The sequence below is a fragment of the Mixophyes fleayi genome, chromosome 8, assembly GCF_038048845.1.
Source record: "Mixophyes fleayi isolate aMixFle1 chromosome 8, aMixFle1.hap1, whole genome shotgun sequence".
Taxonomy (NCBI): domain Eukaryota; kingdom Metazoa; phylum Chordata; class Amphibia; order Anura; family Limnodynastidae; genus Mixophyes; species Mixophyes fleayi.
In genome coordinates this window covers 35,040,363-35,184,541 of record NC_134409.1, presented here as the reverse complement: position 1 = coordinate 35,184,541, position 144,179 = coordinate 35,040,363, and the positions used below count along the sequence as shown (strand labels likewise).

The following is a 144,179-nucleotide window of genomic DNA, read 5'->3' as shown; positions in this document are numbered from 1 at the left end:
TGTGTGATATTTAATGGTGTTTACTAATTTAAGTTCAGGTGACAGGACTATTATTTAATTTTGAGTGGTTATCGAATGTGGTGCTAGCTGAAGGGAATGAGGCCTATTCATTTAGTGAGGGGCTGAAGGGTTAGTCATATTTATTAAATGGGGATGTTAATTTAATGTTGGGATGTCAAGGCTGGGTTGGGGGAAATAGGCCTATTTATTTGAATGGGAAGGCTGTTAATCTATTGTATGGGTTGATTAGGGAAGCTAAGCTAACCCTGTTGCTGTGCGTGGTTGTGGGGTGCACGGGCAAACAATGCACCTCCTTACATGTGTTATTCTTCTGTCCTAGCTAGCTCATGGGTGTGGGCATACATGATCAGAGGGACCCCACCCATGCGGGTCTTATGACATTGCTTGTTAAGTGTGAACACATGTGTCATAGCATTGTGGTGAAGTGTAACAGAAATAAAATTAAGCTGGGATACAGACCAAATCTATTACAAAATATATCTCTTTATGTATGCACCTGCTCCACTCCAGCACAATACTTGCATTGCAAATAATAAAGTAAATATGTACAGCTTCTGAGTCCTGCAGTGCAGTTCTTAAATGTGTAACACAGATATGGTTACAGCATACATTTAATAACTCCTCCATCACATATCTTAAGCATGTCTCAAAATGCAAATAAGATAGTTCACATCTGTTCTCTCTCCTGCACCCATCTTAGGCTGCTCATATAGTTTCAGCCACAGAATAAATAATTCAAATGCATAACATGAATGTTACATTATATACCAGGTTCTCCTGGTCACAGTAGTTGCAGAGCTACTCACAGTTCAGCCAATTCCTACTCTCTTTCTGCATGCACACTTTAAGTTGTCTCTTCTGCCTCCTGCACCTGCAGGCTCCTCACACTACAGATCTCAGTGGTAGACACTTTAGCGACACTTATAATGCCAAAACAGTTTACAACGACCTAGAAATCACGAATATTGTCACTACGACAAACTAAAAAATACCCATTTACTATATCATAGACAGCCAGTATATCCAGCAGTGGAAATCACCTCCAGATGTAAAGAGCGACTTTCCTCAATATGTACAGTGACAAATCACATCACTACTAATGGTCAGACTGATAATTACGCTTTTAAGCCAGCAATGTTTGGACCAACTGCCTGTATAATCTAAATCAGGCAGTGTGTCCAAGCATTGCTGCTTTAAAGGCGCTTTTTTCAGTTACCATTAGTAGTGAGGTGATTTGTCACTGTATATATTCAGGAAAATCGCTCTTTACATCTGGAGGTCATTTCAACATGATTTTACCTCATTTCCCACTGCAAATCTGACAGTTTTACTCCAAATTAGCCTCATGCTCTTATGTACGCATACTATTGTGGCTGCTGGGCACTAACTCTACCGGGCCCACGCAGGGCCGGATTAAGGGAATGGAGGCCCCTGGGCTAAGAGAGCCTTTATTCCCCCATGAGGGCCCCCCCCTTCCCGGTGAGCCGAGCTGCCCGCCCCACCCCTTCCCCCCCCGGCACTTACCTCCTTCTCCTCCTTCCCCGAAGCGCTGTACGCTCTTTACTGAGGAGATCTCGTGAGAATGAGACTCACGAGATCTCCTCAGTAAGGAGACTACAGCTCACCGGAGAAGGACCACAGTGAAAGTGCTCAGCAGCACTGATCGTGCCGGGGGCGCCCCCGCCCCGACCGATCAATACTGCTGCTGAGCACTTTCAAGGGCCCCCTGGATGCCAGAGGCCCCTGGGCTGTAGCCCAGTTAGCCCTATGGTTAATCCGGCCCTGGGCCCACGCCTGCACTGCTATTTCACCCCCGGTTAGATAAAGGTTTTCTTTCCTTTCTCTTCCACCGGGCAATAGTCCCAAGGTGCAATCCAGGCAGTAGGCCTGATCCGCAGGTAGCCTGGCCTCAGTAGGAAAATTCTAGGCGCCAGGTACGGGACTCAGGGCCCCAGATTTATAAGAGAGCAATAGGCCCTATAGAGTAAAGGGGCATTAGGCCCTATAGAGTAATAGGCACTAGGCCCTATAGAGTAAGAGGGCACTAGGCCTAATAGTTAGTTGGGCCACAGGCCATCGTTTTTTAAGGAGAGAAGCCCTAAAGTAGTGGGCATCAAGCCCAGGCTGTTAAGTTGGGCATTTAGCCCTCTTAGGAGGGATAGTAGGTCCCTGTTGTTAGGAGGGACAGTAGGTCCCTATTATTAGGAGGGACAGTAGGTCCCTATTATTAAGAGGGACAGTAGGTCCCTGTTGTTAGGTGGGACATTAGGTCCCTGATATTAGAAGGGACATTAGGTCCCTGTTAGGAGGGACTGTAGGTCCCCATTAGTAAGGCACTAGGCCCTTGGTAGATAAGAGGGCCTTAGGTCCTGTTAGTGGTCCCTTGATAGTGGATAGTCACTAGTAATAAGTTTAGAGCGACATAGAAGGCCCTTTTATCCGGTCTAGAAGGGCACCTAAAGTCCAGAACCCCAGAGAGGAAAGCTTAACAGCCCGGAGTTCAGGACGGCAGCGGAAGCCTTTGGGGCGGCTGACTTTCAGCAGATCTGGGTAGCTAAGGACAGGCTAGCAGTAGCAGGTAGGGTGTATTCATAGCTGTCCCTCAGGATCGGGTGGGTACCTAGGGTGCTGGGAAGGGGATTGTAGTTTGTGTGACTTTTATCTTACGTAGGCACCCGTTACAGCCACCAGAACTGATACATTGTCAGATTACTACAAAAAAGCATATAAACAGCTTTACAACATGAGCCCATTACATACAAATGTCAGTTGTCATTGGTATGTAATTTCTCTGTGAGGTCCACTGGTATGCTGTATGATATGATTGGCCATATCTAGATTGGTGACGGATTTGGCAGATAGATACCTTAGACACTGCAACAATAAAGGTATATATCTCAGACATTGAGAGACTGAGAGATATACCTCAAACACTGAAACACTGAAGAAAGATACTTCAGGCACTGAAACATGGAGAGATATTCCTCAAACACAGAGAAATTAACTCCTATACAGAGTATAAAGTGGAAATAATTTGATTGTCCGATTCAGGTGCTTAAAGGGAAAATAAATACATTTATTTATAGAAATTAGTTTAAAATACGCAGCACAGCCAATGTGTTAGCTTGAGATTTCAATACTGAAATCTGTGACCATAACAAGTCAGACTGAGTTTTATATTATTTGAACAATAGGATCAGTTCACACATATACATAAGCAATTACAGTGTTTATACAATGTTCCAAAAAGAAAAAAAGAAGTTAATTATAATATCTAATAAGTTCTGTCTCTCTGGGCAGATGAAATGGCATTTTAGTTTTGGTCTCTCAGGCAATGCTGACATCTGAAACTTTGGTCAATTAATCACAGGTAAATCTTAAACTGAAATATTACAATTAGTGAAGTTATATTTGGTCTTAAATTAATAAGGATTTAACAAAAGATAGGACAGTGACATTTTACAAGACTCTAAACCTTTTACTTAATACGTATCTTATAGATATTGAACATTGTTTCTAGTTTGCCTTAGAATGTTTATCAGGGTCTGGTTCCCATACTCATTGTTTGTTGTCTCAGTGCAGAAACCTATTTATTTTTGTGATGACTTGTTAATACAACAAAAGGCTGTGTTAATACTAAATATATGCGCAAATCTACTTTTTACATATAGATTATGTTACACAAGTAATACATGAGACTCTAGCTAGTGACTGAAAGCTATTTCATTCAGTATAGGAATCTTAGATTTTTAATCTTTAATTGTCAATTGTATTTTACTGTGACACTATATTTATGTTTAATATTAAAGATACAATCATACAAATATAACACAAATTACACTTTAACAATCCACCCTCTGAGAAAATTAATTCTCAGAAATTATAATGGCACAAATAATGCAATATATTTTAAGTGGTTCATTGTTTGTATTAGACTTCAATTTCAAACTTATCTCTCTCAATATTCAATATAATTCAATATAATGAATTGGAAGGCATCATTAAGTTTCCCCTTTATCTGATTCAATTTGCATTATATAATACTTAAGATGTGTATATATATATATATATATATATATATATATATTTATTAATACTACCATTGTCTGTTTTGCATATTTCTTAATCTTATTAGCTAGTTTTTATACTATTTCCACACTTCTGTATCAGATCACCTGACAGCATGATAAGGTCCCGTTTGTTAATCACCTGTGATCATTTCCAGACAGGGTTCAGGAATATAGGGTGGAGGTGGAATACCTGCCTTATATTTCTTCTTATCTACTTCTTATCTACTTCTACCTTCCAATCATTGCTCTCCTGTCTATAACTCTAAACCTTAAATCTGTTTTACTTATTTCTTACTAGAACATAACTTGTTAATCTCACGATCAACATCAGCTAAGATACAATGTATCGACCCTTGGAGAGGTTTAACAGTATGCTTTGTTATTTGGGACCATTTTGGGCTCAACACAATGTCGCAACAGCATATTATTCAGCGCTGTAGCCTCCAATGCAGCTTATGCTTTTTGCCTTGTTTGCCCAGCTCCCACATTACCCCACTGGTCTCTAGAAGATCTTAAGTCGAAATAATAACATAGGCGGGTCTCTAACTTACAGGCACAGGGCTCCCTACAAATATAAGGCCTTCACTAGGGGCCTTATGCAGTCACACTGTTAAAACTTTCCCTATATTGTGTTGGGGTACCGAGGCTTGGTGCCCATATTATCAATCTCTGATAACCTGATTTCCTATTAGCAAAATCTGTCGACAAGAGAGGAGGAAGTGAAACACAAACAAGTTGTTGCAGTTTCAAAATCAGCTCTGAGGGTCTTCTCAGACTGCTCCTTTATTTATACCTAAGCTCGAGCATTAACTGGTTAACAACAAGTACATTTAAGGAAATCTTTCTTTGCAACAGTAAGTACATATAAGGAAATCTCTTTAGCTCAGCAAATATTTCTTTGCAACAATAAATACATATAAGGCAACATTCTTTGTCCAGTTCTACGTAATTTCCTCCAGGCCGTTTTACTCAGTCTTGCATCCTGCTATTGTCTGTTCCATAGGAAACACTTATTTTTCTTCAAGGGTGTAGTTCTCATATCTGTGGTTATAGTTTTTTAAGGTATTTCACACATATATTTGTACCTTTTACTAGCTATTCATTGTTTTATACTCTCACAATCCCCTCTTTTTATTCCACTAAACAAATATACAGGTTTTTCCTGACCCTTCCTTTCATGTCATAATACATGGCTACCTTTCTATTTCTCCAGCTACATTTACCCAGATTTTAACCTAAAGTCTCCACGTGAATAGAGAATTAATCAGTCACCAGAGAAGATATCCTTGCATCATTTATTCTTTCCCTAGCAGTATTTCACTGCAGTATACACATGTCATTTTTGCTTGATAGGGGTTATTCCGTTTACGTGAGGTACATACTTTTTGAGTTTGATTAAAATATGGTGGTACTGGAGTCATGGCCTGATTAACCATTTTTCTAAACTTACAGGACAAATAACAATTCCATACAATTAACAGGATCAAAACCACTATTATTACCAGTATTGGATGGAGCATTACCTTAAAAATACCTGTTGCAGTGGGGGAATTACCTGTGAACACATCCCACCAATGGTGTTGCAGATTATCTTTTAATTTAGCTACATATTTTAATTCCTGTGCTTCTTTTATCGTCTGCATTTGTGCATGATTAGCTGAATAGTTTACCTGTGCCAAATGCTCTGCCAGGCACTGGGTGTTGTTTATACAATTGATTATCCCCTGAAGATTAATAGTCAAGTTATAGGAGGGCAGTTTAATTGGGATAAATTGCTGATATATATTGTCTTTCCTATCCTTGTAGAATATATAAGTCTCATATTAGATGAGTAACATTTTGGATGCATCCTGAGAATGGATTAGTCAAGTTATACATTTCTATAGTTTGTTTATCATGGGTTACTAAGCACATTAATTGTGGTGCTACTTCAATAAACATAGCATTTCTCCTGTTATGGAGCTCCCAATTACAGACACTAGTTGGATGTTCTAACTTACAAGGTTCATAAACTTGAGTGTTTTGAGAGCACACTATTCCATTGTCTGTATTTGAACACAATCCTAAGTTATGTGTGTTGTTTTTATCATCTATATACTCCCCTTTTATCTGTGGGATCCATAATTGTGTTCCACCTACCTGGATATAAAGTGGGACAGGTAATATGAGGAATTTACGCATTATCTCGGTTCTCAGTATACTGTATGTCTGAAAACTTCCTGTGCACCAGTTTTCTGTACACTTTACACCCATTCCATCAGTTTGAATCCATAACTGCATAGCTACATTAAACATATTTCTATATACCAGTTTATTGTTAATCATTAGTTGAGTTTGAGTGTTACTCTTTTGTATTTTCTGATACAGTGTCTTAATTGAGCATTCAGTCCAGTTAGACATCAGAGAGATATTTACATCTATTCCTAAGGAATTGAAAAACGTTGCATCAAATATCTGTATACATTCTTTGTCCCATAATATTAGTTTCTGCAATGGCGTGAAAGCTCCTCTTATGATACTGTCTAGCTGTAATGCATAGTAAGCCAGTGGTATCTGTTTATGTGAGTGTACCTGAGAAAGGACTCGTGCATGTCCCTTAGATTCATTGCAGAACAAGATAAATGGCTTATTATATTGTGGTATTCCTACCGCTGGTGCCGGCACAATGGCTTGTTTTAATGTTTCAAATGATGTTAGTTGTGATTCAGTTAGATATATCCTGGACCCTTTTACCTCACTAAGAGATTCATAGAGGGGTTGCATTACTAGGGATGCTCCAGCAATCCACTCCCTGCAGTACCCTACCAAATCTAGGAATTCCCTTAATTCCTTGGTATTCTGTGGTGGATTTACCTGCTGGATTGCATTTATCCTGTCTTGTGTGAGGTGTCTGGTACCTTGTGAGATGCAATGTACTAAAAATATTACCTTACTCTGTGCTGCTTATTTGTTTGTGGGTGATACCTTGCAATATTTGTTTATTGCAAGGTATGCTTATATGCTTATTTGCTTATTTGTTTGTGGGTGAGACTATTATCCTAAGAAGGATAATAGTCTCTTCCTGACACCCCTCAATCGTTTGGCAACACAGTAGTAAGTCATCTACATATTGGAGCAGTTGTGTGGATGAATATTGTGGTCTCCATCCTTGTAATATGAGGTTCATTGCTTCTGAAAATGCTGAGGGTGAGGTGGCTCCCTCCTGTGGAAATCTAGTCCAACAGTATTGTTTTCCCTGATGTGTAAATGCTAAGCAAAGCTGGCTGTCCTCTGTAAGAGGGACAGAGAAGAATGGATTTGCCAGATCTATAACAGTAAAATACTCTGCTTCTGCAGGGATCTGATTGAGGAGGGTATGTGGGTTGGGTACAATAGGTGCATCAATCACCATCCTTTGGTTAATTTCTTTAAGATCGTGAACCATTCTATATTCCAGTGGTTTTCCAGGTTCTAACGTCTTTTTCACACGGAAAAGAGGCGTGTTCCAGGGAGACCTGCATTCCCTGAGAACTTTAGCCTGTTGGTATGCCACTTTCTGTTTGGTTATAGCTGCATTTTGTTGTTGAGACAAGGGATATTGCCTAATCTTAATGGGGACAGTATTTGGTTTCATTTTCAAATGTACAGTCTGTACTGCCAGTAATCCCACATCTGTCTTTCCCATTGACCATAGTTCCTGTGGCACTTTTTCACTGAGCCACAGGGGTATTGAGCTTGGTTTTTCTGGGGCAATACTTTGAACCAAATATATGGCAGCGTGCACCTGATTTTCCGATAGGGAAGTAATCTGAACCCTCCCTTCCTTGTAAGTTATTTTGGCCTGGATTACTGTCAGTATTTCAGCCCCTAATAGATTGACTGGACAGGTAGTTGAAGTTAGAAATTGTACAAGTACCGTCAAAGTCTTATCCTGCAATTTAACTAATACTGGTTCGCTTTGTTTAAGCTGAACTCCATACCCTGATAAACCTGTGCCAGTGATTTTTACTTTACTAAAGTATTTTTTTAGTATCTCTGATGCCCTCAATACAGTGCGGCTTGCTCCAGTGTCCACTATGCAATTAATAATTTCCCTTTGGGGTAATTCCAACTGAATTTTTCCTGTGGGCCCTGGGGTATTAATAGTGGGTTGTTGGGGGCCTGACACTGGGTAGCCTATTTCCTATGGGTGGGGGTTGGGTGTGGAGGTAATAAATGCTGAGACTTCTAGGTTTTGGTGGGTATTTTTCTGCTGCCAGACTTTATATTTCGGACAATCACTTTTCATATGACCAGGTTGGTTACAAAAGAAACATAATCCCTTTCTTTTTGCCACTTCCCCAGTGACTCTCTTTTTCTGATCTTTGGTCAGGGAGTCTCCTGGACCACATGGACAGTAACATGAGAGCACTTTTCTTGGCTCTTTCTCTTTTTTCTCTTCTCTCTGATTCTCTATAGCCCTTAATACTTCTAACAGGGAAGCTACTGTCATTGTACTGGCCTCTGGCCTTTTGGCCATTAACTCACTTCTTAGGGATTTTCCGAGTCCCTGTAGGAAAGCAGTACACAGTAGCCACTGATGGGTAAGGTTATCTTCCTGGAATTTCCTATCCAGATGTGCCTAATGAACTTGATCATAATAATCTTTCACTGACTGGTCCCTTCTCTGTCTACCCTCTGGGACAGCTGGCATTCTCTGCTGTTGAGTCTCACACCAGCATCTCAACCTGGTTAGGAATAGGTTACCAGACTCTTCTGTTCTCTGTTCTATTCCTATTGGGGCTGCCACTATTCCATCCCCAACTGGTATTGCAAGTATGTCATTTACACTACCCATTCCAACTATCATTTTACAAACTTCTTCTAAGTCTCCCCCCGTGATGGCCCAAATTGTCATCAGTCTTTCTATATATCTATGTAAGGCCAGGGGATTCTTCCTGTAATCTGGGGCTTTCCTTACTATATCAGTTAATTCTGCTGGTGCCCAAGGTCTATATTGTTCCTGTCTTCAAGTTACTTTTAATCAGGGTGCATCAGGGTGGTTTAATTGACCAAATTCTGGATTTGGTTTGTGCACTGTCTGTATAGTAATTGGGTAACTGGAGACAGTACTATGAGGATATGGGGGTGGCCCTACTTCCACTGGATACATTGTAGTCTTCCCACAATTACATTTGGTACCCATGGAGTCAACCGGACCTCAATTGCAGATATTAACCTTACTCCTAGTCCAATGTGATGAGGGTGACCACAGGGGAGGTTTTCTATTTAAGTTTCCTAGGATGGAAGCCTCAGTAGCGGGTGCAAGGTACAGTCTTTGATCAGATCAGTCTATTCAAGGTTATGTTGTCCCCTTATACATCTCTTATCAGTACAATATCACTCAGTGGTTACAGGAGCAAAGGATTTCTTATAATGACCTCTCAAACTCAAGAACAATCATCTACACAGAACAAGGTGAGGCCTCAGCAACGAGTATAGAGGAATGCCTTTGATTATTGAGGTCAATTAATAAGTTATGTATTTGCATCCTTTTATATACATCCTGTATCGCCACAAACACATACATTCACTCTTATCTATTTTTCACAAAAACAATTAATAAGACAGGAAAACAGGTTATTTAGTAATTGTTCAAATACCTGCTATTGTCTGTTCCATAGGAAACACTTGTTTTTCTTCAAGGGCGTAGTTCTCATATCTGTAGTTATAGTTTTTTAAGGAATTTCACACATAAATTTGTACCTTTTAATAACTATTCATTGTTTAATACTTTCACAAGTGTTCCCTCCCTAATATAATGCCTTTCACTAGGGGGTTATTTCCCAGACAATATTGTCATTAATTATCCTTAAGGACCATTACAAGCATTGATGAAACAGGCTGATGCCTCTTTCTACAGAGTTTCTTGTTTTCCCTAGACACCAGACAACACTTCAACTTTCTATTATTACAATGTTACTGATTTTACGTGATACACAATTGCACTGGGCTACTTTCACAACCAAACACCTGTCTTTAAGTGAATAGAAATAAAAGTTACACACCTGAAAACCACACTGAAATAATCAACTTCCGTTTTGTATCACTCACACTGTTTTGCACAGCGACTTCACCGGTCTGAAGTTCCCATCACGGAGTTAAAAAAAAACAAAAAGAAACTCCACAAGCTACCATTTAAATTCTCATATGCTACCTTTCTCAACTGTCGATACCCTAAATTAAAGCTAATCTATGTAAACATACTTTAAACAACAATGTTTCAGAAATATGGCAAATGAAAACAACAATTATGACCAGATTAGAAATTATCTTAATTTTTGTAGAATCATTTTTTCTTATTGTTGCCAATTTATTTTATTTCACTTTTTCTATCAATAACAGACTATACACGATCATCACTTTTCACTAGGCCCTACAGGACATCTTCAACAATTTAAGGGACAAACAAGCTCCTAACCATTTATTTATCATATACCCAAATATTAGTTCAATTTTCAAAAGTTACATTATACATTATAACACATTCGTTTTAAGTGGGACTGTTCACATCCACACTTTAATTAGTTAACTCTATTGAGTTATCTGTTCCATTAAAATATATCTACAACCTCTTACGTCTGAATAAAATATAATTATTATATGTTAGTGCCACTAATATCCAAAAATACCCAACATTCTATAGCTTAAAAGAAATAGCAAAACTCTTTACATATGAATCAAAACCTATGGACAAATAGCAGTGATGCGAGTCAGCTTATGAAAACATGAGCTCATACAAATATACAATATTACCAAAAGAAAAATAAGCAGCACTGGAGGTGGCTCAGTATACTAGTATATAATAAACTATAACAACAAACAATTACAATGAACCAATTGAATTGAAAAAAACATAAAATGAAAAATACATAACTCATTAGAGTCAAGGCTTAATAATCAGTAATAAAATAGACCTTCATGCAAAAACATGCTTGGGATAAGAGATCTCTGTAAAATGACATACTAATATGTAATAACAAAAATTAAAGTTCATAAGACACTGAAATCGTGTTAAATTAGCAGTGCAGCTGCTATTTTAATTGACTTGCTCCCGTTTGACTTCTATATCTATTGCTACCATTCAGTGCAATTACATTGAATATTTAATAAAGTACCACTAGTTATTGCAAATTAAGATCTCAACAGAACACCAACATGAATTCAGGGACTTATGAACTTTCATTTTCGTTATTACATAGTAGTATGTTATTTTACAGAGATCTCTTATTCCAAGCAGTGTTTTTGCATGAAGGTCTATTTTATTACTGATTCTTAAGGCTTGACTCTAATAAGTTATGTATTTTTTATTTTATGTTTAATTTAATTAAATTGAATCATTTGGATTATTTGTTGCTGTGTTATTATATACTAGTACATTGAGCCACCTTCAGTGCTGTTTTGTTTTTTTGTCTATTATAATATATTAGGTGGTTTCCACAACTTCCTTCCAGCACCGATTCTGGCTCACTATGGTTTGTTATTTGTTATTTGTTTTTATAGATATCATTGTTTTCAACTCCCATTAGCACCACATCTTTCAAATTTAGTTTTTTTTTTTAATTTTGAGGCATATACTAAACGTACGGTGTGCCATAGGTTTAGAGGGGTTTTTTTTTATAAAAATATATAATATGTCCTTTGTGGGTGAATACTTTTTCATTTTATTCTAAATTTACACTCTAATGTAACACTATATCCTCCAGTTATTGGGGTTAAGTAAAAGTATCCTATTCAATATTAAAACTTGTTTTTCAATTTGTAAATACCTAAAAGAGTAATCTTACATATCCGTTATGCTGCCAACCAATTATGCTTTTCAGGGGACTGACCACAACTTTCATACATGATACTAACCAGATATTAATCCTTGTCACAATTATCATCTCTTTTGCTTACTGAATCCATATCTATGACCAAGGTAAGAGGGTTGACCAAGTTTGTTATCTTATTAAAATATTTAAAGAACTCTCAGTATCAATTTCAGGATTTTATGTTAAGGGTAGTGAACTATAACAAAATTATAAAAATGCTGAAAAATTTGAAGATTAAAATAGAGAAAATAGCCAGAATGTGGCTTGGCTTAACATTCCAGTATACTTCTTTTCTTCTTGGCTTGATCCATGTTAAGTCTCCTGGAACAAATTCTGGAGCTTTGGGAGTGACTCTTCTTGCTAGGAGTTTTCTTCCTTCTATTACTTGTACTGTATAAAGTGAATTCAAGTCTCTTTTTCAGCAACCTGTGGAGACTGCTTCTGGTAACACTTGATAAAAGTCTTTCTTAGCAATCTGCAAAAACAATATAGAATGTAAGAAATTCTTCTACTGTTGTCATTATTTATAGTTTACCATGTCCTGGGAATCACTACATGTGGTTGTCTTTAAAAATGGTTTTCTAAAAAAATTTGAAATTTATGAGAGAATCTGGGAGTGATTCTGATACTGTATGGAGCCAAAAGAAGAGCTTCTAGCTATATTAAACCTGTGTCTCTCATTCCTTTGCTTAATTCACATGAGATTTTAGTAATTCTTCTAACCTCAAAATTAAACATTTCTATAGAAATGCTGTAACAGAAGAACAAGCAGGGCGCCTCTGAGTGTATTATCAATTGTATAGTGTGGAATAGAGCAATAACTTGCATACCATGAAATTGTAGATGATAAACTTTACAGAAGATAATGAAGTAATCTGTGCTTTGCCTTTAGTCCTCCAGATCTCCACCGATCCATACAAAATACAGGAAAACAGCAAACATAGTGTAATACTGCAAAAATCACAGCAATATCACCAGGTTCCCCACAATACTATGGGGTATATGGGATAACTATCCCAAAATAGTAATAGGACACCACCACGAGTGCACAAAATAAATATTAAAATCTGCGTACCAGATATAGTGATATATTCCACTTCTGAAGGGTATTAAAACATGTGTAACACCAATGTCTTCACGATCACAACCTCATCCATATGACGAAAATGCATAAGATTGAAAAAAGGAAGGATATTTTGGTATGCATAAAAAATGTTTAATAAAATATAATAAAAGCACTCACATGAGGTATTGGGTAATACACTGGATACAGCTCAACGCGTTTCATCTTGTAACAATCAAGACTTCATCAGGAGCGTAACATGTACCTTGTGTTTCCGGCAGTTGTTTAGGCACGCATCAACATTTTTCTTAAAATCTGTCACTCATTTCTCTGTGTCCTTAGCATCTCATTAGGCAATCAGAAGCCAAAGTTCTCTATTATATGTTGTCACATGTCAGGACGCGTTGCTGGACTGTATCGTACATAATGTATAAAGCCAAACACGGCACCCTTCGGCTTAGTCAGGAGTTCTCATCAAAGTACCAGCATACTTTCAGGAGCAGGACATGCTTTGAAAGTGTCTTTTGCTCAGCTGCAGCAGGCTCACAGGGTGTATCTGCAAGGAAGAGTAGAAATGCATGTGTCTATTAATTTCTCATTTCACTTAAACTTATCATACCTACAAACTTGCAATAAAGAAAAATAAATGAGAACATTTTGCATATTAATACCATTTGCTAGTTCCTACACATTTTTATGGAATCAACCTGTTCTTCATGGAATGACCCCCGACCCCCAGCAGGAATCCAGATGCCTTTCACTATTGGCTACTAATTTTACCATATCCGCTTTTCCATAGACTTGGGCAGGCTGTGCTGGGGGCAACAGGGCATCTACCCCCGGACTGGTCCAATAGTAGGCTTCCTTGGGCTGGGTCATTGTGCCTCCTGCATTTATTTCCTTTAAAATGTTCCTATTAGGCTGGTGAGTGGAGTTTTGCCCCCGGGCTAAAATTTTCCAGCTCTCTCCTGATTTCAGACCAGCTTTAAGTAAAAGTCTGTAAGAAAAGGGATGTCTGTGTTATTAATAACGCCCAACAAAGACTACATTGCTTATTGTAATTTATTTTAGTGCTGTAAAAATCCATTATATATATTTGTACTTTAATGTGACAGTTTTACAGTACTCAATATTAAACTCTTTTCTCTCTAAACACTATCTTAAAAGTTTTTATTTGTTTTCAAAAATATACATATATATATTTCTTTTCGCTACATTTTTGTAGGGTGTCTTTTTTGTTACTTCATCTAAAATCCATTACCACTTCTGTTTTAAAAAGCTACAGTGAACAAAATTATTTCTCATCTAGGGGTTAAAAATAACAATAAAAAAAATAAAAAAAAATAAAGACAGTCTTTTGACCTTACCACTTATACTGGAAACAATTATATTACCCTGTCCAGGATTTTAAACAAAAATACATTTGGTGTCACAGGAACAAAACACTTAATAATAAAAAGACCTTTTCACATCTGATTTTATTGCTAAATATATAGATATAAATTTGTAGTTATCCTTTCATTCTTTGTTTGTCACATATTTACATACACATACATATGTATGCAGTGCTTCAAGTAATGACACTATTTTAAATGATGAATATGTTGACAAAACTATGAGACAGTTACATTTTTCTTGTATACAATATGCTGTTTCGTGTTACGTGTATTTTGCCATGACAGTCTAAAAAGACTCATCTGGTCCCAGTGTAATTTGCCCAGGTTCTCTCCTAGTGTATTCCAGTGGCGCACGCAGGGGGGGGGGTTTCTGAGTCTCCAGAAACCCTCCCTGCGCTAACTAAGTGACCACCATAGCGGCACTGTCCTATACAGCAGCTGCGGCGCTGTCAAAGAAGCGTCCACGGCGGTGCTGTGTTGTATACAGCAAAAAAAAAAAAACACGAGAGAGAGCTGCTGCGGTTCGGCAGCGCTGTCCTATACAGCAGCCACGGCGCTGTCAAAGAAGCGTCCGCGGCAGTGCTGACAATCCTGCGTGCGCCCCTGTACTCGAGGTGTTGGGTGCGAACTACACCACTCAAGAAATATCTGATGTTATTAAAAAGCTAACATCTAATAAAGCGCCAGGCCCTGATGGCTATAGAGCCACATTTTACAAATCTTTTAACTCGCTGCTCTTGTCTTATCTTGTTGACTTGTTCAATAGTGTGTTAAAGGGTGGATCATTCTCCAAAGAAGCTCTTGAAACTCGGATTGTATTTATCCAAAATAGGGCAAAGACCATTATAGACCTATCTCACTCTTGAACACAGACAAGAAGGTTCTTGCAGAAAGCCTTATTGTTCCACTGCCTTTATTGATCCACAAAGACCAAGTAGACTTTTTACCAGACAGACAAGCCTGCGGTAACAACAGACGAGATATTAGCCTTATTTATTGTATCAATTCTAAAAAGACCCCAGCTCTAATACTTTCTCTGGGCGCAAAGAGAGCATATGATCGTGTCAGTTGGCTGTTTATGATAGAAACCCTCAAGGGATTTGGCTTTGGTGGCAACTTTCTTCAGGGGATTCAGGCCCTGTATCCATCTCCCTCGACCAGGGTCTCTATAAATGGCGTATTGTCATCCCCACTTACCAGTGGCACTCTGTCACCCCTGATATTCACTCTTGTGCTTGAGCTCTTGACGGCAAGAATTTGCCTGTCCCCCAACATTAAAGGCATTGTGGTTGGGTCTGAAGAGTACAAGCTGAGTTTATTTGTGGATGATATACTCCTTACTTTGACATCCCCTCATACTTCCCTCCTGAACCTATTTAATATCCTGTATACTTAAGGTACCCTCTCAGGATATAAAATACATTTTTCTAAAGCAGAATCACTTGCTCGACATTTGCCACCCTGGAACTCCTTAAAAGTAACTTAAACTTTTCTTGGCAACATTCTATAATTAAGTATAGCGGGGTATATATAACATTGCATTATGACCCTCTTTACATAGAAAATTCCCCCAAATTGTTAAACTAGTTAAGTTGGATCTGCTGATATGGCAAAAATTAATAATCTACTTGTTGGGTAGGATTGTCACTCTTAATATGAATCTCCTGCCTCACCTCCTCTCTCTCTTTCAGACCCTTCCAGTGATGGTATGTAGGTCTATTCTAATTCAATTACACTGCAGGTTCTCCCAGTTTGTGTGTAAAAGCCACCACACACCAGTTTTTCTACTCTGCATAGAGCTACCTTTAACAGAAGCAGGGGCTTTCCAGATGATCGTCTCTATTACCTTACTACCCTCCTGAGCCAGGCCATTTCATGCTTACATGGTCCAACAAGGATAGATTTGGAGTCCTCCTTCTGTAGATTGCCCTTTTTGGGTTCAGTATTGGGCATTTCAGCCAGTGGTAGGCTTTCTTTGATGAGGTTGCAACTGGTTACCTTTTTAAAAATCTTGGATCACTGTAAATTTAATTTTGAGACCACTTTAGTTCCTCCCCCCATAATGCCCCTCTGGAACAACCCTGAATGCTCCCAAGGGCAATGTCCCTCTCACTTTCTACCCTGGCAGGATAAAGGTATCAGGATGGTTAGAGATGTTCCTGTTTCTGGCCAATGCATCCCACTGGTGTTTCGGCTGGAAAAATTTGATTTCCCAACTGTCAAACCATTTGCTTACCTGCAGGTGAAACAGTATGTCAGTTTCCTTTCTAAGCCTGATATTATGAGATCTCTAACTTCGTTCGAAAATCTTTGCTTTCACTAGCCTTTCCCAAGGGGAATTAGCTTTATTCTCTATAATCGCCTAATCACCTCTAAACATGTGTCCAACCGGGGTCCTACTTCTGGTCTCAGCTGTTCCTTTTCCCATTCCTGACCCTCCCCCCTCACCCCCCCCTGAAAAATAAATAAATAAATTTAATTTTAAAAAAACACACTTTTGTATGGTTAATTTCAAAATAGTTTTATATGTATTTTGTTCTTTCTTTTTACCAGTTATCTGAAGGTAAATTTTGTATATTCCTTTACACTATATACTCAATTTGCACTTGTTTGTTGTATTGAACTTGACTAACATGTTAGACACTACTCTAGCACTAAACTAAAGGTCCCATCATACCACATTAAACTAATAGGCCCTACTATTTAATTAAATGAAATAGCCCCAACATCACCACCTGGACGAGGGGCCAGTTACCAGGTACCACAGTGTCCCCCACTGGCACCCTTTCAGAATGCCTTGGCCTGATTCATATTCGGACATAAGTCTGTTTGCATGAATTAGCCTGTGAAATAGCTCTGTATACCCTGTATTAGTTGTAGTCACTGATACGGCATAATCTTTGATTTAAAAGTTACACATATGCATGCCACAAGCTGTCACTGAACAATTGTATGCAATTAATATGCATTACATGTACAGTACACATTGAAATGATCTTTATAAAAGAAAAGAAACTGGTATTTGAAAAATTATTATTTAAATAAATGTTTATACTGATACAGTTGATGTTTATTTTATGATCAAATAAAAGTTTTATTGCGTTCTGATGTGATCTTTTATTTTATTGTTTACGGCAGTCTGTAGTGTGGGTGTCTACATTTGGCAAGTACTATTTAGGCACAATGTACTTCCACCCAGATTCGAATTGAAACATATCTTGAGACACACTGAGATTTGAATACATAACAGTTCCGTGCACGTTTTAAACAAGCAACTTGCACTTGACTTAAATCAGGCCCTGATACACTGAATGAATGCAAGGTAATGACAGTGGCGGATCCAGGGGGGGGGGGGGGGGCGATCGGGGGCTTGCTGCCGGCGGCTGCACACTATGTGCAGATCCGTTCAGCAGAGAGAGTTAGGGAGAGAGTCCTGCCCAACTGCTCTGATTGACACAATCAGAGCAGCCGGGCAGGACTCTCTCCCTAACTCTCTCTGCTGAACGGATCTGCACATAGTGTGCAGCCGTCAGCAGCCTTAGGTGTCAAAAAGGGGGCGGGGCTAAATCGCCCCCCCTAAATAGTCCCCGGTACAATTAACTTCTGGATCCGCCCCTGGGTAATGATGAAGAGAGAGACTCCATCTTCATTAGAATTCTATTTAGCAAAACCAGTTTCTTTGGGTTTGAAACATGATTTACACAGACGTGTGCTAGCTTGTCTTTGTTTGGCAGTGGTCAAGTTAATTAACATTTTAAAAGGATACCAAGGCAACGATACAGGGACAGTCCACCTTCGGGAGTGATGAAAGAAGCACATGTTATTTCTTACAGTCACTCACTTGCAAACAGGAATCAGAAGGAAAAACATTTTTAAACTTTATCTGGAGACCCGGCCTGGATTTCATATGGACCCAACCGGGCAGCAGTAAATTATATGAACATGAGGAAATAGACTTAAATATGAGTAATACTATACAGTCGTGGCCAAAAGTTTTGAGAATGACACATAAATTGGTTTTCACAACATTTGCTGCTTCAGTGTTTTTAGACCTTTTTGTCAGATGTTGCTGTGTTATACTGAAGTAAAATTACAAGCATTTCATAAGTGTCAAAGGCTTTTATTGACAATTACATTAAGTGTATGCAAAGAGTCAATATTTGCAGTGTTGATCCTTCTTTTTGAAGACCTCTGCAATTCGCTCTGGCATACTGTCAATAAAATTCTGGGCCACATACTGACTGATGGCTGCCCATCCTTGCCTAATCAGTGTTTGAAGCTTGTCAGAATTTGAGTTTTTGTTTGTCCACCAGCCTCTTGAGGATTGACCACAAACTCACAATGGGATTAAGGTCTGGGGAGATTCCTGGCCATGGACCCAAAATTTTGATGTTTTGATCCCCAGGCCACTTAGTTATCACTTTTGCCTTATAGCAAGTTGCTCCATCATGCTGAAAAAAAGGCATTGTTCATCACCAAATGGTTCTTGGATGGTTGGGAGAAGTTGCTTTTGGAGGATGTTTTGGTACCATTTTTTATTTATGGCTGTGTTCTTAGGCAGAATTGTGAGTGAGCCCAAAACCTTGACTGAGAAACAACCCCACACATGAATGGTCTCAAGATGCTTTACTGTTGGCATGACACATGCCTGATGGTACCACTCACTTTCCTTCTACAGACAAGAGTTTTTCCAGATGCCCCAAACAATCTGAAAGGGGATTCATCAGAGAAAATTACTTTGCCTCAGTCCTCAGCAGCCCAATCCCTGTACAGTTTGCAGAATATCAGTCTGTCCGTGATGTTTTTCCTGGAGAGAACTGGCTTCTTTGCTGGACTTCTTGACACCAGACCATCCTCCAAAATTCTTCGCCTCACTGTGCATGCAGATGCACTCGATCCTGTCTGCTGCCACTCCTGAGAAAGCTCTGCACTGGTGGTGCCCTGATCCCGCAGCTGAATCAACTTTAGGAGACAGTCCTGGCGCTTGCTAGATGTTCTTGAGCGCTCTGAAGTCTTCTTCACAACTATTGAACCTCTCTCCTTGAAGTTCTTGATGATCTGATAAATGGTTGATTTAGCTGCAATCTTACTAGCAGCAATATCCTTGCCTTTGAAGCCCTTTTTGTTCAAAGCAATGATGACTGTGTTAGGAACCCCTCTAGCTGGTACAGCACAACCCGGAGTCTGCTCTGCCAGTTAGGTGTTCACTGAAGCCCCTAGTGGTGGGAAAAGACTTGGCCGCAGACTAGCAGAGGGTCGTAAAGTGCGTACCGACTAGGGAGAACCCAGGAAAGCGGAGTGAAGTCCAGGCAAGGGTCGAGGGCCAGCAGCAGACAGGGAATCCAATACACAAGCCGGGGTCAAGGGTCACAGGCACGGTAGCTAGGTCCAGATACAGGCAAGAAGGTCAGGGTCACAAGAAACACAGGCAGGGTCCAAATCCAGGCAAGGGGTCATACACAGGCAATCCAATTGTAATATCCACAGGACAGATCTGGGAACATAGCAGGTCAGCAAACTGGCAACAGGAAGCTATAACCAGCAGTGAGGCTGCAGACCTAACTGCCTTAAATATACAAGTGGACCAATCAGAGCCTAGCTCTGTAAATATTCCCAGGGGCTGGCTGATTAAATAATTATAGCTTAATAGCCATCAGGCTATTAAGTGTCTCTGCGCACGCGCCCGACTGTCCCCTTGTTGCCGGGATGCGGCGCTACCTGGCAGAGCGTCCGGCCGTTGCCTGGGCAATGGTCGGGAGTTAGGGGGAAGTGACGTTCAGGGTGTCATGGTGACGGCCGGGACGCCGCGGCTCGTGACAGTACCCCCCCCCCTTGAGGAGGGGTTAAGGAACCCCGACACCCAGGTTTCTTCGGAAATTTCTTGAAGAACTCCTTCAGCTGTTTAGGGGCATGGAGTTGTCTTCGCGGAACCTAAGAGCGCTCTTCCAAACCACGATTCCTCCACTGAACGAGGAAGTGCACCTGACCCTGCACCTTCTTAGAATCAAGAATCTTCTGAAGTATAAATTTTTGAGGTTTGTTCCGATTCAGTACACGTGAAGTTGGAAAGTGGGATTGGTTTGGGTTTAGCACAGGTTTAAGCATGTTGTGACAGACTGCACATGTTTTCTTGCAGATAACTATGGTTAACAGAGGAAGAACAATTATTTCAAGCACCACCCTCCTTTTAAAGCTTCCAGTCTGTTATTCTAACTCAATCACACTCTCACCTGTGTTAACGAGAGAGTCACTGACCTGATGTCAACTGGTCTTTTTGTGGCAGGGCTGAAATGCAGTGGAAATGTTGTTTTTGGGATAAAGTTTGTTGTCATGGCAAAGAGGGACTTTGAAATTAATTGCAATTCATCTGATCACTCCATGACATTCTTGAGTATATGCAAATTGTCATCATAAAAACTGAGGCAGCAGACTTTGTGAAAAATAATATTTGTGTCATTCATTGGGGCAGCACAGTGGCTAAATGGTTAGCACTTCTGCCTCACAGCGCTGGGGTCATGAGTTCAATTCCTGACCATGACCTTATCTGTGTGGAGTTTGTATGTTCTCCCGTGTTTGCGTGGGTTTCCTCCAGGTGCTCCGGTTTCCTCCCACACCCCAAAAACATACTAGTAGGTTAATTGGCTGCTATCAATTTGACCCTTGTCTCTCTCTCTCTTTCTGTGTGTGTGTGTGTGTGTGTGTTAGGGAATGTAGACTGTAAGCTCCTATGGGGCAGGGACTGATGTGAGTGAGTTCTTTGTACAGAGCTGCGGTATCAGTGGCGCTATATAAATAAATGGTGATGATGATGATGATTCTCAAAACTTTTGGCCATGACCAGTGTCGGACTGGCCTGCCGGGGAGCCGGGGTATCCCCCGGGAGGCCCTGTTGCCTGATAACCCCGCCCTCTTTGTTGGTGAGGCAGAGCAGAGAATTACCGAGTTGCGGTCAGTCTACATATGAAACGGAGACTGTCAAACTAATCCCTGCCTACAGCCAGCACGTGAGAACACTTCCTGCTCCTGAGACAGAGAGAGGCAGAAATGCTTCACAGTGACACAGATCTCAGATTACTCCTTCTGCTGTAGTTGCAGGCGTCCTGTAGTCATAAAGTTGCCATCCTAACTGCAGTGTGAGTCCGTGTAATCAGTAAGTAATAAATCGTGCAAACTTCTCTAGAGCTCTCCACTGTGTGACCTCGGAGGGAGGGAGATAAATTAGAATGGCTTCATTGCAATATACGTCTTCAGTGCCTCTATAAAAGGATCCTATTGCAGCTGACCAATGAATGGATTCCTAATAAACTAGTAACCAAATTCACTGTTTATATCATGTTCCATGTTTATTTGTTTTCAATCAATTGTGGGACTCTATTCCCTATAGAAGCATATCTTAATCAGAATAAAACACATTCAGACAGTTAGGTCCTTATAGGATTGCATCTGCTATATGCTTTAATATTAATGTTTTGCTTTTGTCCTTTGTAGTGGCATTGGATTATTATTGAGTGTACATTTTGTGGGTAGATCATTTTTTAGAGTCCTGTTTTTATTTGCCAGTGTCTAGAGTGTAATTAGATTTATGTAATATTTTAAATGTGCATATATTTTTATGCTAATAATTTTGTGGTCTCCATAGTGCTTCATGGATATATTAATTTTTAGTCTATACCCTTATATTGTGGTTTTCATATGATGAATGGTTGATCTCTAGTACTGTAGTATAGCATTTGTTTTCTGTGTACACTATGAGGGGAGAGAACACTAACCACAAAGAATGGACAGCACACAAATAGCTGATGATGATTGATTGTATTCAATTCATCCCTCCCCTTTCCCTGTCTCCCCTGTTTCACACAGTGCCCTCCATGCTGCATTTGCTCCCCTTCACTTACTTTCCTATTGACTTCTTTCTTCTCTTCTGTCTTTTCCTTCGCGGCTCCTCACTGCAAATGTCCTCTTTTTCTTTATGGACCATACTAAGGTGCTATACGTTGTCCTCCATGGCCTGACCCCATCCCCTTTAATGACTGACCACAACCCCTCTTACAGTTGGCCACACCCCATTGTAGTGGGCCCCTACCGCTGCATTTCCCCCGGTGGGCCCTTCATGTCCCAGTCCGACACTGGCCATGACTGTACATTGTTTATTGCTAGTATTTTGATGGTAAAACTATAAATGATAGGAGTTACAGTGGAACAGCATGGAGGGCTGATATATATGGAGACATCATATTTTGTTCCCAAACCCAATGTGTGGGACATCTTCTGATTATACTGTTTGTAAGAGCATAGACTATCAACACAATATGATGCTGTGTTTAATGTAAAAGGCTTGGAAAAGTTATATTGAGTAAAACAATGTTGACTGTGTGTAGATTGATTGTGTTACAAAAGTAGAAATGTACAGTGTTTAGACTTAATGTATATCTGCAGTGTATTGAATGCAGACTGTTATGGAGATTGTGAGTGCTATATAATGGAAGTGTATGGTGATAGCTAAAACAGTTTAGTGTAAATGTATAGCAAATGCATGGAAATCGAAAGATTGCTCTGTGAACTGCTTTGATTTGATTGAAAAGACTAATGGAGATTGTTAGCGTATTTAGAAAGTGACTTAGAAAGATTTAGGAAAACATTGTGTTGTTTACACTGTTCATAAAAAAAACGTTGTGAATATGTGATGTTTGTTACATAGTTATTAGTATATTTATGAGATATTGTAAATGTGAGCATAGATAATTTGGGAAAGTTTCGCATATATTATTTGGTACATGCAGTTTATTGCTGGATGGATTTAATGGACAACATGGTTTGTGTGGGAGTCATGTGAGAGACATGTGTTAGGCTTTGCACTAAAACCAGAGACACATGGGGGTAAATATATCATACTCCGGTTTCTTCAACTCGCGGCAGTTCGGCGAGATGACAGCTAATATTTAAAGCGGCGCTGCCTTGTAAAGGCAAGTTTCCCTTTACAAGGCAGCGCCGCTTTAAATTTTAGCTGTCATCTCGCCGAACTCCCGCGAGTTGAAGAAACCGGAGTATGATACTTTTACCCCATGGTCTGTTCTTCCTTTAGGCATTCCTTCTCACACACACATGGCCTATTCTCCATTTTGTCATAGCCTCACACACATACAGTTTGTCCACCATTTCATCAAAATCTCACACACACTGTCTACCATTTTGTCATAGTCTCACACACACGATCTGTCCACCATATTGTCATGGTCTCACACACACACACAGTCTGTCCACCATTTTGTCATAGTCTCACACACAAGGTCTGTCCACCATTTTTTCATAGTCTCAGACCACGCAGTCTGTCCACTATTTTGTCATGGTCTCACACACACACACAGTCTGTCCACCATTTTGTCATGGTCTCACACACACACACACACACACACACACACACACACACACAGTCTGTCCACCATTTTGTCATTACCCAGAAGAAACCCGGTACTGGATGATGGTAAGGAGTCCAGTGGTAGCAGCATTTGTAAGCCCCTCCTACTGCGGCAAGAGAGCGCATTTGGGATAACGAAAGGGAGTGGTGGCCAAGTAAGCCCTGCCGGTTCCCAGCAACAGCAGACAGGGTGGCATAGGCAGTCCATCCTGTCACAGTTATAATTCCTCCACCCCGCATGAGGCCCCACTGCTTTGGTGTGGGAATTTCTGGCATGGGTCAACTTGTTAAGTGGGCAGCCCACTGCTCCGGCAGGAGTCTACTTGTGAAGTGCGTGGCCCACTGCTCTGGCATGGCACTGCTCTGGCAGAGGCCTGCTTATTGATGTACAGTCGACTGCTCCAGCTGTCAACTATTCGACTATTCTATTGTGTGCTACCTCCCTCCTCCCTGTTGCCCATGCTCTGGCGTGAGAGATTCCCAGCGTGTGACTCACTGCTCTGGCAAAGGCCTGCTTATTATGTGTGCAGCCATTGATCGGGCATGGGTCTGTTTATGGTGGATGGCCGATGCCCTGACAGCGGCCTGTTTGGTATATGGCTATAGCCTACCCCTGACTGGACATAATTTTCTTTGGCATGGGTACCCTCAGCCAGCGGTTGTGAATTGGGGAATGGGCCATTCCTATATGTACGGGGTGTCCGGACACACGTTAGCCTACGGTTGGTCTTCTTTTTCCTGCTTTGTGGACATCAGGCGGGTGGGGCAGAGAGGATTAGGCTGATCACACCTTATGACCTTCTTATCTGCAGAGGTGGTGCTAACTGGTCCCCCTTATTTACTATTGTCACACTTTGGTGATAAGGGCCAGTCATTGGACTTACTGATCTCTATTAGGGTGGATCAAAGGGCCATTCAGACACAGTGGCCAGCAGTAAAATTGTGCTGGTCCACCCTATTACCCGACCCTCTCAGTGAGCCGCCAACACCTTCCCCTTTATGCGTACCCTCCATAGGAAGGTATATATGTCCACAGGGAAGTCATCCGAGAGCTGGGGGGAAAAGTTATGACCCCTCCTTAATAACGATGGAGCAGGTACACTCGTTTAGGCCAGATGGTGTTCACCTGACACAAAGGGTCATGTCTCTATATTTATTGGCAATTGGGGGCTTTAGTGCAGTCACTTGGTCGGGGCTGTGAGTCCTTTAAAGGATCACAGCAGTTGGTATAAGAGCATTGTAGTCAGCAACTAGTAAGCATATGGTGCTACCGCTGATTGGCCATGGGTCACTGCACCTTTCAAAGCAACCTGACTCTTGGTCCTTTTGTGTGGTGGACCCCTTGACCTGCTTTATGTGGGCATGTCATTGTTGAGTACACAAGGGGTGTAGTCACTCTGACGGCAGATGTACCCTGGCTGGATATGCTTTCCCAGTGTCATTCTGTTTATCCAGTCCTGTGCTGTAATAATACACTGACTGCAATTAGTAATGTGAACAGCTTTTACAGCTAGTTCTAAGATGGAAACCCAACAAGTTAGTTCATTTCTGCTCTTGGAGTCCCTTGGTAAGAGCAACCAGTGGTGTCTATTAATGTCTAAGTATGCAAGAAAAATCAATCACCTATGCCTATAAAGTATACCTACCGGAGTGAGATCGTTGCTTAACACTACATCTTTCCTAAAAAGTACTTAGTAGCTCTTGTCGTCTATGTCATTCCAAAAAAATTAACAACACTAGACTAGTAAACTAGACATTCATTCCCTGCACCTAGCCCATGTACCTAAGCTTCTTTCAGTAAAGCATTCAAAAATAAATTAGCTGGCATCAAAGTAGTTCTACTTCTACCATTTGCTGCTGAACATCAAATAGGCATTTTGAGAACTCTAGCTGTGACCCTCTTTTAGCAGCAGGGAGCCTGTTACAGCCGAGTTGCCCTGTGGCCAGGTAGGGTGACATAATTGGAATAAGACATCACTATTTTTACATCCACCAAGCATAAAAACTGAGTGGGTGAATCAATCAGTAGCGAGGTGTCCGTTGTTGCCTTGCACAAGATTTCTGCTGTACTGATCGAAAAATATGCTTAATTCTTTCATTTTCAGCGGATTTAAACGGACTCATGGAAAAATGAGAGGCTTAAGCATTTGCGCAGCAAAATATGGCATGAGACAACTACAGAGCTATTGTTCCTAATTGAATTGCCTCATAAAAATGTAAATGTGTGTCTGTTCAAGTACCTGCAATGTGTAGTATAGTCCATTATTATGCTATGTAACATTGAGGTTTTGTTTTGCTAGTTAATGAATAAAAATAGACCAGTTACAATTCTTTGTCTCAATAACTATTTTAGATTTACTACCTCTGAACATTTACAAAAAGATATTTAACACCAGAATTTTGACTCTCGGCACAGGGTTAAGTTGAATTATTAAGCTTTCACTGGAAACATTGGCTGTGTTGACGAGTCACCATGACTACAGTTTACACAGCTTAATTGTGAAACATCTATAGCTTTCATCCTCCAGAGTTCTATTATTCATTTGTAATCCACTTTGTACAGTCAGAGAGAGAGTGTTTATGTACTATAGTAGAAAACAAAAAATAAACTTTGAATTACATGTGTACTGTAGCTCTGCCAAAATAGCAGTGAATATAGACCGTTCAATTAGAAAAAAATCTGCACATTTGACATTACAGTTAATAAACTACAGACAAAAAACATAAATGTATATAAAAGACCTTCTACTTTTCATAGTCAGAAAAGCTCTGCCCACGGAAGAAATGACTTGTCCCTTAATTTAAGGACCTGAACGAAGACAAAAACAAGTACTTTGTCCTTGCTCGAAAATGTCCCCGTTCTATGTAGTGAGCAGTAATACCTGTGACCGCTGCAGGCAAATGTTAATGGAATAATGCAGAAGGGGGTTTAACAAATGGGCAGTGGAAAAACATGAAAGATTAATGGTCTTGATTGCTGAAAGTGTGCTACATACTAAGGTGGTATAGATATATTTTATGTCAATGAATAGCAGTGTTTGTAGGTGTACTGAACAGAAGGGAGATAGAGTGTAATAAGTGTATGTGTTATTATGCTATTAGTTATACCACTTTCACACTGCCGCCCTGGCAAAATCTCGAGATATTGCAGGATGACAGTGCAGGACACCCCAGCAAATTACCGGGTAGACTGTGATCACACTGAACACGGGTCTGCCCGGGTCTTCCTGGACCTGTTTACTCTCAGGCCTCAACCCGGGTTGCCGGGATTCACCCCGGCAAAAAGCCCGGGTTTTGGAGGCAGTGTGAATGGGCTATTAGTTAGCGTGAGAGTGGGGTAACAGTGGGATGTTTTGTGATGTGTGTAGAGGTTTTAGTGTAAGGAGTGGGGGAATTCTGTGAAATACGGGAGGTTTATTAGAATGCATATAGGTATTAATTATAGATGAGTGCATATATATTTATTCTCTTCTGCCGCCAAGGTAAAAACTTGTATGACAGCCCACCCCCTTATTCTAGGCATGTGAGTAGAGTAGAGGAAGGAAAGGGAGAATATATTTTCTCATGCTGTCAGTCACAAAGTTACAACTATTGCAGGACAAAGCACAGGTGTCTTGTATCAGCATATGCTGCTTTCTGCAATCAATTCTTGCAGAGCATGGTCAGTGACCAGACTGCTTTCGCAGGCAGGGAGGGAGGAACAAGTTAGCAGCCAAGTGTTGAAGTGAGAACTTCGGTTTTGCTTTCCCTAGAAATCTGCCATCTGAGATGGAATTCTCATCTCACAACAGAAACAGCCCTGTCTGGAGCAGTTTGTTTACCAGCATAAGTTTCCTGCTTGATTGACAGAGGTTTAGGAAAATGTCCCTGCTAAAAGTGCTAGGCCTTTTCGCAAGAATTGGCTATACATCAACTTAGGCCTCATTCCTGTGAACGCATTCCTCTTTACACTTTGAATGTGATTAGATTTAATTTTTTAGACAAGTTCAGCTTTTAATTCTTATCTCACTTAATTCTTATCTCACTTAAACTAATATTTCCCATTATATCCTTCTACAATTCCATCAGTTGATTGGTGGTGGAAAATGCTCCAGAATCTTCACTCAATGTTTGAAATGATTAAGATTCAGTGACTGGGACAGCAATTGCCAATGGTCTAAATAGTTTTTTTTACCTATCAAATGATTTAGTGATCAGTAATCATACTGAAACATTACACTCTCATCATGATACAAATGCTTCACCATAGATGCTCATTAAGAATGGTTTTGTATTGGCTTTTACCTTGCCATCTAAAAGGAAGATGCAAATGCATTCACATTATCATTGAGCTACTGGAAACTTTCATTGTGATAAACAAGAACTGAAGCCTATAGGCTTCTTTCGGTGTGTGCTACTCATGTACTTGTCTGCTTTGTTGAAGTAAGCGCATTACAGATTGCTACAGAGCAGTAGATCAACATCTGTAATTTTACTAGTGCCTTTGTATGTGTAACTCAACAGCAATATGCAAGGAAAGTAGATTGATTGCACTCCTCTAGGGAACTGCTTGATCCATATGTGGACATTGGTTGTATTGAACAGCAAATCTTTCAGAGTGGAGTTCTCATTAGGTTAAGCGTTTGACTCTACATTCTAGAGCGCACAGCTTAGAAGGAACATTGTTTCCTGAATACATTTGTCAATGTATCTATAAATTTAACATAGAATAAGTTGAAGTCAAGTAGTAATGTCATGGAAGGGGGGTGGGGGTGAAGTACCCTATGTCGGCTGTTACATATTGATGACTTGAATTTATTTTTAGTGTCATAACATGCCAAGTGACTATTTAGATGTGTGCCCATTAGCTTTTGGTCCTCTCTGGCTGGAATTTATATTCTTCTGTTCAGACACTGTTATATGACATGCGTGTGTGTGTTTCAGAGCACATCCCAAACAGCACACTCCACATACTCTGTATAATGACCTATATTTCTTTGTTTAATCTCCTGCTTTTATAAGAATGGAGGTCTCCTGAGAAATAATCTACCATGCTTGATTCTAGATGTCTGGTACAGCCTTGCCTTCATCACTTGGCTTTGTTCTTTTATTCTGGTTGTACAGTTCTTGCTCCATACCTTTGGGCTCCTCCTTGGATATCGGCTTTCTCTAGACAATTGATACCAGTGGCGGATCCAGCGCGGGGGCGATCGGAGCAATCGCCCCCCCTAGCAGGGGCTTGCTGCCGGCGGCTGCACACTATGTGCAGGTCCGCTCAGCAGTGACAATGTGCTGCCCGGCTGCTTTGATTGTGTTTTAAACACAATCAGAGCAGCCAGGCAGCACATTGTCACTGCTGAGCGGACCTGCACATACTGTGCAGCCGCCGGCAGCCTTAAAAGGCAGAAAGGGGGCAGGGCCTAAATCGCCCGGGGTAGAAAATCTTTCTAGATCCGCCCCTGATTGATGCTATATTTTCCTCCTGTCTACAGCCTCTTGGCAAGACACCCTAGAGGCCTCCATCTGTGATCTCTTTACAGCAATGTTTAAGTCCCTGATCACTGTCCAAAAAACTGTGTGTCCCAAAAAAGCCAGTACCCATTATCAGATGGTCTACTTATCAATCATGATACTAACATCAGCATAGATTATGTCATGTTATAATGTCAAGTAACTGTCCCTGCACCTGAGAAGCTCAGATCCTGCTTACTCTGCATTGAGCATGTTTGTCAGTGATGCTTTGCCCTTTATGTGCATGTGCATGTCCAAATGCTTGCCCATAACATAATTTTTTTTTTTTTTTAGCTATTCAGCCCTTTGGTTGTTGCCTGAGCAACATGTTCAGTGTCTCAGCTGTCGGAACTGCATTACCCTCAATAAATTACTGATTTTGTTTTGTACCCATGAAATACATAAATACTGTACTTAAACTATGTTTAAAAAGTGTAAAAAGTAATTTGCTGCAACAATATTATTCCACCTATAATGATGTACAAAACGGAGTACAGTATTTGGTGATAATTTTCATTGAAACCAACTGCTCATTGTGCAAGATACAGTTTTGAGAAGTTCTCTTAAAAGTGAAATTAAAATGACCTCTAACTTCCACAATACTCAGCTTTGTACATTATTTTAAAGGGCAGAGCAAGTTTTGCTTTAGTTATGTATTGTCTTATCTGATTTCATCACTGGAGAGGGTTTGGAAACAGACTATATTACCAATCTCTTCCTCTGAGCACGCTTCATGGTATTTGTGGAGTGGTGTTCACAGGGTCATTCAATCTAATTCCAAACCATACTGCTCCCAAGCACTCCATTGTTTTAATGTTTATTTTAATGCAATTTCTGTATAGATTCATCCAACCAGCACAACGAAAAAAAACCCCAAAAACACTAAAATATATTTATCAAGTAGAAGTTCAGCCAGAATGTAATATACACAGGCCACAATATAATCATTTTTGAATATGTATTGTATATGTATTGTATTCACTGAATTGTATTGTAATAATGTTTACATCAAGGTCTTGGTAAACTCTGTTCCAAGCACAGTTAATAATGAAGATGCTACTTTTAAATAAAATACTGGTGCTTCATAATACAATTCACTGTGTAAACAAGAGGAACAAGTCATAAAACATGCATTCTATTTTACCATTTCAAGGGATTTCAATCTTTGGGATGAAGTTTGGTTTACAAAGCCCCATTTAGGAGTCATGAGGCCTATATCAAAGAATGTGGCCTGTGGCCTGGTGCTTTAATATGTTCACAGAAATCCTTGGTGACACCTAATATCTTTCATTATTATGGATACCTTGTCCCATATATATTATACAATATAGTTACATAACATTCAGTTGAAATGCCTATTGTAATGTAAATCTGTTTAATTTGTTGTTAATGTTATAGGTTTGTTTTAAGAAATCCCTCAAAAAAAAAAGTAAAAAAAAAAATTGAAAAGCTGATTTTATGCATCATTAAAATGCATCAGTTTCTCTGTGTAAGTATAGGCTAGCGCTCCGGAGTTATTTCAACTCTTGCAGGCTGCCTGTCAAACTCCGTTGTAATGAATGAGTCACAAGCTAGCAGCAGAAAGTGGTATGTAAAAGCACAGACTAAGTTATTTAACTCATTTCTTCTACAGAAAAATAGATATCTCAGGAGCTGTTGCATGTGCTTTATTTCCAGCATAAGATAGCAGAAAAATAAATTACAATGATTTAGAAATATGGTGGCTAGAAGGAAAAAAAAATGGGCACAACGGTCTTTTAACAGATTAAAATAATAGACAATAACATTCGTCAGCAAGTGGATTAAGTTTGATATATTCTGCAGATTTAAAACTACACAAATAGCGTCCTGATCCACTCTGGCTGGAAAAATCTGTTCTAACGAGATCCAAAAGATGCATGTCTGGTGCTTTCGTTCCCTCACTGGGGGAAGTTTATAAGTCTCTATCATTCCCCCTATGCCTGTCTGCATGGCAACTGTTCCGTTTACTGCAGGGGTCTCCTGTATTGAACCCCCAAATCCCTCCATTCGGACATCTGAATTCTCTTGAATGGCAGCTAGCACCCCCCACCAACTCTCTTAACAGGGCTCAGTACAGGACATGAAAGCTATAAGCCTGTTCTACAATTGGCTTGTAAGGATCAGTTTCCTGGCCTCCACTTAATTCTAATGGATGTCTCAGTTCAGGGAAGGACTGGAAACAGAGCTGCTACTACTGCTTCTACACACGAGGCATGATAAAACTATAAGCTTCAGTTAACTTACGCATCAGGCAGCTAATATAAAAGTCTGATAGCAGTTTAGAGACCAGACCTGATGGGGGAGCACAGGTGGAAGTATACAGACTACCACTATGTACCAGGGAAAGGGTTGTATATTGTGCCAACAGGGACTAGGCTCTATACGTACAGTTGATCGCTAGGAACTGTGCCACCAGAGATTGGTCTCTCTTTGTACACTAGGCCCCTGACAGTCAACAGCACTGTGCATGTTACACTGTGTCACCAGGCAGTTTTCAACTGTATTGCACACTTGACCACTTGTAACTTTGCTACGTATGGTTCACTGGCTGCCAGGACTCCACTTTGTACATTGGCTACATCCTTCTCAAAATAAATTAACCCCTTTCCTACAAATGTATCCCTTATGCTTGGAATTCATGTATGTACTTTAAACCTAATCTGAAAGTGATATAATAATGTAAAATATTTGGAAGAATTGTGTGATCTATATTAACCTGGAACTGGGATATTTAAACAGGTATGACATTTAATCACCAAGCCTTCAGATAGTCAGTTAAGTGAAGGCTTTACTATAAAAAGTTTTTTATTTTATAAAATTAAATATAGTAATCACTGTGTCATTTGCTAGTACTGCAGGGGGTATATTTAATAAACTGCAGGTTTGAAAAAGTGTAGATGTTGCCTATAGCAACCAATCAGATTCTGGTTGTCATTTATTTAGTACATTCTACAAAATGACAGCTAGAATCTGAATGGTTGCTATAGGCAACATCTCCACTTTTTTAAATCCATGGTTTAGTAAATATACCCCCAGGTGTGAACCATATTCAGGTTCACCAGTCTAGGAAATACAGGATGCTACATTATTACATTTATCTTGTATATGTATTTGGGGGTTGATGAGCAAAATATCCATGTAGAAATGCTCATTGGTTTACTCTCTTCTTAAACTGTGCTTTAGAATGCTAAGGAATAAGATCATGTATGCATTTTGCTCCCCAAAAAAGCAAATGGTGGCCTTTATGGACTATGCAAGCTTTATGGAGGCCCTAGTGTAATGACTGCTGTAAATCGCATTTAATCAGTCCAATTAGTGGTTAATGTACAACAGGGAAAATGCATTGCAGTTAGTCAAAAAAAGCAGAATTGTTGTAGCCATTAATATTAATTACTAAAAAATGGCTAAAATTTTCTTGAAATGGAAAAGTTCAGTCAAATCCCTGTGGAACTATTTGCACAACTATACAGCCTAGTTTGATATGCTCTGAGCGATGGCATTTAAATGCCATATTTGATAACGTGTCGGCAGAAGACTTGACAGTCAGCTTATGTGAAAGCTTTAATGGATACCTGCGATATGAAGTCCCGCTTATTTACTGCTAGGAGGATGCTCTCTCGAAATGGCAAAATAAAGATGACAATTAATAAACTTTGCCTAATACAGCAGTAGCAAATACAAAATTGAAGAAAAAATAAACAAAAAAAAAAAAGTTGCTAAACAGGTAGAGGTTGTTGAGAGTCTGGAGCAATCTGATTTCTTTCACATAGGAAAAGTTGTTTCTTATATTAGAATGTATTTTTTAGTATAAACTATCATTGAACATCTTTAAAGTGTACCTAGTTTGTGGGTTTTTTTTTCTCCTCAGGTGGCGGTGTGTATATGTATTTCAAAAAACACAATTTCAATATCGTTAACAAACATGCCATTCTTAGGAAAATTAGTTACAAACTGTACCCTATATCTGTCTTGTACTCCTTATAATGCCTTAAACAATATTTAAATTAGCTGCTGCAGTGGGCTGTCCCATTGGCTACAGATCATGAGCTACTAATCACATCTGACCATTCAGAGCCAATGTACTAAAAGCGAACAGATTTCTTATAATCAGGAGAACAGTGAGCATGCTCCTTAAACCACATTGGATGTTCTCACATTAATTAAAACTTAAGATTTATCCCTTGCCAGAAGATTATTTATTTCAAGCATGTAACAATGTGAATTTAGTAAAAACTAAAATGCTGCATCACAAAATAAATACAAAAAATGTTTATTTGTTGTTTGCGCAGATATGTTTAATACACAGTTGTTCGCTACTTTAGTAGTTCTCTCTTCTGGAATTTAAAATTTAGTTACACCCATATTGTCATATTACAAGTAAACATACCGTATATACTAGAGTATAAGTCGACCCGAATATAAGCCGAGGCACCTAATTTTACCACAAAAAACTGGGAAAACTTATTGACTCGAGTATAAGCCTAGGGTGGGAAATGACTTGCTTCTTTTAATAAACTCAGGCTCCCAAAATGTCTCCAAATGTACCAAAAAATCAGCAACCATATTAGTAAGGTGTATATATAGTGTATATAGCGTTCACATGGGATAGCAGATGCCACAATTTGGAAAATATTGGAGAGGATATGTTTGTTATTAATAATTACTAGATAAACTGCTCACCCTAGGTACTGCGCCCACTTATCCTACTAGGCTGTCTTTAGGACAGTACACAAATCTTGCATCTCTTTCTCATTGACGAGGAGCTCTGGATATGTCCCCCTGTGTTTACTATCCTCTGTGCCTGGTAGGAATGGATTTTCTTCAGCCCTTAACTTCCACTGCGGAAGATAAGAGCTGAGGGACCGGAGAACAGGCACTCACTCGAGTATAAGCCGAGGGGGGCTTTTTCCAGCATCAAAAATGTGCTGAAAAAGTAGGCTTATACTCGAGTATATACAGTAAATGTTATATTCAACATGTTTAGGACTCTCATATCCTAGTTTTTTGATCAGGGAAATCACATTTTCTAACATAGTTTATTCAAAAATATTTTCTTGGAAATCAAAATTTCGATGCATTGCAAAATTATTGGAAATGGCTTCCTTTTGTTGCATGAAAAGAAAATTCACCCAAAATATATATATTTTTTTTATGGTAATCTTACACATGCATGCTAAGGAATCCATCATACCTGGAACTTTCCACAGAAGTATCACTGCTTTGATTATTGTAGATTATATTATTTGTCTTTTTAATTTTCCAGATCCTAAATTCTATTAAGATATTGAAACTTGCTAAACCGAGATTGATAACAAAGAAGAAAGTGTTGATCATGATGATAGTAACACGTTCTGTCAGAGCACAGTAACCATTCGGAGCAACAGACTAATGAAAAGAGAATAATGCTCTAGAGAAAAGATTCGCCTGGAAGCGATGTGGTCAAGGATTAGAGCCTTTAGAATTCACAGTGAACAAATAAAGAGCACATTTAAGCAGAGTAAATTACAGAAATAAAATAGTACATATAGTAATAGTGCACACTGTAGCTTCAAATGTGGGGTAAAATGACATAATTTACTAACTATATTTATCTGCCTTACAGCAATCTAGTAACAGACCAAATCCCCAACTCCATTTGCTGGAATGCAGCCCCAAGCATGGAACCTCCACCATGCTTCACTGTTGCCTGCAAACACTCATTATTGTACCACTTTCCAGCACCCTTTTCATGTTTTTTTTTTTACTAAATTATCTATATTATTTTACTGGATAATAATACTCTGCTTCTCTCATTTGATATATTGTGTCATTCTTCTCCATTACTCTGGTCTTTGTTTAATGTATGTAATCCTGTAAACTTTCTTATCCTTTCTCAACAGCTCCTCCTCTTTACCAGCCTTTAATGTTCTATTCACCTCCTATCTTAACTCCCTAGTTCTCTCCAGGGGCGGATCTAGAAAAATGCTGTGCCCGGGGCGAGATAGGGGGGGGGGGGGCGATTTAGGCCCTGCCCATTTCTAACATCTTAGGCTGCTGACGGCTGCACACTATGTGCAGGTCCGTCCAGCCGTGACAGGCAGGGACAGTGTGCTGCCCGGCTGCTCTGATTGTGTTTTAAACACAGTCAGAGCAGCCAGGCAGCACACTGTCCCTGCCTGTCACGGCTGGACGGACCTGCACATAGTGTGCAGCCGTCGGCAGCAAGTGTCTGCTAGGGGGGCCGATCGCCCCCCCCCCCCTCCCCCCCCCCCCTGTATCCGCCACTGGTTCTCTCTCTCTGGTTACTCTTCCCCTCACTTCTCTTTAACTTTGACATGCTCATCCTTCTAATCTAGCAGTATCTGATTCATCTCTTTATGTTTTCATCTTTCTGCTTCTTTCCTCCCACCTGTAAGCTATTCTTTCTAAAACTGCTCAGTGGCTCAAGCCAGTCATTTGATTGACTGGCTCAGTGGGAGTGGTTGGAAATTTGCTCCTGCCAGCTGATCATTGCTGGGCATAAACTCAACGCGTTTTGCTCTGCATAGGCTCAGTTACAGTTCTCCGTTTGTTTTACAAAGATGGGAGGTTTAACCCCTATACTGCTGCCGCTCATCTCGGTAATATACATATATGCACTAATACTTCCTGCGGAAAGGCTCACTTGTACAAAACTAAATCTCCTATGTGTTTTATAGTAGAATTAAAGAGACCACAGTGATCAAAGTTAACCTACAGGCCTTCATATACTGTATATAAAGGTTGGATATTGTGAGATACAATAATGAACTGCTCCAGTAAAAGGTTTTGAAACCATCCAAATGCAAGTTTCAACAAGTACATAGTCCAACTTAAATATACGATTTCACGTATAAGGGATTTTTAGTTTAACATGAGTTTTTCCATTATTATTAACGCTTTTTTTGTCTTAAGAAATGCTCAGCAATCATTGGACAATTCCAGCCGATTGCACAGATCCAGAACATATGAATATCTTCTCTTTAATTCTATTCTGTGTACATTACTTCAGTGTTTCCCTTATACATTAATGAGCCTTGGCAACCAGTTTCTGTCCCTGCAAGGATTTGTGATTTTAATAAATAATTAATATGCAGGGAGACTGGATAGATGGAGAGAACTGCCAACACCAAGTTGCACTAAATCTCAGCATTTGAGAGATTAATTTCTGAGATTGGAATAGTTGGGTTGATTTCTAGAGACAACTTATTTTTTTGTAACTCTAAAATGCAGCATACTTTAAACAGAAAAAGGTCTGATACTAACCTCCCATAGATTTGCTCCATTGGTCTAAGTAGAATACCATTCCTCATTGATGTTAACATTTGCAACCTTGCATCTGATAGATTTGGTTATGGAAGCTTAATCCCTTCTGGTTATCTTTAATTGGGAACAGGTTAAAACTTGTTGGTACACTATATGGACAAAAGTATTTGGCCACACCTGTTAATTATTGAATTGAGGTGTTTCAATCAGACCCATTGCCAGGTGTATAAAATCAAGCACTTAGCCATGCAGTCTCCATTTGCAAACATTTGTGATACAAAATGGGTCATTCTGAAGAGCTCAGTGTTTTCAAGCGTAGTACTGTGATAGGATGCTACCTTTGCAATAAGACTGTTTGTGAAATGTCATCCATGCTGGATAGTCCATGGTCAACTAAGTGATATTATAAGAAAGTGGAAGTGTTTAGGAACAGCAGCAACTTAGCCACGAAGCAGAAGACCACGTAAAATCACAGAGTGGGGTGGTGTCACCACTTACTCCTTTGCAGATTCTGCTTGTGAACAGAAAACCAAACTATACACTCGTATAAGGGAAACCCAAATTAAGACTTCACACCTTCGTATAACAAACTTCCTTGGGGGCTAAAAGGATCAATTAAAGCAGCTGTCTATAGAGGTAGTGAGACCTTTAAATTGGAAACAAGACTGCGTTAATAATGGATTTCGAAGTGAATAATACAAATAAATATCGCAGGACCTTCAATAAAAAAAACAGCTATTGCACAATAAAAACAATGTACACATATGCAAATGAAAAATAATTATGCACACAATAATAGGAACAAGCCTGTTCTTTTAAAGGATCAAGTCTTTCCATCAGCAAATTTTAAAGAGATACAAAACGCTCACTGAACAGCAGCACAATTAGTCCTGTATGGAATCCATGATGATCAGAAGGATCTAATGAAAGACTTTCATCTGAAAAGTGTTCTATACACAGAAACGAGTCAAGGTTTTTTTAATTCCTCTTAAAAACTTGATTCAGTGAAATGCCTGTGGTGAATTTGCACAGAACAGTCGTGGATCATATTAAGACCATTTTTTATCTCAGCATTTAATATGAACAGCTCCTGCTGCATTCTCTGGAAGGACAATAGATTGGAGAGTATGCCGAGAACCTTTTCCCTCGTACATAAAGCTGTAATACTAGTAATTGAAGGGATTACTACAGCTTTGTTCGTTCACCTATATAAACTGTTTCTCCCCCCGTGATCCTAGGATTCCATGCTGCTATTGAGTGAGACATTTGAAACTTGTTCCAATTTGCTGATAATTAGATTTTTCAATCCTTTATAGGAACAGGCTTGTTCATACTACTGTGTTTATACACTTCTTTTCATATTGGATTTAAATGATTGTGGAGATTATTACTGCTTCTAAGCAAATGTGTACATTGTTTTTATTGTGTAATTGTGTTCTATGATTTACGTTTCAGAGATTCTGCTTGAATGTAGGGAAACAAAGAAGGTTGCCCCAATTATCAGACAGATTTTTGAAATCTGGATTGCTACGTACAAGGTTTTGGGAAGTACAGGTATTGACCCAGATACATCACTGTGGCACAACGACAAACTTACTAAACTGGCTAAATTGGGGAGGGGTATTAAGTGGCACAAGTTTGGGATGTTTTCACTTGGTCAAGTTGTACATTACCAATCTCTTAAAATCTTTTGAGCAATTTTCTAAGAAGAGTTTGTAACTCCAAATACATTGATTTACAGAATTCTACAATTACATCATAATCAGGGGCCCAGGTTGAAGGTGATCCACCTCCAATTAGCAATACCCCCATTCAAAAGTTCTCTTTACAATATATACTCTAGCAACGGTATTTCAAACTGGTATGCATATCTTGTGCCACATGTAATGCCGATTGGACTCAAAGCTCCAAGACTAAAATGGAAGACACTGGGCATGTCTCAGAAGATGAGGAGTGGGATTTTATGCTGGGTGCTACATTTTGCCTGTGATCCTAACAAGTACATCATGCATACAGTCTAACTTCTCATAGTTTATTTAACATGGTTAGATGGAGAAACCTAGACTGCCCAAAATGTGGATGCCTTCAGTTCATTTTGGGATATATTCTGGGAATGCCTTATGATGCACAGACTTGGTGTATCTGTATGGCATTGCGTTAAGAGAACTGGGGTTGATGTCTCCCAATTGAACCCCAAGTATTTAATGGAGATCACATTAGTCGAATCTCAGGAAACATTTAAAATACATATTCAATGTGTTATCATTGACCAAGGTAATTATAACCCGGACCTGAATGGCAAGGGAACCCCCTGTTATCATAGTGGTGTGGCATTGGTAAATGACACCGTGAGTCAGGAATGCTTTACGTATGCTAGAAAGGCCCTTCATAAATTTAATAAACTTTGGTCACATTGGTCCAAGTTCAGATATGCACTGCAATCCTAGGAAGATGGAACAGATTGATTGGTGCAGCAGGTGTCCAGCCCTGGGCAGATTATGTACAATAAAAATTTTGTAACTGTACCCACATCTTTTCACACTTCACGTCCATATATACTTGAATGACTGCTTATTTATTGCAAATTCTTACAATGATAACGGTTCATACTTACATTCATGATAGCACTTCAACAATATTTACATGCATGAAAAGAATGCAAGCAAAATACAGGGCAAACAAAATTGTCAATCAGGATATGTTACAAAGAGGGTCCCACACGCTAACATGGACAAATAACAGGGATCTAAATTGACCACAAATGTGTAAGGCCAGACTGAGGGCCTGTAGTCATTCAATTGTTTGCCCCCTAAAAGACCACATCTCCTAGGACCAAAGCAAAGTATTGAGTGGCTGACTGCACACAGTTTAAGGTCATTGGCTGATTTTTTTAAAAAAAAGCACGAGCAATAAAAATGTAAATGGATTATTATTTTCAATGTTTGGAGGACCATATATGCTGCAAGTTAGGGCTACTGTGATCTAAATAAGCCAAAAAAGCCAAATCCACAAGTGTGGTCAAATTATGGTCATATGTACACAGGCATCTTTGTAATTCATTTTCCTTCTGCTCATGTTTTGACTGGAGAACAGAGGGGAGATAGATACTCACACTGATATCAATCATCTCTATGCAAACAGACATGTATGCAGGAAGGGAAGACAGATTAAATAATTTCCATGTGGACTTTGGCCAGGTGTAGATGTAGTTTTTGTTAAATACTGTAGACTAAAGAGAGTAATTATATTGTGAAAGCATGTCTCAATTCCAAATGAAATAAAAATAATGTTTATGTTCACAGTTCTAAACAAAATATAATGTAAGGCTAATAGAAAAGTAGACGTAGTGGCTGACCTACTGTGTTATTGCGGAAGAATGGAGGCCAACGTGCCAAGAGAGTCCATTGGACAGGTGGACCCAACAGGAAATAGAACTACTCTAAGCTGGAGCCAATATAATCTGATAAAGATCAGTTTCCTGCCCTGGACTGACCTCTGCTCATCTCATTTCTGTAATTAACTTAGCTGCCAAAACTATTAAAACCATTTCACAAAGTATTTGGCTTCATTCCTCATTTGCCTGCAAAATTTTGTATGTTTTGCAGACTTAGGGGTATATTTACTAAACTGCTGGTTTAAAAAAGTGGAGATGTCACTTATAGCAACCAATCAGATTCTAGTTAGCATTTTGTAGAATGTACTAAATACTAACTAGAATCTGGTTGCTATAGATATCTCCTCTTTTTCAAACCAGCAGTTTAGTAAAAATACCAATTAGTCTTAAGTGTTCTCAGTCCTACCCTTGAACACACCACAGTGCAGAATGAATTAACAGTCATTGCCCAAGCTCTATTCATAGACCATAATTTCCGGGAAATGTGAATTTACATATAATACAATGGAATGGCGATGCAAAGGCAGAACTCGAAGACAGTACTGCCGTAATTTTGCACCTCCGCCATACTCACACCAAATTTGTCTGTAATTCCGCTAAAAGCTGCAGCCAGCAAAAGATGTTTTTTTCTGGCAGGTACATCTCTTCCACTCCTTGCCTCTAGCCCTCCTGTATAGTAGAATTTGCGGGGAGCTCCCATCCCAAATTTGCACTGGAAACGCTTATCTCGTGATAGCGAGATACGGAATCCGTATTGGATTTAGATAGCGACTGTTTGCATATAGATTTTTTTTTGAAGATACTGAAATAATGTAACATGTTGCAGAAATAGAAATACACCTAATTTATGTCAATATTTACTATATCCACCTTTATCCTTTAGAACAGTAAAGGCACTTGGCCACCACTGAATTAATCAAGCTCTAAGGGACTCTAGGGATTACTACGGTAATCGTGCACATAATAAGTTAGTATGGTAATCTTTAATGTTGGTTTATGTCTGGGTTAAATGTCATTTTACATAATATTTATTTTATATTTAACGCTGTGCTACTTCAAGGGTCAATTGAATTTCCCCCTAAGTATATTCTGCTGATAAGTGACGGTGCCAAATATTGACACAAACTTCCTTCAGCCATCTCTTAAGGTGAGGTGCAGGTTAGACCAGTGGTTCCCAAACTTTATCAGTTCAAGGCACCCTTGGGGTATCAATAATATTCCAAGGCACCCCTAAGCCAAAATAATTACCAGGTAGTCCCGATTTTGAAGTAGTTGGGTCAAAATAACATAAGAAGTATTTAGGCTCCTTTACCATGTCACACTCTGCCTCCCCTTCACCATGTCACACTCTGCCTCCCCTTCACCATGTCACATTCTGCCTCCCCTTCACCAACACTCACTCTTTGACCCCCATTTCACCAGTTCCCACATTGTGTCCCCCGTTCTTTTACTTACCTTCCTTCCTTTTTCTTCTGTCTTCTTTCTTGTTGTTCCACCCTGCTGCTGCTTCTCACTGACACTGTCGGACGTGATCACATCACCCCCGACAGTCAGCGAGAAGAGAACAGTGAGGAGAGAGGAGGATGACCCGGCACCCTGGAGTGGCAAGTTCTTTTTTTTTTTACATTTCTTCTTCTGGACAAACAGCCCTGGCCGCGGCACACCTGTGACAGCTCCACGGCACCCCAGGGAGCCGCGGCGCACACTTTGGGAACCGCTGGGTTGGACAATAGATCAAGAGAACCAAGAAAGAAAGAGGAAAGCACATAGGGAATATTAAAGTCTTTAATACAAACTTTTCACATACAAATAATGCTGTATGCGGGGAATTTAATTAGCCACGATGTTCCTCAGAACATCGCAGCAGCAAGGTTTTTACAGAAATCTCTGATTTTTTTGTTTTGTGAGGAAAAATTAGTGGAGATTTTACCGTAGTAAGATATTCTGAGGAACATTGCGGCTATTTGAATCTCCCCCATGTGCTCTCCGATTTCTTTATTGGTTCTATATACTTGGGAACTTGGTATTTCCTTTTTTGGAGAAGGGCAGGCAGCATTATTAATATTATAAAACTGCATATTGTTTTTTATTGTAGCTATAATTAGTGCCTGAATTTTTCAGGGTTATTTTCTACTCCGACACTTACTAACTGTATATATAAAGGGCCATTAGGAAGTATTTTAAGGTTAGATTTGACCATGCTCCTGCCAGTTTGAAACGTGAAGCTTTTACATATTGATATATTTATTAGTGCAATGTGCAGCTGTATGCAAGTGACAGGTTCACTTTACCATTCTGAATTATTACAGAAATTGGCATGTACCTGCATGTCAGTTGTTTGCAACTTGAGGTCAGACTGACATTCAATCCTTTTTTTTTCTAGAACTGTAATCATTATCTTTGTGCACTTTCACGTCCATCACAAACATGTTTTGCAATATTTTTTGTAACCAACATCTTGTCCTTTGTGTCCCTTTGTACAGGTTGTGTGTGCAATCCATAATAACTAAAAGGCACATATAATACAGGTTAAAAAAAAGGTTTTGTTTTACATAATATTTATATTTATTTTATATTTAAAACAATTACTAGATATAAAAGGTTGAACAATACGGATATATGACTTACACAGCCATATCTAAATTCATGTCATGCATATAAAAAATTATTGAAAGACTTGGCAGCTGAGTATTTGATCTGTGATTAACAGGGAACTTTTTGGTGCCTGGAAGACTGTGGTAGCAATTGCTTTGGCTGTGCTTTGTATTTATGTTATAGGATATATTACGTGTCTATCTCCAGTTGGTCCTTATATAAATAAGGTCACTTCTTTGGTCGGTTGGCATTTAATGAATATGCAGAGCTAGTCCATGGTATTCAGGATCCGTCCTTTTGTTGTACATCACATGACTGAGTAGAAAGAAAGGATTCCCACGTGGCAAGGCACTACAGGAGAGAAACCACATGCATGTTATAAAAAAAAAATAGCATTTATTCACAAAGATTAATACAAAATTAACAGATGCTAAAGCAGAACAAGCAGACAGTATCTAAAACTGGAGGAGGAAAGCTCAGGAGTAATAATATACCTTTTCCCCAATGGAAGTATTGATAGTGACTATTTCATACCCATTTATACTGTACACACCACCAATACAAATGTTTAAGTCATGAGAATGGGGCCCATTTAATTTGCAGCCACAGGCAGCAGTATAGTTTGGCATACCACTGGTTATTTCCTATGCAAATAATACAGACACAAAAAATACTGACACTAAAATACTGACAAGTAGGAAATACCCAACATTGTAAACCATGACCGTAAGAAATACCAACAACCTTAAAATATATACTTGAAAGAAATCCTGGCACATATAAAATAGAGACAGTGTGTGATTGCAGACCGTGATAATGCCGGCAGTCACGCTGTCAGCAATAAGACGGTAATGCAAGAGGGTCCGGCGGCTATTAAATCTAGAACAATTTTAAAAATAAAATAAAATAAAATAAAGCGTGGGGACCCCCCTATAAACCCTAGTGCTGTCAGTCTACTGCTGGTTTCCGTGAAATCAGGTGGAGGGGGAGGAGTGTGGGGTTCACTCGATTTCATGAAAATCAGCATTAGGCAAACCAGCCAGGGTGGGTGGCATTAAAGCAAGGGAACATGCACCCTAAGGAGTAGGGTTCGCAAAAAAATTGTGCGGACACCCTCCTATAGGAAGAACCAGCCCCTACAGGTCACAGCAGACCCTGGGTATCAGGGCATGATGGCATATGTGGTTCTCCAAGTGTCCGAATGCCCTGGCTGCCATGGGTATGCTGGTGCTTGTTGTTATACAAACAGCATGCCCAGACTGTTAATGGTAGCCCAGGCTGGCTGGGACTATAAGTTCCACAATCTAAAATGGTGTTTTTACTTTACCCTACATCCACCTCCCCAGAGGTGTAGGAAGAGCCCTAGTGCTTTCAGCACTGGGCTGGGTATTCCTAGAGGGGGGCCACCACAATTTTTGCGGACCCCACTCCCTAGGGTATCCAGCCCCTTGCTGAACAGGCTGGGGTTGGGTTGTCATTATGGCAGGGGGACCCCTGCTGCATTTCCCCCTCCTATAGTTCACCCACCCCCCATTTCATGGAAACCTGCAGTAGGATGGCAGCACTAGGGTGCATAGTGTTTATAGGGGGGTGGGGGTTGGGGGGATCCGGCTGCTGTATAGCTTGCTGGATAGAATTATTTTTTCTCTGATTTATTTTACATTTACAACACATCATTCATCTTCTATACATTGATAGCGCACTTATAGTATCATATGCATCTTTTTTTTTACATTTGCGCACCTGGCTTATTATTTATTAACCTTTATTTATAGGGAGCAGTAACATGGGAAATAGCACAAAATCACAACACACTACATAATACAGAACGGGAGACTGGGACAAGCTGGAAGCAGATGTGACAAGCTTGTAGGCAGGAACATAAGCACAATGTACATAGCATAAGCCGCAGCACTGAGACCAAGCAGTAGGTGAGGGACAGGATAAGGGTAGACAGCTATTGGGAAACTATAATACTCGGCATCCCCTGCTATCCATAGGACTTGTAGTTGGACAACAGTGGGAGAGCCACAGGTTGCCTACCTCATAAGCTATGGAATAGTTTAGTTTCTACACTGACAAAATCATTTAAGGTATAGGGTATAATTTTAGGCACAGTGAGCCTAAAATTCAGTTTCTATTTATAACATCTATTAAATCAGCACAAATAGTAACATGAAGAAAATAATAGTGCTCAATCTTTACCTTTTTCCTGACATAACAAATATCAGTGTCCTGCAGCACTTGGATCAGAGTGCCAGTGTGCCATTGCAGAAGCGATGGTTCGCCATAGAATGAACATCCTATGTTTAGCTATAATTTGTTTATTGCCCCATAGTCTTATTATAGGGTTATGTCAAAAATCCAATTGGGAGGGCTGTTGGATATTGAAGTATAAATTGCAGGAACTATTTGGCTAAACATTGGAAGTGTTTTTAGTTTATTAAGTAATGGCTGGATTATTTATTATTTCTTTATGTCTTTTAAAACCAAACATTTCAAGCTCTCTCTTTCTATACTATAGTGTTCTTATAAATAAAAGTCACATAATACTGATTGAGAAAGTTGGAACATTAGTATTCAAGATTTTTTTATTTCCCCCCAATAACTTTTTGAGTAATTTTTCAAAGCATACAAATGTATGGATAAAGGGCAATCAAACACATTGACATATAATAATATGGATGTATGGAGAGTTGATTAGAAAAAAGAAATTTCTTATTAAATCTGGCAAAGGAGCAAGTTCTAGTTTCCAATCTTAAGTCAGCAAATTTTACATAGTCTAATATTTATGTAATTAAATGCCCTAGTTAGCTAAACATTGAAAATATGCAAAAAACAAACCAAAGTTAAACATATAAGGAAGGTGAAGGTAAGAAAGGAGCAGAAGGTAGGGACGGGACAGTTCTTTTGTAAAAGGATCCAGTCTCCAATGGTAACTAGGTAATGAGCAGATGAAAAAGGTCGAAAAAAAGTGTTAACTCCCGCCAAGAAACTCTGCAAAAAAGGGACTATTTGGATAAAACAGAATAATTTTTGGTGTCTTGAAATCCCAGCCAGTAGAACAAAGTGGCACAATAATCATTAAACCTATCAGAAGTGCAGAGAATCAGATCATCCATATACCTATAAGACTCAATGTGTGTGAGCCATTCTTTCAGGGTTGGAGGAGAGGAGGAAGTATTCAAGTTCTATGTAAAATCAGAAATGGTTAGACTAACATGTTACATGTGTGGCTTCTGTCCACCTTTAGAATGAGCCCATTCAGAAGTACATACATGATGCCTGTTCCCGTGACAGGGCTTCTCAGGTGCTTCAACCAACTCTCGGGAGTTTGCAGCGGATACGGAAAGACCCACGAGGCCAAAAATGATGCTACTGTTTAATATCAAGTCTCCATCTGAAATGTGATGATGGGCTGGATGGTGGATCTGGTAACAGCCAAGCTTCCAGCCTTGTAAAGGACCAGCTGCCCATACAGGAGAAAGTGGAGGCCTCTGCACAAGAAAAGATGGCGACTTTCAAGTCTTTGACATGATGCATGAGGATGCGGAAAGTGAAGAAACCAATTTAAAGGTCTACATCTGTCTAGCTACAACGTCATTGAATGCTTAATTTCATGATTAGTCATTAATGACAGGACGAATTTCACACTTTTGTGACCAGACCACATTTTAATTTTGCTACTTCTTGGCTAAACAGGGAATATCTTGACTGCATTATCTATCCTTGTACATTTGAATTTGTTTTTCTCAGGACATATTGGGCTCTCCTTTATTAGGATAGCGAAAAAAAAATATTTTAATGATAAAGGCAAATTGGCAAAGAATACACTTATCTGTGATTCTTCCCATAGGCACCTTTACACAATTAGTACAAATCTGTGTACGTAATGTCAGGTACATAGTGGTAAAGGGTCTAGAAATAAAGGTAGATTTTTATTAGATTCTTTTTTATATATGCCTTATATCTTCAATTAGAAAGTGAAGAAAAACAAACATCGTAGGTAGAACATCTGCAATCAATGTAGAACATACAAATCATTGCATAGTCATGTACGCAATCATGTATATGTATTTCAAACACTGAAATATTTGTGTTTGGTTTAACAATTTCTTCGCTTTAAATGCCTTATATTGGACAAAGAGCAAATGTTTGCACTTTGTCTCATAAAAGGCATTTAAAGCTTAGAAATAATTTTGTACATTATTTGCACTCTGTTTTAGGTAAGGATTTACAAAGTTAATATTTTTTGGTATAACATTGTTTGCATATTTTCTATCTAGCACATTTTAAAAGTTAATATATGCTATGTTTATAAAAATATAGTGCTATGGATTGTTTCAGGGATGGGGGCCCCAAACCAGTATCTTGCCTAGGGCCGCATGGGGTCTAAATCCAGCTCTGATTTTAAGTGTCGCCATTTTATTGTCAGTGTTCTTAGTGTCGGTATTATTTGCATAGGAAATTTGTACCCAACCCCTCTCATTACTTTCCAAAGTTAACGGTGGTAATACACTAGACTGTAGCCAGTGTTGCTGATCTCAGTATCAAGCAAGACACTAGTTGAGTGGGATCAGCAATATTCACTATGCAAATTAATTCTCTATCCTGTTTTGCAGAAGAAAAGGTTGTATTGCACCTCATATAGCAAGGCTACTATCACACCAGAAACTCACTCAGGCGTAAATTGCAGAATATCAATGCACAACTCAGCTAGCTAACAATATAAATAACAATTCTGGCATGTTTCTTGACACACACAAAAGCTTGTTTCCTTGTGATCTTGTAGTTTAATATTGTGTTAAATTTTAAAGTAAACACTTCTACTACCTAGACCGGCGGTTCCCAAACTGTGCACCGCGGCTCCCAGGGGTGCCGCGGCGCTGTCACTGGGGTGCCGCGGGCCAGACATAAAAAAAAACAAAGAACACATAAACTTACCAATCCGTCGGGTGCCGGGACCCAGCAGCCTCCTCTCTCCCGCAGCAGCTTGTTACTGACGTCGATATTCAGTGACAGCTGCGGGGGACACAGCGTGAGAGGGACAGAGGGCAGAAGAGGGGGGACAGCGTGAGAGGGACAGAGGGCAGAAGAGGGGGGACAGCGTGAGAGGGACAGAGGGCAGAAGAGGGGGGACAGCGTGAGAGGGACAGAGGGCAGAAGAGGGGGGACAGCGTGAGAGGGACAGAGGGCAGAAGAGGGGGGACAGCGTGAGAGGGACAGAGGGCAGAAGAGGGGGGACAGCGTGAGAGGGACAGAGGGCAGAAGAGGGGGGACAGCGTGAGAGGGACAGAGGGCAGAAGAGGGGGGACAGCGTGAGAGGGACAGAGGGCAGAAGAGGGGGGACAGCGTGACAGAGGGCAGTGTGAGAGGGGGCAGAGCGTCTGGATGCAGAGGGGGCAGAGCGTCTGGATGCAGAGGGGGCAGAGCGTCTGGATGCAGAGGGGGCAGAGCGTCTGGATGCAGAGGGGGCAGAGCGTCTGGATGCAGAGGGGGCAGAGCGTCTGGATGCAGAGGGGGCAGAGCGTCTGGATGCAGAGGGGGCAGAGCGTCTGGATGCAGAGGGGGCAGAGCGTCTGGATGCAGAGGGGGCAGAGCGTCTGGATGCAGAGGGGGCAGAGCGTCTGGATGCAGAGGGGGCAGAGCGTCTGGATGCAGAGGGGGCAGAGCGTCTGGATGCAGAGGGGGCAGAGCGTCTGGATGCAGAGGGGGCAGAGCGTCTGGATGCAGAGGGGGCAGAGCGTCTGGATGCAGAGGGGGCAGAGCGTCTGGATGCAGAGGGGGCAGAGCGTCTGGATGCAGAGGGGGCAGAGCGTCTGGATGCAGAGGGGGCAGAGCGTCTGGATGCAGAGGGGGCAGAGCGTCTGGATGCAGAGGGGGCATTTTTGCAACTAAATAAGTATTTCTGTCCTGACCTAAATACTTATTATAATTTTTTGACCCAACTACTTCTAAAACAGGACTGCTCAATAATTATTTTGGAGGGGTGCCTTGAAAAAATTTGGAGACTCTATGGGTGCCGCGAACTGCAAAAGTTTGGGAACCACTGACCTAGACACAGGGCAGCTCATACATCTTTCCTTTTAAAATGGTGTAATTACACACAGCCACACTTCTGCAACAGAACTGTATGTTCTAGTTCTGGAAAGACAATAATGTGTCATGCTGACAAGTTAATATCAATATCTGAGATACAGACGCTGCCGTTTGTTTTTGTCAATTAGACATAAGTTCTTTAAAAAACCAAGACCTAGTTTACTGCACTCAGAACAAATAATTATATGAAACGTACTTGCTGCAATCTTTCACCGACTACTTGTATAGATCTAAAATACAATAACTGTAAATGACTGCAAAGAGTTTTATGATTTTAAATGTAAAAAGTTTACCCTGTTAAGTGCAGATTACATGTGAATAATTAAGTGCATACAGATTGTCTGTTTACCAACATGAACTTTCTAACTGAAACGATGGACAAGCATTTAAGATTGCTTCAAAGATTTTTGCTGCATTTATCAAAGGATAATTCCACGCAAAACTATATTTTAACGAATGACCCTCTCCTTTAAATAGCAGAACTGTAATAGTCCAATGTCAGTGACCCTCTCTATTAGATCTCACCTATGCTGGACCTGTAAGCACTGTTTACCCCCATGCCACTACTCCATCTCTAGGGTTACCAATTTATACAGAAACAGAGGGATATACACAGGTCTATGGATTACTACAGCACACTGCTTGATCCTGTAGCACAAGCATCTCCCTTTGGATGAATGCTGCTATGTTATTAAAAACCTCTGCACTCACTATTGCTGTACCTATATGCATTATTTAGGCTTGTTCTCAGATGTGAGCTTTTACTCTTTACTTTGCCTAATATTTCTATTTCCAAATGCACTGCTACTGAAGCAGGATTAAGAGGTATAGACAACAGGGCCGTCTCTTCCATTGGCCACGATGGGCAGGTGCCCGGGGGCCCTGCAGGCTAGGGGGGCACGTCCGAATCCTAGAAAAAAATTATTATTATTTTTTTTTAAATACTTACCTTGCAGTCACATCAGCGGTGATCCGGCTCCCTCCCTGGTCCCCTGTTCTGTGCTGTGCTCGCAGTGAACGCTGGGCGTGATGTCACGCCCAGCATTCACTGCAACCACAGCACGGAAGAGGGCAGAAAAGACTCAGTGATGCAGAAAAAAGAAGAGGATCGGACTTAAGGGGGCCCCTAATATATATATATATATATATATATATATATATATATATATATATATATATATATATATATATATATATATATATATATATATATATATGTGTGTGTGTGTGTGTGTGTGTAAAAAAAAAACGTTTATATATATATATAATTTTTTTTTAGGGGCCCGGTACACTGCATTGCCCAGGGGCCCATAAAGTAGTTAAGGTGGCCCTGATAGACAAAGGTGTATCTTGCTAGACGGAAGGAGGCAAAGAAGGTAATTAGATGTGCAAAGGCACAAGCTGTAGAGAAAATGGTCGAGTCAGTAGGTAAAGGGGGCACAACTTTTTTTTTAGGTATATCAGTGAATGGAGAAAAACAAAAGGAATAATAAGACTAAAGACAGAGTGAGGGTCTTGTTGAGGGAGACAAGGTAATAGCAGATCTTAATAATTATTTTTGCTCAGTGTTCACTACAGAAAGAGCAGGAACAGGGCCACAGTTAAGTTGCAAGTATACTCATAGAAATGAGGTAGATACAAGTACATTTACAGAGGACAAAGTCCTAGCAGAGCTCTCAAAACTGAAAGTGGATAAATCAATGGGCCAGATGGGATACATCCAAGGATAATAAAAGAACTTAAAGGGGCGCTGGTAACACCATTAACAGAATTATTCAATCAGTCACTAGCTACAGGAGTAATCCTAGAGGACTGGAAAAGAGCAAATGTAGTCCCTCTGCACAAACGTGGAAGCAAGGAAGAGGCAGCAACTACAGACCAGTGAGCCTTACATCAGTAGTAGGGAAATTGATGGAGACACTCTTAAAATAAAGTTGTAGAATATCTCAAATCCAGTAACTTACAGGATCCCAAACATGGATTTACTGGGGGGAGATCATGTCAAACAAATCTTATGGGAGACCAAAGTAATAGATCAAGGTGGGGGGGGGGGTCTTAGATGTAGCTCATCTAGATTTTAGTAAGACTTTTGACACTGTCCTACATCACAGACTGTTAAATAAACTTGAAAGCTTGGGATTGGATTCTAAGATGGTTGAATGGATAAAATCTTGGTTGCAGGATAGAAAACAGAGTTATAGGAATGCATTCACAGGAGGGAAAGGTTACTAGTGGAGTACCCCAAGGATCTGTACTTGGGCCAGTGCTTTTTAATATATATATTTGAGACATTACAAATGGTATTGAAGGGAAAGTAAGCTTTTTTTGCAGATGACAAAGATATGCAACAGGGTAGACACACCAGGAGGGGTAAAACAAATGATTGATGATTTAGGGAGACTAGAGGAATGGTCAAGAGAGTGACAACTACAGTTTAATGCCAAAAAATGCAAAATCACGCACTTGGTTCTCAAAAATCCAAAGCCTAGATATAGTATTAATGGCATAATAATGGAAGCTACTGAAGAGGAAAGGGATCTAGGAGTCACTATTTCAGTTGACTTAAAGGCAGGTAAGCAATGTAACAAAGCAATGAGGAAGGCAAGTCAGATGCTTGGTTTCATAGGGAGAGGATTCAGTAGCAGAAAGAAAGAAGTAATAATGCCGCTGTATAGGTTATTGGTACGGCCTCATCTAGAATACTATGTTCAGTTCTGGAGGCCATATCTCTAGAAGGATATAAATACATTAGAGACTGTACAAAGAAGGGCAACTAAAATGGTGCATGGCCTACAGCACAAGACTTACCCGGAAAGACTAAAATAAAAATCTTAATATGTATAGTTTGGAGCAGAGAAGGGAAAGGGGAGACATGATAGAAACTTTTAAATATATGAAGGGTTTGAACAAGGGACAGGAGGGAAACATTCTTCAAACAAAAAGAGAAGTACTAGAACACGAGGACATGCACTGACACTGGAGGGCAGTAGGTTCGGAGGAAATTTGAGGAAAAACTACTTCACAGAAAGGGTAGTGAATAAGTGGAATAGCCTTCCATCAGAGGTGGTAGAGGCCAATACAGTAAAGCAGTTTAAACATGCTTGGGATAGACATAAGGATATCCTTATAAAGAATAAATGATCAAATAGGGTTTAATGTACCATATGTTAAAAAAAAAAAATGGGCAGACTAGACGGGCCAAGCTGTTCTTATCTGCCGTCAAATTCTATGTTTCTATGAGCAAAAAGAAAATAACTACACTCATGTCACCTCTCGCCTCACTTCAACACAGATACATCTTAAATACACACCTTTCCATTTGGATGGTCTATGAATGACACGCTGCAAGGGTTGTTTACTCCATGCATGTGGAAGAGTTCTGACATGTCATTTGTGCTTTTAAAATACAAGCCTAAATATTGCCAATGACTCCAGGTATGCCTTTGCTATTGTTCATGACTATGGACAGCTCTGGAAGAAATAGGGCTATTTTACATTTGGGTTCCTATAAATCAAAAATGGTATTGTCAAATGTGCAGCTCACATCTCACCTACGGATGAGGTCTCATAGGGAAACTCTTTGGAAAACAATTCTAAACCAGCAGCCTTTTCCGGGAATTGTAAAATAACAAACAGTTTGGGGCTTAATTAGAGTTGGATGTAGATCTGTTATTTTTTTTTTTGTTTGCAATATACAGATTTTTTGTACTGCACCAAAAATGCAAATGCATATGTTTGTATAAATAATCTTTGCAATTTATATCTACTTATCCCTGGAGAGGAGGAACATAGGAGGGATGGGGAGAGTACAGTAAGGGCGTACAGTCTAAAAAGACAACAAGCTCCACAGACCCGAGATGTTTTTGTGAATTTAGTTAAACCAAAAAACTGTTGTAACTTTCAATAGGTTTTGGTAAAAGTTTTTACTTACTGAGGTTGGGTTGAGGCCTGCATGAGTGTCAAAGCAGACACAAGAGTTGTCACTGTCCATATCACCCTCAAGCTTATGGGAAAGCAGAGACATGCATTGCCTGTAGCATGATGTCTACATTAAACAAAAACACTATACTAAGCCATACAAAATATTAATAAGGATATCTATGAGATATAATAACCAACAGCACCATTGTCTTCTCTTGAGCTGCAACTAATAAACTTATCTTGGACTACTGTCAAGCACTAAATAAACGTGTCAAGTATTTTCACTCACTGGTCCAAAAGACTCACTGAAAGGAATCTGATCAGCCTTGTGAATCCATGGAGCCTGGGGAAATCAAGATGCTTCAAAAGGAAATAGTCCATAGAGCCACGGGAATAACACTTAGGTCCATGCATTACATTGCAAAAAAGACCACAGCTCCTTACCAAAACAAGGCTTCTGCACTAGACTGAAGTTTCATCACCTCAATTGTTTGATCTGCAATTCATGTGTATTCGGTAAGCGCTGTCAGAAAAACACAAAGCCTTCAAATCGATAAAAACAATTTTCAACACAGCATCGAAGAGTAAAAATGCACCTGTATTTAAAACTGGCTTCATAGATTGGTGACTTTATATGGTTTTCTGACAGGCACATTGCCGATATATATGAATTCCATTAATACTTGCTGGTGACATCTTTCAGGTGTCCCATCCCGACTTGGCGTTGCTGTTCTCTCATGATTCTGAACTACAAGTTGTACATCTGGTTTACATTAGGATAGAGCAGAGTTTTTTTTTTTTAATTGTTCTACAGGTTAAATTTATTTAAAAAACAAAAAACAACAACTCAGTAATGAAACTTCATATGCTTTTTCTGATATCAGGATAGTTCTGGTACAAAATAAAATGAGACTAAATTTCCTCTTGTCTAGCAGAGGAAGGACCTGTGTACTCATAGCTAAAGGAATGTTGTACTTTCCTAATTGATCATTCTAAAAAGAGAATTCTGATAATGCTGAACAATAATGCTGAACAAATTAAAAAAGCTGTGGAAACATTGAACCAAAATGATTCTTGGGAGTTTAATTGCATGGCTTTGGAAATTAGTTTTGCAAATATTATATTATGATGTACTATTGTAGGATTACATTTGCTTAACACCTTTTTAAAGTGCTGCTTAAATATGATGGGTAATACAATCAAGCAGCGTGATGTACCTCTGAAAATGAAGTAGCCATGATTCTTCTAGCTTTGCCGAATAAATTAGTTCTAAAAATAAATAACGCAATCGTTCAATTTAGAGTGTAAATACTGTGCAAAAAAAAAAAAAGGAGGGATTAAGAGGGTTACTTGGATGGCAAGGGTTAATAGAACTTAAATTTCTCATAAAGATAAATTAGAATGATGAATGAATGAGAAATTGTAGCCTTTATTTTCTTATCTATAATAAATGTTCTGTCAAATAGACAAAATGTGGGAAACATTCAGATGAAGTGTTCTCCATGTTGTTATCTTTAAACTTGATTTATTTGATTTACATTTATGAAATACTGCACTTCTGATCCTTGGAATGCAGGTTAATGTTTCATCTTATAAGGCCTCATTTGGACGCAAGAACCTATTTGAAATCTAAAATATATTTTCTTTCTGCCCATAAAAATGTATAATCCCAAGTCCATATTTTTCTTTTTGCATATTCCTGCCCTGCGCCTCCTTCCAATATGGAGATATGGAACGGGGGAGAGAAGAGTCATGAAAGCGTAGGCATAATGCAACAAAGGTCTGTTAGCATTACTGCTCTCGGAGTTAACAGAGCTGCAGATACGCCTGTCAGGAGGCACGTCTGTTGTGGATTGTTTATCCCCTGGAGAAACAATCAGTAGTGATGATGAAGATGATCAGCACCCACCTCTATAGTCCGTGCAGCGGCTTTGATCTGACTGGTCAGGAACAGTTAGACCCTGCATGGTTTGCAAACTAAGGCGACTTTCTAACGCTCTAACTAATCAGAGTGAAAGTGTCAGACCCCCACCATGGATTTAGGTTTATAATAAATTAGTAAGAGTGGATTTCGGGGAGCGCTCATTTAAATCCCATATTTTTCACAGTATCTGGTTTTACATGAGTACAGATCTCAGAGGGCCCTGGATGTTAGGGCATTCTGGCACTTGTAGTTCACAGGAGTCAGCGTGCGCAGGCAGTTTAAGGCAGCCAGGGAATGCTGTGGCCGATAGTCCCATGTACAAATACCTCTTCCCTTTAAACTATTTATTACCCCTAAATCCCACTACCCAGGCTGAACAGATTGGGGCTATGTCACATTGTAACAGGGGAAAACTATGCTGGGTGTTCCCCTGTTATAGTGGAAACTTTTTAGGGGGGGTGTGAAGTGGGAGGTGGGTTTAATTATTTATTTAAACCTTTCTTTTAAAAAAAAAAACAAAAACCATATCAAGCTGATAATGATTAAAGGTGTCCCGAGTATGAAGCCGCATTATGATATGCTCCGTGTAATTCAATATGCTTTAAAAGTATCTTCATGCAGACACATTGACGGTTATTCATGTTTAGTTTGAATTGCAACTATTTGTAAGATACGTGCAGCTCAACATATACCCCCACTATTGGCATTTCAGGTTCTACGCCTGGCCTTTTGACACAAATGCATCCAACTCTACTCTACATGAGCCTCACAATGTGCAAGTCAGGTTTTTGTAAACCCTGCTTTATAGGCCTGCGGGTGTATCACACTGCTCCCTAATGAATATATTTATACTCCAGTTATAATTAAAGAAACCTCTGATGATCAACATTCTCAATGTCTTACAGTACCTATTGTCAACACTAGACTTACATGACAATGTCTCTTAGAAATACTGCAGGGAGATTACTCTCTATTTTAAATTGTTGTAATTACCTTAGAATCTACCGAAAATTCATTAGAGATTTCAGCAGCAACAAAGCTACAAGGTATCACACAAAGTACCTATCTGGATAAACTTATGTTACAAAAGAATATTTGACTATTCTAAATGCACGATTCTTAAGGGTACTGCCAGGATTATTTTCAAAGCCTTTCTGAAAGTACAATCTATTACCTTGCTTCATGTCAGGCTCAGCCCTGACCATAGTGCTTATTGCATTTTTTTCTTGTAATAGATGCATTGGTTATACTAATTAGTTATTGGTGTATGTATGGGAATAGCTCTCTTTTCAGAGCATCAAGTCATCCGTTCGAGACTGCTTTATTATGATTTATAACAGCTGCTAAGACTCCCAGCAAAAGTTAAGAACACTTATTTTATATACAGTTAATTTGATGGCTGGCTGCCTAGAAAAAAAAATGAAATGTTCGCAAAAAAAAAATCCCTACTATTTAACATTGCCTACCTATTGGACAATGATGTTACCAAGACAAATGGCATCAGCCATGTATAAGAGAACATTTGAATTTAATATAAAATGTAACATGCAGAATCATTTTTCAATTGCCAACCATGGGGATGAGGAAGGGATTGGACCGATGAAACAGTGCCTTTATTATTCAGTTATCCATCAGCCATAACTACTTTATTTTCAGCAACAATGAAAGAGATAAGAAAATAGGCATCACTTCAACTCTTTATTGTTGGTGAAGCCACTTTTTAGAACACTCCACATGAGGGAGGGAAACTTTGGTTTGTGGCCCTTTACTACTATGAAGAGCTACCAGAACATGCTATACAGGAAGGAAATATACCCACTGAAGCCCATGAGCTCAAACATCCTCATCCCAAGTTTCTTTTTATTCTATACTTTTCTAAATATTCATACAAAGACAGTAGAATGTCATCTTCATTCTTATACCCCAATATCCATTACAAACTCCCTTTGGAATAAACACCAGGAAAGCTTCAGATCATCATTGTATAGTCTATACAATGACAAAAGACAAAGAAAATGTTCTTCTGGAATCTACACAATAACAAATACAAGAGATACTTTACAATGATGTTCAAAAATAAACAAACTTAGATTTTGCAATGTGTGTTGTAAATGCTAGATTTTTGCATAGAGCTTTGAAACAGTGACTACAAGTCTCAAAACTGGGCAACACTGACACCTGTACGTTATTTATTCAGGGACATTTTAATTTAATTAACATTTAATTAGCCTTTGCTACTCTATCACTGCCCTGATCTTGTTAGCGTCGCCCACACTGCTGGGCACAGGTTTAGCCTCCGTTAGTTCACTGCCCACCTCCCTCCATCCCTTCCCCGTTTTCTCTTTGTTCTGGAACTCACTATTACCTCTTTGCCCTATGCAACTGTTCTCAGCTGAGTTGGTTTCAACTGCACTATGTTTTTGTATTGCCCTATATGCTGTGTTTTGTCCCATGCTCTATGTACGGCTCTGTAGAACAATCGTGGCGCCTCATTATAAAAGATATTATTATTAATAGATTGTAAGCTTGCGAGCAGGGCCTTCTCACCTCTTTGTCTGTTTTACCCAGTTTGTTAATTAGTTTACTATGTTTGTCCCCAATTGTAAAGCGCTACGGAATATGTTGGCGCTATATAAATGATGATGATGATTAATAGTACCAATCATATTGTGCATCACTGTAGAGAGAATAAAGACACACACATACATTTTTTCAGCAGCTAATTAACCTAGCAGTGTATATTTGGACTGTGGGAAGAAACATGTAGAAAACCCACACAAACACAGGGAGAACATACTACCTCCAACACAGATTGGGTTCTCTTTGCAATCATAACCATGAATCCAGCCACGTGAGGCAGCAATGCCAACCACTGGGTCACTGTACCGCCCAATTATAAACAATGCCAAATAAAGAAAGAACATGAATACATAATATTACATAAGATTAAAATGTATATTTATAGAGCAAATACAATAGCTAAAATAGTAACATTATATATTTCAAACATTCTGTATTTCACAGATGACAACACAGCTGCTCAATATACAGTGCCTAATACTAATAATAGTCTAATTTTCCAACACATTAGTAATGTGCATTCTGTTTATAAAGTAGAATATGCACCCCTAATTAAAATAGTACAGCTAGTTTGTTTTGTTACAATAATCGCAAATTAAAGGAAAATTGTTTAACTGTAAGCCATCCTTCTCCCAACTGCGAGCATTAGAAAATTCAGTAACCAACAGTAAATAGTGGGCACTGAATGGTTGACAATTAAGCGGTTTGGACAGGTTTTGTGGTTTGTCCAATCAGCTTCAGCGACTAATCACCACGACATTCCAAATGAGGTCTAATGTTTATTGGAATCTTGTACATGGTGTACTTATTTTTATGCTCCGGCTTAACAGCCTTTATAATCAGCCAGGTGAAATAATTATTTATACTTTTTTTTCCATTTGCTCCCTTTTCTCCTCTTGTAAATTCTGTTGTCTCATATATTCAATGTATTTCTTCTGATGTTGTTTTAAATGTAGTTTTATGACGATGTTTAATAAAGATATTTAAAACTAAACAAGCAACCTATCACCAGATAATTAAGAATATGATGTATGAGAGTAAAAAAATTGGAAAAGTTTGTCAGGAAACAGTCTGGACAATAACAAAGATTCTAATTAAATATTTTGCAACACTGAAAATCTTACATCTTAATTAGTATTTGGCCGCTGGCTTTATTATAACAATTCCCCACAGCTACAGTGAGTTTCCTTATTGTGCCATGATTTTCGCTTTATTCTCATTATTAGAGATAGGTGGCTGAGTGCACAGCTGTGACTAAAGTAACAATAAAATTAGGCACACATCTGCTCATACCATGGACTAGGCTCTCTAGATAGAACATCATGGCCAGAAACTCTTATTTTCATAGCATCCATAATTAGTTGAAACTTTGACAGTCCCAGCAATTTATCAATAGTTATTACACTGGCTATATAGCAAAGGCTTTAATTAATTAGAGTATGCTGTTTAAAATGCATCCAAGTTGAAGCAATAAAGGAATCCCCCTAATTGTCAAAATATTTTATGACTTGGCTGTGTAGCTGTATATGTCACCCAATTGTTAGCTGTAATATAAATACATTTTCCCTTGCGTAGGGATAAGCCTGTCTGTGACAGGATAGGTCTCCTATGCCACCCTGTTGTGCTGCTGGGGAACGGCTGGGCTTGCATTGCCACAATCATCTTCTAAACGCAGTAGGAGGGGCTCTGCTGTCACCAATAGGCACCTTCACCTAACACCCCTTCCTTCTGGCTAACTCTTGCTGCCGGAATACCCCAGTGTACCCCCTCCCCCCCCCTCGAAGGGCACGTACCCCTGACCTTTTCAATTCACTTACATTTTCTATACTACCACTTCTAAATTTCCACATTGACCACTGCATATACCCATAAGTCATCCATATCATATGGATAAATCGATATCAGTACAATATAAAAACCACAAAAACAACAGTAATCACTAAATATAACCATTCAAATTAACGCTGATCATAACTGACATGTGTAAACATCAGAAGAGGTGTGTGCGTGATCATGTCAACCAGAGGCTTATGGCCAGTATCAAACTCCAGTATGGTAATGAAGCACATACAGATACGTGTGATGCATTAACATGTAGTAACAGACACCAATGTGCCCTACGTTTGTATATACATCATTAACCAGCAGTATGCTGTTACCATGTTTTATACAATGAGAAGAGTCACTGATTAAACTTGCTTTATCTTCTATTACTAAACTAATTTGCATGCACTGCAATATAATTTTACGTTTTTTGCAATGTTACCTGTTTATAAATGCTGTGTTTGTAATTACTTGCAAGCAGATTATACCTTTATGGCATTTTGGGTAACAGGGGTATAAAATGATTGCTATTACTGCTATAATTTATATGTCCATGACTAACTATACACCGAAATGTTAAAATAAAAAAAAAATTAAAAAGACACTTTTCGGTTTTTAAACTCAATATGGAGAGTGCCATTCATTTATATCTTTAATAGCAACAAGAACAGTACAATAACTGTTCATCGGAGGCTTCATGGATTGCGTTTCCATGGGCGAGCAGCCGTACACAAAAGCCTCAGATCACCATACGTAATGCCAAATGGCGACTGGAGCAATGGAAACAGGTTCTGTGGAGTGACTGATCCCAATTCAGTATCTAGTAGTCCGACAGTAGAATGTCGGTATGACAGATACCAGGAGAATGCTTCCGAAATAAATACCAACTGTAAAGTTTGGTGGATGAGGAATATTAGTCTGGGGTTGTTTCTCAAGGTTTGGCCTGGGTCCCTGAGTTCCAGTGAAGGGAAAGCTTCATTCTTAAGCATAAAATAACATTTTAGAGAACAGTGTGTTTCCAACTTTGTAGAAACAGTTTGAGAAAGGATCTTTTCTGTTTCGGCATGACAATGTCCCCGTCCACAAAGTGAGGTCCAACAAAATAGATCATTTCTAGAGCTTCGGTTGGAAGAACTTGACTAGCTTACACAGAGCCCTAACCTCAACCCCATCATTGGGATCAAATGGGATCACTTGGAATGCCAACAGTAAGCCAGATCTTACTGTCCGAAATCAGCCCCTGACCTCACTAATGTTCTTGTGGCGGTATAGATAGTAAATCCCCAAAGGGACTTCATTAAACTACAAATGATTTATAGAATATATAATTTCATGCTATAACTCTTGAATAGTTTCCACTGGCTGCTTTATGTGCTGTATTAGTAAAAACAATTATGCAAAATCAAAGATATGGCTAATTTTACATAATCATAACCTATCTAATTCAACTTACTTACAAATGAACGGTTCACCTAACATCATTTGCATAAAACTACATGGCCTAAAACACTTTAAAAATGTGCAACTTTGTCATAGGATGGCATTAAAAAATAAAAACATCCTTTATAGTTTGAGGAGAGTGCTAGACATTTCATCATCAAAAGCAATTGATTTAGATGTTCGTTGCAGATTAACCACAATGAGCATTCCTAACGCCTGTGATTGGACACTTTCTATTTTCCACTTAATTGAAATGTGACACAAAGGCACAAAGAACCTATTAATATCGTCAAGAAAGCTGTTAATTAACCACAGTAAATATTTTTAGTTATGCGTTCTATTGAAATGCCAAAGTAATTAAGCAACTATTTTACCTCTTCATAATGGCTAATTCTGCAATCCGCCATGTTTGTGAAGGCAGTTCTTAAGTCTGTCTGTATGTTTTTTGTCCATCGATCCCAATCAGCCTTCAAAGCATTATTGGCACATTCGACTTTATCTTCAAGCTTTTCAATCTCTTCTTTCAGCTGCAATGAGAGGAGATCTGTGTTTACACAGATATTTAGACAACAGATAAAAATAATGGGACAATCTACTATGCTTATTCAGCTACGTATACATTTTTATTCTCAATAGACACAGGGGCACGCTGGGCGAGTATCTGCCCCTCTGGCCCGGTCCCATAGTGGGCTACCTTGAGCTGGGTCACCTGCATCATCACCACCATTTATTTATATAGCGCCACTGATTCCGCAGCGCTGTACAAAGAACTCATTCACATCAGTCCCTGCCCCGTTCGAGCTTTCAGTCTAAATTCCCTAATACACCCCACACAGACAGAGAGAGACTAGGGTCAATTTTTGATAGCAGCCAATTAACCTACCAGTATGTTTTTGGCGTGTGGGAGGAAACCGGAGCACCCAAAGGAAACACACGCAAACACAGACCATACAAACTCCTCACAGATAAGGCCATGGTCAGGAACTGAACTCATGATCCCAGTGCTGTGAGGCAGAAGTGCTAACCAATAAGCCACAATGCTGTCCTGCATTTGTTTCCCCTTTAAAATGTTCCTCATAGGCTGCTGAGTCGAGTCTTTCCCCCGGGGCTAAAAGTCGCCAGCCCTCCCCTGAATACAGACCTGTGCTCATCTTATACACAGTCAACAAAAGATGACCTACTAGCCTAGAACACAATAATACAACCAATAGACGCTGATTAAAAGATGTAACATGCCAAATGAGTAATTTTGCAGCCATAACAATTGCAAGTCGCTGCTAATTTGCACATGCTTATTTTGCAGGTACACTTTAAACAGAAAACTCATTTCAAAGTCCAAACTACTTCCAATCTAGGGCGCTCAGATACCTTAACAACTTAATATTTTCTCCAACCCCCCGGCACCAAGAACGGTTTGGTTTAACCTCATTTATATCTAAAATTAATCATGAGTGAGGGGTCATCAGTTCTGTCCTTAATACATGTTGTATTTTTAGGGAAACCAATGCAATAAAATATTGAAACAGAAGTACAATTCATTCTGATATAAAGTGCACCTTATGCACTTCAGAGGCAAAGTGCTTCATATTGAAAGTAAAGGATGAGGCCTGATCTCCATAACATTAGAGGACAGTGAAAAATCAAAGTCTTTATGCAGAAGAAAAATGCTGCACGCACTTCCAGAAAAAACATGCAGCCCTTTAAACACTTATTGAAGCTCATTTAAAAAATCCTGTACTGTAAATTGAAATCTTGATTTTGCATGTGAGTTGGAACATGCACAATGAACAGTTGCATGCAAAAGTTTGGATACCCCTATAGCAAATAACATGATTCATTGCATTTGTAAGTGAGAACTTAACACAACCTCCGCAAGGTACAAACTTAAAACAGGACTTATTTTATGGACAATTTTATGCACAATTGCTATTTGCTGAATTGAACATATTGAAAAATAATATGGTGAATGTGGCTTGTGCAAAAGTGTGGGCACCTCTATAGTCGATTCATTCATTCTTTTTGAGACGGCGTAGTTTCTTGATTAGCTGAATCAACGCATTGTACGGACTGAGCAGAACATTTGCTAGATTTACCATTAAAAAAAATAAGTCACGTAGAACAGAAGATCTAAAGATACACCCATGAAAAATGCAGTTATGCGAGTCAACAACGGTATGATAGCAGAATAATAAGCAAGCCCTTGACATGGCTGTGTTACGGCAGCAAAAAAAGCAAACAAACTAGGTAAACGTAATAAAGAAACTGCAAAATAGTATCTAGGCTGAAAAGGAAAAAAAAGACGCTTCTCCCACAGACGTACAATTCAAATTATCTTACAAAGTTTTCGAACATATGCATATATTTTGGAAAATGCTGCACAAAAACATTTCATATAGTTTACATTTAACATCAAGGTTCATTGCTGTATAAATTTCAACAATAAAACGCTCTCCCCCAATGTTAACCATCTGGGTTTCTGTCTACAAAACACACATATATGAATTAAGAATTATATGAGCCATTGGAAATCCCCTGGGCAAGACCGACCTGAAATGTATTCACAGATTGTGTTTTCCGAATAGGAGATTCTGAAATTGGCACAGATTAAAACCTTGCACATTATTCTGGCATCTGCAATTATTTTGTAATTGGACAGATTGAATGGTCATATTTTAATATACAGATTTATTTTTAGACTTCTAGTCTCTTAGGGGATAGAGGTTGTCAAAGCGATGGTTTAACATCAAGATAATCACAAATATTGAAAATTAAATCCCCTATTAAATTCTGTTTGCAGTCACATTTTATACAAAAACAAAAATGAAATAATGAAATACTATTACCTACAACTTACCTTATAAATGAATAAATTAAATGCAAAATTAAATAAAGATAGTCAGGTTTGCAGTGTCAACTGCAATGCGGATATTACAAGATATGACTGTGTATATTGAGGAGTATTGGGACCAAAGAATACAAGTAGAAAATGTTGATTTTGTGTCTAACTGAATATATAACGTAGTGGGTACACACTGTGAAGGCATAAATGGGCAATAATTTATTTAGTGAAAACCTGCATAGAATGAAATTGCCCCAATTAAATGAAAAAGATGTGTATATACCCATCTACACAAACACATTTTGGCATGTTTTAGTACGTTGTGGAGCTTGTAGTAGTGTATGGTAACTAGTTTTACAAATATTTTTTCTGTAAGTTCGCCAAGCTGAGTAGAATAGTCTGAACTTGAGAATGCGCTTCCTTTTCCAAGTTGAGAGTGAGCGTCCACCTTTAGCCATTTGAAATATAGGGCAGGAGTGAGGACAGTGCTCTCCTCTGCTCCAATCAAATAACTAACTTCTGGAAATGGAGTGAAAGCTGCTCTCTGTTGGGCAAGCCTGCTTTAAACCCACCAGCTCCTATATTTAACCAGATCTTATGCTCAGTTATATGCAACTAACTTTACTAGACTCGTTGTTTCGATAAAGACTGATATGGTACACTGCAACAAATTCATCATATCATGGTTTGGGTATATAAAAAGCCTATTATTATTATTATTATCATTTATTTGTTAGGGGCCACAAGGTATCCGCAGCGCCGCACACAGTACTAACAGTAGACTATACAGGATGAAACCATACAGAACAATGAACAAAAAGTACCAATACTTTAGAAACTCCGGCCAGTCATATGCAGTAAAGACGGGGTGGAAGAACAGGTAGAACAAGCCTATTAAAGTGAACGTCCTCCACAGGCTCATATCTATGGCAAATGCTTCCCATCCTTGTCCCCTATGGCACATCCTTAAATTTTAAAAGAGCTTGCTGCAAATATTTATCTGGGCAGGCCAAAAGAATAGAGTCCGGATGTACATTCTATTCAAAAGTCAAAATATGGGCTGAATGGGAGTACATAACCTCCTCAAGCATTACCTAGCAACCTTGCTCAATGCACTCCTCGGCACATCAAAAAATATGGACCAACATAGAATCGGACTTGCTTTAAGCGCACTCTTCATACTCTATTATGGATAGCATCTCATCAGCGGACTAAGGAACTAACTTTCACTCCTACAACGAGGATTTCCTTGTCCATATGGGATCACGCTATCCGAATACATCAACTGCAGTCTAACTAGTCCCCTCCCACTATGAAAGAATGTAACATTTTTGCCAGGACAAAATCATAAAGCTCCCTTCCAGTGTATTTTATCAGTACCTCCAAATCAGACATTTGTTTTTCAATCACTTACAGTCCCACCACCAGCAAATCAATGTTCCCCACTAAAGCTCCTCTTTTACGACACCACTTCATCAAAAAGGTTTAATATCAATATTATAGCAATTGATATTGCGCCATAATCAGCCTCAAAAGGACCATCACAAGTTGGCTTGGGAGAGGGGCATGTGTGAGGACTGAGACCCCAAAGGGGGGGCGGGGGACCAAAATTAAAGTGAATTTGGCCAAATCTTCGATTTCTGCAAAAATAAAAGAAAGATCTTTACTCATGAACAACTGAGCTATCTACACACCTCTTAACATTTGGGTATCCGGCATTGGGACAGAAGGCATAGCCATGTCATTTTGGGGTGTGGCCATGTCACGATGGAGGTGTGCTTTGCACTTTTGAAGTGCTAGGCTGCCCCATACTCTTCTCCCTCCCCACCAAACACCCCCATTGCCGTGCGCTCCAGTGTGTGTGGCACCTGATCACCGTTGCACTGCCATGCAGAGCAGTAGTTAACGAGACATACCTCCCAAAATTTCCCACCTGTGGGATATAGCTGTCTAATCGGGATGGCAGGACTGAGCACTCTGATCGGTAATGTACTGCCTAATTCGGTATGGTTGAGAGGTACGTAGCTATTTGGCTGAACCTGTAAATAACCCACCAGTTCCCAGAGTGAAATCCTCAAAATATGACCAGTCATCGGTTTTCAAGGACTGGAGTTTGAGTCGGACGTTTTCTACTTCTACATAGCTAAAAACGGCACTGACTCATTACTTAAGTCCAGCTAGCAGAGGCTGCTAACACGCAATGAAGTGTCCAGATCAGAGTAAGTCTGTATATATCACAATAGAAAAGATATGGAGCATTGGTTAGAATTCGCAAGAAATGAAGACACAGGATATTGGCTGGTGAGCTTATGTTTTGTACATAATAGGGACCAAAACCAAATTTTTACTGTGCCAAGTAAAAATGCTTTCATATATGTAAAGTTTGTTCACAATGAGTTATCCGTTAAAATGGCACTTTATAATTAAGCTAGTCACAATGACATGTGCAACAGAATATTGGGAAGATTTCCTTTCAACTAGTAAACAAATGAAAATATGGGGTTTGCTTGAAATATTAAAAATGCAATGAACACGCATATGGTTGACTAGTGTTCTAACAACTGGGGTCTTCATTCAGTGAAATTATTATATGGTTTCCATAACCATGCACAAATGTAGGTCTTACTGGCTATTCAATTAATTCACTTTAATAGGGGGAATTAAATTCCCCCCAGATTAACGCAGGGTTAATCCCACTACCGTTATTACAGTAAATTTATCCCGGCTTTCTGATCGTAGCTCAGGGAGCTGCAAGCAAAAAGATGGAGTTAAAACTACCATAATAACGGTATTTAAGCACACTATACACAGTGCGCAGGCTGCATTATTTTTCACAGTAATGTGGCCAACTGAGTTCCCCCCCCAATGGTTCTCATTTAGAGTTGAAAGCAAAAATGTATTCTGAACTTCCTGTTAAAGTGGGAATCAGCACCAGGCTACACAGACTGGGCTGCATCACACCAACAAGAAAACCAGTGTCCTAATCTGAAGCAACTCCTGCCTGTTTAGCATGAGGCTGGTACCCTCTCTACTAAAAGTTAGCAAGCTGGCATCCCAGAAAATCAACCACGGTACCCATGGGGCGCTGGGTACCAGGGTAATGATGATATTAAAAACCAGGCACTGCTGAAGAAGCAGAGGCCATCCCAGTGTTCCCAGCTATTGTAGTACTACATGTTCCAGCAAGCCCTAGCAGCTATTTGGTTGTACACACTAGAGTGTGTGGGAATACAAGCACCAGCATGCCCATAGCTGCTAGCGGTCTCTGTGGAATATGTAGTTCCACAATAGCCATAAAGAAATTATTAGAAAAAACTCTATTAAACACCAAAAATTTTTTTTTTTATTGACGTAGTCCAATAATCCATATGGAAATAAAAATAAAGTTCAGCACAGTGAGGGTGTGCAAGGAAAGCTGGCCCCATAAAGTTAAATACTCCCCCTAAGAGGAGTATTGCCTGCCCTTGCCTTGCCCTTACTGTACAGACATTGCACAGGATCACTGCCTCTCAAGAAGCCATAATTGCAAGTTACATGGAATTTGGGTGCAATTTTTGTTGCAGGAACAATGCGTCAAAACACATTTTTATGTGGCACAAAAGGGACTTGCAGTCAACTGTAAACCAGGCTCTAAATTGGTAAATTCAATGAAATGAGATCACTGTACAGTACACACACATTTAACCCTATAACGTAAAGAGCAGTGACATGATCAGACTTCTCAGAGCTTTGGCAGCAAACTGTGTGCCCAGGTAGGAAATTATTATTTGAATAACAAAGTAACTTTGGACACAATTCTGCACACTGTTTCACCTTCAGAATTTCACTGCTGATAATGTAGCAAGTATAATAACAGATGACAGCTTTGGTTGATAAGATCTTATTCACACAAAGCTTTGCACTACTTCTGGTCTGTAATGAGAATAAAAACAGACATTTCACTGACTGTTCGCATCTTCTGCAAGTCTGTTATCTATATATTTGAGATTCTTGTACATCTCATCTGCTGGTCGATTAAGCGAATCTGACAGCGTAAAGACATGAAGAACACAAAGTTAAAGCCTCTGGACGACATCTGGAAAGCAAGTATTGCACCAAGAGCTAATTAATGAGTCACAAAGGGAAGTTATTACATTAAAAAAGTATGCATACTAACAGATGAAATAGGAATAGTCATTGTGGGCTGCTGAAGACTTGGGATTCACGGATCAAAAGTAAATCCAATCCACTTTAATTTCATAACATCAAACAACTGGTCGTCCTCTTTGCATGCCTTTAGAAACTGGTCAAAGCGAATTAACCAGATCATTTTTAATTAGCATTGCATTCATGAATTTGTAATACAAAGAAATAAAAAAAGTCTATGAAAATATTTTCATTTTACATTCAAGTCAGTGGAAAAGGAAATGTGCATAATAAAATAACTTAAGTGGGTTATCTTTTCCAAAAATGATAATGTAGGTGTGGAAGATGAGGGCAAAATGATCAGTGTTTGTACTAGACTGTTCTAAACTACGCCTCTTTCTCATGTCTCTCTGGTTAGCACGGTGCTTTTGGCACTTGTAGACCAGCCAATCCCTGGCGTGTAAAAGGGGATTTAACCAGTAATAAATAGGGTTTTCTTTCCACTAGTAATCCACCCAGTCTTGATTACTTGATCTTCTTTCGAACCATCAGTGGCTCATTTGTTCTGCTGAGGAGTTACACAATTTATTTATTAAGATATAGCAGACAGTAATACAGGGAAGTGTGACGTTTTTAAAAAAAAAAAAAAAAAAAAAACAAAGGCGCAGAAGCAGGTCAATACAGAAAACATAAAACAGAAGCACAATTATAGAGTTGTGTATTGCAAAGGGTTTGGTAGAAAATGTCAGCATGGGAAAGAAAATGCATTCAATGAAATAAAATATATTTTTTATTTATATAGCGCCAATCATATTCCGCAGCGCTGTACAGAGAATATGTAGTCCATGCCCCTCTGCAGCTTATAATCTTAACGGACCCTAGTCTGTATGTGTGTGGCAGGGAATTATGTCACAAGCCAATTCCCCTACCAGTATGCAGGCAATGAGGAAATCCATGCAAAAACACTGAGATAACATACAAAAATCACACAGATAGGGTCAAAATCTAACTCATGGCCCTAACGCTGTGAAACAGCAATGCAAACCACTGTGCTGCCCATTAATGCTATATGTTCCTGTTAAGACTAAGTAAATCAAACTATAAACCAGTAGAATAGGAGGGAAGTAATTTAGACTACTGATTCAAACTCCCAAAAATTATTTACATTATATTATTTCTGAAACTCCAACCACTTTTTAGTGATTGATTCACAAAAAAATGAAAGATCTCTTCAGGACCGAGAAAGGTGTGCCAAATTACTCATTAAAATTATTGTTTTTGAGAAACCTTCACCCTCCTCCAACTGGCTGAACTGTGAAGCAGGAGCCATCCAATCACTTTAACACATTTTTTTGGTTTCATTAAATTGTCTATTAGCTGGGGGAGGGGGGCAATGATAAAATAATAAAGTATGACTGCACTGAAACTGAATGGTTTTATAAAGCACAACAAATTTGCATAAACAAACACAGGAGACATTTTATGGGCCCCATCAATAGGATATCCAAGATATAATTTGAGCATTCTGCCTCCCATCTGCAAAATATGAGTGTACTGAAATGGAAACACTGTTTCCCCATCACTTTCCCGGAAATGTATAAATTACAACTTAAAAACATGTTTTAAAACCCCAGGAGAGAGTGTTTATATTTAGGAAATGCTTCCCAGAGATGTTCAGCTTTAGGGAAAAAAAACAAACTGGTAAGGGTCCCTGGGGTGTAAATGGAGAAAGAAGGATGGGCTCCATTTTACAAGTCCCAGTCTGGGTTTTCTGTTCTGCTGTCAGACTGATATATGCGGACCTTTGAGCTGTGTTTAAAAGGCTGCTAGGCAGTGAATTCAGTCTCTCGCTACCTTGGGAAAAAGGACTGTAGAGTCTTGGTAAGAGAAAGTCTGATCTTTGCTATGAGAAAACGGTGCTGGAACTTCTTAAGTTTTGCTTTAGTTTGTTAGTCAGGAGTGACCTGTATTTAGTGTTGGACAGGCAAGTTTCTTTTATTTTCTTGCTTAATATAACTGGCTGAGGCCAGTTGTACCCAAACCCTCAGACTTATGCAATATCTCAGCCACTACACACTACCATGTACCCGAGGAGATGGCACCTGTTCCCCTACCCTGATCACAATATAAAAGGGCGTTTCAAAAAGATGGACCCGATTTGAAATCTCTATATCTCCAATGACTTTGTTTTTCAGCAAGATGGAACACCACCACATTGGCACCTGCAGATTAGACGTTTTCTAAATGACACACTGCCTCAACGTTGGATTGGTCGAACGGGACTCCAAGACTTTGCGCTACACTCTTGGCTCCCAATATCCCCATACTTTACATTCTGCAACTTTATCTTGTGGGGATACGTCATATACCGTGTTTTTGTGCCACCACCAGCAACTAATCTGAATAACCTCAAAAACAAAAATCACGTCAGCGGTGTATTCAGTAGAAAACGACACTCAGAGGCGTTTGGGATGAATTCAAATCGTCTCGATGTTGTCAGTACAGCAGGTGGAGCATAGAGCATTTATAAAATGGTTAGTACAATTTGATAACTCATTTAATTGTAACTTTTTGTGCAATTATAACATGTTGCCATCATAAAATACATAGCTTTGAAATTGGGTCGATCTTTTTGAAACCCCATGTATATAACTATGCAATACAGATATATACAATTCTTACAGTGCAAAGACAAAAGCACATAAGTGCATTTACTTACAGTCTCTCTATCTGCTTTTCTATTCACCAGAGCATCCACTTTGACGTCAAGTTCAACCTGGATTTGATCTCTTCTTCGCAGCACTCCCTTAGGAAAAATTAAATTAAAGGTTATAAAATACAGAAACAGACCTGTCTGGTAAATGGGCGTACTTTTTGTTAGTCTCTTACTTCCAGTGGTTGCCAGCCATTGTGGTGTTATGATGCATCTGCCGACAGATGTCACACAACGCATCATTGTTAAAATATTTAAATAAAATCACAAACATGATTAAATATATGTTGTTTCAACTGTCAACATCTATGAGACTCGAGACAAAACGGAAGTGTCAAAGTATGTGAAGTAGAGTGCTAGTGGGTGTGACTGTCTAAATGAGCTCACTTAAGTGTCAGCTGTAAGAGGAACTATTGCATTAAAGGGTAAAGTAGCTGGCATTAACTGGAGTCCTGTACGCTGCCGATAGCTTCGGCTGGACAAATTTAACCTGAGAGATGTTTTTCTCTCCTTTGCAAAGATTTTGGCTAACAGACACCTGGGCAGAAAGAGAATAGTAAAATGAGAAGGGGTAGAGGTCTCAGATGCGATTGGGTGCCAACTAGTAGGACAGTCAGATGAGCTGTGCAGAGTACGTCTCATTGTGTAGGCAGCTTGTTTCCAAACCAGTTTCAGCAAAGTTTGTAAGAGCACAAGTTAAAAAACCAAAAACAAAAAAACAAAAACACAAAAAAAACCACTCTGGTTTTAGATGCCCAAGGCAAGACTGGCATAATAATGCAGTGTGTATATGCAGGTTAGTCAATGTCATATATACATAACACACGGATCCCTTTAAAATATGAAAGGGCTTGTTTAGGCAAGGGGCATCCTTCTTTTCTGCGCTGCAAAAGTAAGCCAAAGTCACTAAAAGAGGCGATTAGGTGGGGTTGACAAAGAAGAAATATAAGACAGGACACAGTAAAAAAACACACGCACATAACAAATGCCTAGCTTGATATATAGGCTGTTGTTCATGTACTACTAAAAAAGAAAATGATAATTCATGATGACAAGTTCACTTTAATGGCCATAAAATAGCTAAAAGCATTTTAAAAATATAGGGCAATCGTGAGAAAGAGCTTCAAGTCACAAAGTTAATCTGCTAATCATGTTACTGCCATTGATTCAATATGATCCCTTGTGCAACATAAAACGTACGTAATAAAGAAGTACTTACAGACAGAGTTTCACTGTATAGAACATATTCATGAATAATTGGAATCAGATCACTTGAGAGCTTAGAATTCAAGGTTTCGTTGATCTTGCTACACTTGTCTATGCAGCTTGCCACTCCTTTCAGGGGGTCTACCAGCTCCTCTTCAGATGCCGACCACAGAGTGTAGATAGGACCATATTCTTTCAACTCTTCATGATAATCTACAAAGGAATACATTAGGAGAGCGAGGAATGTATTGATGATAATTTACAAAAGTGCAATAATATATTATTTTGTAGGTTCATATGTATCCACCTTGTACATATGTTGCTGCACACCTTCATTGCCCACGTAAAATCAATTAAATGCCTATGAAGCAATAAAAAAAAAAAATAAAAAAAAAAATAGGTCCTTCAAAATCCTGCATAGTACCAGAAGTTTAGGACCATCTCTTTCATTAAACGTATTGATTTTTCTTTTATATCACTGCTCATACCGGCACTTAAGTTCGACATGGGAGTGAGGGGACATAGGAACTGTTCTTTGTATCGCATAAATTTTGTTTTTCTGGTTATTTTTATAACATGGGTGTTTGTCCACAAATGATTGCACCAGCATGGTACATAAAATTTGGCCTCTCAAATCTATAAGATGACTTTCGATTATTGGAACCTATTGAGTACCCCAAGGTGATTTTGTGGGGGAAAAGGGCTATAAGGTCACCTACTAACCAGGAAACAACCCCTAAAGTGCACCCTACCCACCCATTTAAATATCTCATTCCACAAACAAATCATCTTTTTTGCATGTGGGTTCAATTTGAAAGACATGAGTATGCCCAGTCAGCTAGCTAAGAACACCCTGAAGATGCAAAACTTCGTACTATCTGCAGATGCTGCATGGCAGATCCATTGCTTCCTGGTACAAAAAATGATGTCACAAAACAGCATATGAGTTGCAGGGAGACATTTTTGCATATTCATGATTAACACATAGAACCTGTGTTTAGGGTGGTGTGTTACATAAATGAGCAAATGCTTTTGGATAGCTTCATTCGTTTACAAAGAAAACCAATTACAAATAACATTAATGAAAATGAAATACATTTTGAACATTATATGCCACAAAGGACTTCACTAGTATAGTAAACAAATAAAATATACACAAAAAGAGGCAATATCACCTAAATTGTATCCTTAACACAGGAGATGAAAAGTATTGAAATGTCCTATATCACATTAATATATCTGAAAAAAACAAACTATTTCTGGTGTAAAACAAATAATAGAAATCCCACATTTGTTTAAGATTTCTTTTCTACCCTGATTCTAACTGCTCTGAGTCTGTCTAGCTGAAGGATAAATAACTCATGTCAAACAAGCGAGCCAAGAGAGATGGAGAAGGATCGTTAAACATTAAATTTAATTTAGTTCTAACTAAGGCATGGATCTGTTTTCTATTTCATTCCTCATTACCAAAAGCAACCATAAATTTGGGTTGGGACATCATGACTTTCTGTATGGTCCATCTCCGCAGCTAAGTGGTCAGCCAGCCAGGTAGTAAATGTAAATGATATACCATACTTGTCCACCCTCCCGGAATTTCCAGGAGGCTCCCAAATTCTGGGTAGGTGTCCCAGAATAGTAGGCCGTTCTTCCGCATCATCCCCACTTCCTAAAGAAGTGGGTGAGATGGTGGGTGATGCGTTTCGTCCCAAATTGGCTCATTTTGGCCCCACCACCTGCAATAAAATGACGCAATCTCACCATTGCGTCGTGGGGCTGGTGCCAAAATGGCGAGATTCACGGCGCTTTGCCTGCCTCCACATCCCCTCTGGGACTTCCTGATGGGGACAATAAAAAAGTTGGCAATGACGTGGTAATGCCTTAAGATCCAGAAGGTTAATTGATTACAATCATATGCAAGAATTTGTTAAATGTAACATGCATTCAGAGATCACAAAGCGCTGCATACCTTTTTCTTCTTTAGAAATTCTTTGTGATATTTTGTCCAATACATTTATTTTCTGACTGAAAACCTCCACATATTCACCTAACTCTGTAAACTCATCAGGGCGATTTTTTACTCCCCTTACAGAAGACGCTACAGCCTTGAGTGTCTGCCCCATCCTACTGAGAAGTCCAGGACCTTGCTTCTTGTGAGAGGTCAGCTCCTAGAATTTAAAAGAAAAATAATGTTATATAGTTGTGGCATCTAGAAGGGTAAATTCTCTATCACATAGATTTTTCCACTGAACTGAAGGGTATGGGTAACCATTACAAGTCATACAAGGACCAAGGGTACTGCCTGCCTGTCTTTTTTTTTTTTTTTTTAAGTAAAGATTGTGGTAGATTAGATATTGGAAAACTGAAAAACAAAATAATAAAACAAAACTGTAAGCGCACCCGGTTACAAACTTAATATTGGTAAGGTTTAAAACTTTACAATGTATCTAATACATTAAGATGTAGATAAATCGTATAAAAATAAATAAATCTAGAATTGTTAAAATGAATTGTTAAAATACAATAGGTCTGTTACAACAGACCTTACAATTACATGTTACAACATGTAATTGTAAGCAATTGCCCACTTAACACAAGAGGATGCTTGTAACACTGAAACTAAACATGTAGCTTAATTAACGAGGACTCATTGATTAATATTGCACAAGACCATCTAAGACTTGCAAAATACACTTCAGAAATATTACTATTCAGAGTTAATCATCATGTCAGACAAGGTATTATAATAATACAAATAATTAGAATTATAATAATAATAATAATAATAATAATAATAATAATAAATGGGATTGAGCGGAGATAGCGATGGGTAATTTATATACACGAACCGATGAGGAGAAACAGTGTCTATACCTGCATGTATATTGGCTGGAGACATAAGCTTGTGTGCATAACCATTGGATAACAGGTTCACTAATCCATACCAGTCTGTGGAAGGGGCTACTTATGCAATTTCAGCTGATACAAGCACCCTCCTCCGCTGAGTAGGTGCTTGCTTACAATTATATGCCCCAAGGTTACTGTATCTATTTTAAAAATTTACATTTTTAATCTGATGTATATACAGTTTAATAATCTGGAAGCTCAAGTCCGATTTTTAGGTAAACAAAGATACTCAAGCTTGAGTGAGTTTGACATTTTGGCATTTTAAATGTGCACCTTTTTGTTTTGATTTTATCTCCTGTCTGTCTTGATGTCCCCCTGTTCAACAAGGCAACTTCTAGCCCAGGCCTTGTCAACCTGTGGCTTTTCAGGTGTTGTGAAACTACAAGCCCCAGCATGCTCTGTCAGCAGATAGCCAGCCGACAGCTAGCAGGGTATGCTGGTCCTTCTAATTTCACAACGCCTGGAGTGCCACATTTTGACCAAGCCTGGTCCAGCCAATCGGATCATAAGAATGTTTATAGCAGAATACATACTCTAACAAACAGCATTCCAGTGTGTAAAATGCATTAATGTAATGTTTCCTCTATCATACCGGCTTACAATGCACACCTACATTAGTGTTATAACAAGCATGGCGCTATGAAGAGGACATATAACTGAATTAGTAGATCTTTATGCAGAAAATGTATCTGATGGGGAGAAAGCATGGCTTTATTAAGGCGGAAGAGGGGCATAAAGGATTAAAATTAAATGTATATACTAAAGGGAAGCTCTTTCCTCTTAAGCAGACTTTCCAATTTCCTGGAAAGAAGTGTTTAAAGATTTAAAATGATAAAGGAAGCCACTTGTGCAGAAGTCCCTTAAATCCATTAAAAGGAATACATATTAAGGCTAAAGTTTTAAAACTATTACAGAGTTCTTACCCATGCTTGAGCTGTAAGGAAAATCTTGAAGTCTTCATTAAAAGTTAATGTTGGGTGATCAGCTATTCTGTTCAAAAATTTATGCAATGCTTTTCTTCGAGTCTCAATGAAATCGTCATTAAATCGTTCCACCATTCCTTTAACTATGAATTTCTCTGGTAACGGCTTCCGAGAAAAAAAAAGAAAATAAAAAAGCTTGAGAGAGAGAAATTAATAAGACAGGCACTTTAATGTAGGCATTGTTCTACCGTACACCTTTGTGCATAGATAGGTTTTAAACTCCCCGAGCAAAGCCACTCTCTGGAATATGAACATAATGTGTTTTGCCATGATCATGAGGCAATTTACTGAAAGCTTTCTAATGAAATCCTTTTGCATGAACAATGGAGAACTTTTTGTGGACCAGCCCCATACACACATTGGAGGCATCCATGCTCTGTACTTGAGCAGTATGTAGCCTTCAGGTAGGAGCCAGTGACATCACTGTGCCTTGTGAGTAGGAGACAGTTCTAAGTTAGCCCCTGGGTCTTCGCTAAAAAGGATAGTGTATATATATATCTATATCTATATCTATCTCTATCTATCTGTGGGCTCTTTCTACCAAAGACTGACATCGGGTTATCACTGACTGCCCAAGAGCCTATTGAAAAAGGAGAGGCAAACGATCAGCAAAACACAAATTTCAACTTCAGAGCTTTGTCCCCGGTGAGAAAGCTGAACATCTGATTTCAAGGTGCTATAGGAATCCGGCAACAATGTTGTGATGTAATTGGGGACTTCCTCCATATAGGGGTGACCTGATCTAGGTCACTATTGTATAACACACAGCCAGAAGAAAATAATCCAAAAAAAACCCAAACTCAAATAAAACTTAAATATGTAACAAAAAAACAAAAACAAAAAAATTATACCCCACCCTCTGTACCTCTAGGCTTGCTTCCCTTGTCCTGTTTTCTTGAGCCCAGGCCTACTTCACATTGGACATTACCATCACTCTTACACCCTCTTAAATTACTTGATCTGCTTTACAGAGTTATATAATTAAAAGATAATAACTAAAATACAAATTATATATGTTTTGCTTTTATCGTTTACTTTTACATTTTTTAAAACGTCTTTTTTACATTTAATTTTTTTATTTTTTAAATTTGTGGAGACCTGGTTTGTTTGACAAGTCTAGAATCCTTCCAGCACTAAAGGATTCAGTGTAAACCAGTGAGTAGAGCTACTTCCATGGACAAAACTTAGACAGGGCATAGGCAAAACATCCATCCTTACATTAGTTAAAGATAATGCGTATAAAATCTATACAAGATGGTACCTGGTACCAGTTAAGTTACATACAATTCTTCCATCCTCTTCTCCCTTGTGCTTGAGATTTTGCAAACAAAAAGAGGAGACTTCCATCACATATGGTGAAGTACCCAAAGATTATTATTATTATTTATTTGTTAGGCGCCACAAGATTTCCGCAGTGCCGTACACAAAGCAAACAGTAGACTATACAGGGTGAGACAGTACAGACCAATAAACAAAATACCAATGCTTCAGAAACTCCAGGCAGGTTAATGCAGTAGAGGCAGAGTAGAAGAACAGGTGTGGAGACAAGAGGGAAGAAGGCCCTGCTCATTCGAGCTTACATCCTAAGGGTGGGTGAACAAAACAGACACAATTGGAGGAAGTTGAAGTGTGGGGAGAGGGACCGGGAGGAGAGAGGGTAGAACGTTTGGAGGAGATGCGGGGTTAGGTAGAAGGTTGGTAGGCTTTGAGGAACAGGAACAGGTGAGTTTTGAGTGCTCGTTTGAAGGAGCACAGATTAGGAGAGAGACGGATGGAGCGAGGGAGGTCGTTCCAGTGGAGGGGGGCAGCACGGGAGAAGTCTTGGATTCTGGAGTGGGAAGTGGTGATATTGGTTATCTGACCTATTGGTCAGATAACCAGAAGCTATTAGAAAAATGTATCAAATCAGCAGCATCCGCCTCTCTGACTAAATGGCACCAATGGTACAACTACTATACTAAACATCTAGCCACACCCAGAGTCCTTTACAAAGCATTTCTGCTTCTACTTCAAAATACCAGTACATCATATCTCAATGCCAACTAAAATGTAATATTGTTCATCTTCACGTGTTCCCCCTACTTTACTATAGTCTTCCCCCTAATTTCTCATGTTTGTAACTTAAGGTTTGAAATATCTTCAATAAAAATATATTGCATACAAAAAGGAAGAAAAAAAAAAAAAGAAGATTTATTACAAACCAGAGTTCCCTTGAGGCCATGGATAGTCCTGTTGGGATGACATATTACTAGCCTCTATAAAATCTCTAACACAATTGTTTTTCCTATTATTCATGTAGATACAAGCACGATTGTGAAATATTGCACACAATCCTTACCATCGCCCATGAATGTTGTTAAAAATAGAATATGGGTCCTAACAGCAATGGAAAATATACCCCGTTATGTACATAGCAAAGGTGACAAATTTAATCAAACTTAGGAACCTTGGTTCATTCACAATTCAAGTCTATAAGAACTTTATAAACTTTACTCTGGCCCTTAGAATATGATCTTCAGGAACTCAATATAGCTTCACTGGATGATTTCATTCTGAGAATGCATTATTTATCAGTCTTGGATTGCAAGGATTTATCATTCTTTACCGCTCCTCCCTACAAACCCCCCCTTCTCTCTTTTTTAAATGATTACATAAAATCTGATGTTTCAAGAAAAGACTTACTGAATACACATTTACTGGAAAATGTTAAGTTGCTATCTATATTTTTATATGCAGTTCAAATTGTACACACTGGACATGTTGTTTGTGTCCAAAAAAAAAAAAAAAAGAAAGTGCTATTTTGAGGGAATATAGCTTTCACAGGAGTGTGCTGAATCAGGCGCTGTGCGAACCGATAGTGGAGAAAAAAAACCCCCAAATATTGATTGCTCTTAAATGAAGACTTAAGCCTCATCCATACAAGCGGTTTCTGAATATGGAATACAACTCGAGAAAAAAAGCTGGAGAAACAGGTCAGCATAGAAATCCACTGATCTCTTTATCTCTGCTATCGATACAGAACAAAGAAGTATACACCAATCAGCCACAACATTAAAACCACCTGCCTAATAATGGGTAGGTTCACCACATTCCGCCAGAAAAGCTCTGTCGAAGCATGAATATCACAAGACCTCTGAAGGAGTCTTGCGGTATATGGAAACAAGACGTTAGCCCCAGAGCCTTTAAGTACTGTAAGTGAAGGCCATAGCCATGGCTCTGACTTGTTTTTTCCAGCACATCCCAAAGATGATCGATTGTACTGAGATCTGGGGAATTTGGAGGCCAAGTCAACACATTATCCCAAGTCAACACATTGGCGCTTTATCGTGCTGAAAGCGACGACTGCCAATAGGGAATACAGTTGCCATGAAAGTGTGTACTTGGTCTGCAACAATGTTTACGTAGTTGGTATGTGTCAAAGTAATATTTACATGAATGCTAGGACCCAAAGCGGCAATGTCGGGACCCCTCACAACAATTAACCTGCGTGGTCCCGACATTGCTGCTTTAAATAAAAATTCATTGAGGGCGCACTGACGTCAGACACTATTGCCGGACACTCTGCATTCGGAAGAAGCTCCTGTCAGTGTTTTGCTAGGATCGGATATGTGGACAGTCGCTGATCAGGTAAGTCTGTGTATATTCTTGACGTTTTCTTCTCAAATCGGTTTTCTTTTCAAGGTGTCCTCAGCGTCGGATTTATCAGCATCGGCAAAGAGACTACCACCGCAAAATTATGTCTGCATCCATTTCTCGCAGCAATTTCTGAGCTGCATATACTGCTGTTGTAGTATGGACTGAGAGGCAGCTTGGCGTAGAGTTTAATGAATCTTTCATTGGCAGCTTTGAGATACCAGCACAAACTGAGGGAGGCTGCACTGTCAGCAGCCAGACACTTTATTAAGCTTCACAGGCATTGCCTGCACGGTTTATTTCCCGACATTTGGGCATCACAAGATACTTGAGTGGGCAAAAGATAATGTGTTCTAGAGGAATAGCCCTTTTACTGCAAAGTTTCCAAAAGTTATTGGCTCTGAGACGCTGGCCCCGGTGAAGCATGATTGTGTGACCATCAGTGTGTCCAGAATGTTGGGCAGATACTGTGGTTAAAGACTGTAAAAATGTGAAGTCACTTTCAAGCCTTGTTCACTCAGCCTGTGGAGATCCTCTACTTCACTTTGCTGCATCTTTAGAACGGACGCGGTTTGCCATCTTACCGTCACTCATCACTGCGGTGGAGCGTGCTCTTATTACATGACGCTGTCTGGAGAGGGTACTCCTGCAATACGACTGACTTCACTCCTCATGTGCACCTTCTCTGGGTGTATATACCTTATTTTATTATTTGTGGACTTCACTTATTTGGTTATCCCATTTTATCTTTATGGTGCTGCCCTTTCTGTAACTGTGTATAACACTATCTGCAATTGTTTTTTCTGACCTTTAATGAGAACACTCGTGGATGTAATACTAGAATGTTTTGTTAGAGGCTCTAATGAGGGGCAATAAACAAAGATATTTTATACTAAATATTTTAATAAATACTAAAATGCTGTTAGAGATACCAGATAGTATTGTGTTCTGTATTTGCATTTTAATATGGTAATTAAAAAAATAAAATCCCATTCAAAAACCATAATAAAAACTATGTTGAGAAAAAAAAAGAGGATTTATGTACTTACGTTAAATCCGTTTCTCTGATTCCGTCTGGGGGACACTGCTTACCATGGGTTGTGGAGGGAGCTTGGGGGAGTTGGCACCTATCTAGTTAAGTTTTAGTACTGCTGACAGACCCCTCCCCTCTACAATCCCCCTGGACTCTTCAGTTTATTAAAAAAGCCCTAGGAGTAAGGCCAGTCAAACAAGAGCACACAGAAGAACAGAAGAAGGGAGGGATCGCAGTGTCCCCCAGACGGAATCAGAGAAACGGATTTAACGTAAGTACATAAATCCTCTTTTCTCTTTCATCCAGTCTGGGGGACACTGCTTACCATGGGGATGTTCTAAAGCAGCCCCTTTAGGGTGGGACTACTCTGAAAATCCCGCTCGCAAAGCATTACGAGCGAAATCTGCATCCGTAGATGCAAATACATTAAATTGGTAAAATTTTGTAAACGTGTGGACAGAGGACCAGGTGGCTGCTCTGCAAAGCTGGTCCGCAGAAGCCCCATTTCTCGCTGCCCACGACGCCCCTACCGATCTGGTGGAATGGGCCGTAAGTCTCTCTGGCACAGGACGGTTAGCCTTTATGTAAGCATGTCTAATCGTTGCCGTAATCCATCTAGCGATGGACTGTTTTGAGGCTGGCCAGCCTCTCTTATTAGCATCATAGAGGACAAACAAAGAATCTGTACGTCTAATTTGTGAAGTTCTTTTTACATAGATGCGCAGAGCCCTAACCACATCCAACTTTTCCATAGTCTGGAGATCAGATTGGGACGAGGATGAAAAGGCCGGGACTACAATGTCTTGGTTAAGGTGAAAAGCCGAAACTACCTTCGGAACGAAGGAAGGAAGGGTTCTTAGGACCGCTCTGTCCTCGTGGAAAACCAAATATGGTTCCCGACAGGACAAGGCTCCTAATTCCGAAACTCTTCAAGCAGAAGCGATAGCTAAAAGAAAGAGGACCTTCCAGGTCAACCACTTTAATTCTGACACACGCAAGGGCTCAAAAGGAGGCCCTTTAAGCATTTCCAGTACCAGATTGAGATCCCATGGTGCTGTTGGCGGAACATAGGGAGGCTGAATATGCAGTACTCCCTGGAGAAAAGTCCTGATATCCGGTAAATCGGCTAATTTCTTATGGAAAAAACCCGAAAGTGCCGATACCTGGACCTTTAGGGAACCTAACCTGAGACCTGCCTCCAGGCCATCCTGAAGGAACGCTAACAAGCGAGTGAGGCGAAAGGAGGATGAGTGTCAAGTCCTACTTTCGCACCATCTAATATAAGCTCTCCAAATCCTGTGATAGATGCGAGCTGAAACTGGTTTTCTGGCTCGCATGAGGGTGTTCACCACATCTGGAGAGAAACCTCTAGCTCTCCAGAGGCTGGCTTCAACAGCCATGCCGTTAAACTGAGCTGAGGTAAATTCTGGTGTAGGAATGGACCCTGAAGGAGGTGGTCGTCTCGAGATGGAAGACGGAACCCTGGTCCTTCTGCCATGGAGATTATGTCCGCGTACCAGACTCGGCGCGGCCATGAGGGCGCTACTAGAATTACTGGTAGAACCCCCTGCCTGACCCGGTTAGGATGCGAGGAAGCAAGGAGATAGGAGGAAATAGGTACCCCATCCTGAACTCCCATGGCATGGTCATGACGTCTATTGCCACGGCTAAGGGGTCTCTTGACCGTGCGCAAAACCTGGGAACCTTCCTGTTGTGTCTGGAGGCCATGAGATCTATGTCCGGAAGGCCCCACCTCTGAACCAGGGACTGAAACACTTCCGGATGCAGAGACCAAAGGCCTTGAAGCCGGAGGTGAAGGATTACCGCCCCCCAACCTTTCAGGCTGGCGTCTGTCGTTGCTATGACCCACGCCCCCGTAGAGAAGGATCTGCCCACTGTTAAGTGATCCTGAATCAGCCACCACTGGAGGGATTCCCTGGACCTCGGGGATAGAGAGATCTTCTGTAGGTCCAGACGTAGGTGGGATCCTGACCACTCTGTTAACAGATCACACTGAAAACAGCGAGAGCGGGCTCGAGCAAAGGGAATGGTCTCGAAGGAGGCCACCATCTTTCCCAGCAACCGCATGCACAAATGGATTGAGGGTCTGGGAGAGGACAAGACCTGGGAGGTTATACTCTGAATTGAGGTGGCCTTTTCGACAGGCAGGAACACCTTTTGTTGGCTGGTGTCCATGATGAGGCCCAAGAAAACCATGCGCTGACACAGGACCATCTGAGATTTCTTCAAGTTGATGAGCCATCCGTGGCTCCTGAGAATCGCCAAGGGAAGGGATAAGTGATAACGCAAACAACTCTCTGAGGAGGACTTGAAGAGCAGGTCGTCCAGATAAGGCACGACCTGAATGCCCAGTAGGTGCAGACGAGCTGCCATAACCGACATGACTTTTGTGAAAACCCTCGGTGCTGTGGAGAGGCTGAAGGGGAGGGCCCGGAACTGATAATGGGAGGGTCCTACAGTGAATCTGAGGAGGGACTGATGGCCCTTCCAAATGGGAATGTGGAGGTATGCATCTTTTATGTCTATGGAAGCCATAAATTGATCCTTCTCCAATCCGTTTATGACCGACCTCATCATCATCATCATCATTTATTTATATAGCGCCACTAATTCCGCAGCGCTGTACAGAGAAGAAATCTGTCTACCCTTAGGTGTACATTGAGTGACTTTAGGTTTAAAATGGGTCGGAAGGAGCCGTCCGGCTTCTTCACAAGGAACAGGTTTGAATAAAAACCCTGTGTCTTTTGGAATTCTGGAACCCTGCAGATAACCTTCTGAGAGAGAAGAGAAGCGACACAATCCTGTATTGCTTGTCTTCTGGATGGATCTCGGGGTAGGGGGGTTACGAAGAACCGATGGGGTCTGGGACCCAGCAGGTCTATCCTGTATCCCCCTGATATAATGCCTCGAATCCAGGGGTCCTGGGAGGACTCTGTCCACTGTTGAAGAAAAAGAGACAGACGACCTCCCACTGGGGTTTCCCCCCGGGGAACCAAGTGGTCGTCAGGACGCAGGCTTCTCCTGAGTCCTGGAGGCCTGGCCCCTGGCCGAAAAAGAGGATCTTCCTCTAGAGGAGGAGCCTCGGGCATTTGGCTGTTTACCCCTAAACGACTGTCCTCTGGACAAGGAGGATCCTCGAAAGAGCTGACGGAAGGAGCTGAACCGGGGTTTTTTGCTTCTACCTGGGAAAACCGGCAAGGGAGTACTCTTGCCCCCCGTAGCCTGGGATATTAAGGTATCTAATTCCGGTCCAAACAAACCTGCTGCTGAAAAAGGAATGATTTCAACAGATTTTTTTGATTCTGCATCTCCTTCCCAGGATTTCAGCCATAGAGTTCTTCTAGCTGAAACGGATGCAGCCTGTATAGAGGAGGAGACAGCCGCTGAATTTTGAGCCGCCTCATAAATGTACCCCGATGCCTCTTTTAAGTGTAAGGCGAAGGGGAGTAATTCAGAACCCTGTAAGGCCTCTGCCAGCTGGTCTGCCCATACTTCCATGGCTCTAGCCACCCAAGCTGAAGCGAATGTGGGTCTAAAAGGACGAACCTGCAGCCGCAAAGATAGACTTCAGTTGGGATTCAACCTTCCGGTCATTGGCATCCGGAAGGGACGCTGAACCAGGAGCTGGAAGTAAGGTGTGTTTTGCTAAACGTGCAATAGGCACATCTACTTTTGGGATACTTTCCCAACGAATTACCTCCTCCTCCTGTAAGGGGTACAAGGAGGAGAATCTTTTGGGAACGGAGAACCTCTTCTCAGGTTGTTTCCATGCTGCTTCAGCAATATCTACGAGTTCCCTAGAAGGGGGAAAACGGCAAGCCTTTCTTTTGGCTTTCTTGAACAGAATTCTGTCTCTAGGCGTAGGATCCTCTGGTTCTGGGAGGTCTAACGCTTGTCTAACTGCAAAAACCAAATCATTAACAAATTGGTTTCTAGAACTATCCTCCTGTTCCGAAGACTGAACTTGGTCAGAATCGGAATACACTGCCCCATCATCCTCAGAAGATTCCTCAGAATCTGAAAGGACCATGATAGGGTTATTCGATCTAGGTCTCTTCCTTTTAGCGTACGGGATGTTTGGGGACTCAAGCAACAAGTTAAGCTTATTTAAACCTTTAAGGAAAGCTGTGGACCATGTCGCTTCTGTGGAGATAGTGTTTTGGTCAGAAAAAGAAGAGGAAGGTCCTGGTAAGGACGCTCCAATAGACCCTGTAGTAACAGGGAGGCCCAGCTGAGTGCTATTACTAGAAGCCACCGAAGTAGCCATATTAGATAACAATTGGTTAGATTGTAATACCATCTGAGCTAAGGAGGAAACCGACTGTGTCAGGTAGGCCACCCAGGCCTGCTCCTCCGTCAGAGGGGCTGTTGGCTGATGAGTCCGCACAGTGGAAGCCCCTGCATCACAGGCAGAACAGAGGGCCAATTTAGGGTTCCCCTGCCCACACGGTAATTTAACTTGACATTTTGAGCAAGTAAAATATTTTGCAATAGGGCCCTTTCCCTTATCTGTCATTTTTTATAAAGGAAGGCACACCAAACACACAGATTAAAGGGTTAATCTAGCTGTGTAACAGAGAGAAGAGAGAGAGATATGTATGCAGAAAACAAATTGTATAACAAGAAACAACTAATATGTATAATAAAAGTTGTACTTGCAATAATTAAACACCAATTGTTTTGTAGGCAAGCAGGAGACTATAATGTAAACCTTACAGCCTACTTTTTTTCCACAGAAAATAAACAATATGTGTGTTTAAAGGCAATACTTAGCCCAGGGCCATAAAGGAGAGAAGTCCACGGCAGTCTGTCCAGTGTCTGCTCCCTCAGCTCTGATCTCTCTTCCCGGGCTTCCTTTGGCGCCAGAAGACTGGGGATATACCATCTCTCTGTGGAAGGAGGGGGGAACTCTATGTATTAGCTCCCCCCCCCCTTCAATAGCTCCAATCGTTGAAAAAAAAAAAAAAAAAAAAAAAAGGAGCGTGACAGGTAATGGAGACCCTTTTACAGAGGTCTCCGCAGCGACATACCCGGCGCCCTCCTCCTATGCATGAGGGGGGGACCGTGGTATAGCCCCCTTCCTCCTCTTCTCCGTAGCGCTGCTGGCCCGAAATTCAAGATGGCCGCCGCTACTTGCAGATCGGATAACCGGCACTCTATGCCTGTCATGGCAGCGCCGGTTATCGGGGAGGCTGGAGGAGTGCAGCGGTCCATGAGACTGCTTGTCACTCCTCAGTTTAGGCACCCTTTTAGAAAGTTTCCCTGTCAGTGAGAGCCTCTGGCTCCCATCTGACAGGAGAATGCCTGCGCTGCTGGCTGTGAGTGTGTTCTCTCTCATAGAACACACTCCAGCACTGTCACCAGTAAGAAAGATAATAAAAAGTAAAAGAAAGAAATACATTTTTTTAAGATTACACTAGCTATAAAAAACGCTGCCCAACTCCAGGGCACCTGAAAAAAACTAAAGAGTCCAGGGGGATTGTAGAGGGGAGGGGTCTGTCGGCAGTACTAAAACTTAACTAGTTAGGTGCCAACTCCCCCAAGCTCCCTCCACAACCCATGGTAAGCAGTGTCCCCCAGACTGGATGAAAGAGAAAAAAAAGTATTTATATAACGCCAATAATTACGCAGCAATGTAGAGAAAGAATATTTGTCACTAGTCCTTGTCCCATTGGAACTTAAAATATAAAAGTTTCCTAACACACACACACACACACACACACACACACATAGAAAGACAGAGGCACGGTCAGACAGAGACAGACACAGTCAGAAAGACCAAGACTGAGGCTGACACAGACAGAAACACTAGGGTTCATTTTTTTCAGATTGTGGGCGGAAACCCATGCAAACTAGGTGAGACCATACAAACTCAACACAGACAAGGAGCTGGGGTCTGATTCATTAAGGATCTTAACTTGAGAAACTTCTTATTTCAGTCTCCTGGACAAAACCATGTTACAATGCAAGGGGTGCAAATGAGTGTTCTGTTTTGCACATAAGTTAAATACTGACTATTTTTTCATGTAGCATACTTGATGGCTTAATGTACACTGAAATTTAAAGGTGATATTTGTGTGCTACATGAAAAAAACATAGCATAGAAAGAATAGCTCATCACCACAGATCTAAGATCGGAAAACACCTATTCACATCAGGACACAATGTCACCACATTGTACTGCAAATAAAACCATTTTACCATCATGGAAAAGGCCAGGGCATACCTGAAACATTACATTGTAAATAGCTGCAACTTAGGGTCCAAACATAAAAAAAACCCAAAAACATAAAGCTTTTGCCAGTTTGAAGTAGAGAGGGAGACACTCTGTTCCTAGAGATGGTCTGGGCATAAATCTGTTGCTATCCCGAATGTGTGGACAACTACAAAAATTACAATTTCTTCGGTTGTCCGAATGTTGGATGTAATACAATTACTTTTTACATTTAAACATCTGTTGCGTCTTACTGTCACACAGAGATAGTGTTGCATAATATAGATGGTTTAACAAGGATAGCTTACCGGAATTATTAATGTTGGATGGGTGTCTTCAAGTCTGCTTTTCAACCACAGGAAATCTTGATATCGTCTCCTGACTTCAAACTCACTAGAGTCAAATTCACTGCGCGTTGTCTGAAAAAGAAATATGGTTTTTACCCCTCGCTTATAAGTTACAATAATGGAGTCTTAGAGCTCAGGATGAAAAATCTGGTGTTGCAATTTCTTTTAATTCATTACTTATAAATCGCCAATGAAACTTTAAACATAAAAGGACACGGTTTAAAATAAGTTATTAGTGGAATTTATTTATTTATTATTATTTTTTTAGGCTATAGGGGAAGTATTACTTATGCGCAATATGACATACATAGAATAATATATAATGACAAGATTTCAGTATCTCTATGCAAGCGCCGTGCACTCAGAAGTGTATGAAGCGCTCTTTTACACCCTGTCTTACCATAGTACCCACCATAGATTACCAAGAACCCCGACTTGTACCACACACACAAAAGATGGCAGTTGTTTTAATGAGAAAATAAATATCATGATACCTAAGAATTCAACATTTTCTGTCACCAGCTATGCTAGTGAATAAGGCATTTCCCAAATTAATTTAGTTTGATAGAGAAATTATAGATTTAAAAAAAAACGAAAAAAAAAATAAAATCCTAATTTTACAGACCTTTGTGGCAATACTGTAGGTGATAAAGGTTTCAATTGCAGTTATGTGACTTTCCGGTTCATCAACAGTAATAAAGAGGTCCTTAACATCAGGTTCATCTTCAAACTTAATCTGATTTATCATGGATGACGGAGAGGTTAACATCATAGGACTGAATGAATTCCCATCGTTCAGTGTTGCATCCTATGGGGGACAAACATTTCCATAAGTTGGCAGTGCCATTATATCTGGTTGGCAAAAGATTATCTTCATAATATGTTAACGTACTATATACATATAAATGGTAGGCTGTATAGTAAAATAACAAATAAAAAAGGCTCCGTGCTTGTTCTATGCCCCCCCCCCCCCTCCACTCCTTTTTAATTTGTTTAAAAGCAAACAATGTCAATTATTCTAACCATTGTTGAATATGAAGAACACAAACGATTCTCATACAAATACAAAACATATTTAGGCTTTCCTTTATCAATAGACATAAATGACTTAAAAGTTAAATATTTTGCACACAATTTATATGATTTGGAATTTCCCTTTTTTTTTGGGGGGATAGAATATGGAACATATAAAACGCATTAAATTAATGTGTGCATTGATAATCCTCACCCTAATTTGCAATGCTACATGAAGGACCCATGGCTTTGCTCATCCACGTGCTGCAACATTGGTGGGATAAAAAGATCCCACTTTTAACGTAGACATTATAAGTAGTCACAGCTTATATTACAGATAGATAAGATTAGTATCTACATCTGTCATTCCAGTCTGAGCTGCTTCTGTCCGTCTTGTGGCCAGGAATATCATAGTTGCCAACTGTTCCTAATTTCCAGAGACAGTCAGAGGTTTTAGACATCTGTACTGGAATTTTTTTTTTGTCTCTGAAAGTATTTTTTTAATTTTTAAATTCTGGTCAACAGTACAAAAATATTTTTATTTTATTTTTGTCTTGTAAATGCAATCCCTTTTTATATTCTAAGTTTCATAAAAAGCTGAAAAAAAATAATAATAAGCTAATTCAGGAAACATAAAATGAAGAAGGATTGTTGAGGCCCAATGTCCGCTGTCACCATACCAGGCAAGATGCACCCTGCCCCAGGGGCAAAGTGTCTCTAAGTAAATTTTAAAATGTTGCCAACTATGCAAGAGACAACATGTGGCCAGAACACAGCACCAGCTTGGGGTACTTGGCCACTGGGACTACGGTTTTAAATTTGTTGAATTATTTGGTCACTGTTGCACAGCTCTTCATTTTGGCAAACATTTTAAATCTCTTAAATAATCTGCAAGAGTGTGCTTGTCCTGGACATCTGTTTTAGTAACCAGTGCCCCTCCTTACCCTCCGAGGAGTGATAGAAGATAGGTCAATATCAAAATGGAATTAAATAAACTCTGTTTCGGAAATATTAATCAAAGCTATGTCAAATCAGCAGCAAATATTTGACAATGCCGAGGGATGTGTAAAGATCAGTCATACAAACATCAAAACACAACAAGTCATCTTTGTTCCAGATTGCCGTTACCTGACAAACCGTTTCCAACAGAGATGGTCAATATAGATCCTGTGGTCCAGCTGTTCACAATAAATAGCAAAACACACAAAACAGAATATCCCATACATTCAGGGCCGGATTAAGGGAATGGAGGCCCCTGGGCTAAGGGGGCCTCCATTCCCCCGTGAGGGCCCCCCCCCGTGATCGGAGCTGATTGCGCGCGCCCCCCTTCCCCCCCCCCCCGTGATCGGAGCTGCCCGCGCCCCCCCCCCCCCCCCCCCCCGGCACTTACCTCCTTCTCCGGCGCGCTGTGCTCTCTTTACTGAGGAGATCTCGTGAGAGTGAGACTCACGAGATCTCCTCAGTAAGGAGACTACAGCGCGCCGGAGAAGGACTGCAGGGAAAGTGCTCAGCAGCACTGATCGGGCCGTGGGCGCCCCCGACCGATCAATACTGCTGCTGAGCACTTTCAAGGGCCCCCTGGATGCCATAGGCCCCTGGGCTGTAGCCTAGATAGCCCTAAGGTTAATCCGGCCCTGCATACATTCAGTGCAGCTTTTTCAAAATGTATTTCTTTAGCAGGAAGGTGAATGGACACTTGCATAAATGTATGATTGATGGCAAGACCCTCTCTGTATAAAGTTATTAGTAGATAATCTATATTCAGGATACCGCTGATCTCATTAATTCATTTGCAGCCATTGGCCTTGTTGATGTAGCGCATATCAAAGTGTCTTTTAACACTACGCGAATCTGCTGCCACTGCATAAAGTACGATTTCTCCATGCATAATGTCAACGGTAAACCTCAAACCATTAATCATTTTTACCTGCAAGGTTTTCTGTTGAATTGTAAATATATACTCAGTGGTCAGTTTATTAGGTAGACCGTTCTAGCACTGGGTAGGACCCCCCTTTGACCACAAAACAGCCCAACTTCTTTGAGCCAAGGATTCAACAAGGTACTGGAAACATTCCATAGACATTCTGGAACATGTTAAGAGCATAGTATCATGCAGAGGCTGCAGATTTGTCGGCTATATATTCATGCTGTGAATCTCTGGTTTTTCCACATCCCAAAGGTGCTCTATTGGATTAATATTTGGTGACTGTGGAGGCCATTGTAGTACACTGAACACATTGTCATGTTGGGAGAATCAGCTTGAGATGGCATGTGCTTTATGATATGGTGCTTTATCCTGCTGGAAGTAGGCATCAGAAGATGGGCAAACTGTGGCCATAAAGGGATGCACGTGGTCAGGAACAATACTCAATTAGGCTGTGGCATTCAGTTAATGTTCAATGGGTATTAAAGGTTGTAATGTGTGCAAAGAAAATATTCCCCACTCCATTAAACTACTAACCTGCACCATGACACATGGCAGTATCAATTCATCTTTATACCAAATAATGTCACAACCATCTGCATGTGGCAGCAGAAATTGAGGTTCAGACCAGGCAACAATTTTCCAATCGTCAACTGTCCAGTTTTGGTGAGCCTGTGCCCACTGTAGCCTCAGTTTCCTGTTGAGCTGACAGGAGTGAAACCCAGTGTGGTTTTATGGTGCTCTATGCCCCCCTATCCACTTCATGGTTCGACATACTGTGAGTTCAAAGATGCTCTTCTGCATACCCCCTACTGTAACATGATTAGTTACTGTTGCCCCCCATCAGCTTGTACCAGTCTGGTCATTCCCCTTTGACCTCTTATTAACAAGGCATTTTCACCAACATAACTGTCGCTCTCTGTATGTTTTTCGATTTGTGCACCATTCTCTGTAAACTCTAGAGACTGTTGTGCATGAAAATCCAAGGAGGAGATCAGCAGTTTCTGAGATACTCAAACCACCCTGTCTGGTACCAAAAATCTCTCCACATGCAAAGTCATTTAGATCATATTTCTTTTCCTTCCTGGCGTTTGGTCTGAACAACTGAACCTCTTGGCCATGTCTGCAATGCTTTTATGTACCGAGTTGCTGCCACATGATTGGCTGATTAGATATTTGCTTTAACAAGTAGGTGCACTTAAAAGTGGTCACTGAGTGTATATTTTATAAAATGATATACATATATTTGTCATTTAAATCCAAGCAATAACATACAACTGTATATGCTCCTACAAAACAAATACGATAAAGATGAACATCTAGTGGACCTTAAGCTCATTTTAAAACAATGGCGAACTCAAGAGGAAATCAGGAATGCAAAATGATAAATACACTACAAATTTTGCTGCATAAAAACAATGACCTGCAGAAAATATTCCCAGAACTACTTCTCTTACCATACAGCAAATTATCCAACCTGGTACAACTAGCCATAACTCATAGAAATGTCTTCTAGCCTGCAAGAGGGTTGAAAAACCTGCAAAACACCACTTCACAGAAAGGACCAAAAGCATTTTCACAGCAGGAACATAAAATTTCGGATACCTTTTCCAGCATATTCTCCAACATGGTGTAGCTAATTATGTGTGTGAAGTGCTCACTGCAGGAATGTATGTGGAGATACAGGGCAAACATTGCACCAATGAATGAATCTACACAGATTTACTATTATTAGTTACAAAACCGGTATGCCTGCAGCAGCACATTTCTGCAGCTATGACTACAGCATAAATTACTGGAGAATCACTGTTAGTGGGTACTTCAGAACACAGAAAGAGGAAGGAATGGAAAAATAAATACATTGAAAAAAAATAAACCCCTACACTGTGGCATAAACAAAGATAGACATTTTATGTGTGACTGTAAATTAAGTGTAGCGTTCTCTTTATATCGCTTGGACATCTGCTCCCCTCTAAGCAACTGATCAAAGACTAATATTTCAAAAGAATCTACAGTCATCTAATATTCCTCACCTCAGTGTTTAATTTGTAAGTGAAATAAAGGAAGTGGAACTCAAAACCTTGGGATGTACAGTGGGAGGACATTATAGTGCCCAACTGTGTTCCTGTGTGCTCCAGTACAAATTAATCACTATAAATGAACCAGGAGTTTACACCTCCAGCTTTGTTACAGACAAACAGAACATATTAAAAACACAACTCAGCGCTACCACAATGTCCATCAAATATACAATTTCAAGTTCACAAGTCACTAATAGGTCATGTTTACAATCCAGAATCAATTAAATCTGTCACACCATCGATTCAGGATGGAACAATCAAAATATTTCATCACTACATGTGTTAATGGAATTCATATATATCCAAAAAGGTGCTAGCAGAAAAGCAGCACGGTGGCTTAGTGGTTACAACTTTTGCTGCACAGCACTGGGGTCATAAGTTCGATTCCCAACCATAGCCTTATCTGTGTGGAGCTTGTAATTTCTCTCCTTGTTTGCATGGGTTCCTCAGTGTGCTCAAGTTTCCCCCCACACTCCAAAAACATACTAGTAGGTTAATTGGCTGCTGCCATTAAATTGACCTCCCATCAGGGAATGATGTGAGTAAGTTTTCTATACAACGCTGCGGAATTTGTGGCGCTATATAAATAGCGGATGATGATAAAGCTTTCAATTGATCAAATCAATTTTCAATACTGGATAAGAGTAAAAATGCAATGATTTCAAGGTTTCAAGTTTCAGTGCGCATGTGTGGGCAGCACGGTGGCATAGTGGTTAGCACTTATGCCGTACAAGCACTGGGGTCATGAGTTTAATTCCCGATCATGGCCTTATCTGTGTGGAGTTTGTATGTTCTCCCCGTGTTTCCGTGGGTTTCCTCTGGGTGCTCCGGTTTCCTCCCACACTCCAAAAGCATACTGGTAGGTTAATTGGCTGCTAACAAATTGATCCTAGTCTCTCTCTGTCTCTGTGTGTGCGTTAGGGAATTTAGACTGTAAGCCCCAATGGGGCAGGGACTGATGTGAATGAGTTCTCTTTACAGCGATGCGGAATTAGTGTCGCTATATAAATAAATGGTGATGATGATGATGATAATGAGTGAGCCGTCATGCTTGCACAGAGGTTCCCTGCTCTGGCCTGGAAAGCTGCAAGAGTAAAGTACTCTTACCACTGTTGGTAAGTGTTCCCAGAGAACTGAGCATCGCTCAGCTGCCCCGATATAAATTGCAAGATAAAATGTTTTCTACCACCGTTATTGGAGTTTGCTTGCTTAACCTGCACATGCTATTAAATGAAAATCATGCTTTCAAGATAAACCTGTAATTACGGAGCACACTAATTTGGCTTTAAAGGTAATAAAGTCAGAGCTATAGAACAAGATATTTACAGGTTCATATGACCAAATGCATCATTATATATATTTTTTTAGATATAAGGTACAGAAAAGTAGCAGTGAAATGCCCTCGATGTGAGCTCCTATGTTTGCAATCTAAACGTAGTTCGATAAAACAGTTCAATTAAATATTTAACAAACCATTTCAGCGACTCACTATCATTTGCTAAAGTTAATTGAACTCTCCTGAACAATAAACAGTTTGTGTATATTTAAACAGCAGTTGCAACACCATTACATTTTAAATAGCCTTCAGTCATTACAGGCACATATTCAGGATTAAACTAGAGAATTACATGAAGAGGAGCAGAGGACAGAGGCACGCACTGTACAATAATGCAATAATGACACTGCCAGGATACTATGTCTAGGAAACCAGCAACAGCATTTGTGGTCTTTAAAATGCCAACACATGGAGATGACATTCATTTGTTAGACTGTGTACAAACGAGTGACTCAGTCTAATTACTTTATAACTCAGCTGCTACTGGGAGAAGCAAACAAGCACCCTTTTCCCTACAGGATGAAATAGGTGGCTGGGCTAGCGTAGTTATTTATTGTTCTTGTAGTTTCAGTAGTGCTCTGCACTACCACCTATAGCTCGCCAGTCAATGTGGGAGTACAAGAATCAACCTATCTTGACAACCTCTTCTTGAAGCATCCTATGACTTGTAGTTCCACAACTACTAGAGATCCAGAGTGTGCAGTCTGTCTTAGCAGTCTGGTATGTCAGAATGAGCTTTCTAACCCTATGTTTGATGTAGCATCTCTCACAATCCTACATCCTTCACTGAACACATGCTGCACACTGTCAGGTATGTGCCGCTTACCTGTGTTTTATTGAGCAGTAACTTGCTCTCCTTCTGGAAGCCCCGTCCAGGTGTCTGATGTCAAGACGAATCTATACATAGCTCAGATTTATAAATATGTAGAGTATAAGCACTGCAGCACAGCAAATTTAACCTGCCAATCCACTACTCCAGGTGCAGAAGTACGTCCCCATCATCCAGAACTTACAGAAGGTACACAGATTCCGCCATTAGGTGATCTAATGGAGGAGGCTGTGCGTACCAAAGCTTAAAGATCTTTTCTAGCCTCAATAATAGAGTCTGCTAGGAAAGGAATAGCTTTTAAGCGACAACCTAATCCACCGCAGTAGTGTATCAGTATTGTCTGTGCCAAGGATCCTCAGAGGGTGTGCGGGCACGGGCAGTGATCACTACAGTTACCTGTTCAATCTGGGATCACCAATATCCGCAACAATTGAGGCACCAAGTTTTATTACATATACTGCATGTATGTTTCACAAGGAAAAAGGGTCCAGTTAAATAATCTTTAAATCTCCCATTTAAGGCTCCATTCACAGCAAGAAGCAAACCCTGTCCCAATTGAGGGAAACTACTGGGTGCTTTTGCATGTAGCATTCAAATACTCAGCTGCATTACGTGCAATTTATAGTTAAGGTAGGACACCCTCACCCAACAAGATCTATCACCACATTTAAGCTTGCCAGCACTGCACCATACAGTTGGATTTACTCCCAACACAATTTTGGATTGCTATTACTCTGGAAAATTCAGTTGACAAAAACTTAACTGAAAACTCAGACTCCTAAGTTAGACCCAAAGTTTGAATGGTCACGACTTTCTACTAGGAAAAGGTTACAAAATTCTAGGTCACATAAATATTCGCTCGCTGTAAAATATGCTGTTTTAATTAGAACACTAATTAGGAGGGGTTTTTTTTTTTACGTTTGCTGCTAGCCTTTCCCTTCCATATGGTTGAAGAATTCTCGCCTTGGTAAATTATTAAATATATTTCAAGTCATAATCCTAATATAGAGCTGAGAAAGTTTTACATTTCAAGAGTGACATAAGGCTCCCCCAACTTTATAGGAGACAGCTCAAAAACTGTCATGTCTATAACGGTCTCATCTACTTCTCCTGCAGTCACTAGATTAGCTGTAAAAGTGATAGATTGCTTGTCTACAGGGCCTGTCGCCTCTTGTATTGTTATCGACACAGAAAGGTGTCATAGCGGCCTGCATCGTTTACAGCTTGTGGATAAATTTGAAATAAATATATAATTTAGCTATAGCTTGGATATATGATTAAAGCAAAGAGGCTTTGCTGAGGCAACATCTGTACAATATATTCTTTTTTTTATATTTTTAATCCCATACCAAATTATTTTTTTTCTTTTGAAAATGTTTGTAGTTAGCTTCATTTACATAAACGATGAACAGCGGGACGTCCTCTTTACTGGTTTCCCCCATTTGATCATCTTACTGCGACATCGTATTCACTAGGAAGTGTGCATGACAGATGAACAAAACTTTGCAAACGGTTCTGCGGAACAGTGGCCTCATTCTGCATTTGAGCATGGAAATCAGATTCTGCAGTGTGTTCCTCGTCTAATCATTTTTGTTCTGTCTGTAATTTCCTTAGCATAATGTTAGAGTCATGTCAGAGCCACAGCTACATTTCTAGCGGTTTGCTTTGTGATCTCATCATGGCTCAAAGTCAAGAGTGCGGTTTGTAATGTGGCACTTTTTAAAAACTGATTTTCCAGCGGCTTTCTATCAGATCGCACTTTCCTAATATCTGTGGTTCTCGACGTTATATTTTCTTCTCAGACTTCTCGTTTCCCTCCATTCTCTGCACATCATAACACTTCTCAGCCCAGTCCTAACTGAGTAGACAGATAACTGTCACACACTTATTATTATTATTAATTTTTATTTATTAGGCGCCACAAGGCATCCGCAGCGCCGTACAGAGACAAACAAATTACAATACAATGGGAGACAGCACAGTACAGTAAACACAGCAACTCAGTAAGCTCAATGCACAGCTAGAGAGGGCGGGGAAGGGGGAGGGAGGATCCGCAAATGACGGGGCCCAAGAAGGAGAGCGCGGAAGACAGGGAGACCCCCAGGGGGGAGGAGGAAGCGAGAGTGGACGTGGGGTGGAGGACCCTCGAGGAGGAGGGCTAAGTAGCTGGAGAGCAGAGTTAGAAGTGGTGGAAACAGGAGGAGAGATGGCCCTGCTCAGAGGAGCGTACAATCTAAGGGGAGGGGTGGACAGACAGAGAGACGCAGGGGAGAGAGGGAGAGTAGGGGGACGGAGGCAGAAGATAAGGTAGGAAGTTAAGTGGGAGACAAAGGCTTTAAGAAAAAGGTGGGTTTTTAGGGCCCGTTTGAAGCTGGACAGATTAGGGGACGTTCTGATGGAGGGAGGGAGCTTGTTCCAGTGGAGGGGGGCAGCGCGGGCGAAGTCTTGGATATGCGCGTGGGAGGAGGTTATAAGGGGGGAAGAGAGGCGACGGTCAGAGGCAGAACGGAGAGGGCGGGATGGAGCATGAATAGAGAGGAGGGTGGAAATGTAGGGCGCAGTGGAGTTGGCGAGGGCCTTGTAGGTGAGTGTGAGGAGCTTAAAGAGGATTCTGAAGGGGAATGGGAGCCAGTGAAGGGCTAGGTAGAGGGGGGAGACAGAAGAGGAGCGGCGAGAAAGGAAAATAAGCCTAGCGGAAGCGTTAAGAACAGATCGAAGGGGATCGAGATGAGAGTGGGGGAGGCCAGTGAGGAGGAGGTTGCAGTAGTCCAGGCGGGAGATGATCAGAGAGTGGATAAGGCATTTGGTGGCATCTTGGGAGAGGAAGGGCCGGATGCGAGCGATGTTACGCAGCTGGAAGCGGCAGGATTTAGCAAGAGAGAGGATGTGGGGGCCAAAGGAGAGAGAGAGAGAGGAGTCAAGGATGACACCAAGGCAGCGAAGTTGGGGGACAGGGGAGATAGAGGTGTTGTCGACAGTGATGGAGAGGTCAGAAGGGGATGAGGTATGAGAGGAAGGAAAAACTATGAGCTCAGTTTTGGCAAGGTTAAGTTTGAGGAATCGAGAGGACATCCAGGAGGAGATGGCAGAGAGGCAGGCGGACACCCTAGAGAGGAGGGAGGGAGAGAGATCAGGAGAGGAGAGGTATAGTTGAGTGTCGTCAGCGTAAAGGTGGTAGCTGAAGCCGAAGGAGCTGATGAGTTCACCCAGGGAGGAGGTGTATAGAGAGAAGAGTAAGGGTCCCAGAACAGAGCCCTGAGGGACCCCGACTGGAAGGGTGGACGGGGGGAGAGAGACCCAGAGGTGGTGACAGAGAAGGATCGGTGAGTAAGGTAAGAGGTGAACCAGGACAGGACTGGGCCGGAGAGGCCGAAAGACTGGAGGATGTGAAGGAGGAGGGGGTGGTCAACGGTGTCAAAGGCTGCAGAGAGGTCAAGGAGGATGAGAAGGGAGAAGTGGCCCCTGGCTTTAGCAGAGAGGAGGTCATTGGTGACTTTAGCCAAGGCAGTTTCAGTGGAGTGGAGGGGGCGGAAACCAGACTGGAGAGGATCAAGGAGGGAGTATTCAGAAAGGTAGGAGGTGAGACGGCTGCAGTCGAGCATCTCGAGAATTTTGGAGGCAAAAGGGAGAAGAGATATGGGGCGATAGTTCGAAAGAGAAGTGGGGTCGAGATTAGGTTTCTTAAGAATGGGGGATACGAGAGCATGTTTGAAGGAGGAGGGGAAGATGCCAGTGGAGAGGGAGAGATTAAAGAGGTGAGCGAGGTGGGAGCAGGTGGTGGGGGAAAGGGAGCGAAGAAGGTGGGAGGGGATGGGATCCAGGGGACAGGTAGTGTGGGGGGGGGGGGGGGGGGAGGATGAAATGAGAGAGTGGACTTCCTCTTGTTGCTGTGACCTTTGACGAGCGGATAGCTAATAAACAAGGTACACATGGATGGGCAGAACATGATAAATTAACACAATAAGGTGGTCAGACTCTAGAAAAACACACCTTAGAAAAAATAAATAAATAATAAGATTGTAACATTTTCCACACCGTATTGGACAGGATGGAGGTGAACAGTGATTCACCATGATGGGATAAAATGAAGGCTTTTATAAACCATACCCATATGAGAAACATATCTCCTAGCAGCGGAGAGGATTATTATACTTACCAGGGACACAACAGTATTACAGTGCTTATTTAGTGACCCTATAGTCAGCTTAAACCTGTGTGATCCAATATTCTACTTTTTATTAAGTGTGTAAATGCCTGTATTGTTGTGTGATGGGCACAAGGTCATTATTCAGTCATTTTGTATGTTCTGGTATATTTAAATATTGGTGTTCTCTGTGAGTGAATAAGGCAGCAGTTCCCAGGAGTGCTTGAGGCGTGTTTATTTTTTTACTATAGTCAGCTTGTTGGTATTTGCATTATATACAAGATATATATGCACACAATCATTATATATGTATCTTAAATATTTTAAGAGAGGACTCTTTCTGCTAACAGTTAACTCTTCTCCCTCACAATATGTTTTTATAGAAAAATGTCTTTGCACTTTTGTAAAGCCATCACAATTCTAAACTGTGTGCTGCCATGGTTACTGCTATGAAATGTTTAAGCAATACATCTATAATGGAATGTATAGAGCTTTCTAATTAAAGCATCTGTCAAGCTTCTTGCAGTGCCTGTTATACACTGTGCTGTGGCATAACAGAATGGGCCTATCAATCACTGCCACATGATTCATCATACTACATTCATATTTACAGATAGCACAGCAATGTCCTATCTTTCTGCAGATCTCGGGTTTTAATCCATGATGATGAACAGAATAGAACACAATAGAAAGGTGATTCATTATCCTTATTTTAGGCAAAAAGGGAATACAGCTTCTCATATGTTGAAGGCAATAGCTAAAAATATACAGAACAAAACAAACAGGTTATACATACTTATAAGCTACCCACTGAGATTGTTAGTTGAAATTTTAAATTATCAAAGTCTTAAAAATCGTCTTTTAAAATTGGTGTGATATAGAGTATTTATAACCAGCCTTATATGCAGCATGTTTACTAAATAGAGTACCAGGCAGGTCTGGTTACAGACAATATGGGCCCCAAGCAGAAATCATGGTGAGGACCACTTAATGGTGAATGCCGGACCAGCGGCTAAGTGCCCATTCATGTAATAGACAGTCATATTGCACATATCACCTATTTCACAGACCCCCATTTTGATTTTTTATCTGAGCTATATCTGGAACCCTATAATGTGCCTGGTGTCATATATAGAAACCATATCTGCTGCCAAGTTTATACATTACAGTCATATCAGGTGTCAAGCCTAACATACACAGTGATATCTGGTAGCAAGGTTGACATGCAGTCCCATATATGGTGCCAAGCCCAACATGCAGAGTTGTATCTGGTACCAAGGCCAACAAGCAGAGTTATGTATAATGCCAAGGAGGCCGATATGTAGATTCATATCTGGTGCCAATTTGAATATAAAGAGCCATATTGGTTGCCAAGTCTATTATACAGCCTCATACCCATTGCAAAGTATAATATGCACAGCTTTATCTGGTGCCAAGACTACTATGTAGACCGATATCTGGTGCAAAGTCTAACAATCAGAGCTGCATCTGGTGAAAAAGTTTAATATGCAAACGCATGTCTGATGCATAGCCTATATTTCACACCACATATAAGTATGCATATTAGAAGTACCCGCTCGGTCCTACTCAATGGATCAAGGAGCCTATTGGCTGATTTTACTATTTCCTATCCTGCACAGAGATCAGTTTAGGAGAGGAACCTGAACAGCTAACGGCTGATGATTGAACTGTCTGGTAGCTGTTCAGGACGGGGGATAGAGCAGGAAGCCAGCTATCAATTCCACCTCCAAATAGTAAACAAAAATGTGCAGATGCTGCAGTGGCTTGGGCTCCAGATAAATGTCCAGTTTGCTACCCCCATAAAGCAGCCCTAGTACCAAGCATTAGATTTATAGATGTCCCTTATACACCTACAACCTAAAAACAGAAATTCTGCCTGTATCTGTCATGTCTTTTACCAGAGGCAAGACTCCTTCACTTATAGGTCAGTTGGTAAGTTTATTGTTACATAAAAAGAAAAAATAGATTTCATATCTGGTGGCGAGAATAATATGCCACATGTCATATAGAGAGACATATCTTATGCCAAGTATAATTAGAGCCATATTTGATGCTCAGGCTATTATCTACGTCTGCATATTATAATGCCCTACCCTCACGGCAAGCAACTTTAGTTCTATGAGCACCTAGTTCTATGAGCACCTCTTGTCTCGACTGGTATTCAATGCATCTATGAGCCAGTTAGCTGGTATCTCCGATTTCTGTGCTGTACTACATAACCAATCATCGCCCTGTGTAGGACAAAAAACTTTTAACAGCCAGAGATTAAACTGGCCAATAGGTGTTCTGATTGTATAGAATAATCAAACACTAAAACGTATGTGTAGAACCATGCATTTAAATACATCTACAACCTTGACAAAACAACCCATATTTTGGCACGTCAAAGGGAATAGGTACATAATATCTTTACCCAGAGGTAGACTTCTCTGCATACAATCGTTAAATTGTAAAAAAAAAACAAAAACAAAAAACTTACTTTGGAGAAATCGGTTTTTCCTTAATTCTAGAAAAAGTAACAAAGTGCCTAAATCCCAAGAATTTATCCATAGATTTTTTTCACCGGTCAAACAGTTTTATTGTGTTGCATTCCATTCTTAACCTGCTGTACCACTTGCATAATTTTGATATTTCAGGGAGATTTACCTACCTGTTGTCATCTAGAAATTAACAGATGTGGTTCAGTATTTGGAGCATTTAATATTGACTATGTTTTGATTTATCGCAGGTGGGGAAAGTGCAGCTGCAGAACTATGAGCAGCTGATGGACTGGATATTCAGCAAATGCCTGGGCTCGAAGTACCACATTGGCTGACAGGTGAATGCTATTCTGCACCGTTTTCCTAAGCCCAATGATCCCCAGACTTGATTTGCTAGAGCTTCAATTTCATCAGGCCTGGCTCAGTGCACCCTTTTGTGTGTGGCTCTTAACAGGTGTGGCCAGGCTGGCAATTTCTGTGGCTTTGATAGCAGCAGTCGCCTCCACCTTCCATTGTTTCTGCTCATTCTATCTGTACTGCATCACCGGGAGCTTCACAGATATGCAAGTTGCCAATGCCTGTTTTAATATTGGTGGCTGACAATGCTTCGGACTTGCTAAAACTACATATTTATTCTACTACCTTATGTATCAAGTATCACTTGGTAGATTGTAAGCTCCCGTGCAGCCCCCCTTCACTGGAATGACCTCCCTCGCTCCATCCGCCTCTCTCCCACTCTGTGCTCCTTTAAACGTGCATTCAAAACTCACCTCTTTCTCAAAGCCTACCAACCATCTACTTAACCCTTATCTCCTCCGCTCATTCTCCCATCTCTCCCATTGCCTCAACCGGCTCCTCTTGTGCCTGGTCTGTCAACCCTCCCTTAGGATGTAAGCTCGAATGAGCAGGGCCCTCTTCCCTCCTGTCTCCTTACCCGTTCTTCTGCTCCGTGTCTATTGCATCTGCCTGCCTGGAGTTTCTGAAGTATTGGTACTTTTTGTTTATTGTTCTGTACTGTTTCACCCTGTATAGTCTACTGTTTGTACTATGTGCGGCGCTGCGGAAACCTTGTGGCGCCTAACAAATAAATGATAATAAATAAATAAATAAGCTCAATTGTGCAGGACAATCTTTACCTTCTGTTTCACGTCATTGTACAGAATTTGTATCATGATCTCATCATCCTGCGTAATACATTGGTGCTTTATAAATAAAAGGATAATACAGGACATGTCAACTTTCAGATATGTTTCCAAAGTGCCTGTTTTGGTAAGAGTGTAGCGAAAGTCCTGTATTGAGGCTTCTCTTACTGTGCCTGGGGTGGGGGGGGGGGGGGGGGGGAATCCTAGAACAGTGGGCCCTTCATTCAGGAGGACAAGATGTTCACAGCTTCTTTAAGAATGTGGAGAGGGGGGTTGTAGCTACTTTTCTGGTAACCTATTTCTGCAAATGCTAGTCCTTTACTTGATGCAATTTTCGGAAGTGACAAAATCTAATTTAAGAAAGATGACCAGTTCTGATGCATATTGCTAACAAAATTCATAGAGCCCCCACCACTCCCCCCAAAAATTATAGAGGGGCTATAAATCCCAATAATCTAAAACAGTCCAGGTTTTGAGGACCATTAACTGTGAGCAAGTGAGTATCTGTTTTGGCAGCATGTCTGCTCTCACATTCTCATCCTCCATATATAACCTGCAGACAGGACTAGGGAATGAGATACTCTGATCTAATCATGATTACTAACACCACAAAGCTATACAATATGTTTATGTACACAACTGTCAAATACAGTCAAGGATCAAGTGAAATACAAGAAGCCGACATGGTGTGGTTGGGGAATAGCACCAGAAGAAGATTTAAACATACAGTAAGTGGACTCATGTCTGCTTTCTGTTTGTATTAAATCAAGGAGAGCTGCCTGCATTTTGAATGAGCTGTAGCATATCAGTCTTTACTGGCTGGTAACAGAGCAGATTTTAAATGAGATCTCTGCTAGGTCTCAGCCGTCTAAACTACTGATCACTAATCAGCCTGGGATGAAGTCAGAATGGCACTATTGACCCTTGCTGTGGATGCCCAGTAGATATGACACCTACTATATTACGCCGTGGAAACAATTTGTCAGGTCTGATCTCTTAATGACAAGAAGTGGCTAGCATTATATAACACAAGTTAATCGACAGTAAATCTTGACTGTTATATAATCATAATTAATTTTAAGTAGGATTTCTTCAATAATTTCCGTAAAATGTTGAAATTTACATTAAAAAAGGATAATTTGTGTGTTACTCATACAGTGTTTAAAATAAACATATGCAAGCTGTGGTGTAGTAACTATTGTAGAACTACAATCTCCAGCATGCCTTGACAGCTTTTGACTAGTAGATTATACTGGGATTTGTAGTTCTAGAACAGGTGCAAGCCACAGGTGGTTTGCAACAAAACTATTCAGTCATTGATCACATATAGTACAGCCATCAGGTTTAAAGAACTAAAAAAATAGCAAGCATATAATAGTGCAACAGCAACCCCTGCTGGTGTTTATTTGTATAGCCAGTTCCTTTACACACCTGCAATACAAAGATACAGTATGTCTTGCTATAAGAATACTAGAAAGTTTCCGTTAAGAGGTTTCAGACCGAAACAATAACATTGTTTTAATAACTGTTACACAATAAATAAAAAATCATTATGATTGGGAGGTTACTTTAAACTGCTGTGATCAGATTAACATGTCAGTCACAGCATAAACCAGAGAAATAAAATGAAATAGGCAAAATAAAACAAACGTTTCTCTTTTCTAACCTATGAATATTTTTGCCTATTAATGCCCCCCTGAAATAAATAGTAAATTCTATTCATCTATATCTTCCACTTATTTCAGTATAAAATAGAGCTGCATTACCCTCTAAAGTTGTATATAGAGAAAAGATTGCAGGTGCACAAAAAAATAATAATATATATAATATATATATATATATATATATATATATATATATATATCTATCTATATATATATATATATATATATATATATATCTCTATATATTTCTAGATTGTAAAAGACTGCCAACTGATTCCCCACCTGGATCCCTGCACAAACAACTTTATTTCATAACCATGGGGAAATTCTCACCAATATCAAACTATTTATAAAACACGTGCAATTAATAGATCTATGACAAACTGCATAATTTGTAACTTATTAATATATAATAAATTGCCAGTTTATGATTGGCTGGTTGGAATATAAATACCTAGTGGAGTGGATCAACTTCGATAACCTCTAAGAAAACTGGCAGCAAGCCAGAGAAAGGCATCAGTACTTTTAAGAAAACCTCAGGACAATCAACTGCTGTATTATGTACATCTTTGGGATTTGATCTTGAAAGCGGCAATCATCTTCTTTGGTAAAGAGCGCAACATCTGCTACACCTTGGACCTTCTCTGTATGGTTGTGGAATCTTGCCATCCGGATTCTGGATTGGTAATTCTAAACCACCTGAGAACTAGTTGAGAATGTAGCTATATGTTTAAAACAATATGGAAATCATCCTGCTAATTGAGCGCTTACAATCTTACCAGAATTGTTTGAGACTATTATTACATCTTTACCAATGTAGAAACTGCTTCTGTCGAACTGAGCGCTTGTGACTTTTTACCAGCTCTGATCGATACAAGTCTCTTATCTATAAAAAGACGTGGACTGTCATTTCTGAGACTTATACAAACTAGGTCAGTCACCAAAATCCCAGGTTAGATACAGGTTAATGAACACTGTCTCAAACCGTGATGTAACCCTTCACACCGCACTTTGATTCCGGGCCACCACCTTGCACACTGGACCCATGTCTGCCCTCTATTTTCAAGTTGAGCCCCTAAAATGAGTTGCTTATAACTAAACCTGGGATGAATAACCCAGGAACACCTTTCAAACAACAGAGCGTATCTTGCTCCAACCCGGGAATAACCCTGGTTGTGGGCCCAGGTCACCCCACACGACCTGGGTTATTCCCGGGTCCATGCCTCTGTGTGAAAGGGGTAAAGTCAATCTCAGATTCCTAGAATTATGACAGAATCTCATCAATTGAAAGATGGTATATAACATTGTGTCAATGTTCCTGTAATGGTTGACAAGATCCATATATTTCATTTTCCATGCAACATTTGTTTTTAATATGTTAATGTAATTTATAGGGTCATAATTTTATTTTGTTTTCTTCTATACAGTTTTCGAATAGTTTCATTGAGAGTCTATAAACAACTATGGGAACGTTCAAAAGTTTTTTCATATAAGTAAGCTGTGGTAAATTTTATTATTAATCTCCTTTTTATTTTGTTTGATTTGTATACAATCTAAAGTGGTGAAAATTCATATTCACTGGTGGCAAAGGTTTTTTTTGAGCGGGAAGGCCAATCAAAAAAGACAATGTCTGTGGCTTCACTTCACCCACCTCAGATGGTGTCACCCACTGCGGGTTTTCGGTTGGGGCTGTGAGATGAAACAGAGCCTCAGGTACAACAGCTGCATGGAGCAGCCAGAGGGACGCCAGGGAGGTGAAGGAGCTATTTCGGTCCAGGCGGTAATGCAACTTATGGGAAGATGTGTGTGCTCTTAAAAAATAAATTATTTTTTTTTTAAATTTCCAGTTTAATTAATTACCTTTTTAATTAGCATATCCCCCAGTGGACCACATTTCAATCATAATAAAATGTAAATAATATTTTTTACAATGTATATATGTATGCAGCAGTTACAGTCCATAACTATAAACTGGGCCCCAACAAACCAGGATCCAGAAAAGTAGCAACAGGATCAGTCGCAAGAAGTGAAAGCTGCAAGAACAGATAAGAGAGAGAGGACAACCAACCAACTGACCTAATTTTAGTGGGACAGTCCTAATTTTGGGTTACAGTCTTCACGGAGAAAGAAAATGTCCTGCTTCATGTGGCTCTGCTTGTGAAGGGGTGCTAAGTACATCACACAACATTGCCTGTGTTTTTGAAGTGGATGGGAAGGGTTTGGAGAGCCGCTGAGTAAATTGATATCCACACCAATGGCATGATGGTCATGCCCACTCTGGCATTGTAGCTTTAACATGTATTCCACTTACAGATGACCAATATATTGACTTGTACATGTACAACTACTACATTTTACATATTGCTTCCATCTGTTCTTTCCAGCCATGCATCTATATAATCCAGCAGGGTTTTATTGGTTTTCTGTTGCCCTATTGTTATGGAAGTTTTCAGAATTAATCCAAAAAAACAATGTATTTTTAGAATATGCTCAATTTATTCTTTTGTATGCGCAATACAGACCATTCAATTCAATTAGAACAATGGTAATTACATAACTTTGCAAGCATTTTATGCCCTAAAACCACAACATAATACGTAGATAAAGCATCATATAATTCTTTAGACCAATAATATCACTCCACATGACAGGATCACTCAACATCACCCAACATCCCCCAGATACAGGCATAAATCCAAGTAGACCTTGCCACATCCTATCTGGTGTAGACTTATTGTACCACAACTTCTCCGTTTCCCATCATGAACAATGGAGGACACATTTCAGTTTAGATAAGTTACGCTATACAATATATTTTAGACATGTATCCCCATACACCTTGAGCAACACTGTCTAAGAAGCAGAAAAACAACTTAATTTGCTATGCTTTATACTCTGCACTGGCTGCAGCTGTACTGTAAACCAAATTCAGGAGAGCCACAGAAATACAAAAACAAGATTTTGTTTAGAAGGAAGAAATAATCTAATGGCAGGTATAGAGATTTAATAAATCTAGAGGTGGCTCTGAGTTGCCAAAAGAGGCAAAGTCTTTATATAGTAGTTGGACATCCTGTTGGTATAGGACAGAACTTTGGACCGGGAGCTTTTTCTCGGCCTTCCACTGGATGGATTTGGATGGCAGCATGGTGGCTCAGTGGTTTGCACTTCTGCCTCACAGCACTGGGGTCATGAGTTTGATTCCCGACCATGACCTTATCTGTGTGGAGTCTGTATGTTCTCCCCTTGTTTGCGTGGGTTTCCTCCGGGTGCTCCGGTTTCCTCACACTCCAAAAACATACTGGTAGGTTAATTGGCTGCTATTAAATTGCCCTTAGTATCTCTCGTCTGTGTGTGTATGTTAGGGGATATAGATTGTAAGCTCCATTGGGGCAGGGACTGATGTGAACGAGTTCTCTGTACAGTGCTGCGGAATTAGTGGCGCTATATAAATAAATAGATGATGATGGACATTTATTATAAAAACAAAAACGACACTGGGCAGCCATCCCATGGGTGTGTTGGAAGAGCTGCCAAGTTGCTAATTATTTTTAAAATATTGACAGTTATATAAAACTCATTGATAACTTAATAACTAAGATTGAAAGCCGGGCAACTCCAAGTACTTCAGTTAGTAAAAATTAAGATGCCAAGTATGACTCTTGAAATTAAGTTTCTGGTGTCCCCTTACTACCATGACGTGACATAAATTAGTAAACTAGTATCTAAAAAGCGGGAAAAAAAAGTTAGATGAAAGTAGTGGTCCAAATATGATACTACGCAATCACTATTTTTACTTTTGCTGACATGTGCAACCCTGTTATAAACAATAACTATGTACAGATAAACATATAATAGGCATATTAGGGAGTGTTTGTTTTGAACCTTCATCATCATCATTTTATTTATATAGCGCCATTAATTCCGCAGCACTGTACAGAGAACTCACACACATCAGTCCCTGCCCCATTGGGGCTTACAGTCTAAATTCCCTAACACACAGACACAGACAGACAAACACTGACTAGGGTCAATTTGTTAGCAGCCAATTAACCTACCAGTATGTTTTTGGAGTGTGGGAGGAAACCGAAGCACCCGGAGGAAACCCACGCAAAAATGGGGAGAACATACAAACTTCTCACAGATAAGGCCATGGTCGGGAATTGAACTCATGACCCCAGTGCTGTGAGGCAGAAGTGCTAACCACTACTCAATCCATTGTCCTCAAACACCATATACATTGAGGTTCAAAACAAACACATGGCACATAGGTACAGAAGAACATTTTATATATCATTAGTATTTAGCAAATTAGGATGATCTGGCAGATATGTATACACAAATTAGTATACGACAGACTTCGAAGGATAGAATACAGATCCAATCTGACTGGATGCTCTGGATAACAAAATCTTTTGATTTTCATTGACCTGGGATATATATGGAAGTTCTTATTCTGTGACAGTTGCCGACAGGGGTTAGTGGTTTATTTTGCTGCTTAGCAGAATCTGTAACCCAGGAGAAATCATTTGCTGCACTTGAAATGTTGGTCTTTACTTTTCATTGTACTGGGCTTATGAAAAGAACTCTCAACAAACTTTTGCAATTAACTGTACACAGATTTATCCACTAGTTTTCACACAGACTGCACACATACAACAGATTGCTTTGGTAACTACGGGCAACAGTATAATACACAGAAGACAAATGTGTCCTCTCTTTACAGCTTCTTCCCAGTTTTATACAAGTCTGCTAATCATTCTCTATTGTAGATATCATAACACAGAACAAACACTTCATACAAGTTTTCACAATACTCTTTGTAAAACTATGGTACCAACAGCTCTACTGTACCCAATTTCCCCAGTTACAGTGATGTCACATTAAAATTAAGGAAGAACACTTCTCCAGTCAACACACAAGCACTTATGCTCTTAAAATTCTGTGTGTAATGTTATCTATGCAGTATGGCTCCTGTGTGACAAGAGATGGGTGCTCCTCTTTTACTTCAAAGTGACAGCATAGGAGCATCATCATCACCATTTATTTATATAGTGTTACTGATTCCACAACGCTGTACAGCGAACTCATTCACATCAGTCCCTGCCCCATTGGAGCTTACATTCTAAACTCCCTAACACACACACACACACACACACACACACACACACACACAGAGACAGAGAGACAGAGAGACAGAGAGACAGAGAGACAGAGAGACAGAGAGACAGAGAGACAGAGAGACAGAGAGACAGAGAGACAGAGAGACAGAGAGACAAAGAGACAGAGAGACAGAGAGACAGAGAGACAGAGAGACAGAGAGACAGGTGTAAATTTTTGATAGCAGCCAATTATCCTACTAGTATGTTTTTGGAGTGTGGGAAGAAACCGGAGCACCCAGAGGAAACCCACGCAAACACAGGGAGTACATACAAACTCCACACAGATAAGGCCATGGTCAGGAATTGAATTCATGATCCCAGTGCTGTGAGGCAGAATTGCTAACCACTAGGCCACTGTACTGCAACTAAGCACTATATGAATAGTAGCAATTTTCTAATGTTCCCCCATTTAAATTTTAGCCATCCAAATTTATTTTGCCAGCACACTATACTGTCCTTGAGATTCTATTTTTCGTCCCTCTCTTTCCATGCAACTCCAACTGTGTACTTATGTTTGAAAAATACTTGTGTAAGGGTTAAAATGTGCAAAATAGACCCAAAGGGATTACTGTAATCCCTTTACTTGCCCTTTGGAATAAAACTACAGAAATGTAGGGAATAGGAGTACTTTTCTTAGCATGTGGTGCAGAGAAGTGACAATATCACCCTGTACTGACTTCTACCACATTAGGTCCATCCATCCCCTTATTCATTTTCCTTTTTATGATTTTCCCTTTTACCCTCCCTCTTATTGGTACAATATAAATTAAGAAAGTGAGAAGACATCAAGGCAGTCTATTTCATATGATAATATGAACTAAATATATATTTATGCACTGGTGTCCTCACAGCTTTTTGTATGAAGTTTTAATAATTTAGGCCTTGATGCACATTATGTTTGGACTATTTATTCTTTTTGTACTTAAAATGCAGTCTTACACAAACATTTTGTAACAGATTTCTCAGGCCCATTGCGCGTGACCAAAGAGCACTGCAGCATCCCATATATTCAGGCACGCCTTCAAATCATACTTGCCTACTCTGCCGGAAAGTCCGGGAGACTCCCAAATTCCGGGTAGGTCTCCCGGATTCCCAGGAGAGCAGGCTTATCTTCCACATCCTTCCCGGACGAGCCTCACCACCACAACAAAAATTAGCATTTTGTTGCAGGGGCGGGGCCAAATGACGAGATTATCCATTCCCCGCCCCCTCCCACCACACAACTCTTCAGGGATCTCCCGGAAGGAGACAACACAAAGTAGACAAGTATGTTTTAAATATATTGAAACATACTTTTCATTAGTGAAAAGCAAGTCGGTCAGTCTCCGCTGTTTTACAGAAGCATATCCATGTTAACTGACTGCAACTATTTCATGTACATAATTCAGCTCAGTAATACACAACTTTGCATTTATATTATTATCAAACAGAGTCTGTCAGTTTTTAAAGATCTTATGCCAATTACATCCTAATGACCTCATTTTCCGTTCTTGCTGTCCCACCCATTAATAGGCAGAACATTTACACTTTCTGTAACAAACACCTTGTTACAAGAAACATACTGAGATAAAAGCAGGTAAAACTATTATATTACATACAAGCCTTTCACCAGGTTTGATGTGTGGATTACAATATGTTGCGGAATGGCAAATTCTGCAATAAACATTTCCCAACTGACTATGGTGGTTGACGGAGACCTGGAGAATGAATATCTTCTATAAAAGACATCTACATCTAAAGCCCTGCCCACAACTGCTGATATTGTCAGGTTTGCAGAGTCCAACACAGACTTGTGCTGACTCTGGGGATTTTGACATCTGTTGCCTCACAACGAGCCTATAAATGGCAGCGCACCAACAATGAACCTATTTTCAAAAGAACAAAAGCAAAAGTAATTTGTTTATAGGCTGCATATTTCAAGACAACGATATTTACAACAAAATAATCAAATGATAATTATTAGTGGAGTTGATAATAGCTCTATTTTATAGAAGGAGAAATAATCAAGAATGAGTTACCAACAGCAGTACATCTTGTTTACAAGGTAATCATGCCAAGATTAATCAAGCAATGAGATCCTGTACAAATAAAGATAATTTTTTTATTGTTCGTTACAAATAGAAAGTATTTATAAATATTGCATGCTATGTTAAGACAATACATCAAGGCATGTTACACACACAATACTATCTTGTTTGGGCCTTGGAGAACCACAATTCACTTTATTTTTTATTTACTGAGTACACGCTACAGAATATTTCTTATGATGCAATATTTTTAACGATATTACCAACGTCAGAACATCCCGATCAGCATGCCGATTCCTGTGTACACGCTTACAAGATTTACCTTCAGATCTGTGCTCATTATCGGTCATAAACATCTGCTGCAAAGATTGTGGCTCTCTAATTTCTATGGCGATAAGCCTACACTGCTGTTTGTGAGTGCTCACACACTTCAGAATTTGCACAACATCGTTACATCGTTGATCATGATTTTTAGGGAGTTTATAAATCAAACGATACGATGTGCTTTGGTACCATAAAACATGATTGTAGGAGCGTACACACTAATGCGATCTCTTACCAAAAGTTTAGCATGTGATCGGCACTATAATTGGCTGAAAAACCTGCAGTGTCTACACACCAGGCCATGGTGCAATATTCATGGAGCAGGGCTTGCTCATCATTGACAAACGAGTGCTTTACTGAGAATTGATTGAAGTAAACATGAGATACAGAACTGCAAATATTCCAGTTTATGAAATCATACTAGTAGTTATTGAGAGCATTGAAAAAAAAAACAAAACATATTTTCGACTTATTGCAGCAGGAGGCGGGGCCAGGATGATGTGTATTGCTTTATAACATGTCACTAAGGCCCCCCCCCCCCCCATCCATTTCATTAAGGAAATGGGGAAATGACAGTATGCGGGAGGTTTCCCTGCTTTCCCGGGAGTCCGGGAGAACTCCCAGAAATTTGGAAGTCTCCTGGACATTAGGGGTAATTTGGAAACTATGGGACTAAGTATAACAAAGAATTTTTTTTTTTTATTTATTTCATTTTTCTAACCATGCATGAAGATGAAATATATTTTTTAACCAGTCATGAAGTGACTTCTGACTGGGGCTTTAATTAAAAGTATTTTCTTTAGTATGTGTTTCTTCCCCCTTCAATTAATCAAGCCAGAGATTTAAGACTGTACAAAGCAAATCTTACAAGACAAAATGCTCAAATGACAAAGCAGAAAATGTAGAGTTATGCTCGCCTGTGACATCACTGGAAACATTCTTATAATCTATTTGTATAAATCCACCAATCTGCTGTCTGTATAGAGACGTTACCGGGATGACTACAAGCAAATCAAATAAGCTCTAGCTTCCCAACTGCCCCAGAATGTGTGCAAGACACACATGGGATCTTCATAAGTACAGACTTGAAAAATTGCAGCTTTCAAGAAAAGAGAACAAATAGTATGTTAGCCAATTATGAACACACCAGTTACTCTAATTGTAGACAGGCTATTTGCATATGAAGGTCCTAAAGCAGTTTATTGCAGAGTTTCAAAATAGAAATTTAAAAGTAACTATTTTAGTATTCTTCAAGTTTGAACTTTACATTATGGTTGCGTGTGACGGTGACTGTGGTTGATATGAAGGATAAGTGAAATAACAGTAGAACACTATTTATATAAAGTTGATGCACTTCAGAGACTGTTGGGCAGCCCTCTACCTTTCACATTATCATTAATCTCCGTAATAAATTAAAACAATACATTTAATAAAAGACACAGATCCATAATAACATATCAGCTGGCATTTTAAACAAGTGTAGCAAGCTCCAACATACAAGTCTGACAATAAACAAGAGGCTGGGGATGAAGGTGAAGGTTTGGAAGATGCAAAGCATCTGATAGTATCTAACTAAAGTAAACTACACAGAAAATATAGTTAACGGCAGCTGCTGTTAGAACAAAACATGAATAGTGTCCTTGTTTCCTACAGAGCAAAAACGTGTTAAATGACCAGATACATTTCCCATTACAATAATATTCATTTTCTCCTCCAATTATATGTAGTCAATATATTTTTACCCATAAATTTAAACCAAAACATATTTTACTACGAAATAGGCTCACATAGAAAAACAGAAAATGTGACATGTGGGAAACCTTTCATTTTCTGCAAACACATTTCCTTCAGTGTTTTATAAGCAAAACACCATAATAGTTTTACTAACCCAGTAAGTATATGGACATAAACTTTTAAGCGATCCAAATGTGCAGGGATCATACTCATGGGCATTATTATTAAGCATTTAATGTGCTTTTTCAAAGCCTATTAAAACACACTGATAGCCCAAAAACTTAAATGGATCCGTACAAACACACACACACACACACACACACACACACACACACACACACACTTTCTGGCAATCCCTTGTCTTGTGCCAATTTCAATGTTGCCTGCAACATTAAAAAGCATTAAATGCATGTTAAATATAGTTAGAGAAATACAATGAAGTTGGGAACGCTAATTTAGCAAATGTGAAAGCGCGTAACAGGTATTGGTCAGGAAATGTTTTATAAAACAACTTTCAGTGCAGTTTTACCCTCAAGTGATAATTGAAGAGAGTCGGCAGAATAAAACAATTCTGGGGGCGGAGGCAACATCCCCGGCTTACAGCGACTGTTACAAGCAGAAGCAGATCTGCCTAGAAGTGATCAGAAAAGGGGCACCTGCTATTAGTATTATTGGTCCAAACAGGAGAAGGAACACCACCACTTGTAATAAAACAATGCAACCTAAATACTGCAAATATACACAATGCAGGCACTCAGAGGGGTAGGTAGGAAAACGCTACAAACAAGAAGCGAATGTGAACATAATAAATATTCCAGTTCTGTAATTGGATTTTATTAAGCGGTCACCACATTTAGACCCAGAAGTGAATATACCAACGACAAAGTAGTGATTTTTGTCTTATTTTCCATAGCGAACGAGAGCTAAATAAAAAGAAATCCATTTCTATATATGCTCAAGAAAACCTATAGGTCGCAAAAAATAAAAAAATACAATTTGCTTGGAAGATTTACAAAAATCAGATGAAACAAACATTGCAATGGTCATAGTCAGAGATGTAAACCACAGTCAGTCATGAAGGGGTTAGGAATCATCCTGCATACAGTGTAGCCATTTCACCATATATTAGTATATGAAAAAGTAGATGAAAATGTACACTTTACAAATTTGATGCAACCTCATTTTGTGATTGTGTGAAGTTAAAGTTAAATAATTGGCCAAAGGTGGAAAATTAATTATTTCTGTACACTACGATCAGTTGCGATGCTATCAATACGCAACAACGTAAATAAAATTAAATTTTTGTCTATCGTTTCATTCAAAATATAAAGTGGCAAAGAGGCTAAACAATGTTTACAACATACAAATTACATCAAGTTTGGTATCATTTTGTTTGCAATTGCATGAGAACCTTTCCCGGTATTATTTATGTAGCGTTCGCACTTTGCAAAACTTTTTCATACACCAAATAGCCAGTTCACAGGGATCATAAAAAAACATTTTATACAAGTCTAGAGGCTGGAATCTAGAGAAGGACACCTGACAATCTCAAGGGACAATGACCAGAGGAATCCACCAATGACACGTCGAGTTTCTGGGTAGTCAAGACCCTTCGACCTATGAATAAAGACCTTAATACTGTAACGGTCACTGCTTTTTACAACTGTACTGTGTATAAATTGTTACCCTCTGGCTTTGGAAACCAGAGCATTCTCATTGGAATGTGTGTTAGTGCCAACAGGCACATGCGTATGCATTCCAAACTTTGCCTTGTAATATATTTTGGAAATAAAACATTTGTGCTTTGGAACTACAGCAATCGCATTGGACAATATTAATTGGCAACGATAGTAAAAACATAACAAAATTATATAATAATTATTCAACATTTCTGGACAAAGTATTTCATAGGATGTGTGTGGTTATACTTTTAAACCATTTGTACACTATGCAACCAGGAAGCGTTAAGACATATTAATGAACACACTTCGACCATGTTGTAAACGTTTTAAAACGAGGACAAACTACAACCAAAGTAAAAAGGAATTGCCTGTTATTAACCTCTTTTTATAAAGTGCAGTGCTGTACATTGAGGGGATCACAATAGCAAAAAATTACATAAATGGCAACAATCAGAATGTAGAGGAGGCCCTGCCCAAACTAGCTTACAGTTTAAGAGCTGTGGTGAACAACGGATACATAAATGGTAGTGAAACAATAATTGTAGCTGGTGGTGAGGAACGTATGTGTTGCTACTGTAAGGTTATTAGCCACCCATGTTATAGCAGCCATGTTTATGCAGCTGGAATGACGAGAGACAGTGGAAAGAGGAGGCCTGAAAAATGAACTAGTCTGATGTGGCTTCCACCAGAGACCACAGAGATCACCAAAGGGGAAACAGATGGCAAAAAAAACTGACAGCTGAACCCTCCAGCTCTAGCAGCTAAACTGATAGTCTTCTAAACAGCCCTGACCGTGATTGTGAATACACTGGTTTGTGACTATGTGGGAGGTGGGTACAGAGCTAAAGTGCAGCCATCTCTAACTACCGCCCACAGCAGTGGTGGAATATAATAGGCACTGATGGATCAAATGCACAGTCACATCCCTGTATGCTGCACACGCACCTCCTCCACGCCCTTCTAGTTTCTCATCTAACAAACGTGCCTGAAGCATCCATCCATAGTATTAGTGTAATGACCAATGAAGGGTTGTATCTAAGTGAACAGCAGTATCAATCTAATAATGAGGCATCATACCTCTCTTAGCAATTTAACAGCAGTCCCTGTTATTCCCACCACCATCCCAGGCACCCAGCTGTGAGGATGCCCTTAAAGACAAAGTATTTCCTCTCTCCGCCTATGAAACTGGGCCTGTAAGCAGCTGAATGTTTGCTCTAGCTGTAGTTACACCCATGTCACTGACCAGGGTTGACCATTCTGCTGCGTGAGGTTGCACCAACTCACAAATACTCTAAGTTATTTGATTTACTGCCTGTGACAGCTACATCAGTTTGCCTTATTGCACACCCATGGCTTTGATCTTATAATTGGTGTCGCTTATTGATATACTGTTACTATGTACATGTTATTACGGAATGTTTATTACTTTATTGCTTAAACAATGACAACCATTACATGTCTGAAACTGCAGTAAGTTTTATTTATACTATATTGTAGAGAATGAGGGTTAATGTGACAATGGGACCAGGTTAATGTCTGTGGTGCAGTTGCATTTATGAATTTTAGGGTGATCTGTAGTTTTCTCAGATCACCCTAAACATTGTCTCCGGAGATGGCGGGTCACTAAACATGTGTATTTCTAACACATTTCTACTGTATATAGTGGGAAAACAGGTAGTGGACTGGCAATAGAAAACACATACTCCAGCCTTCTTTCGTTATCTTATCTGGCCTTTATAGCCCTTGTGGTCAGTAGATATTAGCTGGATCTGGCTGCAAGGCTACACTGTCCCCTGTACACAGTGGATGTCTCCTTGACATGGGCTGAACCAGTATGTAACCTGGCCTACCAATAGGAACCAGAGACATCACTTAGGCACTGCCTTCCTAATATGTATATTACCGACATATTCATAAGCTACTTGCTCCCAGTGAATTGATAGGCTGCATTCTCATTATAAATAGATAAGCCCACAAAATGGCCACCTCCACTGTGTGTAGGTTTGGGTGACCGGTCCAATTAAAGGGACAAACATTGCTTTTCATTTTGTTAATTGTGATGGTCAACTTCATACACACAGCACTGGGGTGATGAGTTTGATTCCCGAACAAGGCCTTATCTGTGGGGGGTTGTATGTTCTCCCTGTGTTTCCTCCAACACTACAAAAACATACTAGTCTTTTAATTCCCTGACAATTAAATGAACCCTAGTCCCTGTGTGTTAGGGAATTTAGACTGTAAGCTCCAATGGGATAGGGTCTCCAAATATTTTTCAAGGCACCCCTAAGCCAAAATAATTACCACTGGCCCTGGCCGAGGAACCACTGTGAGATCTCCAAGGTACCCCAGGGAGCCCTAGGCGCACAGTTTGGGAACCACTGGGATAGGGACTGATGTGAATGACAAATATGCTCTGTAAATTGCTGCAGAATTGGTGGAGCTATATAAATAAATGGTGATGATGATGATTATGAATACTTCTTACATGAGACAAACTCACTTGGGTGCCTTTGCTTCAGTCAAAAAAAGCACATATTATAACTATGGTGGAGAAAAGCTGGAGAAAAGTTTTGTGAACAGCTGTATGACCCTCTAAAAAGGAACCTATCCTTGGGATCCTCTTTAGGAAAACTAATAGAGTACTACCAACTAATAACGTATTTTAACATTATTTAGTGCAAATCCAAATTGTCCTTAAAATTATGATCAATAACAATAATATTCTTTATGGAGAACTTCACTCTCCTCCCCCAAATTCCTGGAGTCACGGCGGTCCAACGTCTAGAGCTCCTTTGCATAACGGAAATGCATGCACATTCATAATGCTGCATTTATAATTAGATGCAGGAATCATTATCTGATCAGTAAAATGTAGACACTACCAGGATCTTTTAAGGAGCAAAGAAGCGTGTATATCCATTAGGCAGCACGGTGGCCAAGTGGTTAGCACTTCTGCCTTCCAGCACTGGGGTCATGAGTTCCATTCCTGACCATGGCCTTATCTGTGAGGCATTTGTATGTTCTCCCCATGTTTGTGTGGGTTTGCTCCAGGTGCTCCGGTTCCCTCCCACACTCCAAAAACATACTGGTAGGGTTAATTGGCTGCTAACAAATTGACCCTAGTCTGTCTGTCTGTCTGTGTTAGGGAATTTAGACTGTAAGCCCCAATAGGGCAGGGACTGATGTGAGAGAGTTCTCTGTACAGCGCTGCAGAATTAGTGGCGCTATATAAATAAATGATTATGATAATATTATATTAACATCACTAGACATTACTCCTATAAGTTAGGCACATTTGGCTACCTGACTACTGGGATTTGTCCAGCACACACAGACCTTCAAGACCATATAACGTCATTAATGGTTATAACAACTTATGCACCTTCACAACATGTGTACAAGCCAAATAAATGACAAAAGTTGGCAACTGTAGAACTTTATTTCCTGGGATACTAGTGCGGGGAAGCTGCATTTAAAAGTATGCTACCTGTTTACACCAGTGGTACTCAACTTTATTCATCTGGTACCAAAAATGTGACTGTACCATTGATCTGCAACCCCATTAAAAAAAAATATCTTTCCAATTGAAATCAACAGCATATCTGACAAACAAAGAACTGCAGAACCAGAATTGTGGTCCAGACCCACAGTTGGACATCTTTGATCTAAGCTGATCTTGATGCACTATAACCTCCTATTTATAACGGAGATATTTTTTAATTTAAATGCAAATCTTTAATATAAAGTAACTTCCAAAGAGCAAGAAATAAATAGTTATAAATGCACTGTATATACACAGAATAAAATGCCAATGTACAGCTGGTCAATACTAAAAAATATGGAGGCAGGGATAAATATTTATTTCTGCCATTGCCACTGAAAATTAGGAACAATTGAAAACTACAGAAAACTAACTAAAGAGTCATCTTTTCTCCCTATGATCATTGTGGAATGAACATTCTACTCCGTTTTATCTGTAACTTTTGGAGTTAATTGCAAAAACATCTGTTGGTTACAGGCTGCAGAATCCTGAAACAGACACTCAAACTGCGTAGCTGGTGTGCAAACCCCAGGATAGGTTCTCTCTACTTGGCACGGACCTACAGACAAGCCTGAAGATTCCTCCCTTTCCTGTCACATCAGCAGCAGAGGCAAACTTTGGAACAGTGAGGATCTGAGATTACAGTACAAAGTACAGCAAGGCTTAAGGATAAGAAACCTGACATCAGAGCTCTACCCAATGACAACAAAAGCTGCACAGATTCTCAATTGAGTTCACAAGACAAAGGCTGCAACCTCTACACACAATAACATTTGAAACTAAAATACCAGGGTGGGGAAGAGACGCAAGAAATCAATATGTATCAAATGTTATAAGAAAATAAATAAAGTTTGGTTCTAAGCTATTACAAAGAAACGTACAAATGGAAGTAACATTTTCCAGACTGAGCAGCCATTACTGAATAATAAACATTAGGTTAAATTAAAGATGTTCAATCATTTATTTAATACATATCCTCCATCTCATTAGAGAATATGCAAATTATTACAATGGGTACAAATGAAAAACAGCATTGGATACTTAAAAACTGTTTGTAAAGTGCAGCAACTATATTTTAACAAAATAAGGATATACACACACTTAGGTGAATCAGCCACTTTTGCAATTGCTGACTGCACCTAAAATAGAACAAGGAATTTTCATGATGCTTTAGGGCTTGCAAAATTATAACTCAATAATGACACGGTGTCTGCCATAAATAAACCTCAACGGTTACATCCAATCAAATCGTGTTCGTGGCAAAGTAAACGCAGACGGAGGGGACCCAGAGCACAGCTTCCAGTGTGTATGGACTCTAAACGAAGAGTAACTAACTGTGGCTGCCTATTCTAGTGAAAAGGTAATGGAGGAGGAAGTCAGACTACTAATGTTTCAAAGTAACTTGATACATGGCGGTTGAAATATTCAGATTATAACTATATAATATCGTGGATAATCTGTGTATAACCATCGACGAGAAGTGAATAATATAGATTATCTCTGTACAATGGCACCTGTCAAGGAATGGGATATATTAGGCAGCAAGTGAACAGTCAGTTCTTGAAGTTTGTGTGCTGGAAGCAGGACAAATGGGCAAGTGTAAGGATCTGAGCGACTTTGACATAGGCCAAAATGTGATGGCTAGATAATGGTGTCAGAGAATCTCCAAAATTGTACGTCTTGTGGGGTGTTGCAGAGGTTAGTATCTGTCAAAAAAGTGTTCCAAGGAAGGACAACCAGTGGACCGGTGACAGGGCCATTAGCTGACCAAGGCACATTGATGCACCTAACTGGTCCAACCCCACTGAGGAGCTACTGTAGCACAAATTACTGAAAAAGTTAATGCTGGCTATGATAGAAAGGTAACAAAAATAAGAGAAAATGTATATACATTGGGCTCTCAATGGCTAGTTTTTCTTTCCTAATAAAATATGCATTACCCTTTATTGACGTGCATTTAAAGTGGACAATTACTATATGTTTTCTCCATGTATTTCTAAAGTAGTGACATATTTAAAAAGCATTTGGAAACACTATTAGATGATTATACTAAATTTCTGTTGAAATGGCAGCTTTGCTACCAAACCACCTCACTACTCACTTTAATACAGAAATTCATCATTTTATCTTCATTGATCATCATTCCACCTTGAATTATAGTGTTTAAATTGCAACACATTAGTTATAAATGTTTTATGTAAAGTTGCTTACAATAAAGTTGTTTATCAGCTGTGTGTGTTTTTGTTGTTATTATTTTCATAATTAGATAACAAATACATTTTACCATTTTAAGTGAACTGTTAAGATTTTATAAACTCTTGCAGCCACACAATTGCTTTTTATTTCAGAGCTTTAACAATATTATTCCCTTATTTATATAGTTCCAAATATTTGTATTATTAAAGGGATAATAAATGGTACTTTCAATCATATATTACCCATATGCTGTAGTTTACCCATATTATATTGGGCATTAGGATCGCTCATAACTTAATACATTATAGCTCATATACAAAGTTTATTTTTAATTAAAAGTTTCTGCTGAGCTATATAGTCAGCTACTTGGCTGCCCTGTTCAGAATTAATTACAGAATATTATAATGTGGTTTTGTAGTCTAGCCATATAAAGAAATCTTAATGGCGAAATAATTTCCAGTATTATTGATGAGTAACTTCCTATACAATTGTGCCTGATTTTGTCCACTTATAGTCGATATGCTTCCAAATCTGGTAATATAATTATCATAAACCACAACCTTAAATTGTTGCTGTGTCCAATAGATATTCCACTGAGCTCTGTCCCAGTAATAAGAGACTGCAGATGAACCGTGGCTGGCTAATCTGTTTTAGACAAACCATAAGCTTCTATGAGTGGATGCCTAAATAAGTCCAGACCTAAAGGACACACACACACACACACAGTGGTTTCCTGATCATTATCCCTTGAAATATCCGGTACAATAGCCAGCTTGGCAGAGAGTCAGATATGTTAAGATTTTTTGTATATATATATTTTGCCAAACTAGAGAGTAAGCGAGTGGTGTTTCACCGACGAGCATTTCGCTGGGGGCTTTATCAAGACAAAAACATAGTAATTGTCCACTTTTAATGCATATCATTAAAGTGCAATACATATTGTATTAGAAGGAAAGAAAAACAAGCCATTGAGTGCCCAATGTATATACATTTTCTCTTCTTTTTGTTACTTTTATGAATTACAATATAGGTAGGTGCACCTCTCTTCAGGATAAGGAGTTATGCTTAGTAGCAACATTTCACTCTAGGCAATGGAGGGGATAAATGACTTCTCTTAGTGCTGTGTCAGATTGTGTGTTCCTTTATGATAGAAAGGTGTGAGAACACACAGTGCATCGCAGCTTGCTGTGTATGGGGCTGAGTAGCTGCAGACCGGTCAGAGTGCCCATGCTGACCCATGTCCATCGCAGGAAGCACCTACAATGGGCATGTGAGCGATAGAACTAGATCATGGAGCAATGGAAGAAGGTGGCCTGGTCTGATGAATCACATTTTCTTTAACATCATGTGGACAGCTAAGTGCGTGTGCGCTTGTTTATCTGGGGAAGAGATGGTACCAGGATGCACTATGGGAAGAAAGCAAGCCAGTGGACACAGTGTCACAGCTCTGGACACTGTCCTGCTGGGAAGCCCTGGGCCTGGTGGATGTTACTTTGACACGTACCACCTACCTAAACATTGTTGCAGATCAAGTACACCCCTTTATGGCAAAAGTTTTTCCTGTTGGCGGTGGCCTCTTTCAGCAGAATACGGGTGACAAAAGGGGCCAGTCATTGGAAGTAAGAGCTCCATAAACCTCTTTAGACAAAAGGCCAACAGTATGTTGCATATTGTTAGTAATATTATTAGAAGGGTGCTGCATTTTTGTCTCACTGCTTGCTTCTTATTGCCTGTTAATCACCTAATTAGCTGATGATAGCACAAGTCTAGCTTGCAAAAAAGTGTGCGACACTTAAGTCTAGTCTATTACACTTTGTTTCTTACATTGGTGACATGTGTACTTCAGTGGGATGCAAGACGGGGAAAACCTTGTAAAACCGTCAGAAAAAAAAAAAAAAAAAAAAAAAAAAGATTTAAAAAACATTTTCTACTACTCCATCAAGAAAATAAAATTGCAAAATTCAACTATATTTGATTATACATGATCTTAAATTTGGAGTTAACCGCCTTTAAATTGAGCAATGCAAAGCAATGTTTTTATTTTAAGGATGCAAAATAATTCTATTCTGGACTGGCATCCTTAAAGGAGACATCCAGTCAATTTTTGTTTTCTTTATTTATACCCTCTAATTGATAAGATGATCAGCATTAATCATTTTCTGCTCACTTTTGGTTGAACAGATGATTTAGAGCTGATTCACATGAAAATAAACACATGAACAATACGTTCCATTCCCCCCAATGCATCCTAAAATTTTAATGCCACATTTCGAATTTTAGAACACAGCACAATCCATTCTGCATTTGTTAATCCATTCTGCATTTGTTAAAAGGGACTCCCTGTACAATAGATTGTATTGTTAACAGAGCAACGCATGAAAAGCACATAACAAACGAATCAACAAGACACCAAGGCACAAGTACCTTGCATGCATTTTCCCAGCACGTGTATGATCCCTTAAACTATAAGCGGCTCTGCAGCACTAATGGTTAACTGTGTTGCAGAGAGTTGCAACAAAAAACAAAATTGTCTGCCAAGTTCTATTGTCACCAGCATAAGGTCTGATATCCATTGGCTTTGTGTCCATTGCCAGCAAAAACACGAACAAACACATTAGTGCTTATTACTAGGACTTGGCGTTTACGGTAGAGTTCCACAATGCATTTACCCCTTCAATACATATATGGACAGAAGATGCGCTCAGAAATCTGAAATGCAAACAGAACACTGCTACAATGTTAGGAAACACTTAACAGTAGTAGAAGCAAAGCTTTCTAGTGTGAACCTGTTTACATGAGCTCTATTAGCATTAAAAAGGCTAATAAACTACATTTAACCTCAATGGGTACAAGGCCTAAAAGAAAGGCTGTGATCTTTTGACTACTGGCTTTTCCAAATCAATTGAACCATGTCTGCTGAATATATCTGATAAGGGTTTATTACCACTTGTCTTTATTACATGCATTTCACTAGCAATTTAACACCAATAAAAGGCATGTAGGCAATAATGAAAGAAAAAAAACATTATTTCTGGTGTAGCTATACCCACTGACAGAGTTACTAGCACTTGCTAGAATTGTGGCAGTATTCTGTTTGCATTGTAGTTTTTGGAATGAATCTTCTTTCTAGTCAATCGGGTAAACACAATGGAGACTCCTACAAAAAAAATTCAAATGCTAGTAAAAACAAAGGTTACAAACACACCTCAAGCTCATGACATGCACGGTCACTCACAATTTTACTAGCATTAAAAAAGACGTAGAAACAGTGGGTAGGTGGCCTAAAGTTTTGTTTAACCTTTACTTGCTCTACTAGAAGGCAGCAAACATTAACAATAATAATTTGCAAGTTCTCAGCACCAATTGAGGTATATCAATTTTCAAAAAGAAAAAAAAAAATTCTAGAAAGTAAACATATGGATCAGTAAAAAACTCAAAGGGTCCGAGTCATTAAGGAGAACAAAGGGGGAAAAAAAAAAAAAAAAAAAGTAACTGCACCTTGGCAAAACCATGTTGCATTGATGGGGGGGGGGGGGGGACAGATTTATAGTTGGGGGTAGGGCATGTCCTAGATCAGTGTTGGCTAACTTGTGACACTCCAGGTGTTGTGAAACTATAAGTCCCAGCATGCTTTGTCAATATATTGCAGCTTATTGCTAGAAGGGTATGCTGGGACTTGTAGTTTCACAACACCTGGAGTGTCACAGGTTAGCCAGCACTGTCCTAGATCAACTTTAAATTGCAGTGTAAAACCAAAGCTATCGAGTATTTGTGTGCTGCATGAAAAAACAGCCAGTATTTAACTTATGTGCAAAATAATAACTTAACTTGCACCCCTTGCATTGTAATATGGTTTGCCTTGCTCTCCTTAATGGCTCCGGCCCATATTGTCCAAATGTCTGCATGATGTGATGAGGGATGAAGGACTGTCAGAGCTACTCTGATCAATTATGAGATTAGCATGCCAACACAAACCCAAACAATGAGTTGCATATTGGTTTTAAAAAAATATATATATTTCTTTGGTAGTCTTATTTATTAAATGTTCTATCAATATATCCCCTCACCTTTCTGCCATGCTTCTATATTTAAAGTGTAACCATTACCGACCTTTCTCTGCCACACCAGTGATTTACAGTCCTAGCACTGGTGTGAGTAATAAGTCTGGAAACCATTGGTATTACAAAAAAAAAAAAAAAACAGGAGAAGGGAGCAGCTATAACAAGGTTGGCTAACCTGTGACACTCCAGGTGTTGTGAAACTACAAGTCCCAGCATACCCTTCAAGCAATAAGCTGCTATATATTGGCAAAGCATGCTGGGACTTGGGAGTTTCACAACACCTGGAGTGTCACGGTTTAGCCAACACAGCTATAACCATCCAAATCAGGATAAACAGACGACGCAATGGGCCTAAAGGTTTCAATATTCCTTAAAAAAAATGCATGGAAACTGTAGCTCTTATGTAAATTATAAGGACGTTAGACTTATAGAGGTGTTCCATAACATTAAAAAGCAGACAACTGCAGGCTAAGTGCCTTTATATTGGTCATAATATGCCTAAATGATTTATAATATTGTCTATGAAACAATCTAATCAATATGCAAATTTAAATATATAATCAAACACAAACCGAGGCACATACTTAACCACACATTAGCAGAGACACGTACACTTTTTTCTTATAGTTTTTTTTTTATTAATTTCTCTCCTATATTTATAAATATATATATTTATTTTTTATGTACACTCCCAATTCCGTAAGACATGCAAAATAGATTTCCACAAGGCATGCAGAGGAAAGGCTGCTTCCCAATACTTCAGTAACAGGTTCAGAAGCACACATTAGCGGTCAATGGTCAGTGCAGTTGGTGAGTTACTTATAATCTGCATATTTTAAAATTAGAACACACCGATTATACAAATATTATTTAAAGTCAACAGACCATGACCATTGATTTCAATAAGAAAATGTTTATCTTGCACTATGATTTAAAGTTAAAGAAATTATAAACCTTCTTGGAAGAAATAAGATAGTCTGTGGGATGACTTTACATACCATATAAATCACTGATTGTCATTGTCTACTGATAACCGTTATCCTATGCACATCTTTATGACTCAGTGTACAACAGTACATAACCAACCCACCCTGCATATTCCACAGAGTAAACTACATCATGCAGTTTATGTTCCAATGTATATATCAACATACATAAAAAAAAACAAATCATGGAGTTTCTCCATGGCCATAAACAAGGACAAATGTTTGAATAGTCCTAATTTAGCAAAGAACCTATGCTGTAAACAGTACTGAACTTATGATATAAATTACTAAATAAAAGCTCCTATAATCACTTGTACACATCCTTTTAGATAGATAACTGCAATTATATAGAACAGTTTTATAGGTCTTCAAACATTTGTGACTGACAATTAGCCATGGCTCTTACTAGCCAGTGTCAGTCAGATGCATATCCCAGTCCCATTGCGTCCTATGGAAAAGGAGCATCTTTTCAGTCATATGTACTCAAAACACTAATCAGGGGGCTAGCTGGGCTGGGGAAGAGGGCAGGACAGTCCCATAGTGGGCTACCTTGGACTAAGTCACTGGGCTATCTGCATTTTTTTTCCCTTTAAAATGTTTCCAATTGGCTGCTGAGCAGAGTCTGCACCCCAGGCTAAAATATACCAGTCAGTCCCTGACACCTATTGTCTGTTAATGACATTGGAGAATGTAAGATAAATGAAAATGGTTCTGAAAAGACAGGAAGCAGACAATAAAAAAAGGGATTATAATATAATACGCCTTTGTCCCATGAAATACAATGAGATGATCCTACAGTTAATTCCATGCATTCAGCAGATCAGAGCCTGCTAACTGTGCTCTAGTTTTGTTACATGCAGCTTAAGAGCCGCTGAACATTTCTTTACAATGAAGTATTCTCCAGACATCACAAACAAACACTCAAAAAAAACTTTTTGCAGTGTCATGAACTTTGTCATCTCTGCCCCTTGTTCCTCTACCTTGCTGAACACCTCTAGGTCATCGTCCTCATCAAAGCGCAGCGCGTCCGGAGACAGCGGCAGGGGGGTGAGCAGAGCGCTGTTCTCCGAGGTGATGCAGCCAGGAGACACTGGTACGCACGGTGAGTTGGGCTCCGCTTCCATCGCTGCTGCCTGTGCCTGCCACAGCTGTCCGCCGCCCGTCTGACAGGCAGGCGGCGCAGTATCCTCCCCTTCGCTATTCTACTCTGGGTTTCCCCCCTCAGTCGGTCTACTGCGCATGACCGGAAGAGGATTCCCGTTGCTCGGCAACAAGAGGCAGCTTTTGCTCAGAGAGGAAAGTGACATCCAATAACATGGAGGATGCCATACTTGCCGACACATTTAAATAGTTTAACAGGGACACTTCGCCGCTGACTAGTTGCAACTAAGCAGCTCACCATTGATGGGAGCTTGTATTACCACATTAGGTTGAGAGTAGGGTGTGGCAAATAGTGGTGTGCCAGAGTGTGGACCAAATGAGCGATTTGTCAGGGCTTCCGTTCACAAATGTAAAGTGTGTAAATATAAATATATGGGTTTAACTAAATAGCTTTATAGCGCACCTGGTGGTTATAAGTGGTTAGTATTCCTTAACTTGAAGATGGCGTCCCAGGTACCTACAAGCCCATTACACACAAATTGCAAGCCAGTGTTTATACAGCTAAAGGTGTGCGTCTTCATTATAAATGCAATAAGAACGCTAGCGTGTAGTTAAACCCTATATCAGTGTTGGCTAACCTGTGACACCCCAGGTATTTGTGAAACTACAAGTCCCAGCAGGCTTTGCCAATATATAGCAGTTTATTGCTGGAAGGGTATGCTGGGACTTGTAGTTTCAGAACACCTGGAGTGTCACAGGTTAGCCTACACTACCCTATAGTTGAAAGTGAAACAGTGAGGCAGTAAGCATCTATCTGCCTGAGTTATTATACTGCTTGTTTTCTTCAAAAGTAAGAAAGCCAATGTCCATCTTTCTTGTAAATTCAGTCAGCAGTGGATTTTAATTATAAGGCTGATTATAGGATATTCTGAATGCTCTGAAGACCAAAGCTAGAGACAAGTGACGCTGCTGCAACTGGTTGCTGCTGCACTTTTAGGGAAATGTTGGTTTCAGAATTGAATTGATTTTACATTAAGAAGTGCTCTTAAAACCTTTTGGAAATATCCTGCATGATGGCTTATTAAATATGCTGAGAGTAGTCAAGTGAACTATTTAAAGATGTTATATTAGCTGCAATGATGGAAACTTTTGTTGCAAATTATACAATAAAAAATGCAGACAGAAACTAAGCTCTGTGGCCACTCTTTACAGATCATACCTCACTAATATAAACCATGGGGTTTAGTGATATTATGACTAAATATGTTATTATTTTGGATTCTAAGGCTCTTTTCAAAAGTTATCTTTGAAATGTTGGATTTTATTCTTTCCTGCCAATACAATATATCTGCTCTGCTTTCTGTAACATATCACTGGCAATTTAACCTCTTTTGCATTTTACCCACTTTCTGTTTTCATTTTCATCTATACCTTTCATCTATTTTCTGCCAGTTAGATTTTGAGGAAAGAGGTCATCATCATCATCATCATCAGCTATTTATATAACACCACTTATTCTGCAGCTCTGTACAGATAACTCACATTAGTCCCTGCTCCATTGGAACTTACAGTCTAATTCACACAGACAGACAGAGAGAGACTAGGGTCTATTTGATAGCAGCCAATTGACCTACCAGTATGTTTTTGGAGTGTGGGTGTAAACCAGAGCACCTGGAGGAAACCCACGCAAGCATGGGGAGAACATACAAACTCCACACAGATATGACCATGGTTAGAAATCAAAATCATTACCCAGTGCTGCGAGGCAGAAGTGCTAGCCACTAAGTCACCTTGCCGCCCTATCATATGACTTATTTAGTAATGTTTAGTTTTCCCCATATTCTCTGATTTCTTGCTGTTCTAAAAATTATGTACACATCGGACTTCTATAATTCTAACCCTTTAATTATGAAAGAAAGCTTTACCTCTGTGTTAGTTCATGGCTTTAACAGAATGCCCCCTCTAGATCTGACTCAGTAGCCATATCCCAGTAAATCTTGTTCAATCTATCAGAGATTTGGAGATGAATGCATTCTAACATCAAAATCTGTTTTTGACACTCGGTGGGGTTCATTTATTGATTTCAGGGGGTATATGTATTAAGCTGCGATTTGGTACTTTCAGCGATTTTCTTGGGCGAGTTTAAACTCGCCCATGTATGAAAGTGCTAGTTAATAGAAAATCACCAGTTAGTTAATTTTTTTCAACATCACCATTCCCAAAACCGCTTCAAATCGCAGTCCCAATGTTTTGACATTCTAGCAATAGAAGTCGCCACATGTATAAAGCTGCGAATTTCCAAACTCGCCCGAGATTGATGTGAAAATCGCCAGATACAACACGCTGCTTTGGATGGGCAAGATTAGCAAACACATCACTTTTCCACTGCTGGGTAATGTTAATATAACAGGAGGCACAATAGAAGTATAACTTAGGCATGATTTCTTGTTTAAAGGGGCAAAATTGATTATTCATTATGTTATGGGGGGGGGGGCATATTGTATGAATAAGTTAGTGGGCCAAATTTCATTAATGATTCTATGTAAGGAATTTTTTTTTACTTATATTGGCTTACTATTGCCACAACTATAAATGGTCTCACCATCTGGAAATATTAAGTGTTGCCACATCATAAAAATATAATTGCCCCACTGGTAATGAAATAGCAAGCCACTATAATATAATAAAAATAAATTTAAAAATCCCTTACATATAATAATTAATGAAATTTGGCCAACTAATAATTTATTTTAAAAAAAAATTGTCCTCCTTAAGATAATTAATAATCATTTTTGTCTCTCTAAACAAGAAATCATGATTACCCTCATATTTAAAACTTGTATTGTGCCTCCTGTTGTGGTAACATTGGCCAGATTGCTCTAACAGCATGCGTTCTGTTTTATGCTCCGGTTAGTGTGACTACACCACTGGTGGGATAGGTATTTTAAAATCAACACAAATTGCCGGAGATTGGATTTTGGAATGTCGAAATCCCAGGTTAATACATATGGCAACTTCGCACATAAAATCGCCACTGATCTCGAGCGTTTTGCAGCAATTTGAAATCGCTGAAAAAAAATCGCAACTTGATACATTTACCCCTAGGACTTGTGTTGCAAAGTTGAAATTAGTCTAAACTAACAAATTTGAGAAATAACCTTGATTTGGCCAAGGTCTGGAAATAAAAAACACCTCGTTTAGACCAGTCACAGTTAAATAAAAAGTAGTTGATAAAAACGCAACGGTCACAACAACATTATAAAAGCAGAATATAGCTAAATTCTCACTAATTTTCCTGGATTTATGAGAAGAGTAACCTATTGAACAGTTTCACTGCTACATATATATATACATTAATGTCTACACTTCTAAGTCTGTCATCTGCATAGATTTGACAGTTTACAGAGTTTTTACACATCTCGTGGTATAAATAATGATTGTCCTTAATGGGTATATTGGAGTGTAAATGTTTTGTAAGTGTAAGTTACATTATATCAATTGAAAAAGTTAAATAACATAACAATATGCAGCTCACAATATGTCTTAGATTGTACAAGAAGGTGTGGTGGCTGACTCAGCTTTTGTATAAACCTGCTTTGCATTCTTGCAAAAGTGAAACACTTCTCTTTCAATTCCAATAGAGCATGGCCTATCCAATATGCATGGCCATATTTTCGCAGGAAGAGACACTCATACTTATATACACAATATAGTATATCTCCTGTTAGTTAAGTACATTCTAGCTATAATGGTATTACTGAAGCATTTGTTAACTTTTGTAGAGTTATTTCAGAGTATGTCTTTCTTCTCTACCTTCAATCTTTATTTCTTTTGCTACTGATCTAACCTCACCAAAGAACGTTGCATACTTGTAGACTCTGTCCGAATGTCTGGAAGACTCCAGAAATAGAGAGTGATATCTCCGGAGAGTCTGGCAGACTCTCCCAGAATGTCTGGAGGACTCCTGAAATAGAGAGTGGCAACTCAGGAAAGTCTGGCTGTACTGCACTTACTTCATGTTCAGGTCCCGCCCCCATCACTGATTGACACTTGCTGGGTGACTGATTTGCGTTGTAAGTACATTAACGGGCTGTGTTTTGTTTACAAATATAATATCAACTGGACTTACCCTATCAAGAACTATGTAAGGGAAACTGAAAGTATGTTGTTCTATTTGGAATTGTTTTCCTGTAGGAGGGAAGATAGGAACTATATCTGGAATGTGTCTTTGACTAAAAGGCATATGCAAATATTTTTTGCAAGGCAATTAATGCTATTAGTTTTTAACTACTCTATGATTCTTTACTAGGAAATTATATGCCTATTTTGTGATTCAATCTGTAGTAAAAAATAGGTGCTATAGGTTCCACTTGTACACGGCCCTGGGATTCACTAGATATGCCCAAGATTAGAGCTAGTTACGCCCCTTGGGTGGAACAAAACTCATCATTATCGACATTATCGATTGCACGCTGCTTGACGAACCTGAATATTTATTGTAGAAATGTATTTCAATCAGAGGTGAAGGCACCAATGTATAATTACAAATGCACTTATCATGTTATATTGGGATGTGTTATGTAGGGAAATGACTTGTTTGGGTTTTTTTTGGGAATTCCCAAGTTAGCCATAAAGGGGAGGAAATGTATTTATTTCTGAGGCATATGCCAGGGGAGAAAATATGTATTCTGCAACTGTCTTAAGAGAGGACCCCATGTTAATCTCATGTTAATTAGACCTTTTGATGTGTGAGTGTCCAACACACCTGAAGGCACAGGAAGGTTTATTTAGACTTGCTTTTAGATTTCCTCTGTGTCTAAAACAGGATGCAGGAAAGTATGAATTTCATTTAAATCTATGTTTAGGGAAACATATATTGTATCCTGATACTAAAAATAGCTCAGATATTGCGGAACCATCTCGGATCAGGGGGCTGGCTTACCCCCTGCCAGGAGTTATGTCAGAACTGTATAAAAAGTGGGCTGTTTGAGCATGTAATGTATCATTCTTGTACCATCTATACTTCTGAATAGATCTCTAGTACCACAGACTGGCGTGTGAACTGTCCTTGTTAGGACTACTTGAGCTAATAAACCATCTTTTGCTTTAAGAACCTGTTTTGATGACTACTTACCCTGCTGTAAATTCCTGTGACCTACAGGTTAGACCCAAATCTAATCCATTCTCCGGTTGATCTGAGGTGGACCCAGCATTCCAGTGCCAACGATTTGCCCGCTACCTGCAGCTCTGGTCAGTGTGATTTAACCATCCACAGCAACCCTGATCTGAAAGCAAGAGGTCAGGTTTACCAGCCAGGTATACCAGCAAGGGGGTAACCTAGCAGCGAGAGTTTCCCAGAAAGAAGCTGTTCTAGGTGCCGGTGTAGGAGCCTAGAGGTGGCACCAGGATCCTCCTGTTGTGACAGGAGGGCCGTAATTGGGATAAAGAAAGGGGATGATGGCAAAGTAAGCCCAGTCGGTGCCCAGCTACAACAAACGGTGGCATAGGCGGTCCATCCTGTCACAGATTTCATTGTCACGAACGCCCAGCCTGTTTCAGATACAGCAATCTCAACAGCTGGTTGTGACTGGCGTCACCTTAGTCACTTAGCAATGAATACACCTTTTCTGCCACCACGAAGGATTTACTATGCTCTCCTTACTTTCACCAAAACCACTTATTAATGTTTCACAGTTAAATCACATACACATGTAGCATGAGCCTCCCTGGGCTTCATAAATTCAAAAAGAATCACAGAGAATACACTAAATAAAATTGATTTAATCTGAAAAATGTTTCCAAGGCTTAATTACAAAAAAGTTAATAACGACATACAATAAATTGCACAAATACGTTTCAGAAATAAAATAGGCAATAAAACCAGAGTCACTACTTACTAGTTAAGACTTGGCCTGTGTGTGAGGGAACACAATTGAGAAATATGGAACATTTCAGTCTTGATAGACCCCCTTATGAAAATGCATAAATATTGATTGCACACTCTCCCTAAAATAATGTTTTTAAAAGTTGGCAAGTATGCAGTACTAAGGGGTAAATTAATCAAACCCTCTAAAAAGAAAAACTGTAGGTGTTGCCCCTAGCAACCAATCAGATTGTAGCTATCCCTTATCTAGTAATTTCTAAAAAGTGATAGCTAGAGTCTGATTGCTATGGGCAACACCTACACTTTTAAGAAGGTTTGAGAAATCTACCTTCAATTTTATATTTTTACACCACACTGCATTTTTTTTCTGCCATTCTATGCGCACTAAGGGGCTGAAACTGAGCTTGAATGTATTAGTGTCAAAGAACGGAGATGTAAAATCTGTATCTATCATCTTTAGAGGTGAATCTGCAATCAGAAGTGGTTGCTAGAGCTAGTCATCACCATCAGCGAGTGTTTGCATCTGACCTCAGGCACCCGCAACTGATACAGCTACTGACAGGCATTAGTTGTCTGTGTGGGTCTGCATCTGTTCGCAATGACAAGAACATGCCTCTACTATACTCAGCCTATGTTATACCTTCCAGTCCCACCTCTCCATTCGCAAGCAGGTGTAAGTGTCAGATGCGAGCAAAACTGCGTCTTTGTTCAACCCTTTTTACTTCTGGTATAGAAGCAACATGAATGCCAAATACTCTATTGTACTGTAAACTACTGTTCTGTATGCTGACACTGCTACTGAAATTAAGCATAGTCATCTTGACCTCTAACAGCCTACTATTTTTTTTAATGTTTATAGACTGTTTCTTTATAAAAAACCTTTGCACCAATAAATTAACCAGCTGCATGGCTTTGCAAAAAGAGTATATTTGTCATTTAGACATACTATAAATCAATCCCCTGTTTAATTTAGAAAGAACCATTAACATTGTAATGTTAAATATTGTTTGCTGCAGTGCAGTATATTAAAGTGATATGATAGTATTGATTGAGTGAAGTTAAAAATAGCAGAGGTTCTGTATTTATATAAATAAGATTGCTAGTTTTGAAGCCAGGTGAGGCATAAATTGAAATGATCTATAATCTATATTATGGAAACAGAATTCTAACCTCACCCAGTCCTCTGTTTGAAGACATGTTGACATGATCCAGAATAATAACGAAAAAAATGAATGAATAATAATGAAAGTATGGAAACATTTAAGAAAAAGCATAAACTAATGGAGCCTAAAGTATTATGGAACACAAGTACATTTTAATGTTTCCTGTTCTCTAATTGCCAATAAAAGCCAGTGAATGTTTCTGCTTCCAAGTTGTCTAGTCAATATCCTTTCCATCAATGCCCTTCAAAGTTTACAAAGCCATACAGTATACTGTGTTGTATCTACATATTGCAGAGATTAGGGGAGCTTTATGGCACATTAGTGACAGCATTACACTGAGGCTGACTGTACCCACCAAATCGGTGTCCTAATATTTGGGAAAGTGGAAAGAAAAATGGGGAGGAGATGCTGTGATTTTCAATATAACCCTCCAAGATTAATTTCTAGTGAGAGATTCTAACCCTTTAATTTCCGGATCACTCAGTATTGCTGTTTCAGCTTTACTTAAACTGCGCATTCATGGAACTAACAGAGAAGGAACAACAACAACACTAAAATATAATGGTTAAAGAAATACAGTCTTTACTTAGCTTAGTAAGTTTTCAAACAGGTATAGGTCACTAAAGACCCATATAAGAGATTGTAGACAAAATACACAATAGACCTTTGTTAAACGGGAGAGCAACAGGGAATTGATATGCAGCCCACACTAGAGATTTCAAAGCACTTCCCTTGAGAAAAATTATTTATACCCCAATCTGACCCAAAATTTAACAGTATACTATGTGAACACCACAAAGCAAAGACCACTCAAATGTTTGTTTTGTATGAAGTGACGGTTCACCTCAAAATAAGTTTTGGTCCAGTCATATACTAGGTATCAATCTTTTGGGCCTGATTCATGTTCCGCCACAACCTGCACGTAACTTGCGCTTAAAAAATGAGCACAGAACTTGAGCGTAGTTTCAATTGCATTCAAATACAAGCAGATCTCAATATACGTTTCCATTTGAATCTGAATGGAAGTACACTCTATCTAAACATTACTAGCTGTATACTGACAGACAGACTGCAGGAGACGCACAAGCATATTTGCAATATAAAGTCCTATCAGAACGCATACAAAAAAAATATATAAAACAATTGAACAACTCAATACTATAATCATTAATACAAATATTTATATATATTTTTTTAAATAATTACATAAATCAGAATGTTCTTAATATATGTTGTACATACAATGCTTTTTTAGAGCCGTAACTATGGGTTTGCGTGAGGGGCAACCGCCCAGGGCGAAAAGGTAAAAGGGGGTGCAGTTTTTGAATACTTTAGGTTGATTTGGTTAAAATTGAGGGCTATGGGGGCAGCAGTTTTCCTTTCCACCCCAGGAGATAAAAGTTTAAGCTACAGCTCTGCTTACTTGCATACAGTTGTTCTGTGCTAGTTAGTTTTATGCATATGTGTAGTTTTTATAACAACGACTATGCCATGTAAGTTATCACTATCAGTTAGCACTTACACCTGTCCTGTAGCTGGTGCAAATGATACGGCTAAAAAATCACATACTTAAGAGAAACCCAGGACTTGAATCGCCCGCATCTGCTTTGGTACGCCCTCGGAACACCCTTACTGCAGATTGCCTACATTCATCCTCCCCTTCCCTTTCCCGTTCTGCCCTTCAAGTCATAAGCAGTTGTAAGTGTCATTTGCGTTCAGGCAGGAATTACATGCAATTGCGTTCATTAGCGTAAGGTCCGTTTCTGAGCATGTGCAGAGCTATATCATACAAGATACCAGGCAACTGGACTTATGCCCGAAGAACAATTAGGTCCGTTGTATTTTGCAATGCAAAGGGCAAGGTCTCATAAAGACCAAGATAGGATGTAATATGTATGTTAAAGCCTTGTAAAAGTTACTATAATGCCCTGCCTTATAGAAGTATATTTCTATAAAAATAAGTTTGCAAATTTAGAAATATATATAAATTTAATTTGCATCCTTATATAATAGATCATATTATTTTAATTAATTATGAACATTTTGTTACCTGGTATTCGTAGATTTTTGTGTAGATTGCTAAGTTTTTTTTTTTATTTGTAACAATAAAATCAAATGTTTGATCTGTAACATTGCTGGATAGGCCACTATGTAGCAAATGGGTTTAATATGCATCAACGTATCATATGCACCATGTTTACATCAGGTGTACTTACACCCACCCAGGTCATAAGCAGAAGGAAACTTTTTGTTTCGATAGAAAAAAACACATTCACTGTTACCTTTGATTTCAATAATAAAATGTCATCTGAGGCAAACTCATCCAAATGGGGGCGGTCAGGAAGTGAGAAAAGATTGCACTCAGTGACTCCCTCCTGGAAAAAATTAAGACTTTAGAAACAAGACACAAATCCTCCCAGATTCCACCAATGGGGGGATAAACCAGGGAAACTTCTAGCTCGTGCTCTGCGAACACAGAGAGCCCAACTTTAAATCCCTCAAATTAAAACAGAATCAGATATCCTGTCAGTACATACGTCGGAGATTGCCACGGCATTTCATGCTTACTATACTAAACTTTATAACTTGTCCAACTCATCTCACACAGATAGGCGCGCGACCAAACAGACCCGCATAGAAGAATAACTTCAAAGGATGAACTTTCCCACATTAGAGGCGGAATCCGTACAATTATTAGAGGAACCCTTCACCATTGAGGAACTGGAAGAGGCGATTAAGACGACGCATTCGGGGAAGAGCCCAGGACCTGATGGTTTTACCATCTCATATTACAAAACTTTCAAAAACTATCTAGCCCCTCTCATGCTTCAGGCCTTTAATTCTGTCTCGGCCCATACGTATTTTTCTCCCCAATCTTTGGCCGCTCATATTACTGTTTTGCCAAAGGAAGGGAAAGACCCAACATTATGTTCTAGTTATACTCCCATTTCTTTACTTAATGGGGAAAATAAGCTATATGCTAAATTGATAGCAAACAGGGTGAAATCACACTTATCTCAAATTATTCATTCTGACCAGGTAGGATTTTTCCCGGGGAGGGAGGCGCGGGACAACACCACAAAATTAATTAATTTGGTGCAGTTTGCAACGACCACCAATATACCAACAGTTCTTTTATCCACGGATGCTGAAAAAGCGTTTGACAGAGTGGATTGGGAGTTTATGCGAAGGGTCCTCAGCCATTTGGGTCTTGGTCCATTGAGCTTGTCGCGGATAGCCGCCCTGTATTCACAGCCGATGGCAAGGGTTAAGGTCAATGGGGAGTTGTCAGAGCCTATTGTCATCTCGAATGGTACTAGACAGGGCTGCCCCCTGTCCCCGTTGATTTTTATTTTGTGCATGGAGCCCTGGCTCGCTCCATTCGGGCTAACCCTGACATTTCTGGTATTCAAATGGGGGACAAAAACTTCAAGCTTGCTCTCTTCGCTGATGATTTGCTGGCCATCCTTACTAACTCTGTAATTTCAATTCCCAATATAGTATCGGAATGCCACATGTTTGGCAAACTCTCCAGTTTTAAAATTAACTACTCAAAATCTGTGTCACTTAACATTTCTGCGCCTTTGGCAGTAGTTGAAGGCCTGAAGCCATCTTTCCATTTACCTGGCATCCCACACGACTTAAATACTTGTGGGTGATTATTAACAAAGACACCTCGAAGATATTTGAAGAAAATTTTGTGCCCATCACCAATACAGTTTGTAATGATCTGAGGAATTGGCTCCCGAAAGGCTTTTCCCTGATAGGTAGAGTCAACGTGGTAAAAATTAATCTGTTGCCTCTGATTTTTTACCTACTTCATACGCTTCCTATACATTTTCCAGCCTCACGGTTTAAGACATTAAATAAAGCAGTTCAGGACTTTGTGTTGAAAGGTAGGCGACCCCGCTTTAGACACGACATATATATGCAAAAACATGCTGGGGGTCTACAACTTCCTCACTTCACTTTGTATTACGACGCTGTTATGTTAAATAGAGTGTTGGACTGGATGAGACAGGGGCCTGACAAACAATGGGTCTGGATTGAGAGCTACATCTCGGGCAAGCCACTTCAATTTACACCCTGGTTGTCGTCTATCCCTGAAATTGTACATTCGACTGTTACCCCAACTCTGGCTAGATGGACAAAACTACGCTCAGTCCCACATATTTCTTCTCGATACTCACCTCTGACTCTGACTTTTGACAACCCAGATTTCCCCCAGGCCTTACTAGATGGACTTTCAGATATTGGATTGGGGCGGGACTCCATTGTGTTGGCCAGCTGGTGGGCTTCTCTGGGGCTTTACCTTTCACTGACCTCCAGTCCAAATGGGAACTCCCAAATGCAGAGATATGGAGACATATACAGCTTCAACATTTTCTAGGTTTCCCGGGGTTTCGGGAGTCCGCGGGACAGCCGGTTACTCAGTTTGAAACACTATGTACCACTTTATCATATCCAAGGCATACATTATCATTAATCTATAGTATCCTTATTGAACATTCCTTCAGTAAAAGACCCACCTTCATACAGGATTGGGAACGTGAATTGGAGTGTTCAATAACTGAACAAGATTGGAAAGACATTTTTTTTTACGCACACAGGCTAGTTCGATTAGCATACAAATAATTGAAACTCAATACAAGATTATGACGAGATGGTACCGATCCCCTAGTCTGCTTGCCAAAATGTTTCCGGGGCTGTCAAATATGTGCTGGCGATGCCAGACTGCGCCGGGTACCTCATTACATATATGGTGGGAGTGCACAGCGTTTAGACCCTTCTGGGACGCAGTTCTCCTTTTAGCTAAAGCTATAGTAGGTGTGGAGCTACCCAATTCCCCTAAATATTGGCTACTGAATGACAACAAAATGACCATCCCCCAATATAAAAAATCAACAGTTAAAAATCTCTGCAATGCGGCAAAGGCAGTGATCCCGGTCCACTGGAGATCGCCAAACGCCCCTACCATTGAAGAAGGGTTTACACTTTTGGAGTTCTACAGAACAATGGACTAGATGCTTTATTTATCAATGGATACATATAGAGATTACTATTTTGTGTGGTTCAAGTGGCTTGAATTCAAGAAAAAAACATTATATACTCAGTGGAATAACTGACTCCTCTTACATATTCCCTCTAGACCTAGACCTACCTTTCCTTTACCCATCTTTCTTCTCCCCCCCATCCTCACAATTCTCACTACTAAATAACATATTACATGCTTGTTGGTTTTTTACTGGCATTCAGTATCACCTGTAATTTACTGTCTATTGTGTGACATGTATGTTGGTATAAGATGTTATACTACCAATAAAAAAGAGATTTACAAAAAATATAAATAATAAAATGTCCAAAATACAGCAGGCATAATCTTGCTTCTCATGTACAAAAGAAAGTAGCAAAAAATGAATTCTAAAATACACCTACAAAATCATAAAATATAGGTGCGAGCAATGAAGAAAGCTTAAAAAGTCAATCCACAATTAGTTAATCAGAAGCAGCAGGCTTTTGAACACTGTCATTATCATCAGTGTGTATTTGCACCACTCATACTCGGGCCCCATAACACTCAGCTGGGTTACTCTGGCAGTAGATATGCCCCTTTATTTCATTCCTAATAAATAACAATGTTTATAAATTCACTGGTGATTTGTGATTTAATTTATTTTTGTTTTATTATCATGAATTACGTTCTTATTTAATGTATCAATATTATTCTAGGTATGTGGCAGATGTGCTGGTGCACACATGGCTGTCAGCGCTAAAAAAAAATTAAAAAAATTATATTTTTTAGTCCCTGTTAAAATATATAGAGGGTAGGACAATAAATTTGGGCTTACCATGTGACGCTAATGGACAGAATTGTGCAAGTGCAAAGGGGTGTTTTGTCTTCGGCAAAACACAAGTATAATGGGTGAACACATAAATAAACTTAATTTGTAGAACTTCTTTCTCCTGCTTCACTTCACTTTATTCCACCTCAATACTATGACCATTACATATTAATTAACTTTATTGTGTCAAGTTTAGAAACATTATGTTAGTATTATAAAATATAATGTACTTTATGTTGTTTACATTATATCTGTGACAGGAACAGCTACATGATGTCCAGATAGCACTAACAAGGTAATATCGGAACAGTACATATCTCCTCTGCTGACTATCCACACAGGTTTGTGCTCAGCATGTATTCAGTTTTGACGTTTAATTATAATAATCAGAGTTATGGGGAATTCTATTAACTCATAGGACATCTTTGTGGACACGTCTTTTCATCTACTAATTGTAATTGTACTTATTTTTATAATTGTTATTGATATATGTTATCAATAACTGTTTAATGCCTAGGTTCCCAAAGTGTGCGCCACGGCTCCCAGGGGTGCCGCGGCCAGGAGGAGAGAAAAAAGAAAAACTTAGCAATCCCGGGACCCAGCATCCTACTCCCTCCTTGCTTCTCAATAAATGTCGGGCGTGACGTCATCACGCGCGACATTCAGTGACAAGCGGCAGGACAGAGGATGCTGGGTCCCAGGCACCGCCGAATTGGTAAGACAGAAGAAAAGACAGAACAAATAGAAGAAAGAAGGTCAAGTATGGTAAGTAAAGAAACGGAGGGGAATGGTGATTGGAAACAGCAATGGAGGGGCAAAAGAATGAAGGAGGGGGCAGAGCGAGGATGCAGAGTGGGCAGAGGGAGGATGCAGAGGGGGCAGAGTGAGTGGATGCAGAGGGGGCAGAGTGTGTGGATGCAGAGGACGCAGAGTGTGTGGATGCAGGGGGCACAGGGTGTATGGAGAAGAAGGAGGGCACAAGTGTGTGGAGATGAAGGAGGGCACAGAGTGTGTGGATGTAGGGGGCACAGAGTGTGTGGATGAAGGGGCACAGAGTGTGTGGATGCAGGGGCACAGAGTGTGTAGATGCAGGGACACAGAGTGTGGATGCAGGGGGCACAGAAGGTGTGAATGCAGGGGGCACAGTGTGTGGGTGCAGGGGGCACAGAGTGTGTGGATGAAGGGGACACAGAGTGTGTGGATGAAGGGGACACATAGTGTGTGGATGAATGGGGCACAGAGTGTGTAGAGATGAAGGAGGGCACAAAGAGTGTGGAGATGAAGGAGGGCACAGAGTGTGTGGATGAAAGGGGCACAGTGTGAGTTAGCTGTAAATTATTCTTTGACAGAAATATAATTGAAAAAAATTGAAAAAATATATAAAAATATTGTTTTCCCTTGGATTTATGTGTATTATTTTTGCATACAACTAATTAAGTATTTCTGTCCTGACCTAAATACTTATTATGTTTTTTTGCCCCAACTACTTATAAAACGGGACTGCTCGGTAATTATTTTGGAGGGGTGCCTTGAAAAAATTAGGAGACTCTATGGGTGCCCTGAACTGCAAAAGTTTGGGAACCACTGATTTAATGTATTGTTTAATATATTTTTATGTTTATGCATATGAATTTGTGTGGTCTTTCTCTCCCAGCTCTCTCTCTACTTCCCCCAGCTCTCTCTCCCCCACTACTTAATGTGGTCTTCTTTTTTCTACCCCTCCATTCTCCCTTTTCCCTCCCAAATCTCTATTTTCTGCCTACAAGCTTATGCCAAATACCTCTTTTTTCTGCTCTTTTTCACCCCAATCTCTTTCTTCTATATTTTAATCACTTTTTATTACTAACTTTCTACTTCTACCTATCTTTTTAATTGACCTCAGCTATTGCCCCCGGCTTTCTCTACTTCACCCCCCAACCCCCCCACTCATTTGCTTTCCCAACTAGCTTCTACATGTTCACTAATCCTCTGTATTACATATGCTTTATTTATTATATTCTCTCCTGCATCCTACCTCTTTTCACCACGACTTTTTGTAAGTCATATCCCTCTTTTTACCCTCATCACTCTTTTGTGGGGTGCTTAAAACATTGAAGGTTGTGGGAGAATCGAGTTGAGAACGGTAGGGGTTTTATAGGGGGGTAGAAGCATGGGAGGCCTCTTAGAGGCAGGTATGAGTGGTGTGAGTGGTGGTTGTGAGAGAGGAAATGAGGCTCAGGTCAGGAACAGATCTGAGAGCATAAAGGTATAGCATGTGTATACCAAAAGCTTGCTTGTAGCAAACTGTGTAATATGTCTACAACATAAGAAATTCCCTTTTCTCAATACAAATAAAATAATACATGTTTGAATACTCATCCTTGCTTGTTTTTTTTAACATCACAGTGAAAACAGAAAATCAATATCACCAGTAAATTCAGCAGCAAAATACATAATAACTGCTTACTAACTTATGGTGTACATTCACAATTACACCACTAGAGGTCATTATATCCAATGTTTCCTATATCACTGACTTCACTTGATGGTCATGAGATTCATAAGCTAAGGTAATATATGTGTTTTGTTTTTGTTTTTGTTTTTTAAAGTCTTTAAATACCTACATATTATTTGTATGCAGTGCTTGCAATAGTATTACCCGGTCTCTGTTGAAAAATAATTAACTGCATCCAGTTACTTCCATTATGCAACACATCTACAGTGCCTATAGAAAGTCATCATACCCTGTCAAAATCATTACCTTTTGTCACATTACACCATAGAAATTTAAATAAATTAAATTAAACTTTTTCCTGCCGTATTTACACATTATAACGGTCAACCTCAAAGTGAAAATAACATTTACAAAACGTCTTAACAATAAATATAATTTAAGTACTAAAATACCTGGTTTGGATAAGTGATCATACCTTTAGAGTAACCATTATAAGCTTGCTCAGATACAACCAATGGCTTTCCAGATTGCACAACAGGCTAATTTACTACCACCTGACAGCAGTTGTAGTGGTTTTGATTTCTTCAGTATAAACCCAGCTGTTCCTTGAAGATTCCACTACTAGTAGTGCATGGTAATGCAAAAAATTCACTATGGTTGGAAAGGTGCTTTCAAGAGGGCTCTGGGATAAAGTTGTGGAAAGGCCCAAGTAGAAGGATATGAAAAGATTTCATAGACTTTTACTATACTTCTGCGTACTATTCAAAGCATTATTAAGAAGTGAAAACTGTATGGCACCACCAACACCTTACCTAGATTGGGCCATCCCTCCAAACTTTACAGGATATTGATCAGAAAAGCTACCAAGAGCCCAATGATAACATTGAAGAACTTAAAAGTCGGTCTGTGCATCTGACAAGCTTTACACAAAGCTGTCCTGTATAGCAGGGTGGCAACAAAGAACCCTCTTCTGAAAAAGTGCCACAATCGTATTGTTTGCGCTTTGCAAAAAACACTTGGAAGATTCTGGTGCCATGTGTCAAAAGGTTGTATGGTCAAATGAGGTCAAATGACTAGCCAAGTCAGAGCCCTGATCTAAACGAAATAGAAAATCCGTGGATGTCGCTCACCACGAAATTTCACTGAAATTAAACAATTCTGCAAGGGAGAATGGGCAAATATTCCCCAACCTAGGTGCACAAGGCTGGTAGAGAGACATATCTAAACAGACTAATGTCTGTAATTGCAGCAAAAGTTGGCTATACAAAACAGTTAATCAGGGGACTGATCACTTTTCCAACCCTGTTATTGTAGATTTCCATTTTGCCTTTTTTCCGTTAGTTGAATGTTATAATTTGAGATGTGTAGATCAAGCTGGAAAAATTTGATTTAATTTATTTCAATTTCCATGATTTAATGTGACAAAAGGTAATGATTTTGACAGGGTATGATGATTTTCTATAGGCACTGTATATGTGTGCCATTAAGTCTACTTTTACAGGTTAGTGTATACACATGCTTCCACCCTCACCTAGTGCAGTCCTGGCACATTGGTGCATTGATGTGTGCATTCTTTAGGGTTCCATACTCATATCTTGCACAAGTGTTAATGTCATCATCAAGCTTAACTTACTGTCACATTATTAAAGCTACAATCCCATATAGATTTTTGTAATGGCAAGTTTTATATTTGTTTATCATTAAGCTTTTTTTCCAGGATGTCCTCCTATAACTCAATCTCCCTTTGCAATAGCACTCTGTGGTGGAGATTTATATTGCTACCATTTCAAGAGTCTACAGAAAAAAAAGACGAGGAATTACATTTATTGTGATGCACTACTAGGGAACTAATAATAATTAAAACTTAACCCTTATTAATCTTTTATGGAAAAAAAGACAATATGTTGCTATCACATCATCATTAAAAAAAACTGCAAAATACTCAAACAAGTATAGTTTGTGTACTAGAAATAAAGGGTCTGTTTCAAATTGTACAGAACATGAGTGTAGTTCTGACAATATTCAGATCCAAGCGGATCTCAAGATTTGAATCTGGGTGTGAGTATGCTCTGCCTATACGCTACTTGATGCATGTTAACAGAACAGAGAGCAACAGACGCACAAGCCTATGTGCAATATCAGGTCACATCTGAACGCATACAAAACAAATTATGTTATAAAATAAATGAACAACTCTAAACAGTATAATCAATAATAAAAATATGGTTGGTTTAAAAAACAAATTTTTTAAAATAATATTTTTATATTAAAGTAAAGCCAGTCATCACTGTTAGTCAGCTCTTACACCTGCCCTGCATAAGGTGCAAATGATACGTCATAAAACAAGTATACTTAAGAGAAACCCAGGACTTGAATCAGATGCATCTACATGCCCTTACTATACACTGACTACATCTGTCCGCTCCTTCCCACACCTGTTCCACCTCTCTAGTCGTAGACTGTAGTGTCATTTGCATTCAGACATGAATTGCATTAAATTGTATTCATTGGCGTAAGGTCTGATCCTGAGCATGCACAAAGCAATTTCAAGCTACAGCACGCAAACAGACTTACATCTGAACATGAATCAATTGCAAGGCATTAGGTCGGTTTTGGTATTTGTGTGGTCAGCTCCAAAACCAGCAACTGTACACTGTCGCCAGCCCAGGGAGCGTGTCCTCAGGCCCACTTGTCAGCCTCTTTGGGATTTCTGATGCTAAACTGTTCTGTTGCTATGGGCTACCACCTCATGCCATCAGTGACAACCTGCGCAATGTGTAGACTGAAGTAGAGCCTTTGCACAACATTCTTACAGCAATAGCGGCTCTGACTAAACTCTTGCACTTCTTTGTGTCTGGATCTTTCCAGGCCACAGTGGGTGTTGCGGCAGGAATGTCCCAAGCCATTATTAGTTATGTGCTGGCCTTTCCTGTTGCACATTTCACACTTCATCCATCTGCTACTCGATGAGGCATCCCTCGTGCCAAAAAAGCGGAAATTTACCACCATCACCGGCTTTCTAGATGTTATAGCAGATGGTTT

General features: G+C 39.7%; 1 protein-coding gene across 1 annotated transcript; it reads right to left on the bottom strand.

The window, feature by feature from the left end:
* Positions 1–41,347: 41,347 nt before the first annotated feature.
* On the bottom strand, positions 41,348–125,959 carry SNX7 (sorting nexin 7). The gene is made up of 9 exons (XM_075182334.1): positions 125,693–125,959; positions 86,993–87,175; positions 86,329–86,439; positions 75,060–75,224; positions 73,199–73,397; positions 71,246–71,445; positions 70,033–70,119; positions 60,724–60,876; positions 41,348–42,912 (listed from the first exon to the last, which is right to left on the bottom strand). The coding sequence occupies exons 1-9, from the start codon at positions 125,834–125,836 to the stop codon at positions 42,844–42,846; spliced, it is 1,311 nt and encodes a 436-aa protein (XP_075038435.1). The 5' UTR covers positions 125,837–125,959; the 3' UTR covers positions 41,348–42,843.
* Positions 125,960–144,179: the final 18,220 nt, after the last annotated feature.

Coding starts and splice junctions, on each gene's coding strand:
- SNX7 (XM_075182334.1), bottom strand. CDS start 125,836: ATGGAAGCGGAGCCCAACTCACCGTGCGTACCAGTGTCTCCTGGCTGC. Junction 87,176..125,692: donor ACCTAGAGGTGTTCAGCAAG/GTAGAGGAACAA, acceptor TGTCCCCCATAG/GATGCAACACTGAACGATGG. Junction 86,440..86,992: donor CCTACAGTATTGCCACAAAG/GTCTGTAAAATT, acceptor TTTCTTTTTCAG/ACAACGCGCAGTGAATTTGA.